Source organism: Ammospiza caudacuta, chromosome 1, assembly GCF_027887145.1.
Source record: "Ammospiza caudacuta isolate bAmmCau1 chromosome 1, bAmmCau1.pri, whole genome shotgun sequence".
NCBI classification, from domain to species: domain Eukaryota; kingdom Metazoa; phylum Chordata; class Aves; order Passeriformes; family Passerellidae; genus Ammospiza; species Ammospiza caudacuta.
Genome location: NC_080593.1, coordinates 125,080,086 through 125,224,264, shown reverse-complemented (window position 1 = coordinate 125,224,264; position 144,179 = coordinate 125,080,086).

Genomic DNA, 144,179 nt, shown 5'->3' with positions numbered 1-144,179 from the left:
GCTATTGCTATTTTGCTTTTCTGATTTTTGGTGTCCTGTCATCGATCAATCCTGCAATAGCCAAGCATCGTGAGCTTGTGTTATCTGTTGCTAATCTGTTATATAGTTTGAAGAAGAAATCCTTGATGTATATGTTTGTCAGCTGAGCTGCCAGAGGTGCAGCCTCCTTCCCGGCCTTGCTTCACTGTTGATGAGTCCTGGGTTTCTCCTCTCAAAGCTGGGACCTTTGCCACATCCTAAATTCCTTATGCCCCCAGGTACGCAGAGGGCAATGCTTTTTCAGAAAGAAACTGGTAGAGATGTTGTGAGACTCTCTATTACTGTTAGGTTTTAGTCTGGTGTCACTTTGTGTCTCAGGAGTGGGAATTCACATCAGGTGAGGGAATCCTTCGGGCTCTCCTTTAAAATAGTGGCCTACGCAAGTAAGGTTTTATTCTTGTGTTCACTATTAGATGAAATTCCTGCGTGTATTTCAACTCCTGTTTTCACTTAAAAAGACCCTGGACAATGGTGCCATAAAAAGATTAGACTAAAATGATCACAGCTTTATGTTTCTCAAAGCTGTACATATACCAGTGTTCTTTATGCCCTCCACAATACTGTCTTAAGTATTTTTCCATGTTAATACCTTGTGTAACTTCCTGAACCACTAGAAATGTTTTACCCTGAGCGTTTGTGAGGTCCTCTGATATTGAAAAGCAAAATTTGTGTTCAGCCACTCAGTAATTATAAAATCTATTTGTGAAGTAATCTCTAGAGCCCAGATACCTTTATGCTATTATTTGGCATGTTCTCACTTATTCAGTAACAAAAGCAAAGTCCTTCTGTGATGCATTTAATTGATGCCTCTTTTTAGTATATAAAGTATCTTTGCATGTTCTATTTTAAGTAAAAACCACCTAAGCCAAATCTGTAAAGAAAATGTAATTGTTAATTGATAGTGCCATGTGGTGTGTCAAATTTATTGGGTTTTTTTAACCAACCCTTTAAAACTTTGAAAGAAAGTGTGTGAAAGCATGTATCAACTTAAAACCAGTTATTACATGATGAAAAATTATTCCTGCTTAAAAGAGTGTCTGGTTTTCTTATCCCTCTGGATATATTTGTTATTGTACTTTTAAAATTATCTGTAATGTCAAGATATCTAAACTTCTATAATTTTTCCCAGAAAGACCACTATTGTTTTGGTGATAAATTTTCCAACTTTCACTAATAAATTATGTGAATTGCTGATGCCTCCAAGTTTACTTAAGGAAATTTATCCAGTGATGATTGAAAGACACATTTGGAGAAGGGAGAAAATTACAACTTATTCTCCTCTTTACTTTTGCATTTATCCCCACATGGTTTCCAATTCGAAATTGCTTCTTTGTTTTCCCTTCCAAAACAGTATCACTTTCACAAATCTCTCTCATTGTCCATTGAACATATCTGGCATTTTTATGCACAAGCAATGGATCCCAGTCCCTTTGAGAACCATTTTATGATGTCATGAAGGTCTCAGAAACTGCAGTTCGCCTTGACTGAGTCCTGGACTGTCTGTGCTACATTATGCTATAGCTTTTTGCAGTAATGGACTACAAAAAAAAATGGTTTTTAGTTGTGAGTTGAGAGAAGGACCGAAGGCAGTACCATTCAGACTTTTCTCTTAAACTGTGACATTAGCAAAAGAGAATTAGATAGATCACTGCGACTCCTTCCACGTGCAATAGCTAAAATCTCTTAGTTGCAAATTCCAGTTGTTAGCAGCAATATCTAGTTGGAAGTGAATTGTACCACAAACAGAAAGAAAAAAGTTGGAGTCAGGTAGTCCATGTACTGAAAATTATATCAATTCTTAGGTGATGTAGCTCAGATGGCAGAATTAGTTTCTTACTTTCCTCTCACACATTTAGGTTTTGACTATGCTGTTCTACATTCTATTCTTTTCAAGGAATGCAAATATTTCCCTCTTTCTGAAAGAATGGGCTTCACAGTACTTCCCCATGCAATGATTGTTACATCTTTTTTTAATTTATTGTAGTCTTCTGTGCAGTGCTTTTATATTTGATGTGTTCCAAATAGCACAGGTTAAAACTTCAGAAGGGGAGCAAGGTGTAGACATCCAGTGTTAACTCTGGTGGTCTTTCCAGACACAATGGGTTCAATCAGGATGGCAGTACAGTTTGCTGAGGAAAGTCTGGTGGCGCTGAAATCCAAAGATCTAAAACTCTAGTTTCTTCCTCTGATGGGCTCAAGTACTGTGTCAGTGACCGTATGTTGAGGTATGTGAATTGTTTTCAAATGGCTGAAGCCAGCTGTGGGAGAAGTGGTAAACCTTTATAGCCATTTTCCGTTAATATATCCGAATGTAAGCGTAAATGTGCAAAGCTCAGGTGTTTGAGAGAAGCTCTTTCATTAGGGGAAGTTCTATTAAATATACCCCACTTTTTTCTCTCCATTACTTCTCAGTGCTTTTTCTATCCAAAGGAGGATATTTGGTACCTTTTACAGAAAAAAACAATGCTGCAAAGGACAGTAAAGGAAAAACTGGATGTCACTAAAGAAGGCAGATGAGGTAATTAGGTCTGGAATAAAAAAAATGAATGTGTTGGGTATTGCTCTAGTGCTTTCACCAGCTATTCTCTCCCCCCTGTCCCCAGCTCAGGCAAGCCAGTGATGTCCATACTTGCTTAATTATAAAGCTTCATTATTTCCTAAACCACAAAGTCTGCTTTTTGTTCCTATAAGGGCTTGGCATAATCCTTTTTTTGTAAACACCAAGAACAATGCCAATTAGCCTGTGGGTAATGGTGATCAATTGCAGGAGAAAGAAATCAAGAAGTTTGTACACCTCCTGCTTTGCCTGGTGCATATCAGGGCTGAGTTGCCCAGTGCTGCCATCCTGATAAGCAGTAATCTATCAAACTCCCTGGAAATGGCCAAAAGGAGATTCTCCAATTCTCTTGCAGAACAAGATGAATGAAGTAAGCATGCTTATACATCTAGCCCAAATTTTGCAGCCTGGAGACATACAGTATATAGAATCAAGCTGTTTTTTACCTTTCTGGCTGGCGTTTTCTGAATGGAAAGTTTAAAATCCATGTTCTTCCAAGCAAGACAACCACAAAGCAGTTTATTTCTGCAGCAAGTATTTTTGGAAATAGAGCCCTTCTCTTTCACATTCCTTGTGCTAATGTTCTTTAAACACCACTTTAAATGCACATTGCCACAGTTTCACTGTCTCTTTCTTTTAATTAAACTTCCAGCATTTCTAGACAGTGTCCTAGTCTTCCCTTACTGTGTGCCACACATTCTTGTATCAGACATTTGTACCCTTACTGGAACAATCTGCTTGCTCCAGAATTATCTGGCAGTCCTGCCTCAGTCTATTTATTCCATCACATGATTGTTTTAGTGTTGTTTGAAGCACTATTTTGGAGCCAGACATAATCATATTATACAGTTCTTCACCTTATTAACTGACAGAGAACTGTTCCCCATTAGACAATTGATCCTGGGCAGATGAAGCCATTAAAAACAGTACTAATTAGCTGGAGAGTGGAGACAGTAATACAGGCTGCATCACTTCCTTTCATGCTTAGGGAAGTTCATGTTCCAGACAAATAATAATTGATATGTAGTCTTCCTTAATTGTGGTTGTTAACAGCCAGTATTATAATGACAGCCTGACAATCTCTGTCTAGCCTATTGTATGTTTATTTCTGAATCCAAGAACCACTGAATAACATTTTTGGTTTAACTTGAACTTCATAGAATATAGTTTAAATGTCAATGTAATGAGAGTTGGGCAGATAACTCTAACTTATGAGTTATTCCTTACATGTCTCCAGGTGTCAGCTGTTTGTCTTGGAAGACTGAATGTCCATAATTACATGGAGTTATGGCATAATACATTAGAATAAAATAAACAGATGGTTTGAATGAGAATAAAAAAAGTACTGCGTTAGATCCATAACCAGGAATGCTAAGCATCCAAGTAAATTTCAGTGTACTAACTGTAGTTTATAGAGTAAGAAAATCATAGAGTCTTTAAACAAAATAATGCTTTGATTTTCTTTTCCAAAAATATATTCAGTTTTTTAAAATGTACATATATATATATATATATATGCAGATGTATATGTGTTCATGTGCATGTATATGTAATGCATTTAATGCAGGAAGATGGCAACATGGTCTATATTTTAGCTTGAAAAAACATGTCAACTGTTATCCTCTGTCTTCATTTATTATAGTTCTTCCTGAGCTAAAAAGAACTAAATTCAAGGTGATGTTTTTTTCTTCCCTTCAGATGCTCTCACCAAACACACAGCTCTTGTACAGATCAACAAACTAGGAAAAAAAATCACAGTAAAAGCAGAAAATTTAATTTCAGGAAAAAAAACCCTGACATCTGAAACAGTAAGCATTAGACATATTTAGATGATTTGATAAAATTGTTTTTGATAAGGAGTTTCAGGCATTTTAAAAGTGATTTGAGCTTCAAAGCTCTTTTTTCACTCTTCACCTGTTTTTTTAAAAGAAAATGAACAGAAAAAACCCCACCCAAACCCAAAAAAATACCAAACCCCACAACCCTAGTCCAAGTCCAATTAAATGTAATCAAAGTAGCATGTGAAAGAGATTAAAAGATGAAAAATATTGAAATTCTAAATGTTACAGCTCTCAAAATAGCTAACTAAATATATATATATATTTTACTATTTCCTCTGTTGTCCATCTACGTACTGCTCTTCTGTTATCAAAACTTCCTGTATATTTGAGTTTGAAGGAAAAAGTTTGTGGTTTCAGAATAGTGCTCTCAGTGAGTTGATTTGGCTTTTATTGCTGACTGTGAAATCTTGCATAAATCACTGACAGCAAAACCTTCCTTGCTTTATTTTTTTGGGCAGTCAGGCCTATTAAAACCCCTTGATGACATTCTGGCTGCACTGAACTCAGCGGCAAGACTCCAATTAATTCTATGGGAACGAGAACTTTCTGATAGGATTCTAAGCTGTTATATATTGGGTAGTGTTCCTGCCTATGGGAGGCCATTGAAATGAAATAATCTTTAAGCTCCCTTCCAAACCAAAGCATTCCATGATTCAGTGATATAGCTAAATAAGCAGATAAACATAGTCCCATCTTGCTCCTCAAGATGAAGTTTATTATTCACATTGATGGTATTAGCACACAAGGAAAGTGACAACTTCATCACAGGCTACAGGTTTCAAGAAGAGAAAGAGCCTGATGCTTGTTAGCACCTTGACATCTCCTAGGCTCCCCTTCAAACAGTCTTGATGATTCAGGCACCTGCAGGGAAGGGACAAATTTTGTTATACAAAGAACAGATGTTTGGATTTTCGCTCTTCTACAGTAATGTGAGATTCTTACCTCTTGAATGAATTCAGCACTTTTATGAAAACCTTGACACTTTCACTTTTAATTTTTTTCCCAGTCTTATTCAATTTGTTTATCAACTTTTTGGATCTAGGGATAGAATGCCCCCTTGACAAGTTTGATGATGATATGAAACTGGGGCAGTGTCTGACACACCTGAAGGCTGTGCTGACATTCAGCAGGACATTGGCACCCTGGAGAATTGGGCAGAAGGAAACTGAGTGAGGCTCAGCAAGGGCAGGTGTTTGGTGCAGCACCAGGAGAGGAATGGCCCCAGGAGCCAGCACAGGCTGGGGGCTCACCTACCCGAGAGCAGCTCTGGGCAGAAGGGCCTGAGAGGCTTGGATGACAAGTTGGCCATGAGCTGGCAGTGAATCCTTGTGGCCAGGAGGGCCAGTGGGATCCTGGGCTGCCTCAGGAAGAGTGTGGCCAGCAGGCCAAGGGAGGTGACCTGCCCAGCCCTAAGGAAGCCACATCTGGAGTGCTGTGGCCACTTCTGGGCTCCTCAGTACGAGGAAGACAAGGAGCTGCTGGAGAGGGTCTGGCAGAGGCCACAAGGGTGATGAGGGGTCTGGAGCTTCCCTTATGAAGAGAGACCGTGGGAGCTGAGAGTGGATCTCCCAATTGGAAATAAATACCTCCAAGGCAGGTGCCAAGAGTATGGTGTCAGATTCTTTTAATTGGTACCCAGAGACAGAACAAGGAGTAATGGCCATAAACTAAACCACAACAAGTTTCACTTCAACATGAGGATGAACTTTACATTGAATTTGGCAGAGTAGTGGAACAGGCTGTCCAGGAAAGTTGTAGAATCTCCTTCTCTGGAGACATTCAAAACCCACCTGGATTTGTTCCTGTGTGACCTCCTCCTGATGACCCTGTGCTGGCAGGAAGCTTGAACTAGATGAACTCTAGAGGTCCCTTCCAACCCTAAGAATTCTGTGATTCTGTTATTTTTTACCTATTGCTTTTTTCCCCTGCTCTTTCTCAATTAATTATATTCTTTAATTCAGGGAGAGTTTGGGGTGGGTCAAAAAAGGCCCTTTTATTCAACAATAATTGCTATGATTTTGCCTCAAGTGTACAAATCACATTGAAGTCACTGGTCTGGCTGTGATTTCAGTGGGTTTTGGATTAGTTGCATATCAACTTAAGGAGCTGTTGGCAGAAATAGCTCAGCAGTAAACAGGGAAAGAGAATAAGTTATGGTACTCTCCTACAATGTAGGTTCAAATTATGGAATAGTTCTGACTATTGGCTAAATAGGGAGAATGATGTCAAATACAATAATTCAAAACCGCTACTGAACTAATGAGTGAAGTTGTATAAGACATGAAATCCGTTTTTGCAGAAGGACTGGAGAAGGATGAAAAATCAGGAGATGATGGTTACTGAAGCACAGGTAGAAGAGCAGGGGACCTGATGTGTTGAACATTTACCTGTGTTCATATTTGCTCATTAGGAACTCTTGCTACAGTTTTGCAATAGTCAAAAGACCTATTTAGAAATTAATAAAGCCCAGGAAGAATATTTGACTGTAGTAAGGTTGGTAACACATAAATATTTTGTATGTTTTCCTACACCTATATTCACAGAAACAAGAGCAAAACTAGATGTACAGTTTACTGTGAAATACTAATGTTAATATTAAAAAATCTACAAAGGCTTTGGTAGATTTTACCAATCAGGTGCTGGAAGTTATGGTAGTATTACCAAGTTCACAGAAACAACACTGGCTTGTACCCCCGAAAATTGGCGTATTATTAGAACTTTTACATTAGAAGAAGATTTTTATTTTTCATACATATTCACTGTCTTTTCACCAACCCTCACAATTGTTCTTCCTCTGATGAGAAGATCTGAGAGAAAAAGTCGTGGAGAATTCTGAGATTTTACAGCTTAAAAAAATAGTGGAGAAATGACTCAATATATTTAAAATGTTTCCCCAGCTACAAGGGTCACAAAATCCTCAGAATTCTGTCAGATATATGGTCTCACTGTCTGTGTTGAACTTCTAGGTTTAGTTATTTCTTTGGAGGAAGCTCATGGATTTGACTTTCCCTCAAGATTTTCTCACATGTGGTTCTGTGTTTTCTTTTTTTCCTCTTTCACAGTCTTAAGCTTTTCATTGTATAATAGTCTCCTTTCTGACCCAAATAAACTGAAATGAATGAACAAAGGCAGTTCTGGAAAAAAACCCCACATTTATTATAAAGGTGGTCACTGGATATAGGCCTTTTGGTCTCCCTGTGCTAATGGTGTTGATGGTGTTTTCAAGCTGTCTATCAAACTGGTTTAAATCTTTTAACATGCTATTTCTCACTCTCAGTCCCCCACTATTTCTCCTAGTTGTCATTCAAATTGTTCCACTAAGAGAACAAATAAATGCATGCCATGAAAACTAGCAAGATGATATAATGAATGAGTTACAATAAATGCCCCCAGCATAAAACAATTATGTACCTGCTATTGTCAAAAACATTCAACATTCCCTTTGTTGAAAAGGAAACAGCTATAAATTATTCACTGGGGCACTGTAACTCTTTTCTTTTTTTCTTTCTTTTTTTTTTTGGTTCCTCCAATTAATTCTTCCCTGAACATCCCTGGGTATTTAGCTGAGGGTAGAAATTTACATGCAGAGAATTTTAGCTGCTTCTTGGGATTGTCAAACTGAGTGTCCAAATTAAAAATAATAATAATAATAATACTAATATTACCATATTTTACTGTGTATAGTCAGAGCTTGGCTACAAAAACGGTGTCATTCAATATCAGTATAGGTTATATTTGTCTAGGAGTAAATATAAGTGGTCTTTTAACTGAGAGCATCTCTCTTTCCTCAGCCTGCATTGCTTTCAAGTCTCATTTTCATTTCTGAATTTGCTTCTTCCTGTAATATGTACCCCAACATCATGCTATCTTTATTTCCTTAATGATATTTTTGTGGTTTTTCAAAAGGTATAGATTTCCCGTGGATTTCAAGAAACAATGCTTTTAAAGAGACTTACTAAATGTGCAGGTTGCACAGTTGTGAAAACAAAAAAAGAACTGTTTTTATATATACCATATTTACACCACCCAAAGTAAGAAGCTTTCTGACACACTGCCTTCATGCACTAAGCTCCAGAGTTATGTCAAAATTCAAGGCTAATCTTCTGACCTCCCTCAAGAAGCTGTGGGATGAGGTCCAAATGGGGTGCTTGTCCCATTTTATTTCCAAGCACATAGAATATCTCAGCAGGGCATCTGAAATAATTAAAAAAGGAATAAATATTTTATTCAGGGATGAAGTGGGCTCATTTTATTGTTAGCAGTATTTAATTTTGTTCTGAAGCTGGGCCAAGCAAATGCTTATATTTTGCATGGCACTAAAACATGGCATCAGGAAGGTCTCTAGATTTCCTCTAGTGTTGAAGGTCTCATCCTTGTACTTTGTGCCTGTACTTAATAACTTGTGAGGCAGAAACAGCGATACCCAGCTGAATTTGCAGAATTTTAACTTTTTGGGTGTGAAAGGAATGTCTCCAAGGTGGTCCATGCAACCTGACACAGGCTGTGGGTGCCCTGCCCACCTCTCCCAGCCGAGGGAGGTTTGTCTGCCAGGTCTGGTGTATGCAACAGTGGATTTTACAGTGCAGCTGTAATTGTTAGACTGGGCTGTCTGTGGTATCCCAGGGCTTAAATGAGGAATGGCCTAGGTTAAATGCATCTGGAATGCAGGAACCACACCATTTAGCTAAGAGCACTGTAGTGGCAGACAAAAACTGTAATTACTTCCCATCAGAGTGCAGTGTTCAGTCATGCTCTTCTGGTTCACAATCAGCATCTGAAGATGATGTTAGAGGCACTGGATATGGAAAAGAGACCCTAGAGTCACTATGAGAAAACAATCCAAAATCCAAGAAGGAGAAACACACAGCGGTAATGATTTTGGTTTTCCTTTGGTTTTAAGAGAATTACACCTTCTCTATTTTTTGAAATAACTTGTTTATTTGCTATATATTGGTTAGGTGTTTGCTGGTTTGGTGAATCAGCGTCGCTAAGCATTCACTAAAAGTAAATGCCGTCCTTTGAATTACCAAAATACTTAATAATTGAAGGAATTTTGTCCATTAAAAAGTGCAGCTTAACAAAGAATATTTTGTTTAACGAGATTTGTATCCAAAGCAAAGGAAATGAAAAGTTAAATTGAAAATCAGCCTATGTCTTCTGTTGCAAATGATGTCTACGTCCCCTAGTGAAATGATCCTGAAAAATCAAAATGTTAGAAAATGAGAAAATATATTGTTGATTCTTCCCCCTCTTCAAGCATATTTGACTTCACATCTGAGTGTTTAACCTCACATATTTCAGCAAATAAAGTAATACATGAAAATCTTTGATTTAGTCCTACTCACTAATACTGCTAGCCACCAAAATACAATTACAATTACAGTAACAATTACTGTACTTAAAATTTGGGAAAAATAATTTGAATACAATTATGTGTATGCATATTTTTTGATGAATACTTAAATAAGTGGTTTTAAGGAAGACCACGAGGTATTTGAAAAGTCAAGTAGTTTAATGCATTGTCCTAAACACGAAATGCATTTTGGGAGTTCATTTTAAACACTTATCAATCAATTTATCAGAAAATTAACATGGCACAAACAAACAGATGTACTTCTCATGCACCTAGACTAAAGTATGGCTTTAAAAAAAATCAACATTTACAGAAAAGAAATACTGCTAGACTTCTATTTGCTGGAGCCTGTATTCAGTGTTTTAAAAAGTAGATACTTTAGGCAGAAAGTGGATTAATCAAATTCACTTTCTAAGACACTTCTAGGATTGCTCACTAGTTATGCACAGCCTAACAAGAAAATTAAAATTAGAACAGGGGTATGTTTCCACAGACATTTGTGGGATTGAGCTGAATATTTTGTGCATGCAAGACAGCTCTGGCAGCTTTACATGCATTAATTCGAAAGCTGGTGCCCTATTTAGTCATGTGTTGGCTCCTTGGCCCTTGGCTTCTTTATTTCTTCATAAGGATGCCTACATGTGAGCTTTGTAACCATTAAATGTAATTAATAGCAGAACATTGCTAGAAAGTCAGACATAATTGATTTCTTATTTTTTTCTGTGCTAAAGATCAAGGGGCTATATCCTTCTTCCGCCATTATGCATGCAGAGCTATAGGAGAATGGACCCTCTGGGACAAGTCTAATATCCGGTACGCTGCTGTCTACCTCAGCCTTATTACAAAAAGCTTTCTACTCCAGCCAAGCTGTGAAAAAGCTCACGCTGTAGAGGCTGCAAATTGAGCAACTTTGATTATGCAGTCCCCATCAAGAGTAAGGTTATAAGTTAGCAAATTGAATTCCTGAGAAGAACTATTCATCAAATAAATCTGAATACCGACTGTTTTCAAGGAGATTACAAGCCATTTTGGGACACTAAGAAAAGATGATGTGTTTGATGGAGAGTTTGCTCTTGACTGTATCTTTTACTTGTAAAAATTAGAGATAAGTGAATTTTTTCATGGATATTAAATCAAATGAATTTCAGAAGGACCACAAGTATTTAGGAGCTCAAATGAGTGGACAGTTTGTGTCATAAACATTAGAGATATTTTAACCCATTCAAAAAAGCAAAAATGGAATTTTTTTTTTTTAAACATCAGAAAAAAACCTATTTGCTTTCTTAATCAAAATGAGCTTTTTTGACTTTAGCTTTGAACTGAATGTAAATAAAAAATCATGTGCCTGATTTTAGGGGACTCCCAGGTATGGAAAAATTCTGCTGCAGTCCGTAGGTTTATGAGATCCTATTTCAAAATGTTGATTGAAGAGAAAGCTAGTACATTCCAAATGGGGTTTTAAAGAACACATTATAATGACATTAATATATCTTGATCTATTCATAAAAGTTAATATAATTTTTTAAAATCTGCCTGTAACTAAGGAGAAGTCACTCTTCCGTTTGTACTAACTTATATGAAAAAAAAAATATTACTTCATGCGTTTTCTCCTAGTCAAAATACAAATTTTTGCATTTTCTAATAAGAGAGAAACACGGATTATGTTGGTCAGCATAAGGATGAAGAAGCAGTGGTAGAAGAAGCCATCCTTTTCCCAGCCTGTATACATTCTTAGCCAGGGCAGAAGGGTATTTCTTATAGAAAAGGAATTGCATGGAACATATAACCCAGACCAGATCTATGATCTGTGGGGAAAAGAAGTTCACAGTATTTCTATGTTCATCCTACACTGCCATGAAGAATAGATATTATTTTAGTGAACTCCACACCAGCAGCTACCAGAAAGGAAGATGAATTAAGATATTAGGTGGATGATGACACTTTAGACAACTCTTGAAATACAATAAAGAATCAACAAAGCGTTAAGATAAACTAAAGAGCTTTTCCAATTGATAGAAGAGGCTAAACTCTTGCTTTGTCAAGGAGAGTAGTTTTATGTAAGATGACATAAACCTCCTGTTTTCAGGTGTTTTATTTTATAAAGACAAATTTTAGTTCCTGTGTGTACTGAGACCCATGTGAGTCATTTTCTGAAACAAGTGTGACAATGCCTTATTGTGACCACCACACACTATAGGAAGGGTTCATTGGAAGGACTTGGGCTGTAAAAGTAATGGTTAGAATCCAAAAGCATGTAGATGCTCTAACACAGAGAATTATAACACCTCTGTGTTGGCCTTGTTCTATTACATGTCACCCTTTGCAAAATGTGTGGAAGATCAAGTGATGTAACAGGCAATGTGTTGAAAAAAGCACCAAATTGAAAGCAAACCAAAGGAGGAGACACCTAAAATTAGTTTGCAGGAAAACACTGAGAATTTTGTTTTCTGTGGGTCTTTCCATTTTTCCTGAGCACTGACTTCCAGTACCCTTTGGGATAAGAGTCCATCATTCCTCAGGAGTTCCTAAAGACTGGAGTATTCCTTTCTCTGTTCAATGCATGTATTCCACTCCACGGGACAAAGTACCAAGAAAAGCCTCTTCAGAATACCCACCTGCTGTTAGAGGCAGTAGGTCTTCAGAAACTCACAAAATTCCATTTTCAAGGGTAGCAGTCTTCATCTTTATTTGATGTTTACTGCCTTTGTGTATTCAGACAGAATGACAGAAGTCAGAAGACAGAAATCATATTTCCCTTCACTCCTTATTCCAGTGGGCCAAAACAGATTTCTTTTTTTTTCTTTATTTTTTTTCCCATATAAGAAAGAGCTATACTGACCACTATAATGCATTTTCAGTGCTCCTTTTTCAGTTGTAATTGACCTTTTAAAACAGCAATGTCCTAAACTGTAATCAGGATTGTGGAGAGGATGAATAAGAAAAAGACCTATAGAACAAGAATACAAAACTTAGGAAGGGAGGTTTCCCACACAGCTTTACTGCAATTTTATGATTTTATTCTCTGGACAGACTTTTAAGCTTACACATCCATGAGAGACAACTCCTCTCTGACACTGAGATAGGCTTTTTGCAAGCACTTTAGCCACTCTCTAAAAGTTCATTAAACTGGTAATTGAATCCAATTCATAACATAAAAAGCCTCTGTTTTCACTTCTATTTCAGTGTGAATAGAACTCTAGCTTTTCCTGCTTCCAGATTATAAATTGCCTAGTCACTGAAGCATCAGAGAGGCAACAGGGAGGATACAGTTCTTCATTTTGTCCCATAGACTGTGCTGGAAGGAGCGCTGGCTTCAGATCCTAAAATCTTTTAACTTCCCGTGGAGAGGAAAGTGCAGAAAGAACATCAAGGCAAGCTATTCCTGAAGCAATTTAGCTCTTTATTTATCAAAATGTTGAAATAATAGAGTACATTGTGCAGAAGGGCCTTAATTGACATACAGAGGCATTATATCTCAGTGCCACAACTCAGTCTCACCCTCCAATACAGGCTGATGTGCTTTGTTTTTGTGTTTTTTATGTTGTGAGCTTTCTGCCTTATCATCTGGTATTGAAATATCACTTTGAGAGCAAAAAGGTTTGAAAACAACTTTGTGAGTGAATTAAATGGGACAAATCTGTTGAATGTTCAAATTTGTTGAAGTTTTATTCAGCAGTGAATATCTTATGAACAATTTCAATGGCCCTGCATGTTATCACTTAATATTTTTGGTAAGTATCTATGGATTTTATAGAATTCTTTGCTAATATATTATTGGTGTGTTGATGAATTTCTGTTTTATTATTTATTTGCACAAAAAAATGTCTTGCATGTAAAATTTTCTCATCTGATTTGGGAAGGCAGCCCATGATCCCAGGATAATTTTTCATATTTTTCTTTTGCCTCATCCTTTCATTGCAGAAAAGGAAAAAACTATGTTGCTATCTCTTGGATGATACATCTTTCTTCATAAATTACATGTAAGAATTATATTCTGTTTTTCTGCTTTGTCTATGCAAGGATTTTGAGCAAAGGCTATTCAAAATAATATAAAAAATGAATACTTAGATATTAGAATTGACCTAATACTTACTTGAATCATTTACTAGGAGAGTGAATGCTGACTATAGCTAGGTATTTTTCCTTGCTTGTGAAAACAAATACTTGCTTCAGTTTCAACTAAAGTAGGCATGAGGCAGAAAAACACTTTACAGGCATAAGAGGGAGTTGTTTATAGGTTTGAGTCCCTTCAACACTGCAGTCCTACTCATAGCATGCATCTCCTCTTGTTTACAGAATTACAGTGCAGCATCAGGACAAGTTGAGAACTAAGATCACACTGTAGTGGTGTTTTTCTTAAAAAAAAAAGCATTTATAAAGAAAACTAATGATAGCAGGGCCAAACCAATATGCTACATGTTTCAGTACATTACACAAAAAAAGGGATAGCAAACACAGAGCATTTTTGTATGAAACTCGCATGTTTTAACAGGCATAATGTGACAATTGATGAATCTTAGCCATCAGTGGCGATTTGGTATGGAAGATCCAACCGGAGATGTTGATGTTGAGAAATTGAGAAAATAAGATCTAACCTGTAATCTCTTTCCCTTTAGTGGCTGCAGAGTTATGCATGGAGTACCAGTTTTGTCACATTAAAACGCATCTATGTTCCAAATATTTTTGAGACTAATCTCGAGGTCTCTCTTATAATGTCTCAAAATATTCCCAGACATCATTTTCAGGATGAGAATAATAAACAGTATCTGCACTGGCAGGGATACCCTCTAGAGGAGTGAGAAGCATGCCTTCCTGATAATCACTGTACAGTGTGTAAGTGTAGCAATAGGTGAGAAATGTTCAAAAAGCCCAACAAAACAAACCAAAATGTAGCTTTTCATTTCCCTTAGACATTCCACACTAAAATTACCTGCACTCTGAAAACAAACACATACACTGTTGATTCGAGCTCAAATTTACATCCAGGTAGGTCTGCAGCTGTTGAAAATAGTTTCCTGTTCCTACAAGAGAAAATATTTCTATACCAAGGAAAACATGTTTCTATTAGAGAAAGCAAAAGACACTGTATTCCATTATGGATAATTAACAAAATATTTATTTTTAAAAATTGATGGTAATTTACATATCTATTCACATTTAAATGGCTAATTTTAAAAAATGCACTAAATCATTTTATATGAAGGAGTTGTGATCTATTATACAAGAAGACTTACACTGCTGCAATTTGTTGGTATGCACATGAAGGTGACAGAGTTAGATCAAAAATAAAAGCTGCAATTAAACCAAGGAAAAGTAATCATTAGAGATAGTGTTGCAATATTGTAATAACAATGCAGGAAATCTCAATGAGAATCTTTGCATAATGACAGATGACTTTATTTTTAAATTAAATGAAACTTGAAAAACACTGTGGTCCTCCCTGCTCATTCTCATACTCACATGCTCACAAACACCAAGATGCGGGTGTATCCAGGTCATCTGTCTAAGAGAAAATGGGAGGTGAGACATCTCTTTTCCCCACCTTTTTGTGGGTCCTCCTTTTGAAGTTTTTGGATTCTTCTTAGGTTAATAACCACACACTTTCCTTGGATGGGACTTTTTAAAACCACAATAATTTGTGGTATAATAATTTGACCACAACAACTCTCTTCACCTCACCCCACCTCTGTGAGCCTCACGATTCAATAATTGTCTTTTGTGTCTCTACCTGAATGCCCTGTGAAGTCCAGCCTAAATGTGTGATAGGATTTTAATGATCTGCTAGTGCATATGCATCTGTACTTGCTCTTCAGATAGCTTTTTCCTGTCTTTATGTTCCTGGTGTTTCCACAGCTGGAATGGAAACCAATGGCTGTGTTTTCTCAGCCATTGTCCATTCCTACTGATTTTAACATTTCTGTTAAAATTCTCTGCATAATTAAACTGTAACTCTAACACATTTATCGTCTCCCCTTTCTGGTGTATGAACTCCATGAATTCAAGTTCATGTAACTTGGATGCTAATTTAATGACTTTTAGGCCTTTTTTGATTCTTACAGCAGCAATATTTAGAATCTAGAAATAATAAATTACACAAAAAAAACTTTTCAAGCTTTTCTTTTTTTCTTGCTAACCTTTAGGCTGTGTGAATATCAGGATGCATGCTCACAGTCAAATTGCAGTGAAACTTCTACAAATCATAGCTGCATCCAGAGAGGCAAAGTTAATTTTGTACAAACACATAATAGAAGTAACTGGACATTTTGTCAAGATTCTTTCCACATGTATTCCTCAGACCAAAACCTTTTCTACTGTATTTTTGGATGTATTGGGCTTTCTGGGACTGGTACTTTCATTTATAGCATGGGCAGTAAAGATGTCTTATTGTACATGAGAAATGGAACTCTATTCAGGAAAGTCCATTCAGAACAAGTCCCATACTCAGTTCATGTCCTTGTTTAGCCTGGCCTAACATAATGCATAGGACACAGGTAAAAAGAGGAAATAATAGGACTTCAAAGAATCTTCCATCTGTTCTAAATTCTTTGACAAAGTAAAGGAAACCACAGTAATTGCTCAGATTGTACAATCCCATACAGAAGACTGTTCCTATCCTTGTATCACCAGAACATAAATAGTCTTTCAGGCTTGTGAAAATTTTTTTAAGTTAAAAAGATAAAAAGTGTGGCTTTCTTTGTATATATAGATGTACTATCAGGAGGATAGCTGAGGAACCAACAGTAATGCTTGAATTGACGTCCTTTTTTTTCTTGAAAGAGGCTTTTTGCCCATCCAATTTACCTCTCCTTTCTCAATACACCACCAACAAATGTACTGATTTTCTGCAATGCACTGCAAAACCTCTTTCATTTTTTCCCCAGATGCAAGAGAAACTGTGCTGCTAGTGCATGATGAATCTTTTGGGACTTTATTTGATACCTGGAACTTTGGAGGAATCAAATTTCATTGAAAGGATGAGAAATGTATTGCTACTACATTGATGAGATTGTTACTTAAAGAACTGTAAAAGCACAAGCTGCTCACCATTTCCATTCTGTAAATCTAAATAAGTAAAATAAAATTTAAAAACTACTCTGAATATGCCACTACAATTTCGGAAAAATCCTTCTGGTATTTTCTGGATTCAAGGATTTAAGGATTTAAGGATTCAAGCCAAACCAGCTTTTTTTTTTTTGTCAGCTGCATATGCTCCATTTAACCATCAAGCAGATGACCAAGTCTGTCACAGTATAGGTATCACATGCATTCATACATATGTTATATAAGTGTAGTCTCTATTATTCAGATTCAATTTAATCAGTACAAATCTGAGCCTCAAATTCCAGATCTAAATAAATAATTATTAAATTGGAAGCAAATTAGTATTTGACAAGAGATAAACAGATTTTCTGTTTTTATGTTGTTATGCCATTTAAGTGGCTTTATATGTTAATTGAATACCAAAGTTTTTTATTTACTGCTAAATGGATTGCTGTTACTTTATAGCTTGTCATGAAGCATCTCTTGGAGATCTTTGAAAAATAGTCAAGGATAATTTAAAATCAATTAGCTGAATAGAGAATAATTATCCTTTTTCCTGTCTAGAAAATAAGGCTCTGGAACCATGGAAATGCATCATGTTTTGTAACTACAGTCTATTCTTAGAAGTGGAATGTTAACCACACAATCAAGGAAAAAGAAATTTGATGAAGAATAGTTTTTTAATATTAATTTATTGAATGACTCCTCTTAGATTTGTTGTGAAAAGTTAGATGATGAAACTAAGCACTGTCCAAACTGATGCTGATATCTGATCTGCAAAAATGGGTTTTTCTTTAAGAGAGCACTCTTTCTTGCCAAGCTCTCAAAGCTCTGTGTTGATATAACATGCGATGTAACCTAAAACAGCTACGAATCATAAATTGTAGGTGGAAATATTTTTTTGTGGTATCACCTCCTCTATAAGGTAATGACAGCTCAAAATCTCTATTTTGGAGAAGTAAATATCTGTAAGAAAAATAAGCAACTTCTGTTTAAAAATCTCTGCATGGAGTTTATTATTGAAAATGTTTTTATTTAATGCAGTTCCCTATAAATTTTTTTCAGATTAAACTGAGAAATAGGTATGTAATACAAAAGGTAAATATAAAGTCAGATTTAAATATGCAGTAAGATTTCCTTTCTACCTCTTCCTAAATAAATAAATAAAAAAGACAAAACTTCAAAAAAACCCCTACCAAAACAAAACAAAAAAGGAGCAATGTTGAAGCAAATACAGTTAGACATATAATATAAAATACAATATCTTTTTCATGGTCTGGTCTTATAGTAAGAAACCTTGAAAAATCATTATTCCAGATTTCCAGGATTGTTCATTGGTTCCAGCTCTAGTCTTGAAGTTCAGATGGTAAAAATGAATAGGTGTTAAGGCATCTCTGAACTGTAAAACATAGTTGTGCTCATCCATTGAACAACAGCAGGATGTGTGTGAAAAACAAAAGTGTGAAAATGTATATTTAATGGAACCCACTATATATAAATCTCTCAAATACAAATAGAAAGAAAAAAACCCCTCTGTGTATATTCCTAAATTAAATCTATATAAAATAGAATCAGACCGAGAGGATGCATCAGTAAGCTAAAGTGAAATGCATTACAGGAATGCTACAATTTCACTAGAAAGAGAGAGAATAAATTCTGGAAATTTAGATTCAAGGCAAATCTTAATAGAAATCTAAGCCTCAGAAGGACACAGCTAATGCACTCAGATAACCTTAGCTCTGCCCATTAGCAATCCTTTTAAACAATCAGGCAATTATTTTCCTGTAATTGTTTTTGCACAGTCCAATTAGATGAAACCATTCCTGTTAGATTGTTTTCATTTTTATTTTCTTTTATAGTGTCACTACAGTGTGAAATTAATGTTTCCCATATCGCTCAGCATCTTAAGTCTTGTTTACACTTGGGAAAGTTTTGGGAAAAAAACAGTCTCTCTATTGATGACACCAATTCAACTGAACAAATGCTGGCAGCCCTGACAAAAGTCTTAGACAGCTCACTGACTGCCAGAATCATTTCAGTCCTGCCTTAGTTAGGCTTGCTCCCAGCTGGGAGACCCGGCACAGTGTTGAAAAGGGTGTTATTGTCTAGATCAGAGCTCTCTACTCTGCTAGATTTAATTGCTGCAAGATGTCCTTTTTAGATAGGTGTCTTCAAAGTTGTTGCCAGACTAGGGATAGACAGTGATGGGTCTGAGACAATTTGAATAGTTTGGGCAACATAAGAAAAAAATCCTGAGCTTGTCCGAGTTTTTGAAAATCTCGGGGATAGGCATACACTCTGAAATGGAACATGATAATTTTCTATCCTGCCTTTTTTCTTGACAGTATGTTCACCTTTGAAGGAGTCCATTAAGATTTCATGTTAAAGGTGATGGCATATTTCCTATTCAGACTATTATGTACACTAGGAACGCAAGGCTTACATTCAGGCAGGGTACAAATCACCTCAGAAATAACTACACTATCTCTTGGAAGCAGTTTAGCTAAACTGTTCTCTGAACTTGCTATTATAACTTGTTTCTTATCCCCACTTTCCTCAGCTTATTACCCAGGACTGGATTCTCCTATGCTTGGTTTGTCACTGGGCTCCTTACTCTTCATTCATCTCAATTCCTCCATCCACTCAAGTTCCCACCAGAAGTTCCTGTCACCCTGCAAAAACCCCAAACTTCTACTTACTACTCACCTTTTCTCTGTCCCAAAACAGATGAGATGGAAAAGGAACAGCATGCTTTCAAGGAGCCATCCATATGTCATCCTTTCCATAAATAAAGGATCAATTCTTTCCAGTATGAATGATTCTGTAAACATGGAAAACAGATGACCTGAAGCTTTTTTGACTTTTTTAGGATGCAATTACAAAAGCACTTGCCTATTTTTTATTTCTGTTCTTGCATTTGTGTGTCATGGCTCCCTGGGTTGGTATGACATAGCAACACGTTTCATAGCCATTAGATGAAAGTCAGAACTTGCAAGACTCACAGGAAAGTTTTCATTCTGATGTTTGCAGAGAGTATCCAAGTTTTCCAGTTGGTTGAGGTTTCCTAATTGCTGTCCTTTTTATGGTGTGGATCCGGTTTCAACATCATTGACCATGCCAAGAAATCTGAAATTCCACCATTTGTGTCCTATAGACTTTTATTGTCTGTCCTTATATTGGACGATGTAAGTAGACTTGTCATAATAAAAGTAACTATAAAAATTCTTTCATCTGCTTTAAAGTTCACTTTCCTAAACTAAAATAATAGATAGAACATTTTTATTTCCAGCAGCTAGAACTAATGAGTGTAATTTACCAAGGTTTTCCATGAATGGTAGATGTAGTCAAGTGGATTTGTATTCTATGTACACATACTTTGACCATACTTGTCTCAGTCTTTACTTGTGTCCTGCATGATCTCAGTTCTCTTTTCTGATGAGAACTTCCAGTTTTCTTCCATGTCTCAAACAGTCTATCACAGTAACCTCATCTCCCTGGAATGTTACTGCCTACAAAAGAGAGAGAATTCTGCCAAGTTGATTTTCAACATCTTGTGTTGATGGCCCACTTATGCTGATTGGTCAGAGACAACAGATAACCCTTGAGTTCATACTGCTTATTTAAAATTATTTTCTCATGCTGAGCTCTTTAAGTCTTCTCAAACACAGATATTGTTTTTCACAAATCCTGTAAAAGCTTCAAAACTGGGAAATTTCTAAAGCCCTGTAAAGTCTAGCCAATTGAAACCAGCCAATGATTTGGAAAAAAAATCAGCTTGGGAAATTGACAGGCAGACAAACATCTGAATTGCTGGAATCTGGGAATATAAGGAGATTCTCTGTACTCACCTTTCAGCACAGCTTCTCTTTCCCTCTGTGTGTGAGTGGGAGGATGTAGGGTATGGTTCTACACCAGCTTAAACAAAGACAGCACAAAGAGCAAGATCCAACTGCTCACCATTTGTTCTTGCCATAACCTTGTGCCAGCACTTATGGCCTGGAGTCAAGGAGAGCTGATCCATCTGGGAAGCAATTTTCAGTATCAAAGAAAACAAACAAACAAAAACTGCCTCAAAAAAAAACCCAAAAAAACAACCAACCAAAACCACCTGTGGTCCGTTAGTTTCATGGCCTTATACATTCAGTCACAGTTTTGTGTTTGTCAGAGTGAGAGATGTGTGTACACACAGGTACCTGTATGGATCTCATGGATAGGAATTCACCAACAGTCTTTAAGAGGATGAGAGCTTTTTCTTTTGAGGGAGTGGTAAAGGAAAAAAAAAGAATGAGAGACAAACTAGTATTTTCCAAACTGACTCAACCTTATTTGCAGTCAGCAGAAAGAAAACTGAAGCTCCTAATCAGGCAGAGGGCCAGCATTCCACTTTGTAGGGCTCTTCCAAAGTATGCATGACTGGAATAAGAGAAAGTGAAATGTAGGGGGAAATGCAGAGTGGAGGGGAAGAGGGAGAAGGAAGGAGGGAGTAATAGTTAAGACTTATGTAAATCAAGTGGGTCCTGAATTTAATTCTTTAAACCAGATATGTTTTTTGTTCTTACATGTAGCAAACCTGGGGTGACAAGAGCTTCTGAGAGGTCTTTGAACTCTTGCAGCATTCTTTAATCTTGATACATTTTTATAGGTTTGAAAAGAGAAATAATATATTAAAATGTAAGACTTTATTGTTACTCAGGTAAACTAATTGCTTACAAATAAAAATGCATAGATAAATTCTGTCTTTTGGTTTGACAAATTTAGTCTGATAGGTTACAATAGAAAAGCAAATGTCATTAGTGTTGTATAAAGAACAGTACTTGTTTCCAATACTTGAGATAAAACAAACAAAAGGAAGCAAATCTTTTATCTGGTTAGCTATTTTAAATGTCTGTGACACACTGTGTTGTGCCCTAGCCATGTCCTTCCACAGTGTGTGATGACTGCACAGGATAGAAAATGCTCAAACATGATATGCACTACATCTTGTATTGGGTGGGGATTACTCATAACTGACCTGAGTTTTGTGAAAGCTGTCTGTAAAGGCTGCTTGATTGTGTAAAAAAGCTTGATATCAGGCTCTTTTTCTCTCTCTTTTTTTTTTTAAAAATAGGTTGTTGTTTGTTTTCATTTAAGACTTTATGCTTTCTCTTCCCCATGGAAGCATTTGTGTTGGTTTATTTCATGACTCAGGTTTTCTTTAGCAGCAACAATCAAAAGGAAAAAAGAGAGAAGGTGATAGTGATCTTCCCTTATGTGCCCCTGTTTCACATTTTTATATGTTAATATATATTTTAAGCTATTCTTAATTTTTTTTATACTCGAAAGTTCCCTTGTGCAAAGAGAATAAGCACTAATTGGTTGTGTCATAAATAAACAGACTACCTCCAGGCTCTTGCTGTTTAACACCCCTTCAGCACCCCTGCCCTCAAATCTAACAGAACATAAACCTAGGGAAATAAACCTGCATGAAACCTGGGGAATTTAATTGACCTCTTGCAGAATTTATACAAAATGTGAAAACACTTGCATCTTAAAAAGGTGTTCAGAAGTTCTAGAAGCATTTGGAATAATGTTTTCAGAATGTTTTCAGAATGTGTACTGCTTAGCAGGTGCCAGCTGAAGCAAGTTCTACAGGTATTAGTCTGAACAGTGTTCACCTTGTTTGTGCATTAATGTAACTCATTATAATAAACCAAGGAACATGGACTGCATGCTACTTAAATTGGACTTAAGGCCAAAGGAATTGTACATACTCATAATATCCTAGAACTTTTTTCTTCTAATCTTTGTTCCAACCAACGACTTGCAGATGTTTTATATGATCCTATCATATTTGGAAGCCAAAAGTAACTGCTTTGTGTTGCTATAATTCCAAAGTCAGATGTTTCCTTTCCTTGCAACATTATTAAATCTAAAAAAGGGGAGCATGCTAAGAGTATTGCTGGAAGCTTTTTATTGCAATTGCTAAATATATGAAAAACACACAGTGTGTGTACACATATATAACTTGAGATGGAAGAAATACAGATATTTTTACTCAAGCTTACTGGTTTAAATTTGGGCAAAAGTACTAATTTTCAAAGATAAAATGAGTTATTAATGATCACAGAAACACAGCATGGCTGAGGTTGGGATCTCTGAAGGTCATGGGGTCCCCTCCACCTGCTCTAGGCAGGGCCTCCTTCAGCTGGTTGCTCAGAACTCGGTCCAGACCTGTTTTGAATATCTCCAAGGATGGTAACTCCATCACTTCAAACATTGTTTGCCATATTTTTTGCAGAATTTATAGAACATAATTAACTGAAATGAAGAAAAAATGAGTCAAGTGCCTTGGTTATTAATCTTATCTCAGACTTTTTGCTGGATACCCTCTGCAAGTCCATTCATTTTTCCATGCTTCTTCTATTGCTTTTTGAGGACTGTCTTTATTTATATTGTAAAATATTTGGGAAAGGACTCTGTCTTCCAGAGAGAGATGTCTTCCATTTTTGCACAGTGGGCCTTATGATCTCAGTTCTTTAGCATAATTGTACAATACTAATTGCAGATATGCCCCTCTAACTGACACCTTAATGGGAATATTTAGAGTAACAACTTAACATATAGAATTTGCCTAATAGCAGGTAAGGTCCTTAGGAGCTTCCTTGAAACCATTGAGTATGCTGTAAAAATATAATAGGACTAAAAAATCCCAAACCAAAGTGGTTCAAGGATCACTGCTTATTACCAATTTTCCTTGGGGACAATAGATCCAAAGGCAGCCTGATACACATTTTATTTCTTGGATTCCCTGGGTGCTTACAAACTACAAATTGAGCAAGGCCAAATATTGAATCTAGGAAAAATCTCTAACCCCAAAATCAAGTGGTGCAGACAGCTGTGGAAGTACTTCTCAGAATTAGCTCCCACTAGAACAAATAGACTGTATTTGTACTATCTACTTTGACTGACATTTTGCTGGGTCCATCGTGATCTTTTTCTCACTCAGAGAAAAAAAAAAATATTTTATTCAGAATATCTACAGTAATGTGAGGTCATATTGGCAGCCAAGATCAGGGTCAGGTGAGCCTAAGGTCTGTGTTAGGGTATAAACCTTGTCATGGTACTGTTGGAGGAGGTATTACAGGGTGGGAAAGAAATTTGGTGAAATCTCAACACATGATGGCTTTTAGGAGCAGATCTTGGTGTGAATTATTCTAGCAAAGAAGACAACCTTCCACCAGTTCTCATCAGTCAGAAGTGTTCAAAGGATGTTGAAATGCCTCGTTGTACTAAGCATATATAGCATATATTAACTGTGTATATAGTGCAAAACACAGGATCCTCTGTTACTTTGATGTATCAGCATGAATGCCAGACTCTGTTATCCCTTTCCTTGAGTCCCCAGTTACCCCCCTATGGTGCCATGCACCTTTTTGGTGCAGGAATATTGAACATTTTGCTGTGCCGTGGTTCAGCTTTCACACGTGCACTGTTTCTCTTGCATCCAAATATCGTTCAGCAGGGCAGTGTTCCTTCTACTGGGAGTACCTCTAGGAACACAAAAACAAATTCAACTTGCTACAGTTATTAATCTTGCAGAAATTTTTAATATTTACTAAAGCTACATATCTAAGTGATAGAATGACACACTACTGTGTCACTGCTTCTCACAAAGCATTTTTGAGACAAAGGACCATTATAAGGAAATATATGACATTTAGTATATCATATAATATTTTCCTTAAAAAAATTGCACCTATTATTAACAAGAAAGCAGCCTACCTGCTTTTGCTGGCACAAAGCTACTGACATTTGAATGTCCTGACCATAAGAATTTAAAGCTTAAACTTGTGGGATATTCATAAATACATTAAAAAGGTATATGCACAAGAATTTGCTTAGGCCACCTAACACCTTCCTATAATCTGAGGGTTACATTACATAAGAGAAATTTATAATGAAGTGTTACAACATCCCTCTATGCCTCAGCTTCCTTTCCTGGAAAATGAAAAATGTGACATTTCATTTCTTTCAAAGTAATTTGAGATCTACAGATTAGAAAAAGTAGCTAAGGAATTGCTGTTCCCAGGAAGTTCAGGGGTAAGTCCAACCTCTATCACAGAATATTACAATAAAGCAACTTACTCAGCATACTAGTCTATTTGCAGTCCTGATTGGGCCTTGATTTTTTTGGTGCCTGTTAAGCTTTTCAGGGCCCTCACCAGCACAGTGTGACATCTATTGCAAGCTGTGGTAAAAGGTTTGGGGGTTACTCTGTGTAAGAGCTGTTTTATGTTGAGCTGGGTTTTCACCAGTCTAATAAAGCTTTCAGTGGACTTTTATTGTCATTCGTAGCTTTATTAGTCTTTTATCTGACTGTTGCTTTGGCCTTTCCCTTGATTGACTGTGCCCATAGCAGGAATGCTATGTCAGCTGAAATACTCTTCACTCTTTAATTGTAATGCTGCCTTTCAGGGAAGAGAGTTTCCAGAGAACAAGTCAGCTGCTGTAATAGCTAAACTTAATGCTTTGCTATAAACAGCTCCATGGCCAAATTGTCTCAGATTATGTAGGATATTCTTGTGTTAAAATGATTCACTTTTATTTGGTAATGCAGGTATTTATTATAATGGTCTCACAATGTTTTGCTTTCCAGAAGTGTGGGTTCAAATGCCCCATGGCTTGGACGAAGTACATTTACATATTTAGATAAGTAACATGGAGTTTGCAGTTGTCTGGAGTCAGAAATGTGGGTCTCTGTTCTGCCACAATGTACATGTTTTCCTCACCAGAGACTCCTAAACACCACCATGAAAGTCTGATCACCCAGGCAGAATAGCTGCTGCCCTGTATGCATTTGGGTCAGAGAACAATAAATTAGCAGCTAATTGCATAATTTATTTGGTGTTGGTCTCCTAAACTTAAAATTATATAGACTTCATGTTAGAATTTATTGTTCAACTCTGTGTTAATCTGGGGGCTGCATGGGATGTGCTTCATTCCACTTGGTAGAACCATCTGTTAAAGCTGTTATGGTGGTTTGATATTTATTTCTTCACCACCTCTTCTTAGAGGTGCTGAGGCCTCTGCCAGGACTCTCTCCATCAGCAATTCTTGCTCTTCCTTCCCTCTCATCCTGGCTTCAGGCTCTAAATCCCATGTCCATTTGGGAGAGCACAGCTCCTACTGCTGTTCTACTCAGGGTGTAAAAGCTGCCTTCCTTTTTCCATCCTTTCCATCAGACCAGCAAGTTCACAGTCCAACAGTGGGGAAGCCTATGAGCTCTTCCCGGCTTCCCCACTGAGACCCATGGTTACCTTACATGGACTCTTGTTCTCCTTTGTCTTGGAAGAAATTGATCTTGGCAATGGTGGTGTTATGTGTTGAAATGATAGAAAAAAAATAGAAGATAATTGTGAATTATACATAATTGTAGGTATACAATGCTTTTTTTAGGATGGAGGTACTGGGTGACCTTTGTTAGTATATTTTTATGGGATTTCTGAAAAGGTTCAGTTAATGAGATCAATTATATTATTTTAGCTGTTCTTTGCAGAAATCCAGGTGAAAACTGCTTTCTTATCAGACATTTTAGGAACAGTTCTTGTCTTACATGTCCTAACATTCCCTGATTTACACTGCAGTGTGAATGATGAAAGACCCTGAAGCTGGACATTCCTTTAGTAACATGATGGAAATGATCATTGTCCCATGATCTTGGGACATCACCAAAATAGATATGAAGTCCTTAATTCTGAGCTTCCCGCCTGCATTTTTGCTGTGACAGCAAAATACTTTGGTCTGAGATTCATATAAAAAATATGTTGATGATGTAGGGTAGCCAGTGAGAAACAGCAAAGTCAAGGAAGGATTTGAAGAACCTCTTTGAGATGATTTGCTTTTTCCAAATGTGTGTTTAAGCGTACATAATATATCTGAGTGCAAATGTTTGTATGTTCTTATATCTGCACTTACAGTCTTTTTCTTTCTCTCTTTTTTTTTTAACAGTATTTGATAGATCTTCTGTGACTTTGTTCACCTTTTGAATTTATGTAAACATTGAGTGCTCTTTGCTTGCCATCATCTGGACAGCTGGATGGCTTTCTCCTCTGAAACTAACTCATGAATGGTACCAAATGCTTTTGTGTGAAAACCTACTTCCTCTGTTTTTTGTCTTTTTTTTTTTTTTGGTGGGTTTTTTATGTATTATTTTGAGCTCATCACTTGGCACTGTCATCCGATCTCTCTTAGTTCTTTCATTGAAACGAAACATTAAATAAAATGCATTTGCATGGCAGTAGCAGGCATAAAGCAGCCCTCAAGGGGCTTATCAAGACAGGTTCAAAAACATGTAGATATGGCACTTGGGGATATGGTTTAGTGGTGAACATGACAGTGCAGGGTTAATTATTGAACTCAGTGATCTTGGGGGTTTTTCCCAACCTGAGCAATTCTGTGATTCTGTGATACACCATGACCACAAACATCCCATGCTGGTAGAAGCTCAGGCTGGTGTTCTTGGAAGGTGTCACCTACTGAGATTGTGGGCAGCCTCAGCCCACGCTGAGCTCAGCTGGCTGCAGGGAGCAGAGCTGTACTGTGCTCCCAGACTCAGCCCCTGGGATGTGCAGCCTGGGACTCTTGAGGAATGGCGCTCTACCAGGGGATTGGGAAGTTGCAGAGGAAATTGCCTTGGAGCTGAGCAGCTTTTCAGACCTTGTTTCCTTTTTCTCTACTGAGTTTCTGCAATCCTTGCTTTAAAGCCCTTAAAGTGAGGGATTACTCTGGAAATGCCAAAACAGGATGATGTGCAGTAGCATTTGCAGATAGTGTAAGAGAATACAATGAAATCTGTATATCCTTTGTTCATGATAGCTTGATATTTTCTTTTGATATATTAAAATTGCAATAATTGAGAAAAATTCAGACCCTGGCTGCTAACTTTGGTGATATTCTTTACATGTGGATTTGGCCCAGCCATGTCAGTGGAATGAGATTATATGGGCAGAAACCTCAAGCAAGGGAGGGTACTGTGAACAGCTCATCAATTTCATACCAGTTGTGTTAGACAATATCAGTTGGTAGATTCTGCTCAACCCTATGCTCATTTCTGTAATATTTACATTGTCAATTTGTCCACAATGCTGGTGCACTAGAGCAAAACTCCCAGACTTAGTGGTTATTGGATATCAGAATTATGTTTGGGGATTTTTTTCATTCTGGCACTTAACAGGCAATGTTTTCCCACAGAAAAGCAAGAGCATTTTAGTAAACAAGCACCCTAAAATAAATGCTGTGCTAAAACACAGAGAGTGATGCTAACCAAATTTTTCTTTTAAAGGCAATTCTTTCTTTCCTTGGGGAACAAGGCAGACCTAACAGGTGGAAGGTTATTAAAATTATAAGAAAGATGAGCAGAGCACAAATTTGTCCTACAATATTTCACAGGATAATCAGAAAAATAGTATAGGTCAAATTCTTACATTGTTTGACCTCAGAATTAAGGCAGGTGCAAACATCTAGTGCTAAGATTTCAATATTTAGCTCTGTTTGTTATAGGTCACTTTTTCATTTAGCACAAACTATACTTTGCTCAGAATTTGTGTGATTAATGCATTGATTTAGCTTCCCAATGTGCATTGCTGCTAGGCAGATTCAGATATTATTTATTTTTATTAGTTTATAATATGTCAATTTTTCTTGCTTATCTGTCAGCTCCCACAAAAATACATAAATCAAAAATATAGCAATGTGGACACTAACAAGGCATAATTATTGTAGGGTCTGTCCCCTTTTAAAGAAAAATACAATTACCTACCAATATGTTCCTGGGATTAGGTCAGAATTTGCATAATACTGACTCATATTTTCTTAACAATTTTAACATCAGACAATAGGTTTTGCAAATCTATATGCCTTTCCTGTTTTTCAGTTTTATTTTTCAGGCTAAAATAATAAGAAGCTCAGTCAAAACAAGATAATTATTGCAGTCTATCCCCACAGAAAACTTTAATTACTCCATGGCATGTTTCTAGGATTAGGTCAGATTTTTATATGGATGATTTTTTTAAAAATAACAATAGGCAATTAAGTCTGCCAAACTATAATTTATTACAGTTAAATTTATTCATTTTTCCACTGATAAATATTTAATAGAAAATAACTCAATCACTGCAGGAGATTAAAGAAGATTTGTACCTCAATATAATCTTAGAAAAACAGCACACAGTTTTCTGTTCTTGGCTGTAATACCAAACAGCATCAAGTTAAATGACAAGATGAAAATAGTTGAAAATTTTTAACTTCAGTGAAATAATAGCTGTTAATGTATAGGATTATGAAGCCCCCAGTAGCAGTACGTAACAAATAGATCCCTCCTGAAATACTGAAAACTGTGGTTGGGATCTAGGGTTAAATAACCGTGATATATTTATAGAGGGCAAGGGATCACCATAAAATAAAGCAGCAAATAGTAAAGAAGTCAATGTAAAAGAGAGGCCGGGGATTTAAGGTATAGACATCATAAATTTTCATCAATATAAACAGTCCATGTACCTCAGGACCTGAGTTTTAGCTATAATTTCAGGTCTGACCTATAGGCTTTTGGTGTTCACAGTGCATGCACGATCAAGATGCCATCTGAGGAGGTGAAAAAAAAATGTTTCAGATCTGGGTGATTTACTCATTTAATCATCCCCAAATCCACCCCAAGCACGACAATACTGTGTCGAATATCAGTACTTGAGAAGATTTTATTGTCCCACTAAATTACATTTAATTCTTACTATAGCATCTCATATAAACAAGTATAGTGAATGATTTCCTCCCCAGTGTGTTTTTCAGGAGACAGGAAAAGACTGCTATATGGAATGCACAGATCTGGAAAAGGTCACCTTTTCTCTATCCCTCAGATCTCCAGAATGCGCTCAGATACTTTCAGTAGCAGTGGACGGTTTTCTTTTTCTTCTTTAAGGTGATATTTTCTTGTTTAAAAAAATAATTATGAAACTACCACAAAGAACCATTTGAGGCTTTTAGCTTTTTACTAATTGCTCTGAAAGAGAATTCTAAATTATTTCCAAATGACTTAAATGATTAGGCTAAAGAGCATCTTATTACAAATGGGCTGAGTTGAAAACATTGTGTCAGCACTAAATGAGGCTTTTTTCCCCCCTGCCTTTCTCTAATGGGCAGATCAGAACGTGTAAAGCACCCTTCCTGCAATGACTTTTAAATGGGCTTGGGATCAAACCTTTATTTAGACAACGTTTTCTTTCTAATGTAATTTACCACACTGTGCTATTTGCCATTACTGCATTCCTTGCAGTATTCCCTATCCTTTGAATCTGAAATCCTCCAAGCGATGTGGGCAAACTTAACACCAGTTTGCAATAAATACCCATCCAGCTTAGAGCAGATGACTTCAAGACTGTCAGTAGCCCTGTTTTGGTACTGATGACAGCTTGCTGAAGAATTTCTGACTTGGGGACTGGTCCAGTAACCCTTAAGCAAGAGAGAAATCCTTATACGCGTGAATAATCACGTTAGTTTCATCAAAACCAGTTGCATAAACTACGCAACCTGAGTAATATCCTGCAAGGCGCAAGCCAACGCCAAGCCACCATTTACCCTCGCCAAGTTCCCTGAGTTATGCCAACATCTTTGAGGCTCTGTGATGCTATTGAAGAGCCCTCTGTCCTGTGTCTGTGCTAATGACATAGGCATGTGTGTAAAACAAGGCCGTTTGATGCACGTACTGTACTAAAATATCAGCAAGAGGTGCCCAACAGCTTTGTGGCTGGAGGACAGGGCTCTGGTGGAGAGCCACTAGGTTGCACTGTTGTATAGAGAACCAGCTCCCTCGTGCCGTGCTGCAGACGGGCAGCCTCATGCTGTGCAGAAGCTTGTAAATACTGTTTTACAGTTTTCACTAACAACAGAAGTATATGAGATCAAGAGAGGAAGACCGGCACTTGGAAATGTTTGCTTTCTCCTCAAAGGCAGGTCCAGGTCCCGGTTTCAGTTAGGTGTTTTTGTTCTGTGTAAGGTGCCCTGAAGATAACCACACTTTGGAATTGGAGGGTTTTTCCCCCTGGAGGGAGGAGAAGCTGCTGGGGTACAGGTTTGGAAGGATGAGCCAAACAGTTATTTTTGAAGAATTCTTGACTTGACCCACATGTTCCTGAAGATTTGTCTAAAGCTGCAATGGGCCTTCCTATGTGCATAAAGTCCAAACACACGCTTCCCCATTCTTCCCCTGGTTTGGCACTGTTTGATGGCACAGACAACACAAAATCACACATGAATTACTTCCCTATGTACATTACACACTATGGGCAATCACAAACATTATATGCTGTTCACGTGTGAATAATTAATTACAGTTCTATTATATAGTCATTCTTTCCACTACTATTGTCCAAAGTAAATTTTTCCTTTAAGAGTAATATGGTTTTAATTTAGGAAGCAGGGTTTCTTTAACCTATTTGACATTATGCAAACCATCTTAAAGGAGGTTTAATGCTATTTCCACTCTGTCTGCTACATAGCTCCCCGCCCAAATGTGAGCTGTGTTTTATCAAGCAAATTACTTACAGAGGATTTGGTTCAAAAAGACATTGGGTTCATTCCTTTACCCATATTTACTCAGCTCTGGTGTAAATCTTTCTGTATTTTGCTCTGTGGATTAGCACCTCTCTCATCCTCCCACTAGCCCTCACTTTAGGGCAGTAAGCTGAGACAACAATAATGAGGAGCAGAGCTGGTGACTCTCTCCATCCTGAAGCTTTGGGAGCAAATAGGTCATCCCAAAGGACCTGAGTCTGTGCTGGGTTAGTTTAGTTTACTACAAGTCACACATTTGGGAACTATCTGCTTCAGGTTTGAATCTTTCAGTAATGACGTTTCTGGCTGCTAATTAAATTCTTACTGCTACAACACCAGAGAGGAAAAGCAAGTTCCCCTTTAAAAGGGCACATAGAAGAAAACAAACTTCACTGATTACAAGAACATGTGTTGCATGCAATTAACCCATTACTGGGCCCTGGAAAGGAGAAAGCTGATCTGAGGGGAAAGAAGGACAAAAAAGAAGTTGAGAAACTTAATAGGCTGAAACAGAATTTTATCTACCAGCCTTTTTAATTTGGGGCTTAGAGGCTTTTTGCTAATGATCAGCTATAGTTGCCTCTTTCACTTTTTCTCAGATGAAGCTGATGATTCTACTTCATTTCACCTAATATTAAAATAAAACTAATATTTTTACATAGGATCACAAGCACACACAGTCCTTTACTGCAGAAAATAATTGAGGTGGACAGACATAGCGAATATTCTGCAGTGGGCTTGCCTTCATATTTAATTGCACTTGTTTTCAGATACACACGTACAATTTCATGAGTCTTTCACAGTCAGGCTGCCTTCCCTGTGTATTTGCAGAAAGTGAATCTGTAGTTATATTGGCAAGTATTCTCGCATGAAAATTCAAATGTGCAAGTGTTTATCTTAAACTGGATGCTCATCCATCCAGGCAAACAAAAGACTTCTATAATCTTTCTGGTCAAATGTAACCGAGCACTGGGGACAGACTGCTGCGTACTCGCAGAAAGTGATTTGTGCTCAGCCCTGGAACTTGCCCATTTCTCCTCAGAAAAAAAAAAAAAAAGTGCTTGATTTGGCACAGCACATAGTCTAATATGCCCAGTTGGAATCATGGGATGTGTTGCAATAAAACTACTTATAAGGGAGGTTATCTGCTTGCCCAGAACATTTTCTCTATTAACATGGTATGAGTAAAATAAGAGGACATAGCAGACTTGTCTGTGCAGTTTCCAGGGGGAGGGAGAATTTAGTCCTTAGGATAAAAGGAATCTTCTTCAAGTTCTGTTTATTTTAGTAGGAGCTGCAGATGAATGCATGCATCTATCTTTACGGTTTTCTTCACAGGAGTCAGACCTTTGTTAGAAATAGGTAAAAGAATACACCATTTTTGCTGCCACATTGATGATACTGGTCTTTGTAGAGCCAGGTTTTTATACTCAGTTTGAGAAAGCATTGCCCATAAAATCAACAGTAGCACTTCCTTTCCCTGGGAAAACAATACTGACTGTTTCTGTTTTCTGAATGTACAATAAATATATTTTTTTTCCTCCCTCCTACTACATTTCTTCCTTAAACAGAAATAGGCATCTTGAAGCAGACCATCTCTTAATGGTCACACAAGTTTTGTCGGTGAATTCACTGCCTTAATACAAACAGACACGCAGAAAGAGCACATGTGTTCACAGCCATGTTTATCCAGGGATCAGGCAGATGTCATGGCAAAGTCTTTGTCTGTATATCCTCTACCAAAGGAGCCAGCTGTGAAGGACAAATCTGAGCTGCTGAATACTCCTTGCCTTACCCAAATGAAACTTCTGTAAATAAGCTTGTTTGCTTAGGTAATGCATACATATATGCATATAAGGAAAGGCTGCACTCCTAGCATGCGTGTCTGTGCTGTCCTGCCAGCTGGGAGCCTGACTGCAAACACTGCCCAGGCTGCAGTCTCTGCACATGAGCTCTTGTGCTTCTGGGAGGGTGTTCAGCTGTTGCTGTGTGCTCAAAACCGCATACACCTTGTGGGAATGACTGGGATTCGAGCCTGGCCAAAAGGCAATATAGATGCAACCAATTCAAGGCCCTGGGGTCTGAGATCCCAGACATACACCTCTTGAAAGAGTGTAAGCTTATTCAGTGATTCTCTGTGTAAACAACACACAGAAGACAGGGGGAAACACACAAATACACACACATTGTTAATTTTCTGTCTTTGAAAGAAATGTGAAGGGAAACAGCCCACAATGATGCAGAATTTGTGCTAATTAGTCTTGAAAAGCTAATGGATATGAGCAATCTATGGAAAACACACCTCAGAGTAAAATGGCTATGAGTCTGGACAACAGCTCCAGAAGTTATTGGTGAGAATTTTTTATATAAAATGTTGGAATACATTTATAACAAATGGATGAAGGGTGTATATAACTAATTGGAGTAAAATGAAAGGAGTAGATCATATCCATTCTCTCCTACTTCCCAGTAATTTTGACAGTTTCTTCTGTCTGAAGGTAGTTTATGTTTATTATAATAATTCTTTATCTCTTTTGCTATAATTTGCTTTTAATAAAAAATAACTGATTCACTGTTAGAGAATTAGCCCAGGGAACTCTCCTTAGTTTGCACTCTTTCCTCTTACTAAACTAGTGAGCAAATTTAACCTGTGACTCTCACACAGTCATCATTAGATGAATATGTTTCCACCTCATTTTTTAGAGCAAGTTTATGTAGGATATGACTGCATTTTCATATTAGAATTCAAGAGGGCACATGTGTGTGTATACAGTGCTGTATATATTATGCATACAAAGTTATTGTTCAAAAGACTTCTCTCATCTATTCCCTTGTAACACCTCTATACTTGAAACATGGTGCTGTAATGTGCCTGTACCAATCAGGAAACTGAGCGATCATAACCTCTTGCTTACATCTAAGCAAAAGATATTTCAACTGTCGCATCAACAGAGTAAACTCCATTTTATTGAGTATACTTGGAATATAAAAATGATAAATGCTAACAATTAGATGTGAGTCATGTGTGTTTTGCAGGGCTTTAGAGTCTGAGCATACAGGATTCTCTAAGCCTGACCTTCCAGAGTCATCCATGGTATATAGGGAAAGCTATGTAAGCAGGTTATGGAAATGTGTGATTAACCCTTGCAAAGGTGGCCAGCAATATGAATGCTTTTTTGTCTGTCTCACTAATCACTGGTAGGTCTGACTGACTTAAATATTTATTGTCTCTCCATATGAAAAAAAAACCTAGAAAAGCATTGTCTCAGATATTCTATACACAAGTTTTTCTTGAAGATTTGGTCAATACAAGAGCAGGCAAATATTATCACTGGAAAGCAGGCTTTCCCCCAAAACCAGAACTATATTCCAGATCTTAAAAGACTTGACACACAACTTGACCTGATCAAGGCACTTCTCAGGCACACTGCATACTGAGGCCCAGTTATGTTGCTTTGTTACAAAACAGACTAACACCAGGCCTTCAGATGTAAACAGGGATACAGAGGATTCCCTGCCTTTTTTTTTCTAGTGATCTCACATGTCACTAACTTGTTCTTCTCGTGACCACCAGCAAAATAGAAAAGATATCTAGATGCTGAACTTAAAAAAACCATCTAGAAATGAGGTAATAGTCTGTTATTAACAAGAAGTACATTGGAAGAAATTTGGGGAAAAAATATGGATAAATTTGTCTGTCTCACAGGAGGAAACCTTAGATGCTGTCCTTGGACCTTGTTAAGCTTTCTTTAGTTTTGTATTACTCACAGACTCATTCTGTGAAAATTTAATAGTGCAGATCTTTATTTTTCAGTAATTCATTGCTAAACAACAGAAGAATCCTTCTGTTGTATTCCTTCTCTGACTATAAAGCTGTTTCAGCACAGTGTGTCACATTAATGACAAAATAAGGGAGCTAGCTGTTAAAACAGAGACGGTAGAAAATCCCTTTATGTACTGGTCTGTTAAGATTTTGCTAATTAGGCAAAACCAATACTTCAGTTCCTTGCATTTGGCCAAAGAGGGGAAAGCCTTCCTTCCTCTTCCCTGAACTCTGCTTTCATACCTTCTGTAAACATGAGTCCCCCTTATATAGTTTACCAAGCAGAAGCACACTGCCATGGTGCAAATTCTTGGCTTTGCTACTGTCTACAAATTCTTTTGGTTTGTGTGTTATTATCCATGCTTGACCCATAGAAGAAACAGGACTCAGAGTCTCTTCTGATGTGAGAAGCCTGGCTCAAGTTGTAAGGATGCATGACTTCAGCACACTCTGCATCACAGCCCAGATGGCAGATGTTCTGTTAAAATGCATGACTTTTAAGTTCTGCATTAAAAAAAAAAAAAAAAAAAAAAAAAAAAGGAACTTTAAAGAGTGTCTTTAATTTCACCCTCTGGGGCCTTCCAGGCAAACAGCTGCTGAGACACTTGCCCTGCTGCTGCCACCAGGCTGGGAAGGGGAAGCCCCGTGAGCAGGCACTGGTGCAAGTCTGCAGCTTGGCCTCTGAGCACATGCAAGCAACAACCTTGGATTAGTGCAACAAACCACAGGTACTTCCAAGTAGCTGAAGGACTGTAGTGTTCCCATGCTTAAAGTCACTGTTCCCTCTGATCCATGCTCCACTCAGAGCTGAGACAGGGTTTTTCTGTGTCTGAAGTGGCAGATTGTCTCTCTGCAGTGTCTGACAAAAATGTATCAGGTGTCCAGGTTAAGCCACTGGCTATCTCCTAATACAGGGATTCCTAAGGGGATTTTGGCATTTTGAGACAAAATTTACATAAGCAGGAATCCAACTCTATTGGAATTCATCCAGTCTCAATTAGCAAAATCTTGCCAGGCCAGAGAATAAGGGTTTTTTTTATCCCTCTATATTTTTATTGCAAGCTCATGTGAGGCTGTTTCCTGTCTTGTGAAGATTAAGATGCATGGCTAGTGGGAGTCAGGCTGGGGAGGTGATGGATACAAAAAAAGGTGGGATTTCTTGTTAAGCAGTGGGTAGGGCAGAGAGAAGATGCTTGATACAGACTCCAATTTGACTTCCCAGTGAAAGACACTTTTTTCATTAATAGCTACATGTGGGCTAACTGAATCTCCTTTTCTAGATGTCCCTTCTTCATGTTAAAGTTCTGTACCAATGCATATAAATGACTAATCAGTTTTCCTTAACCACCTCAACATATCTTATCTTGAAATTGAAATGACTACAGCCAAGTTTATTTCAATGCTGACCCCTACCCTTTCCAACATACCTTATTTTGAAGCCTAATATGTTTTTTCTTATAGCTTTTATTTATAGGCTTTATCTTCTATCATATTCTTTCAAAAAATACCACATTCCCTTTTGTATATTCAGTTCTCCTCTTCTCATTGGTGCATCTTGATGCACACAGAAGATACAGAATTTGACAAGATTCCATAGGATATCATGGGGGGGAAAAAAAGCTTTTGGACATCCAAAACTAGTATCCAGCATTATTCTGTTTGGAAGCTGGCCTAGTGTAACATTTCACGTGCAGGGTTATAATCCTTGCTGTTCAGAGGGAGGCTCAAAAGCCCCTGGAGCCTATGCTGATATGTGCAATGTTGGGCTGTAGTGTCTGTGTGTCTGTGTGTGCGTGTATCTATCCCCAGGGAATGGGGAGGAAGTTATTATTTAGGCAGAATAAAGTATTCAGGCTGGAAAACAGACACCTCTCCTGAAGGAGCAGTATAGGGAAGAACTATGAGGAGTTTGGATGAAAGGACTTTGTATGAATGTAAATATGACTACAAGGCATAGAACGACTGGAAAGGGTGGAAACACCCTGTGGAGTCTTATAGTGTTGTTAGAATGTGTAGTGTTAGTGGAGGCTTTGTGATCAATGCTAATTTAGTGAGGGGGATGTAAAAGGTATCTTTTCCTTTAAAAAGGGAAGCACACTAGAAATTAAAAAGTTCATATTTCTTTGGAAAGATGTGTTCATGAAACTGGTTGATTTTGATTTGCTACCATAGCTTAATTCTTTAATGGCTTCATTTTCTGTCAGCATTCCCATGACTTTGAAAGGTACTAATTGTAAAATAACCTGTCTAGCACAGTCATGTCTGCTCCCTAAAAAACTTCCACTTAAATGAAAGTTTCACCTTCACTAAAAATTTTTTTTCTTTTAAAATTACTCTAAGCTTAAAAAATGTTCTTTTTTTTTTAAAGAAAAATATACAGAGGAAGTTTAGGAATATTTTTTTTTTTGTATTCACCTTGTGGGGGCAGGCTTCCAGTACTCTGTCAGTTATCCAAAACCTTTGCTTTAGCAAGGTGAGACTTCCAGTCTGAAGAGATTTGAAAGTGCACTTTCAGTCCCTAAGGAAATAGGTGTATCACCTTGATAAAAACCCCTGTGTGAGAACTGCAGCCTTGGACAAAAGTCCCCTGAGGGAAATGTTTCCTCCAGTTTGTGCACCTCTACTTAGTGTTAGAAGGTTTTGAGTGAAGATCAATAACCTAGAACTAAACCTGAGGAGTTTAGCATTGAATCAGATTTTTTTCTGTGTACAGAAAATCAAAAATCTGACTGTAGAGCATGAAATACACCAGATAAATATGGAATTTATTTTAATTCACTATTATTAGGAAAAAAAACTATCAAAACCTTGCCTTTCTCTACTTTATCCAGTCTAATTTGGATCACTGTTAGTGCTGCTATTTTGGTTTCTTTGTCTTCATTTACTCCTAGCACTTCCAGTGCACAGCTAAATAGACTTCTCATATGCTGAAAGCATTTGGAAAAGCTCATACATCATTCATCCAGAGAGGAGAAATGAAGTAAGAAGGAAAGGACTTGAGTGTCTTTGTTTCTTCACAAGGACTGAACACATTACTGAAAGACTGATAATAAGGTTACCATTTAGACAGACACATTATTAGAAATGCAAATTTAGACAAGGAAATGCTGAATATCTCTCATTCTAAAAAGTAATTTTTGCTAGATTCACTTATGAATTCGTTAGAAATGTAATCCTATTAATGACACTACTGGTTCTTGTGAATGGCAATGACAAAATGCAAAAGAAGACTTTCAGACCTTCTTTTTAAGGATTGCAGCCATCTTTTCACCCATGGGTTCAGTGTTCTCACTCAGAAAAGATGCTTTTATATCATCATATGGTAGAGCCTTGGCAATAATAACATCTCAATTGCCAGGATATACTTACAGTGGGTGGCTCTGGCTCTGAACACTCAATTAAATGCATTTTTTTCCTACAGGGTCCCTGTGGTACATTTTACTGATACCTAATAGGTTCAGCATCTCTAAGGAAACTGGCCTTGATTTTATTAACCTAAAAGATTGAAGAACGAAAGGCATGTATTGCTGACAGGTTAAAAATTCTTTAACAAAGGAGTCTTAATTGCTTTCTTATTTCCCTTCATATATGCTGGGGTAGCCTCCACTGTTCACTCAAAAGGATTTTGTATTTGGAATCAGTTATTTTCTGAGGGATGGCTTGTAAGGTTTCATAGTTGTTGGGTTTTTTGATTTTGGGTTGGTGTTTTTTTTTTTTTTGTTTTTTTTTTTTTTTTTTTTTTTTTTGGGTTTTTTTTTGTTTTTTCAGGAAAGATTTGAACAATGTTGTCAACTGTGTTAGAGGTTAGAACCTTTCCCTCTGTCTTTGAAAATCACCTGATTGTCTGCCTCACTCCATCTCTCTGTCAGAGGGACTATTAAAGCTAAAGTAGTGTGCAGTGATACATACGTGATAACCAACAACTTTGGCCTAAGAGCTTATCTGTTTACGGTGTCAAATGCTATCTGATAATCAATATAGCTGCTCTTGTGCTATGTGTCCGTGTTTCTGGAGGCGTGACTCTTTGCAGATGCAGGTTCTGCTTTCTATCCTTTTGCCTCTTGGTGGTTGTCAGCCTCCATATCTGTGTCTTTCACAGGTTTCATTAAAAGCTGTCTGCAGCAGTCAGAAGAAACCTGCAGCTTTGGAGGATCCCCAAGCCTTAGCTAGCTGTGTAAACTGTGTAAATCTATTTAAAGCTAAGAGTCTTACCTCCAAACTTCTGCTCTGTATATTAGGGTATTATGGATGAAAGAGATTTCTTTAAATGAATATGCTGCTGTTCTCAATTCTGGTGACTACCCTATAGTGGTCCTGCACTTTTAGGCTTATCGTGCACCTCTGTTTTGCAGAATACAGACTAGGAATCCTTCATCCCCCAGGGATGGAGATAATACCAATAAATGACCCCAGGAAAAAGGGATAAGTTATAATCTTGCTGATTTTTTAGGATGAAAATTAACAGTTGTGATAGTAAAAGCATTTATTTTTTCCCCTTTTGCAATTTTAAGGCACATTGGAGACAGTGTGTATACTCATGAAAGTGAAAATATTTTATAGTGTTTTGTAGCAATATCTTACAACAATGCAGCCAACTCAGAGCAGGCAGTTTGAGTGTCAAAGAAAACATTAGGTATTTCTGATATTACACCTCTGTGTGAGCAATTTGCAGATTTACATATTTTTTCAAGTTTCATTGCTCCACTAAGAATCATGGAACCATTTGCATTGAAAAGGACCTTTAAGATCATTGACTCCAGCCATTAAACTAAAACTAAGTCCACCATTAACCATGTCCCTAAGTGCCATGTCTACATATCTTTTAAATTCCTCCAGGCATGCTGGCTCTACCACTTCCCTGAGCAACCTGTTCCAATGCTTGACAACCCTTTCTGTGAAGAAAATATTCTTAATATCCAGTCTAAACTTCCCCTGGTGTAATTTGAGGCCATTTCCTCTTGTCATATCGATTGTTACATGGGAGAAGAGACAGATCCCCCCCGGCCACAGCTGCCTTTCAGGTAGTTGTGGAGAGCAATAAGGTCCACTCTGAGGCTCCTTTCCCTCAGGCTAAGCAACCCCAGCTCCCTCAACTGCTCCTCATATGACTTTTGCTGCAGACCTTCCCCAGCTCCATTGCCATTCTCTGGAAACCCTCCAGCACATCAATATCTTTCTTATAGTGAGGGGCCCCAAACTGAGCACAGGATTTGATGTGTGGCCTCACCAGTGCCCAGAACAGGAGGACAATCCCTGCCCTGGTCCTGCTGGCCAAGCTATTTCTGCTATGATCCAGGATGCCATTGGCTGTCTTGGTCACTTGGGCATACTCTGGCTCATGTTCAGCTGCTGTTGACCTGCACCCCCAGCTTCTACACTGCTGAGAATATTCCCAGTCACTCTGGGGCTCTGCATGGGGGGGGTGTGACCCCAGTTCAGGGCCCAGCACTTGGTCTCGTTGAACATCATACAAGTGGTCTTAGCCCATCAATCCAACCCATCCAGATCCTCTGCAGACCTGTCCTGCCCTCCAGCAGATCAACACTCCCACAGAACTTGGTGTCACATGCAAACTGACTGAGGGTGCACTTGACCCTCTTGCCCAGATGACTGAAAAAGAAAATAACAGGACTGGACCCAACACTGAGCCACGGCAACACCACTTGTGGCTGCTTGCCAGCTGGCACCACCACTGTCTGGGACTGGCCATTCAGTCATTTCTTTACACAGTAAGCAGGGCACCCTTCCAGGCCGTGAGCTGCCAATTTCTTCAGGAGAATGGTGTGGTGAAAAGCCTGTGTCAAAGGCTTTGCTGAAGTCCAGGTAGAAACAGTGTCCACAGCTTTTCCCTCATCCAGTGAGTGGGTCACTTTTTCACAGAAGGAGATCATGTTGGTTAAGCAGGACCTGCCATTTGCAAACCAGGGCTGGCTGTGCCTGATGCCATGGCTGTCCTGCATGTGCCATGGGTGGGATTCAAGATTATCTGCTCCATGGCCTTCCCCAGCACTTGCCTAAGGCTGAAAGGAATGTAGCTCCCTGGGTCCTCTCAACCCTTCTTGACTGAAATATTTCACCCCTCACCTCTCCCTTTCTCCCCGTGTGGATGTTTCAGGTGCCAAAGAGATGACTGAGGAGCTGTTCAGGAGATACCGTGAAACATAAGGAATTCTCAAATTTCGAAATGATTCCATAAAATTGTAGAGTAAATCTGCATCCTCTGATCTGAACAGAACTGAGGCACAGGAGTCTGATTTGGCTGTGAATGATGCTGTGCCTTCCAAACTTTTTGGACTCAGTAGCACCATCCATCTGACCTCTTCCCTTTCTCACACAGCTTTAGTTGTGGAGCTGCTGATCAGTGCATGGGCTGCATGTTGCAGCTGGCTATATCATGATGAAGCAGCTGGTGCACTGAGAAAAATTCTGGTCTGCTGTGTTGTGTAAGTAACAAAGAAAATTAATTCCCTTAATAAAAGTGTATTGTATCCCTCACAAACACAGCTTTAAGGTCTGTGACAGAGCTGTGTCTCTTTAATGAAAAAGTAGAAGTGTTTTTCCTTGCAGCAGAGTTGTCTGGTTTCAGGATTCGGGAATCCTCTTCCTCATTTTGAGGGTGTTGCTTATTTAGGTCTTGCTGTCTCATATTCTGTACTCAGTTATGGCTCCTTATTCTTTAAATATTGTCCTGTCAAGGACTAACTGGCATGAAAAGTCACATAAAATACGATGCAGAAAATAAAATGCAGAAAAGATACTTTATCCTGTTTTTTAAAAAAATATCATTCACTATTTCCTAAAGATAGTTGGAAGCTGCATGTTTTTCTTTAATGGAGAACAGGACCCTTGGCTCTCACGAGGACAGTGACAGGACTCTGGTGTTGGTGAAATCCAGGATGCTTTTACAGGGAAGAAGGCAGCCTGTGAGGAAGCTGTGACTGGGAGGGAAAGCCTGGAAAGTGCTGGTGATGCAGCTGCAGGGCTTGGGAGCTGCCCTGGGCCAATAGCTGGGGAGAAACCACACTCTGCTTTCCTCCAGAAACATTTGCTGCAACACATCAATGTCTGCTCCAGCACATTCCCATGATTAGTGTGGTGGTCTTTTAGCACTGACCTCTACTTAGTGCTCAGCTTGACATATTAATCTTCACCGAACTAAAAGTTAATTCTAAAATAAACCTGTTAACCCTTCTATTTTCGATCACTCCATTTGCTGCAAATTATTCTGGGACAGATTCTGCTGTCATGAAGCTGGGGGCAGGCCTTGTCATCAGCTGGAGCACAACTGGGCCTTTTCTGGATATTAATTGGTTTCTCTCTTTAGGAATTATATTTTAGCATCCCTAACAGAAAGAATTGTGCCACAACTCTAAAAATGATATATTTTAATTGTGTGCAAATATTTTATTATAGATATTTTACTATGGCAGAACAAGTCACACGATCCTTGCATTTTCTTTGGACTCTGCACCACCCTTTTCAGTGATCACTTTAAAAACTCACCTATAGGAGGGGCAGAAAATAATATTTTCATAGGGTTGAACTAGCTTAGACAGTATAGGAGAAAAATATTTTGGTAACTTCTATATATTTAAATGCAAAGAATTCAAATGTATAAAAACAATGTCATTTTTAAATTTTCTCTTTCCAAGTAGTAAAGCTTTTCTGGAAAACTTTTGTGGAATTTTACCATTTCATTCCTATAGATTTTACTTGGGATTATTCTGTGATGTTATTTCAATAAATTGGTTTGGGAATCTCAGTGGAAACCACTAGTCCAGGGAAAACAATTCTGGCTCTCTTGTGTTACTTGTCCACACCTTTAGAAGGGCCAGGTCCTTTACAAGAGGGCCAAGCTGCTTCTCTGGAAAGTCTGCCACTTCTTCTCTTTATACTTTGTACTTGGTACTCAGATTGCCCTTTTTGGCTTCTTTTTCACTGCTGCATATGGTGATGGTGAAGTGAAGGCTGGCTCTGTTTTTAAAACAGTGAAGCACCTGAGCATGTTTGCACTCTGCCATGGACAAAGCAGAGGTATGTAAACCTGACAATTTCAGTGGTGGACAAGTCACCAGTTTTCTCTCTTTCCAGCTGAAAGGAAAAAATAGCAACAATCAGGTGACTAATTTTAAAATTGCTCTTCATAAAAACTAAATCAGATAAATATATGAAGATTTTCACTTTGCTTTCCCAAACAGAAATGTCACTACAAAAGACACACAAACTCAAATGCAATTTATTTTAGCTCATCTACTTGAAATTAGTATTTCTGTGATCTGGATGTATTTAAATTTAAAAAAATCTTGTGCCATCTGATTTCCTGCTTCAAATGCCGACTCCAAAGAAATCTCTTTATACACTATAACCTCCACTCTCTTCCTCATACCCCACACTGTAATTTGTATCCATGGTAATACATTACTGTTTCCAGCAGCCAAGGGGTTTGGGGGAAATTATGGGAAGAAAAATCTTTCACTGTTAAAGTTGTGGCAGAATATCATCAGTCTAACAGAGCAATACAACACTCTTAGAATGAAGCCCCAAACAAATTGGAATTTGGTTTGTTTCAGGTTTCATTATAGACTATGGAATATTGAACCTAGACTCATCAAAACATTTTCTTGAGCTTGCTTTTACACAGATCTTAGGCCCAGTTTCAAAGAATCCCGGACCAGTTTTGAGCAGTTTATGGGCTGACTTTAACACAAACCAGATCACAGTTAGTGGACTTGGCTGAAATTCACCCAGAATGTTTAAGTGAAGTTGAACCTGGAAGTGAAATGTTGTGAGTGAGAACCCAAGCAGACTGGAAAAAAAAAAAAATTAGGAAAATACTGTGCATTGATCCTGCGGAACTTCAAACAACAGGATTTGACATCCTAAGAAGAATTCAATAAAAGCTAAAGAACCAGTTAAACTTTTTATTTCATTTGGGAATTTAGCTGTTATTTTTAAATAAACAGAGTAACCACTACATCAAACAAATTATTGAATGCAACCTGGGATTCTTGTGATGCCTGCTATAATTTAAGTGGCAGGAGAACATCATATAAAACCTTTAGGAGAAGATTTTTAAAAGCTCTTAGAATTGATTTAGCTTGTCTGCTTTAAAATTAATGAGAGTTGTATTACTGTCTCTAGAAATAGTATGAGACAAATCCTGGACATTTATGGAAATCCCATGACTAGTATACAAAAAGAGTGGGGTCCTAAAAGAAGCAGACTGTAGAGAACTTCTGCCTGAAGTTCTCTGGTTGCTTTGTAGCTGAGGCTGGACCTTAGGTTTCTAACATGAGTCTGACGCTAATTTTTTATTTACTTCCCAAAAATCACAATTTCTCTTAAAAATGGAAATACTACATTTTGTTCTGAAGAAGATATTTATGAGCTGGATAAGATGGGATATATAGTTTTTTACTGTAGTTTTACCTGTCACTGAACTGTACTTTATTTCTATAGTCATAGAAAAGAGGTAGGCAAGATGATTAAATCTCAGACCCAGAATTCTTACTTGAGGTACTCTCATCGAAGTTTGTATAAGCAGTCTTTCTCATGCTATTTCTTTGATAAAACTGGCCAGTGAGTGAAGATTTTAATTTTTGTTTCTCTAGATAAGATTCTGTCATTCCAACTTGTGGTTTTGTGGGTTTTTTTGGGGTTTACTTTTTTTTTTTTTAACTTCAGGACAGCAAATTCTTTCTAATATTTTCTTTTCCTGCCACACTCTTTTCTTGCTATTGCTCATTTCTGATATTTATACCTTGCTTCCCCTCTTCTGTCTAATGATGTATATGTCAAAGCAGACCACCTTTCAAAGTGCCCTATGAAAGAATAGGGGAGAGTGCAAGCCAGCAGCAGTTGATTTGAAACATTGAAATACGGAATTTTGAATATGAGGACAATGGCAATTGTCCAATTAAAACAGAAGCTATTAGAAATTTGTATAAAGTAGGTTCTGTGTTTTGTGACAAAGGGAGCTGGATCTTCACAATTTACCACTTCCATTTTTTTTTTTTTTTATTCTTATTATGTTTTTTTTTTCAAGTATTACTTTTAGGTTCGCAGTCCAAGAGGCAATTTTTATTTGCATCCTGCCTTCATGGTTGACTTGGTTTCCCTAAAAATATTTTATTAGGCAGTTTGTTAGTAGGCTGACCTTTTGCTTTAGGAACATCCAACTGTTGGAATGCCACAAGGTCATAGGCCATATCTTCCGTGTTAAAATTAAAACATATCTAAGAGACAGAACTTGTGTTTAAAATATAGTTTTAGCATAATGAAACAGAGGGCTCAAAGGTCCTGTAGAATCTATAAACTGTTAGCATACAAGATCACTGGCTTTATGCCTTCTTCAGAAAATTTTCTGTAATTTTACAGTATTTTTATATTTGAACAGCATTAATTTAGAGAAAAACCAATATAACTGTTTTAATGTCACATATTACTTTAATCAATTTAGATTGAAGACCCATTTTCCTAAGCACTGCAAACCAGAGGGTCCACGCATGGGGTGCTTACTGTGCTGAAATCTGACTCATACAGGTAAAACAGGACTAATGCAGAGCATCACTGAAGCCATTTGTGACTGCAACAGCCTAAATGGAGACTAAACCTGAGACAGAACATAGGCAGGGAGAAAGAAGATGTGAAAGCTGATTGGCCTCTGAAGCAGCTTTCCTTTGGGAGGTCCCAAATCTCTTGGATTTAGAATAAAACAAGAAGTGACATCCAGAATTAAATCACTTCTCCCTGAGAGATAACATTTGTAAATAATTGGTTTTTTTGGAGAGTGTTTCTTACCTTTAGAGTAAAGTTGTTTAGTAATTTGGAGGCTGTAGCTAATGTCAGGATAGGCAAGGTAAAGAAGACATTTATTACTATTGAGAAAGAAAGTTGGGGGGAAAAAAGGAAAAATGAAAAAAAATTGCACAGAACCACACAATCACAAAATGGTTAAAATAGGAAGGAACCTCTGGAGATCAGCTGGTCCAACTATCCTGCTCAAACAGGGTCACCTATGGCTCATTGTCCAGGACCGTGTTCAGGTTGCTTTTGAAGGAGGGAGACTGCACAATCTTCTTGGGCACCTTGTGCAAGTGCTCAGTTGTTGGTTTCTCGGCTGTTTTAATGACCTGGAAAGGCCCGGGGTGGTCTTGGGCAGCCCGCGCTCCAAAGGACGAGAAGAGGCTTCAGGTTTTTTCTCGGTCTCCAGTGTTTATTAGTTTTTTATCTAAAAGATTTTCTCTCAGCCTGACAGAGGTCTGCACAGCAAGCCAGCCATGAGCACACTGAGAGCCCCCGGGGCGGTTACATATCTTTACACTCAAAACTACGTATACAATATTTACCTATTTCCCCCAATACCTTTTACCCTTATTGACCAGTACACCTTTAGTAATAACCAATCCCAAAGTGCCAACATCACCACAGAAGATGGAGGCCAAGAAGAAGAAGAAGAAGGACAGGGCACGCCCCAATTCCTCCATCTTACTTCTTTAGACCCCCCTGTACAGAAATCCTAAACCCTGTGTTTCACACTCTAATTAACTTATCCCTTCACCATTCACCCAGTGAAATCCTCCCATCCTCATACAGGCGTCGTCTCCTGTGTCGGATCAAAGTCCAGCCACCAGACACTTCTGGCAACATTCCAGGACTCCCGAGCCCCCCAAGGGTGGTCTCGGCCACTCTGCACCTCCGTCCTGAGGTGCTGAGATCCCACACTCAGTCACCCTTACAGTGGAAAACCCTTTCATGATGTTCAGAGGGAACCTTCTGTGTTTCAGTGTGTGCCTCTGCTCCTGCCATTGGCCACCACTGAGGAGAGCCTGGGCATGTCCTCTCTGTCCGTTCAGGTATTTTTATACTTTGATAAGGTTGCCCATGATCCTTCCCTTCTCCAGGCAGAGCTGCTGCATCTCTCCTAGCTTTGCCTTAGTGGAGCTACGCTTGAGTCATAAACATCTTCATGTCCCTTAGCTGGTAAGGCCAGTGTGTCCACTATGTCCAGGATGTCCATGTGTCTCTTGAGCTGGGGAGTCTGGGGAGGGACCTGGCACTCCAGGCATGGAGTATTCAGGTCTGCATAGGAGACTAGAGAGGGCAAAGGATCACCTGCCTTGACCTTCTGGTAATGCTTTGTCTAATGCACTCCAGGGTAGCACACATCCTGTTTGCCACAAGAGTACAATGCTGGCTCATATTCAACTTGGTGTCCACCAAGAGATGCAGGTTTTTTACAAACTGCTTTCTAGTTGTGTGGTCCCCAGGATGTGCCAGTACCTGGATTTATTCCTCCATAGGTACAGGACTTTGTACTTTCCATTCTTGAACTTCATGAGGTTCCTGTCAGCCTTTTTAAGTCCTTGATGGCCGCAGAATCCTCTGGCATATCAGACACTCTTCACAAATTTGTTTCATCAATAAACTTGCCTAAGGTACACTGCCTCATCATTCAGACCATTAATGAAGATGTTGAACAGGACTGGATGCAGTACTGACCCCAAGTTACAGTGCCATTTATTGGCATCCAACCAAACTTGTGTCACTGAGCCTGGATATTCACCCATTTTCAGTTCACCTCATTGTCTGCTATTCCAAGCCCATACTTCATCACCTTATCTCTGAGGATCTTATGGCAGACAGGGTCAAAAGCCTTACTGAGGTCCAGGCAGACAATATCCACTACTCTCCCACAGTCTAGAAGTTAATCAAGTTGCTCAAGCATGAGCTCAATTATACATGTTCTTTTCAGAGTCCGGCTGTACTGGGAAAGCAGTGGTTCTGGAGAGTGGAGTAGGCAAAGTGCATGACATTAAAGCAAGAAGAGGGAAGAGAAGTACCTGCTTAATCTCTGATAAAATGAAGGCACACCTCTCTCAGAACCCTGTGAGAAAATCCACATCCCTTCCAACTTTAGCAAGATTTTCTCCCTTAGTGTCCCACTACTGTTGACCTGGTTAGTGTCTTGTTACCTGCTTTTCTGGGACAGTGTTGTGCAAGCTCTCCTGAGAGGATTGTAAATGTGAAAGCTTTCCAAATCAGTCACTGAGGCCTGTCTTTTGGTGGTGTGAAAGAAAAGAAAGTAAATGAAAATAAAAAGAATAGAAGATGTCCCACCAGGAACCCCAAAAAAACTGTTGTGAGTTAAACCATTCTCTACCAAAATACACACTGGATGCTATTTTCTACCTTGAATTAAGTTGTGAACAGTGGTAAATTATAGAACTTATGTAGTTCTTTTTGTGACAACATGGTAGATACTTGCTCTTACCATTTGGTCCTGAACAAAGGAATTGACTCACATTTTAGATTTCCTACAAATGTGATTCAACCTTTGATATTTATCACTACATCATTGTGCAATATGTTGTTTGTAGTAACTTCTCCGAGGGAAATTAAAAGTGGAAAAATATTATTTATCACCCTTATTTTTCTAGACTTCATGGTTTTGTCCTGACAGTCCTGTGTTGCTCTCTTCTCTGCTTTGCTTTTTTTCCATTTGTTCAAATTTTTTTACTGACAATTCCCAAGCCTCTACCTGACTTTAGCTTTTTTGTTGTGTCCTTTGCTTCATTTTGCTTCTCCTTTTTTTTCCTATTTTTTTCAATTTTTCTGGTTTTATTTACTTCTGCTTTTCTGTCTCATTTGTTTGGTTTTGGCTTTGGTTTGTGCTTATTTTCTTTTTTTTTTTTTTAAATAATCGCTTTAATGACTCTTTGGTTGCGTTCCTTTTCCCCTTCCTCTGGTCTCCTTTGTTTCTGGCATAGTAAAGTGAGAATACTCTCAGTTCCCAATGAAGATCAATACAGGTTGAGGAAGAAAAACATTGTCCCTGGTTGCTTATATACTTATAGAAAATTTGCTTTTTAAACCTTAGATTGTTGATATAGAAAATTATATTTTTGGATACTTGAAGGTTCTTCTGAAGCTGACAAAGGAATGAATATTTGGGAGAAGCTGGACCAAAAATTGGAACCATATCACACCATATTTGTTCTAGCATTTAACCAAAAAGAATGCAAAGACAATATTTTTTTTCATATTGCTTTAATATATGTCTATAGAACATTAAATTCTATTTTAAACATCTTTTATGCAAAGATTGCCATGTGTTTTGAAAAAAATTAATTTAGTCTCTCAGTCTTTTGGTAGGAGTATTATTATCATCTGTATTTCACTGATGTGTACATAGCTGGAGCCAGTGTTCTCTGTACTATGCCTATAAATCAAGGACATCTGCCTTCTTGAATATTGTTGAGGTGTTAATAGGTTGGGAGTCACAGATGGAAGTAGTCACCAGATGGAGGTATTGTTAGTTTAACTGAATAAATAGGAAGATCATGGTGAAATATTTGTTATTACTTGTGGTGCTGTTTTTTTAATATATATAATAAGGAGATTAAAAAAGTGATATTCTGTGCCTGACTCTTCAGTTGTTGCCAACTTCAGTGATTTTATCAGACGTCTCATGATAGTGGTATTTTACTCGAAGTCTAGTCCTTGGAATCAATTATCATCTGATAATCTTAGCATTCATTTAAAAATAAAATTGAGTTTCTGGGCTTCATGAATATAGAAGAAAACTTGAAAACATGGATTGAATGCACATGAAAGGCCCAGACAGAGTAAGGAAAATAATCCAAGCGCAATTTTTAAAAATTATGTTTTAAAATAGCTGCATCACCTGAGGAAGACTGACTTGCAATATTTTTAACCTTATAATATGTACTGACTCCTAAGTTTAGAAAAGGTAGGCACCCATGTAGGTAACAAATAACATTATATGACAAAACAGAGAAAAAAGAGAACTATGAAATGAATCAAAATGGATACTCTTGTAATGCAAAAGATGTTCATATTTCTCTATCTTGTACATTGATTTTTAGCGGGATATTTTCTTATCTCAGGTAGGTTATGTGGAACAGTCACATTATGCTTAAGTTGTTAATTGTTAATTTGGGAAAAAATATATATACTACTTTAATGGCAAATACCATGCAGTTCTAGAGGTCTTTCCTCCTAAAGACTGAGTTAATAGCAAGATGGAATAAAAAATTATTGAATGAGCCATTAGAAAAGGGGTAAGGAGTTTACATGTTGTTCTTAGATGTGTTCCCTGCATTATTTGCTCTCCCAAATTCCCCCTGAAAAAAATGCAGTGCCCGTATTGGATTAATTTTCAGCGAGTATTGCACCATTCTAAGTTCATGATCTGCCCTGCACTCCTATATTTTCTGTTTAGGCTGTCTGGAGTAGCACTCAGTGATTACTGCCGAGCTGAAAGAGAACAAAAACCAGAGACTGGCACACAGGTTCCTGCTTCTCTTTGAGCGGGCGGTTTACCTCCTCATTTCTCTGGTGGACCTCAGAATAGCCCATAACTGGAAGATAATTTTTGTGGTGTTCAGATTTGGAATGTATTTTGTACCTGCTGAACAGGGAAGTGGGAGGCCGGGGAACTCCTTCATGCATTCTTCCCAAACCTCATAGAGAAAGTGTTCCATTCAAAATGAAAGCTTGTTTTTTGTTGCTTTACAAGGTGCCATATAAAGAAGGCAAAACTTGTTTCTTCTGTTGTCTGTTATTGCTGTATCGTATCGAGGTAGATTTGGGATCTGAGGGCCTCCACAGCACACAGCTCCATCACAGCTGCTGGAGTTGGCAGTGTTGCAGCAAAGCCTGTAAATATAGACAATCTGTTTTAAAAGTTGTCCCTGTGCAAGGTAAAATTATTAAGGAAACACTAGGTCTTGTTAATTCTTTTTTCCCTTTGAAAACTTAATTTTAGTAATGAGGAATAGGAAGGTTTATAGTACAGGCTGGTTATATTCACAGTGGGAATAAAAGCTATTCTCCCCAGCATACATTTTTGACCAAAAGATTTAATATTCAGGGTAAAAAACAAGTGGTTTTTCTCTAGTTACCGTAAGTCCCTGTTTTATTTTTTTTCACTATAAAGAAAAATATCAAAGGAAAACTGAAAGCAAAAAGGCAGTGCATGAAAACAGGGAGATTCCCAGAAAAATGAATCCCTCTAAAATAGGTAGAAAAGTATAACCATGTACTTGTTAGGTTGTTCCCTATGGATTTTCTCTTCTGAATTCTTTGTTATTGCAAGTTAAAATCAACTACTTGAACATTTTATCTAAGAATTTAAAATACATATCTAGATATCTTTAAGTAGGTTACCTGTGAACTAAAATCAAAAAAATGCAGTATCTATAGAACCATGACTTTAAAAATATGCACTAGAGTTCAGATCTTGCAGGTCTGAGCTGCAGTCTTGTTATGAGTGTAGGGAAAAAAGGAACATGGATGAAAGAAATTGAGCAATGATTAAGAGAATGCATGGGTCCTGAGATCCTAGTATTTTGAAAAGTAAAAAAGGTACTTATTTGATCATGGAGGTTAGGCTAGGCAAATGAAACTATCTAAAAGATTACATTTTAACATTAAAACCCTGTAACCTCTGGAAATAAGAAATAATGAGGCCTTGCAGTTCTGGTATCAAAAGTGGAATCTGCAAACATTTATTTAAAAAGAGAGAGAGCGACAGGGGTATTATTACATGACACGCAGACAGATTAAAATATTATACAATTTTGAAGCAGTGAAAATAGATATAAATATATAAGCTTACACTTTGAAAGAACATGTGTATGTAAGAGGAAAAAGAAGGGCAAAAATGCTCTCATGGCCTTCCAGTGTGATGTCTGAATGCAATTAAAATCTCCAGTTTTGATGCTGTAGCAGGTCTTTGACAGTCAGCCATCTGAATACCATTTTGACAGCTCAGACACCTTTTTATGGTCACGCCATAGGAAGAACAATTATTTTGTACCCATGTCTGGGAAAAAAACCTCACCAGAATCCCTTCCTCCTCCTGCTGATCTGAATGTTTTGTTTGCTCTGTCATAGTAATTTACCCCTTGATATGTGTGCTAGGGAAGCCCTACAGAATTGCCTGCTAAATGTTATAATTTACAGATACAGCAGAATCAGCAAGATAAGCTTAAAAAATTTGAGATGGAGAGGGAAAATAGAACTGTATTGTCTAAACTGTTACTCAGGGAAGCCATTTCAGAGTGGCTTGACAAAAAGAGTTTAACTGGATAGGAGATTTTGGACTCAGGTCCTGAACCTGCTCCCATTAAAATCAAAGGTAATTTTTGACACTGAAATAGGCAAAGCAGAAGAGCATCCTGAATGTTGCATTGCAGCACTTTCAGAATCATTCAGGATGTTCTTCCTGGCCTGATTACCTCTGATATTATTTCCAACTATTCCATCAGCTACTATCAATGTCTGAAAATAATTGATCTTTATTATATACTGGTGTAATAGAAGCTCCAGCTCATCAGAGTTTTCACAGAACACATACACTCCTAAGCAGCAAAAAATTACTAGTAAGTATTCCTTGGTTTTCACCTTTTCTATCAGCAATTTGCACTGATACAGTGTCTTTAATGCAGAAACCATTAAAATACAAACATCCCAGAGGTTTGATTTCATCAGTTCATTCTTACTCTAAATACAGACTTCTTTCATTTGAGGAAACTGTGATGCAGCGTCTAGAAAAGAAAAGACCATAAAATTAGAATTTAAAAATGATCAAGAGACTGGATTAAATTTCTTCCATTCCCTTTCCTTGCTGAAGCTTTTGTCACTGAAATACAAATGTCATGAATGTAAGAATAAAACATCTCAGGCATTAGGATTCTGTGATAGCTCATTCACATGACAATGACTGCACTGAGAACAGAACATTTTGCAGAATGTAGCCATTCTTGTGGCAAAGATTATAATGACAGGGAGAAATGGTGCAAAATTAACCAATTCTTGCATCTTCCAACAGTAATCTAACAAGCCTTCTTGTATTCTGTATAATATGTTATATTAGACCCAAAGAGAGGGTGAGAGGGTGAGAGAGAGAGAAATGAAATACTGCACACCTTGAGTCATAATTAAACTTATCTGCTTAGCCCAACAGTAAGAAATCAGCTTCTGCCTGTGCTGTTGCCAGCAGGTGCCACTGTAACAAATAGGATAGTACGCTGAAGATTTTGGAAGAATTAGATGCTGCTGGGGCTGGAATATAAGAAAGCTCAGCCAGTCCTAGGGAGCAGTAGCTGGAGCCCCAGGGCCCTCTGAGCAGCTGTGGGGAGGTCACCTCATCTCCCTGGGCCTCATGTCCTATATGCAGGGCATGGGTGATGGCATAGGGCTGGTGTTTGAAGGGTGACAAGACCCTCCCCAAGACTATGCCATGAGCTTCTGTAATTTCTGCAGTAAGAACTGGTATATCCAACCCGTGTTAATTTCAGACCTTCATCTGATTAAGTCATGATAGTGATACCTCAGGCAGCAATTTAAAATTTCTTTTAAAATACAGCCCGTTCTGTATATTTGACCAGAGAGTAACAGGGTCACAAAACGAGTATTGCTCCTCTCTTGGCGCAGTTGCATTTTAGCTGTTGGGAATGTGTGTAACCCTCTCCTTGCCAGCTTCCTCTGGAGTGGTGCTGTAGGCTCTGGGCCAGCCCCAGGGTGAGCTTGTAGCTGGCTGTGCTCTCCTGCCCCCAGCACAGCTCTTGCTGAGGGCCTGGGGATGCTGTTTTTAGTGCGTGTGTGTTTCCTTACAGGCATTTCCTGCTTTGGCCAAACATCAGTTGGGGCCTTTTCTGTACAGGAGTTTGGCTTCATTTAGGTATTTTTTTGTGAACCATCGATATTAAATCTTGTCTCATGAGACTATTTCATCCTGGCTGTATCTGAAAATGCTTCACCACAAAAATGTAAGGCTTTAGTAGTCTGACAGCCTCAAGCAGGTTTACTGGTGTAACTCTATGCTCACCTCTGGTCTCAGGGCCCCAGAGTGCCATTTTTTTGAAATTCAAAAGGGAATCTGCTCTTCTGTAGTAGAATTTGGGGAAAGGAAAGCTCTGGGTTTACATTCTCTTCTGCACTCCTGGAGTGATGAGAATAGCAGGGGAGTGAAACCTTTGCAAATTTTGAGACAGTGCTGTATCAGTTCGTGCAAGAAATTATGCAGTGATAGACTCTCTAGGAAAATGGATTGTTCCCAGGCTACATTCCTGTAAACAAACTGAATGTGACCACTGCCATTCGTTTCCAACATTCGTGTCACTTCTGCAAACAAATGTCCATCTGTGCAACGACTGCGGGCTACTGTACAAACCACAGATCTTGGCTTTCTGGCATCACAATCTGATAAAGATTTATTCCTTTTTGCCTTCAGAACTTACTTAAAAAAGATGAGTTTCACTACACAGAAGTTGCTGCACAATTTCCAATTTCCCATTGCATTAACTTTTAATAGACTTATTTCTCCTTGTGAATAATAGGAAAAAGTATTCCTGATGCATAGCCTCTAACCTGAATCATTTTTGGCTCTCTCTGCAAGTGCTGATGAAGACCATCCTTCCCTGAATCCTTCCCTTCAGTCTTTATCTGAAATATTGCTAATGTGGGCCTTATCAGAGATACACAGTGTGGCTTCTCCCCTAATTTTCCTACTCCTGCTCTAACATCCAAGGGGTTTGTGCTGTTAATTAACATCTAGAAATACTCTAGTGATAGAATGTCTATGTTCTGTTAGTTCCAGATTTCTAACATTGCTCTGTTAGTGCTCATACATCCCTAATTTACATGAGGGATGCTCGTGAGTCAGATAGGGGATATGTCTACCTTAGCTGAAGTTTGTCCTAAGAATGTAGAATTTTTTTATTGTCCCTTGAAGAGCTGGGAAAGGTTATAAAATGACAGCTCCCCTTTGTTCTGGTCTTGAAGTTGGTCATTTCTATTAGGTCTTATTGCTCTTTTCTGAGGTATTGGCCCATTTTTCACTCATGAAAAACTGTCAAAATATTTACTCCCAAATGTAAACTAAAGTAAAAAGCTCATATTGTTTGATAGGAATATCTGCTGCATTGTTTAATCCTCTCTTAAAGCTCTTTTTTCAGCTGTTGTGCCTAGAAGTCACAACTGCTTGGCAATGGTATGCTTATAAAAGAGTCAGTTTTTCTGCTCAACCCATTTTATTTTTATTTCTCTCCTTTTTCCAGCCAGCATGAGCTTCATTGTCTGCTTTGTTCACCTGCAGCATCCGATCTGACAGCTCGGCTGTGAATCCTCAGGGACAGGGAGATTTTTCCACTTGTCTGTGTTATACCTATCACAAACCAGCACAATTCCTTGACTGCTACACCATAAATAATGATAACATGACAAAAACACTGTGCAGAAAACGAGCAGAACTAGAAAGTAATATTTTGGTAAACCCTACTTTTTTGGCTCTGCTCTTCAAGAATCTGTAAAACCAGGATTCCTGAGCAGTTGAAAACTCACATGTATCTGTGAACTCTTTTGTTTCCATTTGAATTTAGGCAAAGCTTAGCCCTAGCAGGGTTTGGTCAAAAAGTCACTGACCTTAGAACATTTCTTTTAGAGTAGCACTTATAGGAGGATCTGTGAAAAAGACACTGCTCAGTTCTTGCAGAAATACTGCTCATTATATGGAACATTTAAATGAAAACAAGATCAACCATCCACCCATCCACCCTCCCCCCCCAAAATTCAGTGGATTTCTGTACAATTAGCATTCTGCAACAGAAGGGAAGATTCTGAAACAAGGGATTCCTTTCCCTCTCTTCTGTGTGGGCTCAGAAGACAGAAGTTAGTGTCCACTGGGAATAGGAACCAAAGCTGACACATGGAACATATTCCTTAGCAAGAAAAGGAGAACAAAAATTATTTCAAAATAAGAAAATATTGCTTGAAATACATTTTATTCATTGTGGTAGAAGAGTTGGATATGAGCAGTGGAAAATATACAGCTATGTCTTTTAGCTTTAAGTCTTTTGCAAGTTTACCCATTCATCTGTTTCAGAGTTCCAGGAGCTTGTGCATGCAATGTCTTCAATTAGTTTTTGATCTGTCACTATAAAGTCCTAGAAAATGATTCATTTTGAGAGATTTCACTGTTTACTTTTGCATTTTAGATTTTCTCAATCCAAGGTTCTTCCTAGCTTTGAATTTATTAATGTGTCCTTCCATTCAGATACATACATACATACATGTATATGTATTTATACATGTGTGCATATATCTGCATGAAAATGAATTTAAACATATGTTTTTATATATAATTCTACATTTGAATGGCAGTAGTATTCTAAATTTTACTTCCTTTCTGTTGAGAATTAAATTATATTTATCCCAGAGGCTCAACCATCTATTTTCCTAGGTACTAAACCTTGGCCTTCCTCACTGGAGAGAGACTATGCTCTATTTTCTCATTCATTTTAGCCTTTCATTGTTAAGCTCTTTTGATTTGTGATAGATTGACATAATTAAAAATTGCAGCTGCTTTGATAATGCAGAGAAAATGTCATTAATTTAAACCAGTTTATTTTTTTTAGGCAAATGTTGCTCAGTTTCAAAAGTATTTTTTTTAGAATTAGATTAGGAATGGATTTCAGATAAGAATTTTGGATTTCCAGATCACAAGCAGATGAATTGGTGCATCCCATGTTTAGGGTCTGTTATATTTTGGGTAATAAGCAGTGAGCAAATACTATGCCTGAATTGTTCTTTAGAAACTTAGAAATTAATTTGAGTGTGTTGAATGATACTGTTATTTTTTTAATCTTGCTTATGAACTAATCAGTAATTGCAGAAACTTCCTTTCTCCAAATTCTTCTGATCAGAATATACTCCAGCAAAGTTCTTTCTGACATTACTTCAGACTGGTTTCGTTCCATGTTTAATTTCAGCGTTCATAAATCAATTATGTCTTGCTATGTAATCAGGTACCTTAGGGGCTAGGCCAAATAATTGTTCTGATTTATATATTTTGCTCAGCTAATATCACACACAGATTTAGAGCTGGATTCCACTTTTCCTTACAAATGGGTGTTTGAAGTAATTCTGGTGAGATTAGCAGAGTTACATTCATGCAAATGAGCGGAGAATCAAGCCCATGATCTGTCAAACTACATATATTAAGATAACATGCAGACCTTTTTCTGCAGTCTGAAAAAAACATTTTATGATATCTTTCCCATGTGTCTGTTTGGCTGATTTACAGTATTGGAAAGCCAGGAAATTTCTAAAACTGAATCCATATAAGACAAAATTCCTTTGATTGGACCTTATCCCCAATCCATCAACACTCTTCTATCACTTTTAAAGTTGGCAGTTCTTGGATAGCATCTGTCCCAGGGGTGAAAACCTTGGGTTTGTGTTTGTCTTGATTCTGTCTCTTCTGGAATATGTAAATATAAATATTAAACTGTCATGTTTTACTCAGAGATATAACAAACCTGAAGTCGGTACCAGTTTTTGAGGGTGGTCAAATATTAGAGCAGATCTGAAGAGTGCATGAGAGGATGTTTGGACATGTGTGTGTTAATATATTCCTGGACCACTAATAATCATCTTCTTATGAGATGAATTCTTCAGCAGCTTCAGAATGCGCTGAATTCTTTCATGCATCTTCTCAACATAGTAACACTTGATCTGTTCATTTCCCTGAATAAATATTATGTATCCATAAAATGTCATATTGATTTTTAAATACCCCTTGCAAACTTCATGCTGTACACATCCTTATCCCATGTGGCTTTGAGAACTACTGTTAGCTTTTGCCCTGCTTCACTTGTTTATATATAAGTAGTAATCATTTTTTCAACATTTTTTTGATTAATTTTAAATCTCAGTGGATCTGGATTTCAATGAATTTATTTCTGCTTCTTGGTTTGTTTTTATGATAATTCAAGCAGTTGTGTTTTACTGACATGTTAGTGAAAAAATGCTTTTGTGTCAAAAAAATGTTTTCATGGAAATAACATTGTAATTTCATATGGGGTTTCAGGCTAGCATGCCTCTGGAAGAATAATATAAAACAGCTTACAAATTAGCTAATCTGTCACACCTAAGCAAGAAAAGCCACTCTTAAATACCATAGATTCTTAAGAAACATATTTGTTCCATACATTTCCTAAATCCTGAAATGCAAGAGAACTGTGCTTGCCCCACTAATAGTCTGCAAACATAAAAAAAAATTAATGTAGTAGTCACTTTATTAATTTGTTTTCCATTCTGATCTAGGAGAGACTGTTTTTAGCTGACATTTAGTCTTTTTGAAAGATGTTAAAAGGCATTAACGTGAAGTTTGTTGAGAAGGAACTCAGTGCTTCACTCTTCTAAGGACTCCAATTAATGTTTTTTTTTTTCCTGCTAAATTCTTCATTGCTTTGGCCTTACACAATTTAGGTAATTTCTTTTGAGTCAAATGTTGGGAAACCATGATTCTTGGCATACTACTTTTTCACTGTCACTCCCTTGCAGTAAATAAAATCACTGGAGGGACTTGGTGACAGCAGTACCAAGTAGAAAATGTAACCTTAGCATCATTTGAAATGAAAGTAGATGCAGCAAGGAAATATTATATTAAAATTAAACCCCACTTCAAGCAAAGCTCTTTAATTGGGAAGCAGCCCAAGCACAAAGGCTTCACTTCCCAATAAAGAAACTATTATGCTAATTTTTGTAGCCCCCCTACAACCCTTGGGGGGACCTGAAGTTAGTTGTTGTTATTCTGGCCAGATTTTCCAACCACATTCATTTTGCTAGATTGCTTTTGTATGAGAGAGTGGGTTGATATGCTGCAAGTGTTACTAATTCTATTGAATCACATTTTTTCCTTTTAAACAGAAGATCAAAAACTCAAACCACTTTCTATTTTTAAAATGCTATATTTCCATAAACAAAAGTAGTAATTTGAATAACCACCTTATTAAGATTTGGTGTTCCTGAGATGGAGTCCTGTTTCTTCATGTTTATTACTAACCACAGCACTAAATTATGCAAATCTTAAAAGTATGTTTCAAAAAAGACCTATATAATTTAGCTTGTTGAGATTTTTATTTTTAATCTGTGGGTGTGATTTTAGTGCTGACAGAGGTAAAGATTAAAAATCCATTAGAGCTTCCACAAGGCAGTCAGAAAGGTTTTCTTAAGGCCAAAGCAGAGCTGGACCCATAATCAGCCTCTAAAATGTATTCCTTCCAGAATATTCTGGAGCAGATTAAAAAATTGCATAGGGAAGGATCTTCTACTTCCTGAGCAGAACTTTTGCTTTGACAGGGCTTTGCAGAGCCACAACCCTGACAATGCTGCTTAGGGCTCTTTCAAAGGGCTGCCTCTCTCTAGTGGGAGTGGGGAACACAGGATTATGTAGAAAGATGGAACAAGTGGCACTTCAGGTAGAAAAGTATAAACATCCAGTTCAGTCTCATACCTGGACTTTAGAGAGACCAGAGTTCACTTTTAGTGAGGCACTGACAGACACCCAGCCCTCCCAGATCCAGACTGTAGAGCCTGGGGACTCAGCTTCTGTGTTTTGGAAAGAGAAGTGATGCTGCTGCTGTCACTAAGTATGATGAAGAAAATGTTTTTCCTTGGTTTATTGCCTTAAACCCAAGTGATTTAACATCTCTGCTATGCATTCAATCAGGATCTTGGCCACTGTTGTTCTAAATACAGAGTATATCATTCATACATTCCTGAATTCACACAACTTTACCCTTTTTGTGGAGAATAGGCTATGAAAAAATACCTCATTAACATTTTCCTTACTTTCCTTACATGTTTATTTACTTTCTGTCTCCATTTATAACTCTATTTTTATTCCACTGTCTGTTATTTTTTTCCAATCTTTTTTCCCATTTTTTGCTCTTCATCTGTTCCACATTATATTGTGTTTCTTCTTCTCTCTTGTTTTGGAAAGGCTTTTCAGATTAATTTTTGCACTTCATCTTATCACCTTCTTGCTTCTGTATCTCCTTCTAATGTATTTTTCTCACACTGTCTTTGCTTTTACTTCCATTTCTCTCCATTTTCTCGCTTGCTTCCCATTTCTGCATTTCCTTTCTATTCTCCAGAATTACACTAAAACACAGCACAAATAAATGTCTTTGAGGGGACTTTTATCTTTGCAAGTGTTTTATAGCCATGAGATGCTGCTCCCCACCACCTTTGCAGAGATTTATAGACAGACTGTGTGCTCAGATCCCTAAATGAACATTCAGCTGCTTAGCATTTCTGTCTGAGCTTTAATAGTTTGAACTTCATTCTTGAGTTAAGTACAATGACCAAATGTTCTCCTGTACTCAAATCTGCAAACTTGTCATAGAGGAGAAAGTCACTGGTAACGAACTCTCATTTGAAAAACAGAAAATTATAGAGCTCCTTTGCCTGTTCTACAGCAGTCAGGGCCCTGCTGTTCTGAGAGTTTTCTATTTAATCTTGAATGATAAGCCAGCCTGGCAATGGAGAAAGCACTCCTGCACAATTGCCCCACATGGCCTCAAGCCTTGTAGAGCTCCTGAGAGCTGGTGTCAGCCCCCAGGAACCCTGGGCGCCTGTGAGCTGGTGGGTGATGGGTTTTTACCAGAATGCAGCTGATCATACAGAGTTCATTTACTCAAAGGAGCAAACAGGGAGTTTGCTTCTGACAGCAGAAGTGAGATAATCCAGAAAAGTCAGAATGGTAGGTTTTTGACTTAGATTTTGAAAAGGGATTTGTCCTCTCACTATCTTAGAAAGGGTCTCATCATACTAATGAGTTCTGTCCCTGCTTCAGAAAATAAATCCTATGTTGTAGCAGTAAGGATGTTTTGTCATAATGTCTGAATTTTGTGTGTTTTCTTTCAGGCACCTTTCTGTGGTGCTACTTTTTTTGTTGTATCATCTATGTCTATTCCCTAATCAATGATCAATTTTAATTTTTTTTAAACTTCTTTTTAGCTCTGCTTCTCCAAGGGTACTACTGCTCACCAATTTCATAATGGAGAAAAATCTCCAAATTTTCTGACAGCTGGAATGTGTGGCTTTCCTTCATTATCTTCATCCTACGCCTGTGTCAAGAAAAAGAAATCTCAGTTTCTCCTGGAAAGCATAGATCTTTCACCAATTTCACACTAACAAATGTCTTCATATGTTTCCATAGTAAGTGGGAGATTTCATAAGAAGCTTTGTGGACAGGCAGTGGCTCCTTCATTTGTGGCTAAAACATTTGTTGCTTTTGCAATTTGCAGTGATTGCTTAAGAAAGGAATGGTTTGGTTTTGGAAAGCTGCTTTGAGTTCAGTGGGTTCTGTGCATAGTTAACGACAATACTTTAATTTTGTGGTGGGGGTGGTGATGCAGCTTGTTCTTCTTGGAGTCTTTGCTGCATTCTTACAAATTACATGTCACAGGAAGCCTGTTTTTGGTTTACTTCAAATTTAAAGTAATCCCCTCCCCCTGCTTTTATTGGACCAAGGGTCAATTCCAGGAGCTCTGGTGGCAAAAAGCAGCTGAGCAACAAACATGTCTGATCCCTGAAGATTATCTGATAAATCTCCAGTGACTAAGGGCAGATGTTCTGGCTTCTGTGCCATCTCCTTCCAGTGCATGGGAACTGGGAGTGCAACCAAAATGTGACTGTGTTCAGAAGATTTACATTTACCAGAAAAAACTCTTACTCTTACTCATCATTTTTGGAACTCTGCCTGGGGTTAGGTTGGCACAGTGGTAGGAGGGTGACAAGTTGGTTAAAAATCTTCTTTGTTCTCTGCTTCTCAGTCTTTGATGTGAAGATTAAGAAAGAATCTGATCTTCTCACATATTTGTTTGTTTTCTTGTTTTACTTTAAAAAAATCAAAAGAGTAATAAATGAAGTAGTGAATAGTATTGCATGGAAGCAGAAAACTCTGAAATATAAAAACAGGCTAAAAATTAATGTGAAGTGCAGCTGACACAAACACACCATTTTTGAAGCCCATGCTGACTTTGTATGGCACTACCTCCATCCAGCAGAGTTTTAATTCTGGGATGCCTGCACCAGGCACTGCTGTTGTTCTGGCTTGGATAGAGCTCACACAATGCTGCACATGGATGCACAACGGAGCCTGAGAGTTTGGAATACACACATGGCAATGTGCTCCACATGGTAGTATGTGTGCTGGTGAGGGAGAGAGAGAAAATAACAATATCCGTAGCTGTGTCCTAAATGAAAAACATTCAGTAATTCAAACTAAACCAGGGCTGCTGTTTGCAATAATGTAGTGTTAAAATTAACAGCTAAGTTAGGGATTTTCTTTGTCTGTGTAAGTACATTGAAAGTACATAGAGGAGACAGGGTTGCTGTTTGAAAATAAAATATCTAAAATGCTTAGATCATTAAAATATATGTTTTTAAAAAAAGCGAAGCTTGTCATACAGGAGGTTACAAGTCAGTAAAGCTGCACTATATCATTTTGGAAATGAAAATGATGCAAAAAATATTTTAAAAACTTTTTTATTTACTTGCTGCTGCCATGTATGTTTCTTACAAAATGATTAAAAAGGGTATAATATCCTTACATGGGATATGTTAAGTGTTCACATAATTTCATTCTCCATTGTAATTCAGATCACTGGTGTCAGGTCAAAATCCTATTGTCTAATCAAGAAAATCCTTTTTAAAGAAGAGAAGTAAGAAAAATCTTCTGAATGTTCTCCACTATCTCATAAAGTGAGAATGCCTCAACTATTTTGCTGACTTCCCAGAAATCAAGGCCTCTTAATGGTATTTTTACATTCCAATGTTTCTTTGTACTTTGAAATAAATTACTCTGTGTGAAAAGCCTTCTCCCAGCTGTACTGTCCTTTCTCTCTCAGCAGGGGCAGTCATGTAGAGTTGGACAGTTTCAGGGCCCATTATGCAATGTAAAACTGCTCCGGGCTCATCAAGCTTCTCCATATTGTCAGGTTCTCCCCAAACCCAAGGTATCACTTGACAACAGACAGGATCTGGTCTATAATAGAACCTAACAGCAGAAAAAACTCTTGGGAAGTCATCCAATCTATTCCCCTGCACTTGACAGGATTATCTACAACAATGTCACTTCTGACAGATGTTTTTTTTTCCAGCCTACTCTTAAAAGCCTTTAATGATGAAGACATTACATTCTGCCTTCTTTTCTGAGCAAAATAACTCCAACTTATGTATTCCTTCATTTTCCATTTTCTGACCTTTATTTCAGACTTATTCCAATCTTTTTTAGCTATATAGTGTCCCAGAACTGGTGCAGTATTCCAGATGACTCCATTCTAGAATTGGCAAACAAGTGAGATTCAATGTCCTGTCAAAAGCTGACTTTGTTGGAGCTACCTAAAATCAGTTAAAACCCATGTTGTGAATCTTGGTGGCATGTCTCAGAAGCAAACACATTACCTGTGAAAGTAGGACATTGTTTCTTCATTAAACATTAAGAGCAATCATGCAATATCTGCTTTTGCTTACTTTCAACAGTTGAAAAGATGCTGACCCTATGACTGAAACCTCAATATACCCAGTCTTTTACACAGTTTGCAAAACTTATATGGTTCTATAGTACTTAACACCCTTAGAATCTTGGAAAATTTTAGTTTTTTTAAAGAATGGTAATGGGGCATTCCTGGTGTTCTCTATATTCAGCATACATGTCCATAACAGGCATAACATTTCAAGCTCTGAATCCATCCAGCGAGCTATAAATAAACATATACAGCAATTATTAAGCACTGGCTAACAGGTCATGGTGGAGAAGACCAACCTGAGAACAAAGGCCAGAGCTACAGCTATGATGAGATCATTCTTGGCAGAGGGTGGAGGTGTGTTACCCTTTTTGGGAGCAAACACAAGCTAATGTATCCCCAGTGCAGATTGCTGCAGCTGTCAGAGGTTACAGGGAGCTGCAGCCCCACCCTGTCCTTATTGTCAAGAGCCATGGCTGTCTTGCCTTCAAAACAGGGTGATCACCCCAGTTTTTGTCCTGAATAGCTTTTTCTAGTTAAATATTGGTCAGCAGAGTCCTACGTCATGCTGGGGGTGCTGCAAGCACCCTAAGCAGCAGGATGACTGTAGAACAGTGCTGTCATTCTGGTAGGGTTGGGCAGGCTGAGGCATCCTGAGCAATGCTGCTTCCATCTGCATGCTGTCCTACTTTCTAGCCCTGTCCTGGGAGAGGAGCTGGCAGGAATAAGGCTTTCTGTATGCAGTTTAGTCCACCTTGCTTTTTCTTTTCCTCTTGGGAAATCTCAGCTGTAGGCTTGAGTGAGTCTTTTGCCTTTTCAATCAGAGCAGAAGTAGAAAGGTAGTACAGAGCCAAAGTCCTTTTCATATTTTTCAGCTTATCTAATGGTATAAAATTAAGTTGTGGTCTTTTTAGGCCAAATTTCTAGTAAAATGGTCTCTCTGAATTTCCTGGGGCAGACTTGGTTACATCATGCCCAATGACATGCTGTTGGCATATGGCAGTAGACTGTAAAATGGGGAGAAGTGAATCAAAGGCATGTTAATATTAATACATCCATGTTGCTTGCTGCTCAAGGAATGCAGTAGAAAGAGAGTCATATGTAGTTTATAGAAGCAATGAATACATTCCAGATGTTAATCATACAACCAAGCCTTGTATATACAAAAAGGGTTTTCCCAGTGCCTATATTTGATCTCCACATAGAGAGGGGTTTTCTAAAACTCTTCCCACTATATGTCAACATAAATCAGGGCTGTTTTTCATCTTCAATCACAAATGTAGTAAATAATACCCATCAACTTCAGTATTTGTTTATTCATAAACATTTATTTTTTAATGAGATACTAAGATGAAATGTTAGTGGAAATCTAATGCATGTGAATGCATGTTCCGAACAGTTTCTGCTCTATCCACAGTTTCTGCTGCTCTTGTCTGATAAGGCCAGCATTGCAGAATGTTGTAAATTATGATTGAAGGAGTATCCTAATCCAATGGACATGTCAATTCAGGGATTCTGTAGGATCTGGTATTTGCTTTGGAAATAAAAGGGAAACCCCAGTATTTAGGCTGTTGCTGTTGCCTCTTCAGCATTGGAAATTTGCAGTATGTATATTCTGTTAATGTTAATTTGATTCAAAAGCAAGAAAATATACTGGTTTGTTCATCACAGTGCAAATGTTGACATGATGGAGCTGTTTTAAACTTTTGTGATATTTTATCTGCCCTTTTTGAGTCTGAACTGGAGGCAGACGAAGCTAAATAACATGTCATATTATATTACCTTTCTATGTTGACAGAAATTAATGCCATTCAATATTAAATATTTATGTAGATAATGTGATCTCTGCATTCAATCTAAAATATCTATGGCAACTCAAAATTACCATTTTCCCTACACTTTCTATAAAAGGTTAATAAACATTCTGTAGACTTGAAATTGTGTCTCTAAAATAACCAGTGGTATAACTCTGAATGATCAACAGATTCAAGAACATTGTTATCTGCTGCCAGCCAAATTGTGAATGAGAGAAGAGATGAAATTCTTCAAGTTATTCACTGCAAATTATTTGCTCGGATTTTATTATTGCAGTGGTGTTAAAATATGCAATATGCATAGCAAGCAAAAATGTAGTAGACATCTTTAAAAAAATGAAGACACCAACTTGGAATGCAATTTTGTTAAATTAAAAGGCTGGACAACTCCTGTTCTCTTATGTTTGAAAGTCATAGGAGGAAGAAACATCTGATATTTTCTTTTTTCTAACAAACTCTAGGGGTCTTGGGATGAATCACCTGCTGGATAGGTCCCAAACCAGCCTCCAGACTGTGATCTCCAGTTCAGGAGAACCCTTGGCTCCAGAATGTGAGGCTTTTCTTAGCAAAGGTGATGTAAGCAGCCTCTGTCTTTTCTGCCTCAGCCTGGCCTTTCCAAGCACTGCCGTGCCACATCACATCTCTCCTTTCTTTTGACACAGAAGTTTGTGGCTCCTTGTTAAACAATAAACTCAAAGACAAATAAAAATAAAATCAAAAAGTCAAAATCAACCAAAAAAAAAGTCCGGAATACACCAGAATAGCTGTAGTTTGGCACAGTCAAGGCTGGCCCCATGATAAATACAAGAGTATTAATACCTACACTGAGGCCAAGTCCCTTATGATGCTGAATTGCAGCTCAAATCCATGCATGTGAAGGACGAGTACTATCCCTCTCCTTTTAACTTCTAGGACAAGTGGTGCGTAAATTCCTCATATTGTCAACATCTGAATTTTCACGCAGAAATCACCTTGTGCTAAATTTCTTAGAGGATATGATATGTCCTGCATGATGATATAAGTCCTGGCATTCTCCCATTAGCTTTGCCTGCACTTCCAGAGTGACCAGGCTCTGTGGAGTCAGCCAGGAAGAATGTGGCAGGCCTTGGCCTTATTTCTATGACCACAAGCACCACGTGCCACTTTTTACCTGTGCGCTGCCTTTCTGCGCTCAAAGTGTTACATCTGAGCTGCAGACAGGGATCTCAGATAAACCCACTCACCCTATTCAGGGTGAATATGTGAGTTGTCTGAAGTCAGTCCTTTCATTCAGGGTCTGGTGGGAAACACTGGGAATAGAGAAGACCCTTGGAAGAGATGCAGAGTGAGGGAAGACTTAGTGAGGGATGGAAGCAGTTTCAAGGGAACTTCTCAAGGACTAAAAGGCTGGTCTGTCACTTGAGGAAAAGCTGGTTTCTAGGAATTACAGACCTAGGACATAATGAATTTCTACCTCACAGGTGTTCTTTTGTTTCTATTTGCTGCTCAGCAGGCTGATATTTGGTTTGGTGCAAAAGACAATGAGACTGCTTAAACCCCTTTGGATATGGGCCCCACCCATTTTTTAAAAGCATTTCTCCAACTGTTTTGACCCTTTTGACTGGTGCATCACATGCCCTCCTGATAACAATGCTCTCCAGACAGTCTAATCCTTTCCTGGAGGGGAGACCCATGGCAGAATGCCTGCCAGAACCCTGCCTAACACCCAGTGGGGGCTCAGGCCCATCTCATCACCCAGAGGTCTGGTGAGAGGTGGCAGAGGCTGCTGGCTGACATGGGACAGCTGTCTGGGAGACTGGGCTCTCTGCTGGCTCTTGGGGAGCCTTGGCATGTGCTCGCTGTCTTGCCCTTTCCTGCTGCTCTGACAAGTAGCCCAGAAGTGGATGCTTTTGGGTTCAGCTGGGAATTACACACATTATTCATCAGGCTCTGTCTGCTTATCACCTCCAGACTCCTCCTGGCTGTTTATATTTAAGAATAAATCCTAACAATCATCGCTCAAAGCACAGGCTGACAGCCTGGAGCATTTTTGTTAAAGAATGCTGGGCAGAAACTGAAAGAGAACTGAAGAGTTAACGTGTGTTTGTAAAACAGGCAGGAAAAAACCCTCTGATCCGTGAACCTTCACCAACAACAGCTTCCATGTTGGAGCAGAAAAGGAGGGCAAGAGCCAGAGGATTGGACAGGAGACCGGCAGGGCAGGACCTCAGGGAATGGCTAAGGAAATACTTAAATAGGGGATCTGTGAGGTAAACAGGACAAAACTGGTGCATGGCTTTGAATGTCAGCAATGCACTGCTGCAGGTAATACTAGATTTAATGTGTGTCCATGGAAGAGCTCAAAGCACAAGAGTGACATGCTGGAACAACCCAGTAGTGGTACTCAGGATACAGGACCTTCTGGGAGGGGCTGAGGTTTCCAGAGACTGTCAAAGAATCATGGAATCAACATTCACTCTGGAGGAGTCTCAGCAAAATTGCACTCCTGTGGGTGTGTGGGCTTTAGCTGAAGGCAGAAACATCATGTGGCACCAGCCTTCAGTGTCTGCTGACATTCAAAACAAGAGGAATTTATCTCCTGCTTTATAATGTACTGAACACTCAATTCTTTTTAGTAGCATTCTACAATGTGTATCTCTGCTCTATCTTATTTTAATCCTTGAGCACAGAAGTGTTTTTGTTCCCTTAAAGAATGCCGGAAATTTGGAACTTGCAACCATTTTGACCACAGTAATAATTATATTATTTCAGGAGATTTTGCCTGGGGTAATGAAATATTTTTAGACACTGCTGATCTAGTTTTTGGGGGTTCCCACTCCCCCAAGAATCTTTGTAAATAAAAAAAGTTAAAAACTCATAGCACAAAAACTTTTTTGTCAAATCTGAGTAACTTCGCTAATCATAAAAAAATTAATATGTCTGACTATATCCTGATGGGTTTCTCTCTTGTATCAATTCATTCTCAGATGAGATGGCTTTTTTGTCTATGTATAAATAAATACATCTGCTCAAGGCCCCATCTTTCCTTTCACTGACAGAACTGATAGTATTGTATTTGTCCTTCAAAGTCATGCAAATGGAATCCTCAAGCTCTTGGTATTAAATGCTGGCTAACCTGATTATTTTCTTCAAAACATAAATGAAATTATTACTATACCCCTCCATTTTCATACCCTTTATAAACTCCTGGCAGAAAAAGGAGAGATAGATAATAAGATACTCGAATCACTTTCTTACTCTGTAATTAGCACATGAAAAAAGAACTTATTGAAAACAATAATTCCTCAGTCATTTGTCTTTATTTTAATTTTGCTTTGAAGCCAACATATTTTTTCTGAGATTTCATTAGCAGCCATTTTGTAAATGAGTTCTCACTAGCAAGAACCAAGTTTGAGTGCTCCACTGCATTAAAATTTAACATTTTTCTATGGCTTAATATAAATTCTTCTTAATGCAGAGAGTCTTTTCTGAAATGTTCATAGTTTAAAAGGCTGGATCTAATTAAGAACATAAGTGCCTAAAAGTAAAGTGCTTCAGTACCTAACTCTGAGGCATCTGGCTTCTCAAACCTAGTCCAACTGAAGCTATGAAGCAAGAGTCTGTGCTTAAGGGAAAATTTAAGCATCTTACAGAATGATCCAAAACAGCCAACAAGGTGTAAGAGCAATTTCTAGTAAAGTTTTAAAACCTCCTACAAGGGCTTCTTCTGCCAAAGGGAAGTACCTTAAATGAGTTTTTAAATATTTCCTAAAGATAGCTCAATTTCTTTAGAATAATTGAGTGTTACCCTTTCCTCTTTAAATGGATCAGTCAGTGTGGGAAAAAAACCAACCCAGACAACCCAAAAAACCCCATTAGAAACTGTCTTTGGAATAAGGGCTGAAAATCAGGATTGTGTGCTCATGCATCATGAGCTTTCTGCATGTCTGCTAGGAGCCTAAGCTTTTCTATCTATCTGTGAAACCATACTTCTTGTGGGAAGTCAGGCTAGTCCCCTGGAAGGTAAATAAGAAATGTTTTCATACTCTGAGAAGTGGCTTAGCTAGTTAGGCCTCCAGAGAAAATGGACAGGACCTGGCCTACAAACATATTTGACAAAGGCAGCTGGGAGTTCTGTGGTTTAATATGAACTTACCTTGTCTGTCTGTGCTAGGAAAGGGAAATTTCTATAGCTGACTATCTAAATTCCCTAACTTGCTTTAGGCCTGAATTCTTATTCTTTACCCAAACCCTACTTGTTGCATTTAATTAAAATGGGTCCAAAATTCTTTCTGGACTGTTCTGCTTTCACACCACAGCTCTGGCAACAGAAGAGACCCTGAGGATTTTTGCTGTTCTTGCAAAGTGAGGAGAGAAGTGTGAACAGGAGCCATGATGTCCAAGCAAAGCACTGACTTGCTGTTGCTTGAAGATGTGCAGTGGTATAGCTTCTTGGGAATTTTGGAAACAAATGTGTCCACATGGAGCTGTTTTAGCTATCCAGCACCATCCCTGACCAGGTGACTCCAAGTGTTGTTGATGCTGTATTGGCCCCAGATTTGCTCAGGAGAATTAGCATGCCTTCTTACCCAGGACAGGCTGCAAGATAAATATGCACATACATATATATATTAATAATTGTTTCAGAATCCTTTCCAGGTGAGCTCACGGGGCAGAAAAGCCCTACCAACCCCTCACTGTGAGGTACAGTAAGTTTCTGGAGATTAAAACACAGCAACAGTGCTACCAAGCAAACTCAATCTTGTCCTGACTCTTTAGCTTCTTTCTCATTCCTCTCCTCCTTGTACTGCCTCTTTTGCCTTTTTTGAAACAAAGTGATACACAAGGCACAAGCAGTGCATATCCGTGTGCACTGTGAGGATTTGTGTCTTTCCAGGGTTAGACTCTGTCTATAAATTGTAGCTCCACATATTTCTGCATGTTGGTTTGCTAAGTTTAAAAGTGTAGTCATATGAGAAATAAGCACTCAAATCATATTGTTATGTGCTTGTGGCTGATTAGCTGACTTGGAGTGTAAATGTGACCATCAATAAAAAGCATAATGAAAGCTTGTTATTTTAAAACATACTTAAGTCAAAGGAAAAACAGTTCAGCATGACTGCAGAAATAATAATTGGTTCATTACCTGTAATCACGTTACTCTGCTCACATTAGCAGAGGCTAATTAGAGAAAGGAGAGAAAAAGGGAGCACATCCCTACATACACAGGTGTGATCTCTATATCTAAATGCATTTCACTGTATAGGAGGAATACAGCAATGCAAGAATGGAGGTACTGAGAAAATGTAAAAGTACATTGGAAGAAAAAGAGAATTATTTGTTCATCAGGTAAAATTAAATAGAAATAACTTATCTTGTTATCCAAATCACCAGAAGTGACTGCATGTTTTACTAGAAATTCTAGTATAAACAATTTTTGAGGCAAAGTGTGTTATCAGCACATGTCTTTTCCTTCCAAAAAAATGACATAGAGATGTAATGGGAAGACCTTGTAGTATATTGTGTGGCCTTTTACTATGTTGTCAGAGTCTTGTTCTCAAAGTTTCATTTCTATTTCTATAGTAAACTGATGATAAGGATTATTTGCCTGAAAATATCCTGTTGATTCTGACAACAAACTTGGTCTCTGGTGAAGGTTACAAAATTTTATAGAAATATTTCATAAACTGCTTCACAGGAACAGGTCCTCTCATTTGTCCATCATATTTACTACTTGGTTTTGGTTTACAGGAAAATATTGTACTGCACTAGACTCAACAATCAAGCAGAAGTATCAGGACCAAAAGTCTTTGGGTTATCAGGTTATGCCAACACGTTGTGCTGCCTTGGGGACAGTGCAATGTCAGAGATTTAGGTGTCATCTTCTTTGTTTATTGCTATAAATTTACTGTTTCAGGGAAGGCTGACATATTTGCCTTTCTCCAGGCAATATATGACTCAGCATGGTAATGCCAGAGTTTGGAAAGGGCAGGAATATGAATTGATTGCTGCTTCTTTGTTTATTATTTCACTTTAATGTATTGTTTCTAACACTGTTGTTATGGGAGCCGGTTTTATATAATGATGTGAAGATGTGTAGGACAGAGAGTGGCAAAAGTAGAATACTTTGTTACACACCAGTTTTTTTCCTAGGATCTGGCAGCAAGATAACAGCCAGGTTTCCACCTTAGGCAATACTTATGTATTTGTCAAGGGGCCAAATGACCACCATCTGGTTAAAGTCTGAGCTGTGGAGGACAGATAGTTAGGTTAGATGAACTCAGGCCTTGGTCTTACCCAGTAAAGCATTTCTTAAACTTTTTTCTTACAGAAAGGGAGGGATATTATCTTAACAAAATAAACAAGACAATGACAGAGAGAGGAAGACCCACTAAAAAATTATGTACTTGGTTTTAGACCCCTTGCCTTTTGCTTTCTGTGGTGGAACTTGGGGATCTGGAAAATAAATATCTCTCCAAAGTTTATAGCATGTCAGGTGCACAGAGATTTTCATAACTATTAGAAGGCTGCAATATTTAAAAGGCCACAAGGACCAACTAATATTTGAATAAGGTAAGACTCCTTTTTAACTTGGAGTACTCATGTTTATTTTCACTGAGGGGGTTTATAGGAATTATTCCTTCTGTGACCTGCTTGGGAGCTTAGATCAAAGGACCAAAGTCTCCTAGCTCTAACATTGACCCTTAGGGAAAGAACAGAAAAAATAAGGCAGTTATAGAGTGATCCTTCCCATGGTATAATTTCTCAGCTCCCAGAAATCAGCTTTTTAGTGATTTTTTTTCTGAGCCAGAGGTTGCATCTCGGCTTTCATGTTTAATATCCAATGATGTACATCTCTTATATGAATTTCTCTAATCCAGATAAAGTTTTGTCCTCTGCCTGTTCCTCTAGGCGATACGTTTCACAATTTCATTATGTAAAATAGAAAGAGTGCTTCCATTTGTTTGTTTTAAACCTCTTTTTTTTTTTTTCAGTAAAGCAAACACTGACAGTAATAACACCAATTTTTTAGTGCAAGTGCAAATGTACTAAAAGTTTCTGCTGGGAGAGCTGTGATGATTAGGCATCACTTCTTGGCTATGCCAGAAGGTGTGGTGGCAAAAGTAAGAGATATGCTCTAACTTAAGTAGACTTACAGGAAGACAAAAATGGAAAACCTGCATTTTCACCATGAGAGATTTTGGCCTGCACTTGTTGTCGAGAAAACCCTTTTTTTTAAAATGGAATTTAACTCCATGATCACTTTTGTTTCAGATTTGTATGTGATCTTTGGCTTTTTCTGAGCCTATTGCAGATACCTAATTGGGAAAAAATTACTTCTACAATGAGTAGAAGGAGTTGTTGGACATACCTTGTCTCCCTTTGCCAATGTACTGTAATATGACTTCTACTGAAATATCATCACCTCTGGTAGTCCTCCTCAGAAATCCATTTCATAAATAAACATTAGATGACATTGGTTCACAAGTACCCAGAGAAAATAGCAATCATGAAATCATGCATCTTCTCCTCCACTTAGAATCCCTCTGTTAATATCAAGGTATAAGATTGATCTGTAGCTGAAATTACAGCTCTGAAAGTACAGAAAATTTACCTTACAGTAACTGACAGTAAATACAGTAAATACTTTACAGTAAAGAAACTTTATGAATGACTAAAATGTTTCTTGTCTTTTCATGTTTGTGAAAATTATGCCTTAAAAACTGATTTCCTTCCTGTCCACTTGACATCTCAGATTTGTCTTTCACAGGAAACTGATTCACAAGCCAGTTGGTTTTCAGAATTTATTTTCTGTTTAGCCTGATTAGATGGCCTTGAATTTATTTTAGGTATTTTTAGCTTTCACTGTTTTACCTCCAAGCCTCATTTTATTTGCTTACTCTACATGTGATCCTTTAAAGTTGCCCTGTTTCAGCTAATTTTAATTAAGTAAAAAGAATTAATTTTTTTTCTTGATGTACAGCTGTGCACAGAACAATGTGTGTTTATGTGTGGTGATGGCCCATTCCACCTTGAGTTCTCTGTTTGTTTCTGGATATTGTATTTGAAAAACCAAAGAAATTATAGTTGACCAAAATCAAGTGACAGGAAAGGTCTGAATGTCCATGAGTAACATAATGTGTGCAGTTACATTTGGGGAGAAAAAAAAAGTGAGGAAACATGATTGTTATACATCAAATAATGGACTGTGCACAGAAAGAAGACTAGGCCTTCAAATTTAGTTTTTCAATGAAATGACCCACCCCTCCAATAAAACCCAAACCAAACCAAGCCAAACCAAAACCAAACCAAAAAGTAAAAACAACCCCCAAAAAAGCCGAAACCAAACCAAACCAAAACAAAACAAAAAAAAACCCACAAACAAAAAAAAAGAAAAAAAAAAAGAAAAAAAAAAAAACCCACCCAAAAAAACCACCCCTAATCCCAAAAATCCTCCAAAACACCTTGGTCAGTTAAAGTATTTACTTAAATCAGTTTTGAATTTATTACCTTTCAGCAGAACATGGACTAATATGCACAGGTTATTATCATACAGGATTTTGTGTGATACAGAGAAAGCTCAGGTTTATTGCATGAGTAACAAGTAATGAGGTATGTGAGCCCACAGGTGTGTCCAGTGTAAAGCTGTTATGGGTTCCAAACCTTGTGGCTCCCTCCCAAGTAAATGTATTTGACTCCAGGAGGGACAGAGCCTTCCTGGTTCCTCTCCAGACCTTTAGAAATAACCTTTCTCCTTTTTGGAGATTTGGTATTGCCTGCACTAGAGTTTGTTAGCATTTCTTTGCAACGGTAAAGGCACTGGGTAGCCTCTCTGAAGTATATCTGTTCTGCTGTGGTCTGAAAATGTCTTGGCTAAAAAAGAAATATTTAAAGGATTTTGATCACTGCAAATTATAAGTAATGAGTTAAAGTAACAGAAAGCTTCTTGAATGATGGAGGTGTCTGTCTCTAGGACAGACTGTGGCCCGTGCCTTAGCATGCCCTAGTGTTTGTTCTGCTGGCAGCTAGAGAGCAGGTGAAATAATTGCTTTTCAGCAGAACCTGCGCATTTAAGTGAACACAGTCAGCTTTCCAGAAACAAACCTCTGCAACTCTTAACAAAGTAGTACTTTTTGGATTGTCAGATCAACTTTGTGGGGCTCCCAAATGGCTGTCCTGGAGATAGCAATGGTCTAGCAAGCAATGCTTCTGTGATTTCCAGGAGGACTGGATCTGCAGGGAGAGTGTGCTATGTTCCTCTACAGAGACAGAGAGCTGGAGAGACTGCCAGCAGAGGCTTGACACAAACGCATTTTTTTAACCTTTCTTTTTCTGAATTATGATATTTGCACTGAGACTGAACATGAAAATACCTGATATTGTAGTATATCTGCCAGATAACATTAGGTACAACCTGTATATTTTGAATTAAAAGGGAATATAGTGACACCTTCGATTGTCTGAGCTTTCTGGATAGAGCTGCAATGTACTGTTTCTTCCTTTGTTTTTTAACGCACCCTTGCTTTTTAATTTTTATTTGTAGATTAGGCATCTTGGACCTCTATTGATACTTCTAGACTGCTTGACAGAGGAACATTCCACAAGCATATTTAGAAGCTATATGTTACTTTGCCAGTGATTGTCTGATCTTCAAGTCTGAGAACAGAAGGTTAAAATAGTAGGAATCCTGGATGAATGTCTGTCATTAGCAAAGCTGTCTTCTTCCATTACTTGCATTTTGTGTCATTCTTTGAAGTCTTTTCTGAAGAAACATGTGCTGTCTCGCTCACAAAATCACTACTGAAGCTTACCACAATGTCAGACACTTTTACTCTTCCGTTATTTTGCTCAGCAAACATAGGTTTTTGAAGGCTAAGAAAAAGTAAGGATATAGTGGAGAATCAGAAATATGTAGAACTGGCAATAGTTTTGAAAGGAAAAGGAAGAACTCTATTAGGTATGAGTAAAAGCAAGGTGAAAGTATGCAAGGCAAAATTATTCACCCCTTAGACATGTAGCTAAGCAGATCCAAGAACTCATCGAATTTAAATAAGAGCAAGCTTTAAATTACTAAACAACCCTTCTTTTCCCCACTGCACTGAATGACTGCTTCTGAATACTTTCAGCTGTGTAACTAGGCAGATCCCATTCTGGCTGACTTGATCAGAATGAGCAATTAAAATGGAAGATGGCACTTTGTAGTCAGCCCTTCAAGGTGTCATCTGGTGCTCAGAGTGGTTCTAACTGTGGATACTCCAGATGCCATGATCCACACTTGTTGGTCACTATCAAGTTGTCCATGTGACTGAGACAACAGGCTAAGCAGCACTCTTGTATTTATAATATAGAGATATTAGTGTGTGCTCCTAGGGAACCACATGTGAGGCTCTGTGATGTGAATAATCAGGCATTCCAGCTGCTTTTGAGTGATCCCAGCACTGACAGCTGAAAGAAAGGAGGAATTTTTCTCCAGTGCAGCACCATTTATGCTCAGTCCCATTATGCAGCCTGAAATGAGCTCCGATGTTCCAGTAAGAGAAAGCTCAACACTTTGTGAGGGGACACACAATCACTAAGAATTTGGCAAAGTCAAAAGCCAAATCCAGGGCCACTGATTTGACACTCTCATGTCTCATCTAATGTCTGCTGTTGTGGTGTTGCTTCTTAAAATACGAATATGTTCTTGGCCTGGTAGAATACAGATCTTCTGAAGCACAGATCTTCTGTTTTCCCCTAATTTCCTGAATTAGGGGAAAACAGAACTCTGCTGCAGCTTCTGGTTTTACAGGTCACACCTCTAAAATGCTTTGTTCTCTGCCTGCTCAGCACTGTGGATAATCAGATTTTTAAAAAGAATTTTTATTATAAAAAAGCACCTCAGGTGCTTGCATTCCCAGTGCAAAAACTATAGAAATGCTCATGAACTAATCCCAGACTTTCACCTAAAATTATATTCACACAAGTCTGTTTACAAGGGAAGGAGCAGATAACACAGAATTCATGTTAAGTAGGACTCAACAAAAGAAACCAGCACCACTGGCATTGTGTTTTCCAGGCTTATGTGTACATTTGTTGATTTATTATAAAAATGCATGTGGTTATAAAGTTGGCCAAAGCATTCATTGCAGATAAATGTAGAATTTGAGAATTGATCTCAAACCCACTATTGACATTATTTGATCAAAGGAATTTGATGATTGAGTGACATAAAAGGAGCAAGGTATTTATAGGACTGAAAGAAACTGTTCAGCCAGTGATTCTGCTCCCCTGCTACCTAAAGCAAAAGGGTCATATAGTATTATTCAGTGGAAGCTGGAGCTACTCATGATTAACATGTCAGTGCTATTGGATCACTTTTCCCTATATTGAGTCTTAGTTCTGAAATGCTACAGAAAATTTTGCTGCAGGCAAATTAGGTTAATGGCAGTCCTGTTCCTTCCATTCCAAACTCAAACTGAACACTCCTCCTTAGTCCAGCGTATCCTCAGCTCGTTCAACCTTTCTTTGCAACAAGGTAGTGCCTATTTATGTTCTCTGGCAATCCAGTTTTTCACACAGGCTGATTAAATAAACATAACAGTTTCTGTAGGTGGTTGTGTTTAAGAAAGCACATGAAAGCTGTAGGATGCAGGAGATAACATGAAAGTGAGAATGTCTGTCTCCTAGAGTAAAGATGTGAAATCTTGTTCAACAGCAAGCTACCTGAAGAGCTCAGCATTATCTCCAAAGGAAGAAATGAGATCATCACAAATTCTTTTGTGACCAGTACATATCTTCTTGGTAGTTATAGGAGACTAAAACAGGGGGAGAGCTCTCACTGTTCCAATTAATAAGGAAAGGTATTCAGAAAGTGTATTGTGATTCCAGTAATCATATTTGATGCTCTTAAAAGAAGCCTGTTTCACCTGATGGCTACTACTTTACATGCTTTTGTTAAAAACATGGATAAATGAAGAATCAACTCCATTTTTTTTAGTGCAAAAACATCATTGTTAATGAAATTTTAGTTGGTTGTAGTGACATATAGTTCTTAAAGAGAAATGCCCACTTTTTACTGTTCTTCTGTCACATCTCACTTGAAGATGCAATCATTTTGAATTATTTTGTTTATTCAGGGTACAGCATTTCATTTTTTCCCCTCATTTTTATGACTTACATAATATATATAGCATATGTGTCTAGATTTTCAGGATAAGTACCTGCAGACATTTGTAGGCAGCAGAAATAGATACTGTAATGAAATGGAAGGAATAAATCAGTAAAAATTTAACTTCTCAGCCATTTGCATGTTTTGGTCTGCAACTTGGTCATCTGCAATGCAGCCAGAACTTTAAAGCAGACAAACATGATGCCTGCCCTTTAAAAAAACAAACCAAACCAAACAAAAAAAAAAAAAACAACAAGAAACCCCAAGAGTTTCACATATCTTCATGTTATTTATGCATTTATTTTGGGAAAAGAGAGCAGTTTGTCAAACATTTAAGGTTGACAGGCAAGTCATGTTGTTGCAATGCAGGTAAACGCTGTCATGAGTGACACTGGCTGTGTCACTATGTGCAGCATTAGCCTGGGAATTTGAGAAGACAGGCTCATGAAAAAAAAATGAATGTTGTCAGACAACCCTGCATTTTTTATTATTAAAATCTTGAGTGAATTTAGTGCTCATGAAAGTGAGGGACTAAGCTTCTCTGCACATCCCTTTCAATAAATCTCAGTTCTGACCTGCAGCACCTTTGCTATTCTAGTTATGGGCCTTGAGCAGAGATTGCTCACTATGTCAGATTGTGGGAGGTTTGTGAAATAGATAGCTGAAGACTTAGATGAGGCCATTGAACATATTCTTATTTGTGCACCAACCATGACTTAAGCCCAGATCCTCAAAGATGATGGGCAGTCACAAATTAAGCATATATCACACTATATCCCCTTGGCAGTTAAAATAAAAATTGTTCAATTGTGTTGAAGGTGTTTTTACCCACAGAAATTGATAACTCCCATTCTGATGGGAGGTTACTTCTGTGAATTAGTGTTTTGGGGCTTTATTAGTTTTAACAATTGTCCTGAAACAGCTGTCCAGAAAGCTGTGTCCTTATGTGCTGTGGAAACACATTTTTGCAAAACGTCATATTCAAATCATGACTTCTGAGAGCACTTCATTATCCAAGTGGACTCAGTTTCTAATACTAAGTCAACAAGTGCTATTCAAGAGGAATGAGAAGCAAGAGGGGCCAGTGGATGCATAATGCCTGCATGGGAGGCTGCAGTCCCTGCAGACACTCCTGGGAAATGGTCGCAAGTGCTCTCGGCAAGTCTGAGTTTTATGAGTCCAATCTGCTCCGTGACCGTGAGGAAAATAGGCCGCAATTAATCAAGGATTAGCAGCATCACCTCTTCTCTTCAAGAGAACATCAAATCCCACTCCCTTAGGAGAGAAAGCATTGGGCAGGTGTGTGGGTGGCATTGCAGGCAGCAGCCATGGGACTGTCCCTGAAGGAATCTCAGCTGGGGGATCACTGCTGCTGTTGCTTTCCCCCTGGAAGAGCAAGCTCTAAGGCCCTGTGATGCAGAGGCTCTGGATCATACTTTGTGTGTTTCAATGCAGAGCCTAATCCACTTATGCAAGCACAGAGTGAAAATATCATTGCCTTTACAGTGAGAGCCGAAGGCTACAACAAATCTAAATGCCACAGCTCCATCAAAAATAAACACTCAAAGCCATCTTGACATCGAGGGTATGGAGCTGAGAATGACATTGAGAATGAGATTTTAGGAAAAGTTTATTTCACTCTTCATGTAGATCTAACTTCACTTTAAAAGAATTCTGGTGCCTTTGTAGTATTTTTGTAATCTTTGGAAGGCTGAGAAACTTTTACTCTGCCCCCTGCTTTCTGTGTACTTTTGAATTCTTAGGACATGGTCACTTTTTCTGCAGTGGCGAGCACATAGCTTAATTATAGTGTACCAATAACACCAAATTGGCAAAAGAGATGGTAATCTGCCTGGAATACCCCTGAAAACATGCCTGTTAAGCAAAAAACACAGTTAGTCTGCATTACTCAGACTAAGCATGTGCAAGAAGATGCTTCAATGTCCTTTTAGTAATGTCAATAATAAGAACAAAAGAGTGGAAGGACTAAATAGATGGTAGCACACTTTACCTAGTGCATATGTGTGCACTTTATTTCACTGTAATCCTGCTCTGTATTGAAACTAAAGCCACCGTGCTTATTTCAAGATACATTTCTCTCCAAGTTTTTAATACACTTATGATTTCATTGTGCCCAAATTAAAATCTTGGAATAAACGGTAAAGAGATGTGGCTAACTATTAATTTTTGAGCACTTTGAGAAGACAGTGCTAAGTTTTTAAATGAAAGAAACCAATTGTCCTTGTAAATCTTGCAATGTTTGGCTGTAGTCCACTGCTTGCATGAGGTGCTGCTCTTAGCACCTGATTTATTATTGGTTTCAGTAGACCCACACTGTTTTGCAATTCTGATTGCTCCATTAGAAAATTGTGATGTGGCATTAAAATTTTAACGGGTAATGCTCTGTTTGCATTTTGTCCCACTTAGCTTCAGATTGCCAGAGACTAGCAAGAAAGGAATATTAAGCATTCATAAAACAATTTCACAAAAGCTAAAATTCCAAGGAATAAAGAACAGAGAAGAATAATGATAAACAGGTTAAAGTTTAAAAAATCAAAGTCTGTTCATCTTTTATATTTATTATTAGTTGTATTATACTAAAAAAATGAACATTTACCAAATTATGTCTGCATGTTTTTGCTCTGTGGTTGTTAAGTCTGACCTCTGTCAGCACAGAACACTAAAACTGTCCCAGATCTGGCAAGATTCTGTGAATGTAAATATAATCAAATTTGCAAAACCTATAAATTGTGTTTATGCATTACTACTGAAAATTCTTATACTTTCACTAAATTGTGTGCCAGTCTATCAAAATGTCTGGGGCCAGTTTGCTTTTTATATTTGATTATTTTGACTTTCAGAACACTTTTTATTTTACATTGCATAACAAAATTTTTTATTAGTGGTTCTAGGTGGGTTTATTTAACACCTGCATAATTTTAAAATGGTTGCTTACAAAGTGACCATAAATGGATGTTTTGCTCTGCAGAATCTGCAATAAAAACATCTCTCACTATCACCAATAGAGATAGAGGGGGTGGAGTGGGGAGACTTTGAAATCTGCTTTTACAAGTCCAAATCCTCAGGCAAAATAAACAATATTATTTGAGATTAAAAAAAAAATACACACAGAGATGATAAGAAAAAATCTAATGTCTGCAGAAGGCTGTGCTTCAGCAAGCAAGGTATATGTTAGTATGTTTGCTTATTTTTTAAGTTTTCCAGTACCAAAATGCATGTTTAAATGATTGCATTTGACAAAGGAAAGACAAGGAAAAATGGTGCAGCATCTTTAATTTATCAGTTTACATGAGATGCAGGCAATAGCCTGTGGGTACCAGATTGTGATTTTTCTACTCAAGTACATTCTCATGTTTTACTGATGAGCTATATGCCAGACCCTTGTGCTCTGTATAGTAAGAGTTTCATGGAACATCTGCTTCAATTGCTCTATCTCTTGTTTTGTTTTGTCACTAAACTCACTTATGCTACAGAAGCACTGACTATAAAAGAAGCTTCTTTAATTCAATAGCATATCAAAAAGGAAGATTCTCTAATGCTTGCAACACGGCTATTTATGTCTAATGCTTTCCATTGCATCTAAAGTGGTACAACAATTAACACAATATTCTGTCATACTTCATAGGCTGGCCAGTTTTCTGACCTACCAGCATGTTTTTAACTAGAAAAGCTGCACATGTGTCTATGCATGTGTATCTGTGTGTAGGTGCAGACAGAATGACGCACAGGGAGGTGTACCTGACTGTCTGTATTTGCAACAGGATGTATGAGACATTAATGCAAAAACACATATAAGTGCCAAGAGAGTAACATTTTCCCCATTCCCAATGCCATGTATCACAAAGGAAGATAACAGAGGAACTAAGTCCATAAGGTGAGAATAGCTCTGGCTTTTTACTAACTGTGTGCTTTAGCATTTACATTGTAAATGGCACTTGATATTTTTTGTGTATTTAATCTGGAAGGAGAAAATGTTTTACATTGATGGAGAACATTATATGGGAATTTAAACCAACATACATCACCCTTTGTCAGTGTATTAAATATTTTTTCTTGCCCCATTGGGTAGTCTTGGCTATTCAGTGCCTATGAAAGGATGTTGGGGTTTAAAGGTGACACTTTCATTTTAATTTGCTGTACTATGGTCAATTTGAATGCCAAAAAAAAAAAAAAAAAAAGTTGATTAACTGAACAAAAATGAAATGAAAGATTTTTTAAAACTGAAAGTGTTAGGACCTTTACAATATTCTCTAGTTCTGCATTATAAATGCATGAAAGAAAAAAGGAGAAGTTTTGTAAAAAAAGACAAATAGGATAAACATCCTTCCCACAAAAAATTATCTCCTTTCTCATATTTTTGGTCTGAACAAATACAGAAGATTATGGTGTTGTGGATATTCCTTTTCAAAGGTGTAGTCTGGTTTGAGTTTTTTTCCTTAATTTTACTCTCACCTCTTCTGACATCCAGCTTTAAAAATCCTGTTAGAAACAAAGAAGCTATGAACAGATGCTGAAACCATCTATAGTTTCAGTGTCCTTGTTACTGAAAGGATATGTGGCTTAATTTTAATTTTTTTTTTTTAGAAATACAGTTTATCATTTTATGTGAATTGCCATTGACATGGTTGGTAATTAGCCTCGTATTATTTTCAGCATAGTTCACATCCACACATCACAGGATGGAAAATGAGAGCCTTAGACAAACAGTATCCTTGTAGAAGATCATTAGGAATCCCACTGTGACATGCCACGTGGAACATCGTTGATTCAAATTAGTCATCTGCATTGTTTTGTATTTCAGACTGCAGGAGGTTTCAACTTATTTTACAAAACCACAATTGTTATACGTTTATGGTCAGAGTAACAAGTAATGTTCTGCACTTTCAGAAGACACCAGACATTTTAATATGTACTCATTATGCAGCTCTGCCTGCAACGCTATTTAGAGTTTCATCAGTGTCTGGGTAACAAAGCTCTATTTCCTCAGCTTTTTACAACTGAGCTGTAAACATGAACTCTCAGTTAAACACAGTAGTGTATAGAAAGTATTATCTAGGACTCAGGGTTTTGATTTTCCTTTTTTTTAACTAAAAAGAGGTTTTGACGATACACACTTCTGAAATGAATGTATCCTATTGCTGATTTTTATTGTGTTTAGATTTAATACAGGTTTGAACAGTGCTAAATCCACTGGGTTTGGCTGAAAAAATACAAGACCAAAAATGCTCTTTGTCACAGTCATAATTTACTGTGAGGTCAAATATGTACCTTTAAAATAGAGTTTACAGTAGAGTTATAAAATAGTCATTTATGATGCCTGTTTGATCCCATATGTGTCTATGCAAAATCTTTTACTGGTATTGCTGATAGTAATATGTATATGTTTTAACATATATACCTCCCCCAACTAGGAAATCTCAAAAATTCATGTTTCTTATTCCTTGCTGGTATTTACTGGTGCAAATCCATCTATTTCAGTAGAGGATTTATTTTAACAGTGTGTTTAGTCCCACTCAGGATCCTGTCATGATACTCAGTAACACCAGAAATACTTGGGTCTGCACTATGTGTGCTTCAGATAAAAATAACCCAAACCTAAACTTGTTAGGGGCAGGAGCCTTTCAAATGATCCTAACCTGAGAAGGGCAGAAATTTTTGTTTTCCAGGAAGGTATCAGAATTTTAATGTTCTTAAAATAGATTCAGTTGATATTATACATATTTTAGATATAAATCCACATGCACTGAAGAATTATTCCTATGAATTCTCTTCCCTTTGTGCACAGAATCAGGAATCTGATATATTACTTCAAGAATACATAACACAACATCAGAGAAAGAATTCAAGAGAAGTGAACAACTCAGGGGACCAGTAATAGAATATGAATCCTAGGTTGTTGTTTCAAATCTAATCCAGGTTGGAAGTAACAGCAATTATTGCCATCTAATGTCTTTTCAGTGATCTGTATGAAATGAGTTTGCGGTCTCAGTGTAGTTTCTAACAGACAGGTGTCTAGATCACAGCTGACACCATTGCTGGCAGACACAATGTAAGGACTAAAGCCCAGTCTAAAAATTGAGCTGCTCTTTGGTGTCAATGCAAAATTCAAGCATTTCAGCAGGAGAATGTGCAAGTCAATCAGTTTTTTGAACCTATCAATTAAAACTATTTCAGTCTTCAGGCACTTGCCCAGGAATCCTCTTAAGATCCGAGAATTTTTTCAGTTAAACAATAAAGATTTATAATAAAAATTAGTACAAAAAGACATACATAAAAGGAGCAGCCACAATAGTTTCAATTCACTTGCTGAAACTCATGTGCTTAAATTTATTCAAGTGCTTCACAATAGAATAATTCCTTTAATGGCTTGCAAATCTGTCCTGCACACTACACTATGACATCCATATACCACATGGCATGTTTCACAAATCACTGACAGTAACAGCATTGTGGATACCATTTGTTTCCTTCTACTTGTGAGAGCACTAGGAAAAATCTTTACTAGCTGGGATACTGCTCAGATGACCTGGCTGATGTGATCATTTGTGCCACTTGTATTACAAAGCTCTCTCCTCTCTCATCCTGTTTGGACGCGTTAGATCAAAAATTATGTGTAGAACAGCTCAGTGGTGACTGCTAGACATGGGTCTGCTGGTGTTGGGTATCCCAAAGGATCTGCACAAACCCTCCTGCAACTCTTGCTACTGCAGTGGACTGCTAAATAACGTGGGGGCTGCAGAGATGCACTCTGGGTCTTCTCCAATTTAAACACTCATTCAAAACCCTATGGATAAACTCTATGGTCTAAGCAGAAAAAAAATCACAAAAACATTTAGGAAACATCCATTTTTATGTATGATACAGTTAGAAAAATTTGAGTTCTGAAAAATCATGTTATTTATGGACCTTCCCAAGGGTACCCATATTATAAAGGGACTGTGACTTTTATAAAAAAAACCCACAAATCAGTGTGCTTAAGGCAACTAACTGGCAATTATGTGCAGTTTTGATTATGGGAATTTACATTTGCACAAAGGAATATAATTACAAGGGAAGTAATTTTATTTTTTTAATGTTAGCCTTGTACTTTTTGACCTGGGTTTCAATTTAGCAGAGATTGAGAAAATTATAATCAACAGAGATGCATATATAATGTTTATATAGTAGGTATCTGGCAGGCAAAAACCCTTCTACTGAGGCTTATCTGGATCTGGGGTCCACATTATACTAATTACTAAGTACTAAAGCCAGTAGAAAAGAAAGAACTCCAGAGAGAGAAGCTACCATATTTTATCTACTACTGGTGATAGATATTATTTGCCTATTATTATTTTATATTATTTATGGATCACTCTAAGAATGACATATATGAGTTTAATATATTCATGTAAGATATTATATACATGGGAAGAAAGAAAACATTTGGGTCTAATTCTTACATAATTTTGTCATGAAAATTGAATATCAAGAGGCTTGAAAAATAAAAGGAAAATAAAGGAAATAATGAAAGGAAAGAACCCAAAAGCAATAATAGAAAAGAGAAAGAATGGTATTGTTAATAAATGAAGGATTAGGGACTCAAACAAAAGGAGACTTTAATATATGATAGAGGAGTAAGAAATGGAAGGATTTTTAAATTTAATAGACAGTTCATAAATTAAAAAATCTGTCATATAGTATTAAAAATCACACTTAGCATTTCACTGAGCAATATATTATTAATTTATGTTATGATATATGATTCACTGTAGTACTAATAATTTATATTTTGTGTAGAATTTTAAGTCTAGATTTCCAGGTTTAGTAAGCCTCAGATTTTGTCTGGCTTTCCTGCCTCCAGGTGTCATGTAGTGATCAGACTTTCCTAAAAGAAGCATGAACCCTGTGTGAGAGAGTTGGGCAAATGGGCAGGAGACTTCCTTGTTAAACACAGCATTTGATGTGATGACTGTATTACTGGGTTCACCAAATTATTACAGTCATTATTTGTAGGGACAGGACAGCCCTGTATGTTCTTGGCACTTACACACTCTGAAGCAGTTTAGCTTTAAATTTCTAAAGCTCTGAACATGGTTTCAGCCGCAAGACTGTGGCTGGAATAATAAGACTTAGCTAAATTCCCACACAACATTTTGAAAAGATGGAGACTGAGGATGGTGGTTGTTTTGTTTAAAAAAAGAAGACCCTGAAAGTGTCCTGTGTTGCAAGGCCACCTTAATCTTTTTCACTTTCTAAGTCAATCCCCCTGTTTCTACTGAGGTCTTCACCAAAAACCTTGGCTCTGAATTTTCCTTCAACTTCTCCTTTTTATTTTTGGCCTACCTCCACCACTCAACTCACCATTTCAGGCATGTCTGTCACAGTTATCGGGCTAGGGGTGATAAGCAAGCCTAAATGAGGACTCCTTCCTTCAATCTGGATTGCTGCTGCACCAAATACTGTTCCACATCCTCTGATTAGTAGTATATCAGTTACAGTCCCCTCTCATTCCACCTCCTCTCCTGAGGGTCATCAGTATCCAATAACCCAGGGACCAGTAAGCATCACCTTTATGATAACTCTGCCCAGCTTCTAGCCCTTATAAGGATACTCAGTCATTATGCTCATCTGCGTCAGAAAGCACAGATCCTGAGTTTGATGTAGTTTATCCTTCTGTTTCTAAAGAGAAATTTCATTTACAGCTGGAAGCTGTCAAAAAAAAAACCCACCCCAAAACACACCAAAACCAAACTCACATTGAAATAGTCTGTTTGGGGAACTGAAATTCTTGCAGCCAGAACCAATGTGGTGCATAAGTGGGAAGTGCATTTGACGGGCTGAGAATTGACCATTCTAGAAAAATGGGCAATTAAATGGAAATGCTTGTGGGTGCCCTTCCCTTCCCTTCCCTTCCCTTCCCTTCCCTTCCCTTCCCTTCCCTTCCCTTCCCTTCCCTTCCCTTCCCTTCCCTTCCCTTCCCTTCCCTTCCCTTCCCTTCCCTTCCCTTCCCTTCCCTTCCCTTCCCTTCCCTTCCCTTCCCTTCCCTTCCCTTCCCTTCCCTTCCCTTCCCTTCCCTTCCCTTCCCTTCCCTTCCCTTCCCTTCCCTTCCCTCCCCTCCCCTCCCCTCCCCTCCCCTCCCCTCCCCTCCCCTCCCCTCCCCTCCCCTCCCCTTTCTTTTATTTTCAGCAAAATGTGATTGAGGAGAGAGACTGATTAGAAGTACACAGTGAGGAATCTCATAATCCCAGCAGGACGAGGGAGCACTGTTATCCTCACTGCAGCCCAGCCCCATGACAGCAATAGAGACAGCTCCACAGCTGCTAGTGGGAACCCAGCCAAGAGAGACCCTGGAGCTGTCAATAGATCCAGATGTCGCTGCTACTATTGGAAAGAGATACACCAGAGGTTGTCATCTGGGTGTGGAACTGCCAAACTCGACTGCCTTTAGGCCACAGCTGTTGGCTTTGCTGCTGCAAGACTCCTGAGTAGGAAGAAGAGTTAAAACTGTGCCAGCACAGTGGGGAGACAGCTACCAAGTTAATGCTCACATGGTATGCTGGCAGTTCTCAATTTGCTTTGTAGTTGTTTTGTTCAGTGGGAAAATGGATGCACCAATAAAAGTTTAATTTGTAACTGTAGCTTTAAGTATACACTGCAGTATGGTAGTTGTGCTTTTGTAGATTTATGACGAATGACAACTGGATATCTGTGTTATAGACTACTCAGCACATGCAAAAGCAAATATTGTACCAATAAAGTTCTTCTGTCTGCTTCAAGTGGTTAATCAAACTTCATAACCATAGATCATACTTTTGCTGGATATCCTTAAATGGAGAAATAATTCAATGACAAGGGAAAGGAATGACATCTTGACTGGGCAAAGTGCTAGCAAGTGTCTGGTTTATGCCTTTTATTTATTCATTTTTAAATAATATTTACTAGAATAAGGCATTATTTGAAAGCCAAAAGGAGAAAATTTTGAAATCTTTCCACACCTCTTTGGTATCATATTAAACACAGGATTTAAGACTCTAAAGGTTCCCATTGATCAGTGAGACCAGTGCTTTTCTATGCTAGTCATTTTGACGGTTTACATTCATTTGGAGACATGAACTTAAACCATCTATGCCTATCTCCTAACACCAACATTTTCCGTTATCTTAAATAGTTTATTTCACTCCTTGACATTTATCCTCTTGGTTTGTTTATAGAAGGCATGCACATCCCTCCTGCCTTGTCCCTTGTAGCTGTTTCCCACTTCTCCCTCCCACTAATAGGTTTCATTCTGGTCATTTTAATAAGCTCAACCCTCAAAACCCAATCTGCTGCACAGAAATTTTGCCAGTATAGATATTTCTGTTAATACTGTGGAACAAAACTTTGTACCCTCAAGTAAACATAGCTTATAAAATAGGAACCCTATTTCCCTAATCAGCTCAGCTTCTGCTATGTGTAGCTGTTACAATTTAATATTTTCTTAACATGGGTTATTAGAATCATGCACAGTATTCCATATAAGGAGATATAACAACTTAAACAATAGCAATAATATTTCCTTGTTTTGATTAGAAATACATCCTTAGTATCTTAAGCATCTACTTCTGATTTTTACAAACACAATTTGGCCTTTATATGGTTTTTTGTGATTTTTCTGGGTGTCTTTCTTCATGGCTGCATTACTCCATGGCTTATGGGATGACAGGCCCTCTGATAAAGTAATATTTTAAAACAGTCTAGACAGGGCACAATGGTGCAAATCTCAAGAAAAAAGGTAGAAGAAAAATGCATTTCTAGAATTTCAAATCTACTTTCTATCCTTAACTCCACTGCTAGGATATAGAAGAATCTTCTTCCAAAGCCTCTTCTTAAAAGACAGATACCTGGAGTACTGCCAGCAAGAAATTAGTTGTTTATATGTTACACTTCCTGGTCAGCCCACCAATATAAATTCCCTGGTTTGGGTCATCTTGTGGCCAGCTATTTTGGATTTTAGGCTTTAAATATCTCCCAGATGTCCTCAGAAGGTATAAAGGAACTCAGTGAAAATGATACTAACCTTCAGTAATAGAGGTGGTATACTGAATTATTTCCCAGAACTATTTAATTTTTTTAAATATCAAGTATGGAACAACTTCTATAGTGTTCTCTTTCTGAACAATAAAAAATAAGAAATACTAATGAAAAATTACTGTGGAGAATGATCCTGGCTTTGCAAAATGTGTTTCATTGCTACATTGAGTAAGACACATCCCTTATGTTTCTAGTTGCAAAACTGCATCAAAAATAAAAATAAAAACAGCTGATCAAACCTGTGTCATCATAAGCAGTCAATTTAATTTTTATGTGAATTTAGAGTTTGTGTTTTTAGGCATATAGATATAAAGGTACTTTATGCAGATAGAAAGGTCTTATTTTACATATTCTATGTGAAAATTTCTGTGAGTAGAGCCTTCCAGTGGGAATAAACTGCACCTTCAGGAAGCATACCAGTTTGAAATCTGGTGAAAAAGAAGGTTGTTAGGAGTTGAAGACTGTTAGCAGAAGAGGCAAGGGAGAATGAGGGAAAATTAATTCGAAGGGAGAGAAAGAGTATTTCCTTGATGCTGGAATTACATAACCCAGGTAAGATGTTGTCGTCCATTTTTGGGATATAAACAACTTTTTTGAGGGGCCAACTAATAGACCAACTGCTTCACTTATCATGCAAATGTAAAGTTTTATGTGGAGAAAAGTAATACACAGACCAAGAAGCTTGCATGAAAACTAAAGAGGCTAAATTTGTCCATGCTTAACTGAAACAGTGATTTTAACTTGCCACTTGGAATCCAAAGGAAGAGGTATAAAAGGAGAAAACCTCCCAAAGGAACAAATTATTTTTAGCTAGAATAATATTAATCTTTGTATTTAGATATAGCACTAACATATCTAAATGTGTGCTTTAGACCAAGTGTACTGTCCTTTAGTAAAGTGGTATAATGTATAGTCATGCAGAAAAGCAAAAATTTAGTTTCATTTAAAATAGATTGAGGGTCTTTTAAAATTTATTTTAAAGTGCCAATTCATACATACAGTATATAGGGAAGTGTGCATAATACCTACATGCCACTTTTAAACTTCTGCAGAATGTTACCTTTTGCTTCAGATGGGAAAGAGGAAAGATATGTGACTGAGACTCCTTACTACCAGAAATTCTGATGATTGCATGTTGGAATTTTGTGTATCCTCAGTGCTGCTTCAGTTGTGAGTCTGAATGCTTTGAAATATTTGAGTGGAGTGTATCTTTTTGTGCTTACGCTGGATATCTGTAACCCTCATTATTTCTGCATTTGTTAAAATACAACTCTCTGTTCAACATACAGACAAAGCAAAAGGCTTTGATAAAACCTGATCTACATCCAGAGATCTGCTATGATCTCAGCTTTTCTAAAGTGGCACATTGCAAAAGGCACAGTACTAGTAGAAAGTACTAAAAGAGGTTACTTTTATCAGCTTCTCTTTACTTTCTCTTGCCAGGAGTGTTTTCATTTACATACCTGAATCATGTCATTATTGTTGCCTTTGCTCTGTCTCTTTCTGGCACATCAGTGGCTTATCACCTTTTCTTTTTTCTTTCTTTCTTTTTTTTTTTTTTCTTTTTAAATGAACAGTGTGCACTGTACATCTCTTGTGTTGATTTCCTGAATTAATATTCATGATTCTTCTTTTCAAGCCACAAGATCCTCTGTTGATGTTTGCTTTACCATACTTCTATCAAACATACTTTTACAAAATAAAAGGTCTTTTTCCTTTCAGATTCTTTGGTTGGAAAATAGACAGTTATATTCCACATGGCATGTAATGGCTCCTGGTTTATTATCTGGATAGATACATTTTTTTTGCTCTCCTAAGTTTATTTTTTATATTTTTGAAGAAACACTGCACGATCCCTATCTAGAATGATCTACAAAACAGGCTCATAGGTCAAAACCACATGTATGTGGGGTTTTCTTTTAACATTTTTTTTTTGCATTGAAGTATTTTTTCTGAATTTTTCTGTTTAGAATGAAAAGTGCCACAAATGGAATGCTAAATTTTAAATAGAGTAAGCAGTGTACTTTTTTTTTTCATAGGTTTCTCATCTCATCTCATCTCTTATGCATTTCTAAAAGGAACAAAACACAAAAGTGAAGAGCCTTTTAAAGATATAACCAGAAGAGATGACTATTATCTTCTCCATCCCTATCTCAAAGAGAAAAAAAGTACTGTATATATTTCATTCTCAGAATGCTCCATTTCCCCTCTGTTTTTCTGTATTATGTCTCTTTTTGTTTTGGATTACTTTCTACTCAGGACTTTGTTGCCCTTCTCTAAAATGGTAATAGCAATAATTAAAGAACAATCACTGTACATCTGCATCTCACAAATACTCTTCCACCTCAATCACGAGAGTCTTTTGACTCACTGATAATTAGCTGCTGCATCCATCACAGTTCATTTTTTCTTTCTTCTCTTTTTTTTCAGTCAGCTGGTCCATCTGTCAACCAGAGCACTAATATGACTGCTTATGGCAGCAGCAGTGTTCCTGTTTTATGCATCAGACTACCACCTTCAGCTCCTTTGAAAGGCTTCTACTGTTACAAGTTGAGTATAAAGCTCAATTTCTACCTAGAGGTTATTTTATATATGTTAAATAAATAAATAAAAGACATTTTTTTTAAAAAACAATTTCCCTTTGTCTGAATTTACTTGCCTACTTACACGTGGACTGTGAACTTTTGGTGTCATGAGTTTTCCCTCAACTACATGAGCATGGTGAACAGCAACACTCGCAGAGAAAGATGGAGCTTCCTGCTGTATGAGCGTGAAAGAAAGGAGGCTTTTATGCACTGGTTGTGCTACAGAGATAAAAACAAAATGGTCTTCCTCTTTTTATATTCCCTGCCCTGATCCCCAGCTCCATCACCTCCCCTGCATATACCTCCCCATGCCATTAGGCTTTGTCTCCTAGCAACATATGGCCCCTTACCAGAGCTTTGGCTGGCTGCAGCCTGAATGCAATCAGCCTGTCAGTCATTTATGAGAGAAAGTGATTGAGCTCTGTCCTGGATGCATATATTTGCAGCATTTAGACTCTGCATAGGTATGATGATGGGAGGACATGTAGCAATGTGGGTTTGCAGTATGCTTGGAACAAAGGCTCATGAAATGAACATTGTTCTAAGTAAAACAGAAGACGTGGGTTTGAATTTGTGTCTATCAGGAATATTTTCTTTATCTGTGACACTGACTTCACCACTGTCTTACTTACAAAAGGGGAAACCTATTTTCCTTCTAAAAACTAAAGTTTTCTGTGAAGCTGTGTAAGCTGTCATTAACTGGTTCCCTGGCATGGCAGTATTCCCATTCTCTCTGAATCAGATCAGGGGGGCACACAGACAAAATTCGCATCCTGCTTTCATTATCTGTAGTGGTAAAGCACAAAAATGCATCCTGCATGTTGGATACTTGCATTTGCAAGTCATTGTTACAAATAAGAGCAGCATGATTTTGACTCCTAGGCCACCACAGCAAAATGGTCAGTGACTGACAGTGTTTCTGGAGTGGTGCAATTATTTGGAAGGAGATATTTCTAACACTTAATGTTAGACATTTATGTTGTTTGTCCTTTAGCTGCCCTTAGTGTCAATGGAGAGAGTTTGGATTTAAGACCTGTAAGATTTAACTACTTGAATGATTCAGAACAAGGCTTCTGCTGTGATTATATAGGCAACATAGACTCCATACCTGTTCTGTGGTATGCAACATTAAGTGACTTCAGTCACGTTACATTTCCTTCCCTGGCAGACAAACAATTTCAGTGCAGAAGATAACTTATGACACACTGCAAAGATAAAATCTTGATGCTTAGATCTTGTTGTGAGCTCTTACCAATTAATACACCTTAAATGAGTGAAGGGGCTCAGGTTTGTCATCCAAACAGGCAAAAAGGATGAAGCACAAAAAAAGCTGCTGTGGGAAGTCCTAGCTTTGGGTTCCCTACACCTGATTGGGTTCTACCCAAGGATCCCCAGTGACAGATTCACATTACAAGGCTGCTGCTTGAAATGCTGCCCACAACCCTTCCTTGGCTCTTGCAGCCCCAGGCCTTCATCAGGTTTCCTAAAATTACCTCCAAGGGAGATTTAGGCATGTATTCCATGGGCCAGTGAGAATTTTTGACTGTATAATCAATAGGTTGGATAGCCTACACCTTTTTAAAATCACAATTAAATCCTTAGATAACCTGTGCCTTTCTGGGGTGAGGGACAGCAGCAGCAGAGAAGCAGAGATTTTGGCATAAAATTTTCCTTATGTGTATTAACCTGCCCACTGCTTAATTATCATCTATTTTTTAGATCATTCACAGATTAACACAGATTCACAGAAAAATGTTGCTTTTCAGGCGCCTGCCTGGAGGTAGACTTGACTTCCTCCATTGATTCTGCAGAGACAGTTGTTCAGCGGTGGGTAATCAGCACTTGGAATTACTCATCCCTTTGGTGTTGCAATACAGCAATTAGTAATTAAACCAGTGCCCGCTGAACTCAATGGAAAGACTCTGACCGCCTTCAGTGGGTACTGGAACAGACCATTTATGGAACAGTTCCATTTTGATATCTAGCCAAGTGGATAAAGCCACTCATTCTTCCTCTTAATACAGTGTTTAGCTCACACTAATCTGGGCACAGTGATTAAAAAAAAACCAACTAGTTCTCCAGAGACTGTACTTCTGGAAATTATACGTTTATATGTAGTTCCAAGCAATTAAATGATTACATAAGCATTGGGCATCTGAATTTGCACATCAGACAAGACTCTTGGCTCTTCTTCCGTGTCCAAAACTCAGATCTCTAGCTGTTATACTCAAGTTAAGTAATAACCAAACACATTTCACTTAACAGCAAGTGAAACAGTCATTTCTGATGTCTGCATTCCAGCATTTGAATCCTCACTCATTTCATACAGACTTCTGGTAACAATTAATACTACCATAAAAAGAAAATAACAGAGCGAAACATGCACACAAATTGAAAGCAGATATCTGAACTTTGTTGTCCCACAAATTTAGATCAACCGCATGTCTGCCTGGAAACTTGTAACCAGCATTCGTGAGTGATGTTATAATATAAAGTGTGGTGGAGAAATGACAGTGAAGCCTGTTTGTACTTTCTGGAATTAATATATATATGCAGATAATTAAAAGAATAATAAAAATACATAAGATGAACATACACAAGGGGATGGATTAAGCATCATCCAAACATGTCATATGCTATGGGCCTCAGGGAAATAAAGGCTTACAGGATACTGGCAGACAGTTCTGCTGCTGGTACCAGAATTTAGCAGTTTCATTGCTTGAAAATAAATCCTTTTAGTTAATCCGGCTCTGTGGGTGGAATTACACACACCACTCCCGTTATTGTTAAACCGGAGTGCAGGCTGAATTTCCATGAACTTCTCTGAAAGTGTAACTTGCAGTCTTTCCTACGCAAAGCTTTATTTATTAGAAATGCTTTTTAACGTGTCATGGTGAAATCTTATCATGGTAACATCAGATATGGCTTCTATTAGGGAGTGCACATTTCACCCTTGATGTGTACCTGCAATTCTTATTAGCATGACAGGGCATTTACTATGCATATCAAGAAGGGAATATGTGAGATCGTGAATTCTTTCACCCAGTGTGTTCCAGAGAGCAAAATTTTAGCAGCCAAATGTTAACACCTGGCACAGTAAAGAGTTTGGTGCAGACAGCCAAGGTTATTGAATGGGAATGTTGCTGCACTGTACGCTTTCCCTTCACCATCTGGTTCATTCTAGAATATGGAATATATATCACAATTATATGAATAAAGGAAAAGATATGCAAGTTAACTGAAATGTATGTGTTCTCTGCTTTTCTGCACAATGAAACAGCCATCTGGGAATCAGTGTGTCTCACATTTCAAGCACAAATCAAAGCAAGCAGCAATTCACTCCGTGATGTGTGCTTCATAGAAAACTGGACTTCATTATCTCAGAGTTAATCACTTTGGAGTCTTTTTTTCAGGTTTCCGCCCCCCTTCTTCTCCCCCTCTCTATGGATACAAAACAAAGCTATTTGAAAATATAGGGAGAGTACCCTTATTAAAATTTCATTTGGAACACAGTGTGGTTAAAAAAAGAAAGGAAAATGGAAGCACATTTATTTGCACTCTTGCCCCTCAGATCCAAGCTCAGAGGTGGGTCTGTGGAATGGATAGAAAGAATTGCTAGATAGATACAAATGTTTTTTTCCCTCTCCTTCTTCACCTCTATTTGTTTTATATGCATATTTTTCTTTTCCACATCTATGCAGCACTACTGACTAATGGAATGGGTGAGAAGGATCCAAAGCATATGCTGTTGCCCAGCTAAATATAATGGGAAGTGGATGGAGTGTGGGGCATGCAGAGAGCCAGAATGCCAAGAAAGCCACCTCTGACCTTCCACCATCTCATGGCACATGAGATTTGAGGTCAGAAATGCACAAACCACACAGTCCTTCCCCTCCTGCCCTGGTCTTTCTTTCTCTTCTGTGGATGGTGGGTGCAAATGCTTGCAACAGAATGCAGTGGAGATTTGCTGTGGGAAAACTCTTCTGGGGCTAATCCCAGGGAAGGGATGCTAGGACTCACAGGAATAAAAAGGCATGGTCTCTGCAGTTATACTGGGTATGTGTGTTAAGTGTCTTTGCATCCCAAGGCAAAGAATGTGTCTGATAGACAAGTCATGATAGCGCTTTGGGAAAAACAGTCTTAGAACAATGAATTACTGTAGTTCCATTTCATATATGTCATTTTGTAGCCTTTCTGGAAAGAAAAGCTATCTCTATTAAACAAAATCAAAAACTGTAATTGCTGGAAGAGGTTCAGACACATTTGCTCCTTTTCCAAGCTTCATTAATCTCCTCAAACACAAGATTTGACTAATTCTATGGGCTTGTAGCCAAGATCCTAAAAAATAAAAGTTAAGAGCAGATATTGATGATTGTTGCAAGAGTCCTTCCTATGCTTGTCAAAAGTCCCAAAAGTCCTATACAAAAGAAATAAAAAAGTTTTAAATATTATGTGATCTTAGAGAGTGCATCTTTTTTATGTATGGAAAAATTGACTAAATATGTAAAATCCTTCTTTGCAAAGAAAAGACTGGTTTTCTAGTGGCTGCATTTTGGGAAGGGCTTATGTACGTTCACAGACTCATTCAGGAATGATGGAAGGAGCTTGTTTCGAAAAACTAGCAAACCTATATGTCTGTATGTGCTACACTCTTTAATCTTCAAATGATCCTGCAGAGTTATAGCAAATCTAGAACCAAAATATCTTCAGATTTCAGTAATCCCATTTTTGATATTTTGAGCACCCTTAAGGCTGACAGAAAACAATGACAATGTGGCTTTTGATTGTATAGGAGCAGATCCCTGAAAGGAGCTGAGAATCATCAGACCCTTATGATTTTAAACTCTTAGCAAGCAGCAGAGATGGAAAAATAGCCAAAACCAAAGTTCTCTTGAACCCCTGTTGTCTGAGGTCATTTTGTGAATATCGAAAGAAAATCTGCTTTGAATATGTTCTTCCTACTTCAGTTGTCTAAAAAAAAAACCCTCAGGGTCAAAGAAAGGGCACAGTAAATTCTGAATATCTGAAGATGTGGAGCTGATGTATATCCACTAAATGCTAACATAATTAAGATATGACATCATCTTTCAAGCATTATGGGTGCTGCATTTTGTATTGTAAATCCCTATCTATCTTCTAATAGTCTGCTAAGGTCTTAGTTATTTTTTCACTCTGCACCTCAGATATGTGTATTAAAAATTATAAAAATCAAATTGACTTCATAATTGATTTTTTATGGATGTTATTTATTTTGCCATGAATATTTCATAAACAATTTTTTCCTTAAATATAGCATCTTAATATGTGCAACTGAGATGGATATTGGGTGCATGTGAATCTATATGAAAATAATGCTATCCTTAAATTTAAATTCTTTGTTAATATGTTGTGTTTTTCTATCAATTGTTTTATCTTTCTTGTTTTAAAATCAAAGGGGAGCTTGCTATTGTCTTCAGTTAGAACAGGACCAGGTATTTTATCCCTATTTTACCATTAGAGTTACTTTTGTGATTTATTTGAGAAGTGGCAATGAAAGAAATGGTCCAGAATCTGTTACACTTTTTCCCATGTAAAAACCTTTATTCTCATGAATCATTCCACTGGGGTCATTACATAAAGAGGAGTTGCAAGACACAGACAGCTTTTCTCAGCCACATGAATTCTGACTTTATCAAGCTCACATGTGGTGCAGCTGAGGCGATGAAAAAGTGGCTGAGAAGATGAGGAGGGTGGAGACCTTGCAATTTCCCACAGCACAGGATTTCTAGGGACATAGAGGAGAGAAAATGAGTATGAAAAGCCAAGCATTACTCCACACAGGGCTCTCATTGGGGCCTGATTGCTCTGAGCCCATTGGTGGGCTCCTCCCTGCTGCAGGGACAGGGTGTATCAGAGACTCCTTTTGAAGAAGATGCTGTGAGCAGATCCTGCACAATGGGGACATGTGACAATGCTGAGATTTCTGCTTTGAAAGAAAGCTTGGTTCTCTTTGAGCTTCTGTAGACAAGATGGGTGGTATTGGCTCATGGGCTGGGGCTCTTCCTGCCCATGGTACATCCAACGTGCCCTCTGATTTTGACAGTCTGGAAGTTCATTCATCCTGTAGTAAATGGGGCTTGGGAAAGAGTCTCTCTACATTGACAGGAGGGGCTGGACAGCTGGCTTAGAAATAACAGTTTTGAGCGTGAATTTGGGTGAGATGAGTGGCACCCTGAGCCAAATCCTCAGCATTAGTATCACCATCAACTAAACATAATCTTTGAGCAACTTTTGACACCTCAGGCTCCCTCCAACAAGATTTTTCTCTTGCCTGGTGCCCTGTGCTACACTGCCACATGCTTGGATAAAGCAAGGCAAGCCCACTGGGTGAGGACAGCATTACCACCCGAGGATTAGCTCTTCAACAGCAGATGGCAGAGAGCTGTTAACATTTTGCTTTAGTAGGTATTAAGAAAGAGGGTAACAAGAGTATTCCATCACTAAGGACGTATCAGGCAGCATTAGCAATGGATAATTTGAGGGGTTAAGAAGCCTACCCTGTGGGAATTTCTTAGAAAGTTAATCTTTTATAAAGATTGAAAGTTTCACAGGCACAAAGTTTGCCTCAGAGAGATTTAGTTCTTTTAGCCTATGATCTTGGTACTTGCCAAAGGACAAACTAAATGTGAATTTGCATCATGCCTCCACATGTGTTTCATATATTTCACATGTGGTGTCTAAATGGCTTCTGTGACCTTAGTGTGCAGATCACACGTTTTTCGCATATGCTTTGCGTGGTTCACATCTGTTTGAAACATTGTTTCTGACAGTAGAAATCATTATTGTTTTACAGCAGACTCTAGTAATTTAATTCAAGCAGCAGAACTTGAGAAGATGAAGAGTGGTTTTGGTTTTGGTTTAGATTTTGTGTTGACTGCTACCCATTATAATTGCATACCAAAGGAGAGATTCACAGCCCAGGCCAGAGTTTTCAACTAGGGTGATCAAGATTTTTTGTCAACATGATTTTTTTCCCCAGTGAATATGCTGATTTGGCAAAGTTGTCGCTTGGGCAAAAAAGTGCCTGATCCTAATATTGTTATATTTTGAAGGGTTTTCTGGGTCTTTGATTGAATTTATGCACAAAGCTAGGAAGACAGTGGTTCACTAGTGGGTACTCACACAGGGTTTGGGGAAGCTAAGCTTAATTTTTTATTCTGTAATATTTTAAATACAGCTTGGACATGACTCTTTTGTTAACCCTTTTGAGTGCCCCAGCATCTCAGGCTGGGAAGCTGGTTTTTCTATGCCTCATTAAATTGTTTCTACAAACTGGAAAATGTGCTGCAGAAGGAACTTGAAAATGACAGACATTCTGAATGTGTAGCTTGGTTGTTAGGACAAAGATGAAAGAGACTCTTTCGAAAAGCCTTGATGCAGCCTATGACTTAATTATTAATACAAGTAACTCCTCCAGTGGTGCATTCTGCTACTGGACAGAGAGGGCTCATACCAGAACTAACAGAGATGCGTAAACAAGTGCTTAGCCTAAATGAGACCAAACAAAACTTTGAAGCTTGGTGTCTCACTCACCACTTCCAAATAGCTGTGCTAAACTGAGCAGGTGTGTTCTGTAATGGCAATTTCAAAATAATTTGCTGAATATTGAGGGCACCAGGCAATGTGGATACACTTGAATTTACCTGTGATTCTGTCTTCCATAAAGTGAGAAAGGCCTGCCAGATGTTGAATTTATTGCTTGTGTTTTTTCCATTTATTCCTATTCCTCAAAGAGTTCAGTCAAACACCTGTTTCCTTGCCTATCACAAGTAGCTAGCTTTAAATTGCATGAAATTTTCAACCTCATGTAATTCCAATTATTGGTGGTAAAATATTTTTTTTAATTTTATGTAAATGGGTAAAAGATAGCCCTTATATTACAAATTCACAAGAAAAACCACACTCCAGCCTGTATTGCCATGATGTAGTTGCAGACCTACAGCTGTTTGCACCTATCTGCACCTACCCACCTACCAAGATTTCAAAGAAATAGGAGCAGTTGAGACTATGGAACTTAGAAAATGGGGCCTTAATATGGATACAGAAGTGGCCATACTGCATGTTGCATGATGGAATACATGTTTTCAGTCTGAGCAGGGTCTGAATTACCCTTTGGGCAGAGACCTAGTCAGTAATTTGAACTCCTAAATTAAGCTTTATGTTTACTAATAACAGCTCATGTGCTCCCCACTGCTAATGATCTAAAGAGTGTTTTTGCTCCTGTTTCCAGTGCAGATAAAAGGAACAGATAAAGGTAAAATGTGTTGTGGCAGGACAAAATGCAGTGTGTGAGCTCTGTTTCTAACTGTGCTTTTTTGAAAGTCATGCTATGAGCAAAAGCATCTCAGCTACTTTACGTATTATGCCCTGGTATTTTGTATTTTCACCTAACAGTTTATTAGATAGCCTTCTGTGTGAATGTCTCTTATTTATGCATTGGTTTTTGCTTTTTCCTTCCAAAACAATCACGCCCTTCCCTGTGAGGGCAGAGGGTCCTGAATACAATGGTTCAGCTAGTTGGGGACAGAGAAGTCATGCAAAGGAAAGGTCATGAAGGGGGATCCCTGCTGCTCATTCACCCTGCTTGATGGCATATGTCTTCACAGCAGATTTATAGGGTTTGCAAGAAAGGGCTGAGTTTGACAAAGGGACAGGGTCAAGGAAAAAATTAATGGATAGCCCCTCCACAGGAGGGAATTGCTGCTGTCTCATATAAGCAGCTGTGACATATTTGAGTCTGGAGAGTGTGTGTGTGTCTGTGTGTGTGTGTCTGTCTGTGTGTGTCTGTGTGTGTCTATGTGTCTGTGTGTGTGTCTGTGTGTGTCTGTGTCTATGTGTCTGTGTGTGTCTGTGTGTGTGTCTGTGTGTCTGTGTGTCTTTGTGTGTGTGTGTGTATTCCAACTCTCAGTCCATCACAAAGCCCCTGCACATGGCCTGTTTACTAAAGCTTTTCATAGGCACGCAAGATTTGGCTCAAAAAGAGCAAACTTCAGCCACAGAGAGGACCCCTGAAAACATTAAGCCTGAGAAGCTATGATTTGCCTCTCCTCTCCTTGAAGTACACATGCAAAGCTCATTAATGCTAATGATAGTCTAGGAACAAATGAGCCATGTTGTGCCACGGCTACTTTATCCCATCGGCAGAGCAGGAATGTGGCACCACTCACCCAACAAGTTACCTAACACAGACTTGGCCTCATGTTGAAAGAGATTTCAAGCTGTAGGCAGTTAAATACATAGCCTGCCCCTTAGGACTGCCACCGTAAATAAGCATTTTAAAAGAATCTCAGTCTTTAATGAAGAACAGAGGGAATTTTCAATCAGTAATCAGAAACAGCTCTCAAATTCAGGGATAGTGGAGTGGTATGCATATTTTTATTTGGTGCACAGAAAATACATTGTTTCTGAACTATTCCTCTAAGTAGATTCACTGTACTGTTAAAACCTTAGTGGATCCTGCAGTGTTTGTGATTCTCTGAGTATTAAAGGAATTAGAGAAAGCTTCTAACGTAGTTAGAGGCACCACAGTGAGAAATGATTACCCACTTTAAAACCAGCCATGTACAATTAAAAAGAAAAAAAAAATGAAGAAGAATAGATGCACATAAAAAAGTCTGAGTCAAAAGAAAGGAAAAAGGATTGAAAATGTCTATCTGTTATAATAATTCTAGACACTGTGAGACTACATGTCCTTTAAAGGAAGATGGAGAAGTAAAAAGACACTTTCTAACCATCTGCAAATTATAATATGAAGTACATTAATGCGAGCTAAGGATATATTCCTGTTAATGAGTCAACAGGATTCTTGGGAGTAAATGAAATTTCATGCTGCTGTAGCAAAATGTAGTTCAGTTGCAGCAGAAAGACATTGTTAGTCAGAAAATATATAAATACAAATGCTGCTAATATTCAAAACTATAACTGGTGAAGCTCATGTGCTGAGATCCTAAAAATCCACAGTCCTTCACAGTATAAGTACAAATATATATATAACAATAGAAGCTGAGGCCACAGGCTACAAAAGCAAGGGAATGAGAAATGGTTTTTGTGTTTGAAGAAATAGATATGGGGTAATATAGAGATCTGTGAAGCATAGATACATGTGCTTTGACATCACATGTAATCAGTTTTCTTCTCCTCATCTTGTACACTTCTGCTCTCTACTTTTCAGTCCTACGTAGTAGTTATTTCTTATTCTGTTGACTCAAAGCTTTTGGAGAATTCTGTTTCTGGCACAATGTACAACCTGTTGGAAAGAAATCCATAAAAGATATATTGCCTTTATCTTCTCACCATTTCATAACTTTTGTGAAATTCTTGGTAAGACTTGAGTTTTTGACTTGAGAAACAGACTGGAATGAGAGAATCTGAAATGTATTTTCCTAACAGATGGATAAACCTGGAAACTAATGTCCTACTTCTGGGCAGTTTTTAAAATAGTCAGGGAAACAAATGGCTCAAAGTAGAGAAGCATTGCCTGATATTCATGCCCAAGATGTTAAGTCTTCAATTTAAACTTTAACTGTGAGTTTGAAAACCTTTCCTGGCTGACATGCACTTACTGAAGGGGTCAGTCAGCAGTTAGGTAAATCATTCAAGATGGACTAATATCAACAAGTAGTACAAAGAATAACCTTCCTTGAAAACACACATGCCCTATTGGAAAAGATAAGCAAACACTGAGAAATAAGCAAAACTGGGAGAAATAAGCAAACGTTGTATTTTTAGATCCTCAGAGGCAGATGAGACATTAAATCTGGTTGTGGTTTAGGTCACCAGAGTGCTGAAGTCATAAAAGAAGAGGTAAAAAAGCAGAGATGAGAATAAATGAGTTTGAAGCCAAATCTTTCTTTACTCTTTAAACCCATTCAGAAACAAGTGTCTCAGAAAATTCACTATTCTGAACAGGTTGTAAGCAACTGTTTCATCATTTCTGAAATATTTTGTCCGTGTTAGGTCTTTCAATCTGTATAGAACTTGTGAACAGTTTTGGCTCTTCTGAAGATGAATTTTTAAGAAAACAGAAAATTTACTAAAAAATATCTTTCATCTCTCAAATTTTGTTCAATTATCCTAAGCAATGCCAACATCATAGGGTATGTTTTGACACATGGGGAAATCTGTGGGGCATTTAGCTAGTTGGGTTTTTAAAATTTAATTTAGAGGTACAGAATTTATTGCACTACTAAAGAATTTTCCATCAGACCCTAATTTCTTCTTCTTTCATGAAATCTGGCAAAATTTAAGACATGGAAGGCAATGGAAACATGCTGATTCTTAAGAAATCTAAACATGGCCAGGAATGTGCAGTGATGAAGTGTCTTAGAACTCTTCAGTTTCTTCAGCCAAGTGTAATCTCACGAAAAATTACACATACATGAAAAGAAAAAGATGTCATCAAGTCATTTCATTACAGTCATCAACATCATTATGAACTGGGGCTTGTTCCAAAGCATCCACATATATTTATTTTCTCCAACTCAAAGGGTTATCTTCTCACTAGCCTCCTTAGGCTTTATCTTATTTCCAATTGTTTCTGTAGCATTTTTTTCTGTTTCTCATCATCTAATATGTTCATCAGTGTCCCTTGGCCCTGATCCCAAAGCCAAGATTTTAAGCTTCTTCATCTTTTTCACAAGAATTAATTTAAAGTCAAAGTAAATCAGGGCATAACTGTTGCAAAATACATTTTAAAACGTAATGAGAATATGGGTCAGTTTATATACCAAATATTCTTGGGCATATTGCTAATTTCAGTTATTTTGGAAGGGTCCCTTTAAAACATAAACCCCATGTGATGTGGCAGCTGTTATGTTAACTAGCATGGCTCCTAAAAGCCATCCTTTAAAAGCATACTATGTGGTTGTGTAATCCCAAACTAAATTCATTTGTTAAAGTTATGTCTGCCAAGACACCTAAATTTGCAGCTTTTAAGTGCTCAGTATGTCTGGGGGTTGTGTGCTTGAAGTGATATATCTTTTTTTTTTTGTTCAAATCCATTCATTTTGTCCTTTTGTTGAGGTAGATATCTACTAGTTATAGTTGTACTCTGGTATTCTTCCTGTGAAATATTGCAGAAGCCAAGGTCTCCACCCAACATCTGCCTTTACTAGACTTTCACATCTCAATTTGATTTGGCCATTACAATTAGTTCTGTCTGGTGCCTAAACCACAAACAGCATAAAAAAGAGTAGTAAATAAGAAAAACTCTAAATGTAATTTAAAAAAAAATCCTAATTAAAAGTACCAAGATACTTAATAGATCAGTGCTTTTTAATATTTTTCACCTAGAAATAGTAATGTTTTCAACATCATCAATAATATTAAGTTTTTGGGCTGACTGTTTACCTCCAGATTTCCCTTGACAAAAAAGTAGCAAGCCCTTTTTGAAGTGGAATGCACTAAGTAATTATTCAGTTTTAGAGTTGTAACTGAAGGGTTGTGTTAGCATTAGTGTTATCTTCTAAAAGGTATGCAAGGCAATTCATACTGTGGACACTGAAAGGCTAACATTTCACAAGGGGAGTTATTTTCCTGGGTTATCTTTGCCTGTGTACAAAATTTGTTATGATATTAAAAAAATTGTTGTGCCAAATCCAAATTTTGTGGGAAAAAACTAAAAATAAAACAAGTAGGGAGAAAATTTTATGAGATCTGAATCTGTAGATGACCCAGTCCTTTTATAATCAAAGATGTCAGTGCCCCATTGTTTAGAGGTAGATTTGTCTCTTCTGAACCATCAAAAATGTTTGATCTGATTTATATCTCCAATCTATAGAAATTATCCTAAGAAACTATTCCACAGACTACCGATGTTCTAGACTTGGTTTGGTCAGAAATATTTTTACACTTGCACTACATGAAGTTGTTCATCAAACTCCTTTCCACTTTATGCCTTAGAATGAGGGATGAACATTTTTCATATTAGTGTGACAATTGTGAGTCTTCCTTGTCAGTAAGTGAGAGCAGGATGTGGGATAGCATTCCATAATGCAAAGCATATATGTAAGAGTTATTTATTTTCAGAGCAGAAATGAATTAAAATATGTTTGTGCGTTCATGCATGTTCACACTAAGAAGCCATACGATATCTTACACGAAGTTTCTAATTTGTAGCAACAACTATTGTAACTACAGTTGTAGGGAAATGGATTTTCTGTTTTGCAGGATTACTTGTAAGAATGTTTTGGGTAACACTCATAGTTCATCCAGTGTAACTTTCTGCCTAACAGCAGTCCTAGGTGACTCTGAGGAAAGTGAAAGGAACTTTTCTTAGGTGAGATGTCTAAAATAGAGAGCTCTTTGAAATAATTGTCTTGAAGGTTTTGTTGTTTTTTTTTTTTTTTTAAATCATATTCACTGTTATAACTGATTTATCATCTGTATAAAATCAAGTTTCACTTTAAATTTGTGCCCAAGAATGTCTTGAATGCATAGTTTAGGAAAATATTTCCCTGTGTCAATTTTGAATTTGCTGCCTTTCATTATCCCTGAATGTTCCCTTTTTCTTGTGGGAACATTCAGGGATATGAGACAGAGACATTAAAAATGTTCAGTATATCTTCTGTATCATTCTTTAGATACACATCTTCATAGAAGTTTGTTTTGTTCATTTCCATTTTTTCCTTGTTGAAATTCCAGTCTTTTAAATATTTTCTTCACATTAGACTTTTCAAGAAGTACCAACATTAGAAAACCAAAATGTAAAGAGGAAATTATTGGAGAAAACAAAAAAAATAGCATACTCCCCTTTTATAAAATACCTATTAGATTATGGAAGAGGTGAATCAAAAGAAATGCCAAAAGTATTTGTAATTCAGTGATTGAAAGTGTGCTCATTTTTGAAATAAAAAAGTTCTTTCAAGTGGTTTGATGATTACCAAATTCAAAGTACAGAGCTGTATTTTAAAAAGCTCTATAATTGATATTTTTTTCCTAATTGCTTCATATTTGTGTGGCTATAGATAGTAGATAGTTCTGCAGTGAATAGAAAGCTTTAACTGCTGATGAGTTTTACAGATGTCATGAGAAAGTAGAACAATTTTTTCCTTCATTGAATTACTCTTATCCACATCATTTTAGTTGCTGTTCATAAAGAGCATAAATAACATAAAATGGAAAGTATTTATGATTTAATAATTTAACTCTGATTTAGCTGTTCTTGGAAAACAGGATTTTATGTTCATTCTTGTCACTATAATTTTATGACAAGGACATTTCATACCTTAGCCAGCCCTGATGCAATCTGCGTTCACTGACGTCAGTAAAAGGGGAATTCTGGTTTATTCTCTGTGGCCCTCTACAAAGAAATAAACCACCATTTATGTGATATAAACAGCTTAACAGCATCTTTCACTTAATCTAAAACTTTTAGTCACAATGCCAGCTTTTAGCTTTGATTTTGATTTTCTGCAGTACTCAATGGTACAGTGGGCAAAATGCCAGGAAACCAAAGGCTAGGATGAAATTCCTTTGAGAAAATTTTCGAAGCATTTCATCAGAGCACCATGGGCAAGTTATAGAGATATGACTACTCTGTTTCACTCAGTTCATGTTGCTGATGGATGTTGATGAACTGTGAAAGACTAAAAAATATGAAGGAACCATTCACTATATCATTTGCCGCTGGTTTACAGAGAAGCTAAACACTTGGTTGTCCAAGAGAAAAAGACTTTTAAAACACTGCTCATATTTCTTTAGAGGGTGATTTCAGTAGATTTTCATTAAAAGACAGCTAGAACCTACCAAAATAATTCATATGCATAAATATTGCCTTTCATTTACACTGTGCAGCTGCGAATGCTTGAGATGTTCTCCAGCTGCTTGTTTTAACTCCATATAAGTGCTAAACACAGGACAGAGTACTTCTGGGCATCATATCATATTTATACTCTTTTCTCTCAGATGCCTTTGCTTGGAAGCAAATACGGACAACTCAGGAGGTACAATAGTTTGCTAATTTATGTGAGAGATTTGTTTACATTTATGACTTATGAGAGAGGTGGGCGATGCATGACCTAAATGGAAATCACTTGTCAGGAGTTTAGTGGGACTGGGGATGTGGAGAGGGGTATCCAAACCCAAAGTCATTACAACTGTGTACATAGTATCATCAGCAGCTGAACTCTGTGCAGTATCCATACACTCCATGCAAATCAAGAGCTGGCCTATGCCATATTTCCAGACATGTCTTGCAATGATGAGGGCTCTAAAACAAGATTCATTTAAGAACAAAGTCTATAACCTTGGTGACCAAAACCACTGCACCAGTGGCTGCCTTCACCTATTTGATATTGACAGAACTTGGAGATGCACCAAAAGGCAAGAGGGAAAAAGCCAACCAAAGATGTCTGTAGATAATACCAGCACTGTTATTCCTCTGCCAGATTCAGATACAACATAATTCATGAGAAAGGAGGAAGAAAAATATACAATAGGCTGTATTGGACAAAGGGGTAAAAAGCATTCTCAATCGTGGTATTTACCTATTCATTATGTATGCTACATAATTTCTTGATTATTACAGTAAGTGCCTATAAGCCATTAATAATGTGTAACTGCATCTGTCTTGATTTTCAGAAGCTCACTTTTGTCGATATAGCAATGTTTTATTCTTGATAAAAGGAACATAAAGCAAAAATTTTTAAGAGAAAGCAAAGAATTTTTTTCTATTTAACTAAAAATAAGGCTACACCAAACTCTTAGTTTTATTAAACTTCAAAGAAATCTCATATAAGAGGAAGGCATTTAACTGCAGTAACCATAGCATAAGTATTCACACAGCTATCTGGAAAAAACATGAAATTACAAGAAACCTTTGCTCCAGATTTAATTCTCACATTTCATCAATGAAGGGCAGAAGAAATTTTTTTTGGCCTGCAGAAAAAGTGACTGTTAGGCATTACATATACAGTTACATTAACTTAAACATTTTTTGCATAATATTGCTTCCATCCCCATGAATTCTCCTTTATGCTGAGTAGGCTATTCAATTTAGTGGTATTAATTAGCCACTTAGCAGAAGTCTTTACTAGCAATCCATTTTCTTGTTTGTGGATTTGCTTTTCTGTTGACTGAAAGAAACAAGAGCTTAACCTTTATATACATATCACTATATATTAATATTTACTGTTTTCTTTGTCCACCATGTAACCTAGGGTGGGTCCAGTTACATGTGCTTGTCTGGAAATCATCTGCACAAGACTTATAGCTGAGGAGGGATTTAGGGAAATTATGTAAGGTGTTGTTCTTGCTGTCTTGCTGACATTAGATTATTCCAAGATAATCTTTCAGAATGTTGCCAATATAACTACCAAAATAATTTCAAGGTTGTCTAGGAACCCTTTTCTGTCTGGATTTTTGTTGATTAAAAGATTTCTGTGTTATTTTTGCTGTTGATTCATGCATGGAGTGGATAATTGGGTTTTGGTTTCTTTAGTGGAAGTTTTTACAATTGTTATTGGACAGTACAGTGCTAAGGACTTTGCATGACAGGCAGTCAAAGTAGATTCTACCTCTCCAAATGAGAAACATGAAGAAAGGAAAAACTATACTTGCAAATATGAAATTATTTTCTGGTACTCGCTGGCTTTAAATTATAAAATAAAAAAAAAAAAAAAGAAGGGGAAAAAAGAAAGCAAAGGTCTGATTCTCTCAGCATTTTATTGGAGAATTACAAACTCAAAACCAACAAAAAGCCTATTCTAGATTATGTTCCAACTGTCATGGAAGGTAGTGGTGGTTATTGCCTGAGGTTTTTCTGCAAGATGGTGCAAAGGATTACCTTAGAGAGATTAGCTAAGGAATAATCAATTCAGATTTGTCAAGAGAAAATAATTTAAACTAACCCAATCACTTTCTACAACAAAATAGCATCTTCTGTAGACATGGAGAGATCAGTGGATGTTTTTTATGTAGACTTCAGCAAAGCCTTCAACACTGTTTCCCACAGCTTCCTCATGGACAAACTGGCAAGAATCAGGTTGGATGAGTGGTCTAAAGGATGCATGGAAAATTACCAAACAGGTTTCACTTAGGTGCTGTCTGTCCAGTGAGGGGAAAAAGCAGTAACAGAAGAAGAAGGCTGTTTTACCTAGAGTAGTATTCAATGGTTTTCACTCAGGCTGACTGACTGTCACAAGTGGGGTGCTCCAGGTACTGATATTGATACTGGGCCTCAAGGAGTTCAAAATCTTCATAGATGACCCAGATGATGCCATTTGAATCTTATCAGGTTTGCTGGCACCAAACTGGCTGATAAGTTGAACACATCACAACGGGGAACCCTCTTACAGATAGATCTGGACAGGCTGGAAGGAAGGGCAAGCAAAACCAGCTTGAAGGTCAGTAAAGATGAATGCCAAGTCCTGCACCTGGAGTGGAATACTCAAAAAGCCCAGTACAGGTTAAACCCTGTGTGGCTGGGGAACAACCCTGCTGAATGTGACCTGGGAGTCCTGGTGGACAACAACAAGCTGAACGTAAGTCAGTGGTGCAGCACTGCAGCAAAAAAGGAGAATCAGACCCTAGGCTGATTCACAAGGACATTACTGGGAGAGATAGAAACATGATCACTCCACTCTCCTCACCACTTATCAGGCTGGTATCCACACAAGAAACACAAGAAAGATGCAGACAAAGAAAGGGACCAAAGGAGGATCACAATGATGATGAAAGAGAAAAGACTGAAGAAGTAGGTCTTTGCACCCTGGAGAAGGGAAAGCTCAGGACATACCTCATTACAGTATTCTGATGGACTTAAAGGACAGATAAAGAGGACAGAGTCTCTCTCCTCACAAGAAGTCACATGAAGACAAATTGCACAAGGAGAGGTTTTATCTCAAAATAAAAAAGAAATATATTACAGTGAAAAAGATAATTCATTGGAATAACTTTCCCAAAGATATGGAAGAGTGTCCATACTGGAGGTTTTCAAGACATGACTGTACAGGGACTAGATAATCTCTCAAGGTTCCTTCCAGCCTGGGCTGGTCTATGATTCTATGGTACTATGAGTCACCTCTCCCATCAGGTGGGATCTCACTGCTGTGAGGAAGAAACTGTCTGCTTATCCACGGCTGAAACTCTGAACAGCACTGATCTGAAGTCATAAAGGAGCAGTTTTCTGGACAGCTTGTTTATCTGCAGGATGTGGCTCTGGCTGCTATTGTTTCAGTATCCAGATTGCAGAGGTAGGTACATGGTGCTGACCAGAAGAGTTCCAGGAAGCAGCAAGTTTATTCAACCAGCTGTGCTGTCTGTCTAGTGAGGGAAAATGTGGTAACAGAAGATGAAGGCTGTTTTTACTTAGAATGAATGCCATGATAATGGATTTATGTCTTCTTTTCTGAAAAACTGCTCCTCCCTATTTCTGATAACACTCATTGTAGAAGAAAATGACACCTTTGGGAATGCTGGCCTTTTATAGTCCATCTTCCCATGTCACTAGCCTGGCATTTAGCTTAATAAAGGCATGCAGTGACACATCTTTATATAATCAGATTTCACTGATGTTTAGGCAAGAAAAATTAACCAAGCCGACCAAATAATTTTGTGCCTCAGTAGTATGAAAACTGACACAAACCACATGGAAAGAAAGCACAACTGCTTCTCTCGTCTTGAATTACAGGATTCCAGTGTTGTACAACTCATCAGTTAAAGAGTATTCAGCCTCTAGGAGTTTTGTTTTTTTCCAGAACAAGTAAATTTTCCAGCTGGTGGCTTTGTTAATTTTTGGGGAGGAAAAATAAATCAAGAAAAACATGCATAAATTTCTTCTCCTGTGACCCAGTAAAAGCTACCTTATTTTTGCAGGTAGTGGACCACAGACCTTGTGCTGAATTTACCTTGTGCTAACAATGGAACACCCTACTGCTAGCCTATTAGGCTTGTTATCAGCTGTTTATGAGAACATGCTGTGTGAACCAGTTTGGTACCAGGTGCCTGCTGCTGTTATATGAGATAACAGCAAAGGCCTTGGAAATAGGGGTGCAGGCTGAACACAGAGGGGACAAGGTCTATAAGGATCACTGGCCATTGGAGAAACATACCCTTGAGAGCCAGGAAAAGACTGCTTTGAGCATGGCAAAGAAAAAACCACCCTCCATCATGATGCAGTAGAAGGTTCAGGACTCGTGGCTGAGGATTACGGACAGCGTGCAAATTCTAATGTCAAAGAGAAGGATCTCAAATCTAGGAGGGGTCGCCATGATAGGGATTACTGTCATAGAGTGCTTGGATGGTGGGTGGGTCTGCAAGCTCAACCTGTTCCCCCTGCCTACCTCAGGGACTCCAGGCCCTGCTCCCTGCCTCACAGAGCTCTTCCTTGAGCTCCTGAGAGTCTGCTGTTTTGCAGCCCAGTGCCCTTCTCCCTGAGTCCCTCAGCTCCAGCTCCTCAGGGGCCTCTTCTGTTGATCACTCACCCATCTACAGGGGTGTTGTAGTGTGTTTTTAAGTTTCTCAGTTTGCTCCCTCATTTTATGTATGTTCTCCCTTTGTTCTCCATAAATGGTTCCTCTCTTCCCAGTTTTCCCGCCACTATTGCCCTGACAGTTGAGTTACTATGGTTACCCCTGCCCCCCCGTTAGTTGTCAATCTCCCAAGTTACATAACTGCTCCTCCCTTATCCCACCATATAAGTAAAGTTTTCCTCCCCCCGGGCCCAGTCAATCACCCCCCACTCCTCCCTGCTTTCGAGAGCATTCTTCTCTCTGGGAATTGTGGTTGGCTGGCGTCCCGGGGCCCCTCCTTTGTTCTATGCTTATTGGATAAGTTCTTGTGTCAGTTTTCTTATGTACAGCCCCACATGTTCCCCTATTGGTTAGCTGGGCTTCCCCTCCCTTCTCACCCCCTTCCCTGTAAAAACTTTGTCTCCCCCCGTGTTCGGGGCCATTTGCTGTGGGTTTTTCTGCCTGTTGGTGTCCCTTTTTGCTGCCTGTGGGCTCTTCAATAAACCGACGTTTTACCCCCAGCAAGTGGTCGCCTCCTCACTCGTCTTGTCCTGCGTGAACCCAAGTCCGCAATCCAGCCCAGCCCGAGGCCAGGACGCCAAGGGGGGCTGGCTTCTGATGCGCAGGGGCGTCGGCCGCTTCTCCCCTTTTGCTAGCCGGACTTAGGGCCGCGCGCCTTCGCGCACAGGGGCACTATGACTAGGCAGCCCATGTGCATTTGAGTGTATCAGGATGTGATTTTTCCCCTCCAGGTTATACATTTTTCTTCTCTGCAATGCTGTAAGGACACTCCTCAGTGAAGACCTTCTGCACATAAACTCAATTCAGCTAGTTATTATTTTTGGCAAAAGAGCATATAAGAAGAAAACAAAAATGAGGTGGCTTATCTGCAATTCTTATAGTAGGAAATTCTTTGCTGAAACTTTAGGAACTGATCTTGTCATCTTTCAAAGCTTTTTCTGATTTTCTGTGATACTCTCATTTGTATTATATTCACTGGACATTGAATCAGGCTCTTTGTTATCAAGCAGTCATATGGAATAGGAATCATCAGTTCTAAAACTGTGGAGATCATTACTGTCACAGAGAAATAATGAAGTCCTGGTCAGCTAAAAGCCAAATCCTTGCTTTCCACATAGAGTAGATGTGGTTTGGGACACACCTATTTTAGAGGCATCACATCCAGTCCCAGACTTTCCTCTTTTCAGCAGATAATTTCTGTAGCAATCAATGTAATGATGGAGATTCATTTGCTTATAATGCAATGATTGTTTGCAAGAGCCCTGCTGAAGACTGGGCAGTGTAGAACACACCTTGGTTTATAGAGAAATTTGTAGCAGACTAGATAAAAATTGCAGTCTGTTATATGCTCATCACCACAGACTAACTTAGAAAAAAGAAATGCAGACCTCCAGTTTTACTCATAACTATTCCACTTTGGTACATTAGGTTATACAGATTTTATTTCAGCTGTGCCCTGAATAGTATCATTGTTGCTGGTATGATATAGTCTCTACTATAATTAATGTATAGTCACAGTGTAGAATTGTCAATAAAATATGCTGTAATTGCTCAAATATCTGTCAGTGATTGTCCATCATGCCTGTATGATAATATGCAGTGATAATATCAAAACATTGGAATATATTGTCAGATCTAGAGTCAGTCTTATAAACAACCATTACAGTCATGTCAATTACATCAGATAAGATACAGATATTAGGGTGCATATTTGGAGGTGGGGGGTGGTTGAAAATGAAATTATTCCACCTAATGTCATCTGTGAAAAGACAGCAATATCTCTCATAACAGCTGAAGAATCAGAAGTCCCTGATTGCTAGATGCTGAAATATTCCCCAGTGACAATTCTTTTTGGAATAATAAGAGACAGAAGTGCCACTTCCAATTCCGTGCTGTCAGCCCGTAAGGCCGAAAATCCTGTGGGTACCATAACACTTCCATTTTGCTGAGAATTTCTTTAACTTGAGAGTTAAGGCACCCTTCACAAGGTGATGGGATTTTGTCTTTGGCTCCAGAGGGACTAGGATTTCCTCTTTGGTTCACTTTTCAGATCTGCTGTATAAAGAAAAATAAACCAAGCAAACAAATATTAAAACAAATTACAAAATCATGTCATGTTTGGGATTTCAGCTGTTTTTGATTTCTGCAGCTTGGAAAGACAATGTGATAATCCCTGATGACACAATATAGTAATGACTTTTGAACTAGTGATGTATTGCTAAAGATACTGATATGCAGATGTTTCACACACACACATAAAACATTTGTATAACATTCTAAAACACATGTGAACACACATATATATGCACAAATAATGTGCCATGTTGCTTCTCTACTGCTAGAAATTACAGAATTACTATGATTCCAATTTCTTGCCTTCTGTCACTCACATACCTCTAATTCCAGGGATCATTTTGTCTCAGAGGGACTTTGTGGGAAGTTGCATTCCCAGGAATGCCAGCAAATAAGTAACTACACTACACAGAAAATACATCTCAGCGTTTTTGAGGAAGCTGCGTAAGTGGAATTGATTTAGATAAAAATGTGCCTGTAAATTGATAAGGGAATCCAGGAAAGCGGAAAAAGCCCCAAGCTTTCAAAAGCTTTTTTGACACTGTGTTTCTACATGTTCAAATATAAAGTGGTAAATTTTTTTTCTCTAAATTTTCCAAAGCCAAACAAAAAAAAGGGAGCTGTATTTTTTAAAGGCCCCATAAAAATTATATTAAATTATAAAATGCATAATAATATAGAATTTCTAGTGATAGTATGACTTACAGTTGCAATAAAACATAGAATCCATCTTCAAAGAACAGAATGCTTGGTTTTACAATAAGAAATTATACAAGTAATAAAAAAATTCATTGTTGAGGGATTTGTTAAAACCAGATCATGGGTCTCAGCTCTAAGCGAATTTATTTTGAACCTTCTGAAGCAGACATTGCAAATTTTTACATTCTGATGAGTGAACTAAAAACACATATTTCAAAGAAAACAGCTCTCATAAATTACATTTATGACACATGAGGTTGCTGACTGCTGTGCAGAGAGCACAGAGTAATGGTGCTAATATGCACTCTAGCTTGATTTTCTCAGTTCCCAACATGCTCTAATTCTACACTACAAATCTTTAAATGGCAGTTATATTTTAATTAATATGATTATGTGCTGCCATTAGCAAACCCTCCCCCAGCACATTTCTCCTGCCAAACCCATGAATGCCAGTAAACCATTAACATAAAAGGGCTGTTTGCTTATTAAATTCATCTACACAAATAGGCAAGGGTTGCAATTGTTGATTTGCCATTGAAAGAACAGAACATGAGCGAGTTGCACAGTAGCTGGCAGTTGCAATTATCTAGTGTAATTAAGTCTAATTTATAAGCCCCCCTCAAATGAGAAAGTAACAATTTTTGTTAATTAACAAGAGCATTTGTAAAGCTCGTTAACGCCATCACTCACCATCTGCCTGGATGGATGGGAGCATGCAGTTATTATTGTGGGACATGTTGCATATATGTATTTGTGTAGTAATCTGTTTGGAAAGTCTAATGATTGAGATGGGAGATAGAAATGGATGTTGTATTACAATGAAAAGAAGATCTACTGTTTTCATTTATCTTTATGGCAATGCAAGTGCTTTGTCATTATCTTGTGCATATGGTTTCATTATTCTGATACAGCACTCTTACATTGCCTCATACCATCATCCCTACAAGCCTGCAGGGTACAAGAGCACTTATCTTTCCTGATGACTGTTGAATCATTTAAAACAAGTTATTAGTGAAACAATTAAAATGATATTGGTTCACAATTGTATTGATAGCTGCCAGGCATAATGAAACATTCTGAATAGCAGTCGGGGGTTCTCAGAATGGATAGAAAATGCTGTTAATCAGAGGCAAGAGAAACCTCTAAAGAAAAACTAAATTGCAAGAACACATTAATTGTATTGGAACATTTCATTTAATTGAGAACAAAGGGAAGGTAAAAATCATATTATCAATGTTTTATGAACATGAAGGAATAAGAAAATTACTATGTCATTTGTCACATATCTTCTGTCGGAAGTGTAAATTGAAAAGGCTGTATTTAACTTTAACAGGAGCAGGCCGAATACATCACGTTGTTGCACATTTCGTTTTTCACTGGGATTGCAAAAAATGAAAGGAATAAGGATTTTTTTCCCTGCTAAAAACTGACTGTGAGTGAGTAAGCAATAAACCAGTTACAGTCTGCTAGTCAGCCATGTAAGGGAACAGGATATCTGTACTGTCCTGCCCATTCATGGAAGTCTTGAGAAATTGCTGCTATAAAATCAGATATGAACAATGTGCAAATGGGATAGCACACACACTTTTTCATTCTTTCTTAGGAAGAAGATTGTGATTCATGTTGTGGAATTGTAATGCTCATAAGAAGAGGACCTTTAATACTTTTGGTTAATAATAGGCATATTTCCCTGATCCAATGCCCCATTGTAGCTACTGGAGAGGCTAACATCAAATGATTCTCATTTATACAAAAGACCTTAGTGTGGTTGCAAATATATGAAATTTAAAGCCTCTTACCGTACACAACATCATAAAGGGTGTCTGGGTAAATGGGAATTGGTCCGACTGAGTTGACTGAACACTGGATAAATTTACCTTAATCCCACTCTCCATCACTACTGACCTCCAAATACTAGGCATCAGGGAGAAAGGTTTGCCATTTGTACCAGGTTACTGGATGGCCCTGTGATTTTTCCCTAGAGTGACAAGGAGCATGAAAACATTGTATAAAAGTTGGACATCTAATTTCTTTTAAACAGCAATTGGTATGAAACTATATGAAAACCATTGACAAAGAAGAAAACTCTTCCAAATTAAAAATCATTAAGGTAAAGTTTTATACTTTCCTTTTGTTTTTCATCCAAAGATTCCTGGTATGATGTGGAAAGAGGGAAGACTGCCTCTTCTCCAGATTTTAAGCTGAACTCAGTAGTAGAGTAAACAAATTCTGTGTATGGCATTCTTATTACTCAGGCTTGAAATGTTTTTAATTAGGTATAGCTAAAACAAACATCAAACTGTTTCAAAGAAACACCAGCGTTTCCTCACAAATTATTGCATTACATTTATATTTTTAGTACCAATTATTGTTGAAGGGACAATGTTTACAAATATATCTGAGCTAGGAGCATTTCTTGTATCCAGAAAACATTTTAGAAATTTATCACACAGAACTTCCTTCCTTCCTTCCTTCCTTCCTTCCTTCCTTCCTTCCTTCCTTCCTTCCTTCCTTCCTTCCTTCCTTCCTTCCTTCCTTCCTTCCTTCCGACACTTCCTTCCTTCCTTCCTTCATTCCGACACTTCCTTCCTTCCTTCCTTCCTTCCTTCCTTCCTTCCTTCCTTCCTTCCTTCCTTCCTTCCTTCCTTCCGTCCTTCCGACACTTCCTTCCGACACTTCCTTCCGACACTTCCTTCCTTCCTTCCTTCCTTCCTTCCGACACTTCCTTCCTTCCGACACTTCCTTCCTTCCTTCCGACACTTCCTTCCGACACTTCCTTCCGACACTTCCTTCCTTCCGACACTTCCTTCCTTCCTTCCTTCCTTCCTTCCTTCCTTCCTTCCTTCCTTCCTTCCGACACTTCCTTCCTTCCTTCCGACACTTCCTTCCTTCCTTCCTTCCTTCCTTCCTTCCTTCCTTCCTTCCTTCCTTCCTTCCTTCCTTCCGACACTTCCTTCCTTCCTTCCTTCCGACACTTCCTTCCGACACTTCCTTCCTTCCGACACTTCCTTCCTTCCTTCCTTCCTTCCTTCCTTCCTTCCTTCCTTCCTTCCTTCCTTCCTTCCTTCCTTCCTTCCGACACTTCCTTCCGACACTTCCTTCCGACACTTCCTTCCGACACTTCCTTCCTTCCTTCCTTCCTTCCTTCCTTCCTTCCTTCCTTCCTTCCTTCCGACACTTCCTTCCTTCCGACACTTCCTTCCTTCCGACACTTCCTTCCTTCCTTCCGACACTTCCTTCCGACACTTCCTTCCGACACTTCCTTCCTTCCGACACTTCCTTCCTTCCTTCCTTCCTTCCTTCCTTCCTTCCTTCCTTCCGACACTTCCTTCCGACACTTCCTTCCTTCCTTCCTTCCTTCCTTCCTTCCTTCCTTCCTTCCTTCCTTCCGACACTTCCTTCCTTCCTTCCTTCCTTCCTTCCTTCCTTCCTTCCTTCCTTCCTTCCTTCCTTCCTTCCTTCCTTCCTTCCTTCCTTCCGACACTTCCTTCCTTCCGACACTTCCTTCCTTCCTTCCGACACTGCCTTCCGACACTTCCTTCCGACACTTCCTTCCGACACTTCCTTCCTTCCTTCCGACACTTCCTTCCTTCCTTCCGACACTTCCTTCCTTCCTTCCTTCCTTCCTTCCTTCCTTCCTTCCTTCCTTCCTTCCTTCCTTCCTTCCTTCCTTCCTTCCGACACTTCCTTCCTTCCTTCCTTCCTTCCTTCCTTCCTTCCTTCCTTCCTTCCTTCCTTCCGACACTTCCTTCCGACACTTCCTTCCGACACTTCCTTCCGACACTTCCTTCCTTCCTTCCGACACTTCCTTCCTTCCGACACTTCCTTCCTTCCTTCCGACACTTCCTTCCGACACTTCCTTCCGACACTTCCTTCCTGCCTTCCTTCCTCCCTCCCTCCCTCCCTCCCTCCCTCCCTCCCTCCCTCCCTCCCTCCCTCCCTCCCTCCCTCCCTCCCTCCCTCCCTCCCTTTTTTCTATAATGTGGGTGTTTAACCTTAATGTTACCTCTACTGTTTTCAAGCTATAATGCAAGACACTGAAACAATAAGAAATAGTGTTGGAAATTGAGTAAATAGTGCAACTATAATTCATTCCATGTCTCATCTTTTTTTAAATTCTTATCTAGTCTTTGGCTACTGATCAAGTTCAAACATGAAACGCTGGAGCAGTTAGCATTGTAAACTCTTAGCATGGCAATTCATATATTTGGAAACACAAATAAATTAAAAACTCTACACAAAAATATATTGAGTTATAGATAAAATGTATGGGCCTGGAAATGATGCATATTTTTAGAAATTAACAAAAGAAGCAGCTTTTAAAAAACATTACTATCATGGAAATCTTTAAGCTAAATTTTTTTTACCTTAATGAAGAGAATCAAATTAGACCTAAAAAAATGGGTATTACTTAATAGAGAGATGGAAAATGCAGAATTCATCACAAAGAGTTATTTTGACAATATTTATGAAAACCAAGTGTTTGTTCTCTCAGTCTCTCAGGAATAAAAAGAAGAAAGACTCATTTAGGGTAAGGCTTAAGGCCAAACCCTGACTAACAGAAGAGGAGAAGTTGTATTTGTAGGGTGCATTGGCTCAGTGACAATGACAGATGGGTGAGGTGAACTTTGTGAACACTTGGAGAAAGGCATGGGCATTTTTGTGAGTGATTCCTCAAAAGATCAGCCTGTAAAAAGTGTTGAACACCTGCAGTTTTTAATGGCTTTACCTGGAATTCTGTGCATTGAGCACTTGCAGAATTCATTCCTGTAGTGGGTGGGGGGTAAAAGGGAGGGGGAAAGAATCTCTCTGTATATGTGGTCTCCTGATGTTTTATTTTAAAGAAAAAAGAAAAGCTGGAATTTTACTTCCTAGAAAGAAAAGAAGTATATAGGCCAGATTTCTTCTCTGCCTAGCAGTTTTTACATTCAATTTCATTCTTGTATTCAGTTTTCTATGCGCATATAAAGATCAGCTGGGCAAGCACATTTAGCAGAAAAAACCCCAAACTTGTTTATGGAGAAATATGTTGATTCACATGCAGATAGACTCATTCATACATGAATAGGCATGTTTGCCTGGATAAAATATTCCAGACATTCCTGATGAAAAAAGTAAAAAGACCAGCAATGTGGAGAGTTTTGTGGACAGTTGGTTGGCTGAGAAAGGTCACGTCGACATAATGCCCTGGTTAAGGTTGAAGGGGACAAGTATAGATCCCAACACAGCAGTAGCGGTACAGATGATCACAGCAAAGGAAAAAAAACCTAATCAAAATCCTGTCATGGACTGAGAAAAAGTATTCATAAAAATATAGTTCCATTAAATTTCTAATGTCTGCATTTGCTTATTTACTTGTTAGGCAAGGAAAGTTGTTCTCACAGAACCAGATTTTAAATGTGAAGATTGCATGCTCATGTGACAAATAGGTTGTGTATATGGAGAAAACTTCCTCAGTGAGCTGCAGTGATGAAGAGCCACACTTACACTAACCTTGAACTGAAAATATATGAAAACATTTCTAGAAAAAAGGGTGCATATTCCAGCAAAAATCAATCCCTATTTTGCAGGCAACAGTTTATTCATTTAAGAATGATAACTAGGGTTTCTAATCCATGTTCCTAGGATAATGAACGTTTCTATGGCACTGGTTCATCACTTAGCACTGGTATGTAGAAAAAGTGAAAAAGAAACCACATCATTTTTGCATATATTTTTTAACTTAGAAAGCTATCTCAGCCTTTGCTAGTCCTATTTTTTTCTGTAGAATAAAACTTTCATCTTTGGAGTCGTTTTTGGTCATTGGAGTTGCCAAGAAAATAAAAATCTGTATCAATGTTCTCTGACACAGTAGCATGAACAGATTGTCATTTAGGATGATATAGAATTATCCTCTCATCAGCAGACACTTTCTAAATTAGAATGTAATTGCCATGGTGGGAACACTTTTCCATACAAGGACCACATTGATCTTTTAACTTAGAAAGCTCTTTCCTTTCTGTGGTAGTTACTTGATCAGCACTTCCCAGGTTTCTTGCTCTTAGATTATATCTCTGCTCTCTTTGAGGGCTTCTCTTGTCTCCTGGCCACTCAGCTCATCCTGTGTGCACCCCATACTCCATAAAAGAGTCTTGATGGTGGAAGAACAGCAGGTACAGTTATTCCCAGGGAGATCTCATTAGCTTTCAGGGGCACAAATGCATCCTTGCCTTTAGATCCATGGATACCATTTCCTTTTCATGGCTCTGGCACAGCAGCAGCTGAACTCGTGGTTTGCTGTGCTTGTGTGATCAGGTGGGCACACATCATTCCCTGTGCTCCGTGCCATGTCAGCTCATTTGCCTTTGCTCCTTCATTAGTTTCCTGATGCTACTAAATATTATCCAGCTTACACCACTGTAGGACAGAGGGGTATTTCAGTATGATACTGCAGTCCTTCTTCACTATTGACACTTTCCAATGTCAGCATCATAAACATTGGTATACTGTTTTTCTTCTTTTCGTGAAAATGTTGCTAATGAAGTGCTTAAAGTAATGTGGATCCTAAGAGTGATCCATGAGAGCTTCCAAATGAACTTTCCTCCCACATTGTCAACAATTCTTTTTGTTAACCTCAGACAATTTCTCAAGAAATTGCTTTCCCTTCTTATTTTGAATATCATTCTAGAGGAAATGTTTGCATCACATCACATCCCTTGCGTAGCTATTGGTTAGATACACATCTCTGTTTTAGTGATTTAGTAATCTTTCACTAAACTCAGAAAAACTATTCATCAATCAATTTATTTCAAATTTTGATGTTTTTAAAACCTGAAATTTTAAAAGTTAATTTTTGAAAATATACCCTCTTTAAAAAAAAAAACCTTCCCCTCAAGCTCTGGATAGAGTCATTTGACCTCATATTAAAGTTTGAAATCCTCCTCTCCTCTCCTCTCCTCTCCTCTCCTCTCCTCTCCTCTCCTCTCCTCTCCTCTCCTCTCCTCTCCTCTCCTCTCCTCTCCTCTCCTCTCCTCTCCTCTCCTCTCCTCTCCTCTCCTCTCCTCTCCTCTCCTCTCCTCTCCTCTCCTCTCCTCTCCTCTCCTCTCCTCTCCTCTCCTCTCCTCTCCTCTCCTCTCCTCTCCTCTCCTCTCCTCTCCTCTCCTCTCCTCTCCTCTCCTCTCCTCTCCTCTCCTCTCCTCTCCTCTCCTCTCCTCTCCTCTCCTCTCCTCTCCTCTCCTCTCCTCTCCTCTCCTCTCCTCTCCTCTCCTCTCCTTTCTGTTTTTTTTGCACAGTCTGCATGCCTTTTGCAGTGTTAGCATCAACTCATTAGAGAAAAATGAAGAATTATGAAGAAATTTCCCTCCTATTTTACTGTGGACTTTTGAAAATACTTTTAAATGTACCCCATTGATATCATACTTTCCTTTTTTTTCTTCTTCAGGTTCATACTGATGACTAACAAATCATTCTTTGTTTCAACATTCTTTATCAGTATGAGTTTAACTTGGCTCTTAGCAACTTTTTCATGTCTCTAGATAAAAACAGAAAGTATTTTTACTATTCCCCATAGGCTTCTTGTTTTCCTGTATATTTTTTTGTGGTGTGATTATTCCTTCAAATGTATTCAGGACTTCCTCCTAGAAGGAAGAAAACTTTCTTTTTTTCCCCTGTTTTGGAGACAGAGTTTGATATCTTAGATTTGAAGACTTTCCAAACTTCTTAAACAGTTATCTCTTACTGCTCTTAGATGTACCTGTAGTCTCTAACTGCTTCCCTTAATTTATTAAAATTTGCCACGTGGAATCAAGAACCTTAGCAGCCTATATTTTTTTTCTTCTTTTTCTAGTTCTACTGAAGTGAAACCAGATCTGTCCTTGAGCTCCCACTATAATGACAAAATTGGGGAACAGCTTTGTTGCCACTGGACAATGCACAGTTTTCATTCTGCATTATTCTCGGTGACATGACGCGCATTAGCTGACAGCAATTTTCAGTCTCAGTGGTTTATACAAAGGACAATTCAGATATGCTCCTGATTAATCTTCTTTCAAAAGCTGAAGGTCAAGCCATCAGGTCAGGAAAACCTTGAGTAAAAATATTTTTTTTTTGTACTGGGATAGAGTTAATTTTCTTCATAACGGTCTGTATGGTGTTTTTGAATAGTGATCAAATTAACGCTGATAATGCATTGGTGTTTGGCTGCTGCTGACCAGTGCTTGCACAGCATCAAGGCCTTCTCTGTTACTCAGTCAGGAGCTTGGGAGGGGGCACAGATGAAGCATCTGAGCTGAGGTGTTAAAAGGGATAACCCATAACATGTGCTATCAATATAAACAATACAGGCTGAGAGCTTGGTCTTTGCTCAGAGTCTGCCTGGGCATTGGCCTGTTTAGGAAAGGGGGGATTGATTTTGCATCACTTCCAGTGGGGCTTTTTGCTAGTTTTTGGGGTTTTTTTTAACCTTTTTTCTTCAGTTACAAAACTTTTTATCTCAACCCATGAGTTTTGTAACTTTTCCTTCTCCTAGTCTCCTATTCATTCCCCTGTCCCATTGGGGGTGGTAAATGAGTGGTAGTGTGGATGCTTAGCTGCTAGACAGGGTCAACTATTACAGCTGTTTACTTAGGAGACAGAAGAGCCTAACATTTACAAGAAACTTCCTTTGTCCCATGAGTTCAGAAATATGCCAGTACAGTGAGCAACAGACAATAAGTTTCAATAGTTGTATTTTGAACAGACATAATTAAACCACCACCAGTGAGATTATACTTTGATTGTCCTTTGCCACAGTATTCTATTACCATAGCACCTACTTGGATTTTTTCTGGGATAGATAAATAAAATGAAACTTCCTCTATATCCTTAAATTGTAGCAGACTAGCTAGAGACATTTTTAAAGGTATCTGATATTGAAGTTTCCCTGGAAGGAAGCCTTCTGTGCTCCAAAACCTCTGTCGATGTCTTGTATTTCCCTCTGTTAGAATGGTGTACCACAACAATTTGGTGCAACTGGAAAGAAATCTTGAACATAACCACTTCTAGGCAATGTTAAGAAGGTACAGCCAAGCTGAATTACCTTACAGGTCCAAGCAGATGAAGTACTTGCCTAAGTCACCCCTGGGCCACTCTAAAGTTTCTACTGAAGTGGCTGGGTTGATGGGAACCTGAGTCCAAGCAGGCTGCAGCTGGACTTAGTGCAGCTGGAGAAAGCTAGCACATAACCACTGCTGGGAACAGTTTTTGCTTACATGGGACTTAATCCCAGCCACTGCTTTAAATCCAGTGATCTATTCTCCCACACCAAAAGCTAGGAAAGAACTTGGCAAGTCAGAGAAAAAAAACCTAAGTTTTTGAATTTTTGTTGGCAAGCGTGGGAGCTCAGTAGCTAGAGAGAGTATAAGAACCTCAGGGCAGGAGACCAGCAGCTCAGGGCAGGACACCAGCAGTTGCTCTTGAAGCACATTGTGTTTTTCTGTAAATACCATACCGTCTATAGCAAGTCTTCTCTGTAGAGAAATTTGTCCTGATGATACCTACAGCCACTCACAAGCACTTCCTTGTGTTTCTCTGTCTGGCATGGGACTGCCAGGCAATGCGTATTTAGTGGTGCTTGTACTTCAATTAGAAGCGCTGGTCTCAGAACTTAACAAAGCTGTTCCTAACATCCTTGCTGAATCAAACCTTTTCTCTTGCAACTCCCATCCACTGTCAGGTAAGTTCAGCAGATGAGAAAAGCGTGCCTGTTTTCAACAGAGAGAGCATTTCTTCAAAGCACTTCTTTCTGCATGTTGATCTATTACATGTATGCCCAGCTAACCCCATTTTAAAAGAACATTCTTAACCTTTGACTGGGATTTTGAGGACAACAGCAGCCTCTGCTGTTTTGACAGACTGTCTTTGTTCAAGTGGCTTTTTGGAACTTGCGTTTGGTATATTAAGCATAGACGTGCTCGCTCTCATTTGTCTAATTCATACTGTGCTTAAGTCAGCCTGGCTAGCACATTATGCATCCCTTTGTACACTGCAGGGCATTGTATTAGCATGATGGTTAGTGGCTCTGCCAAGATTTATCAAACAATAATTTGAAGTTGCAACATCTGGCTTTGAGAGTAATGTGCTGTCTACACAGTGACTGATGTAACTCACATATCAGAAATTAAGCAGAAGAATGACAAACTTTTATTCTCTGGCACTGGTGAACTGCAGTAGGTTTTCCCTCTTTCAGGTTGTATTAGCCATGTAAGGCTTTAATGTATAACTACCCTGTTTATGTTATAATTTCTACTCACATTGGGCAGAAATAGGATTCTCAAAAAACAATAGAGCAATAAACACTGGTAAAAAAAATGTAAAAAATAACTGACCAGGAATGCAATATGATTCTTGCCCTGGTATAAATCCTATGTGGATGTGGATGATTTGATTTACTTTCCATATCAAAAGCAATATCTTTCCTAAGGCAATATTAGAATAGTTTTTAATGATAACAGACCGTGTAGTGATGACTTTTTTATATAAATTTAATGATTTTTACCGTAGGCCTTCCTGTTTGAAAACCTATATGAAATCAAATAGATGCCAGCTAAATAGCACCCTCTCCATCCCAAATCTACAGTGGTGAGTGTGATTTTAAAAAGATACTGTCTTAATTGGACTGATTGATTCTGCTGAATGCAGTGGTGACAAGTTAAAGAAAGAATAACATTTAAGGATTATTGCCTTAAATTAACAATCCACAACTTTGTAGGCTCAATTGCAGTTTATCTTGTTAAAGATAGTCAAAGTTAGTATTCAGATATCCTTCTTACATTTTCCAGGGTCTCTTGGCCTTATTAATTCAAATCTTACTTTCAATGTATGCATGTAGCCAAGATAATTATTAGAAGGAGAGATCAAAGCAAGCATATTATAGTCCTATTCCATTTTCTGCTGATGTGAGTGATCTGCCTCTTCTTTGATGTTGTATGCTTCTACAGTGAAAGTACAGAGGATAAAAATACTACACCATGTAATCTGGCATTTATCCCATGAGAGCAGAATTCCAAATTGTGACACATGTCAAGAAGTTAAAAAAAAAAAACTTAAAAGAGCCCTATGCTTCATACAGTGACATACTCTGCATTTAAACACCATCAAACATCATTTTCCATTACAAATTTAGTCCCCTATATAAAATTCAAAGAATTTCTGTAACTTTAGTCAAAGAAAATGACAGCAATACTTATAAAATAGCTGCTATATTTACTAGCAGTTACACTAAGATGGCAACTTAGCTTTGTTCAAACCAAATTCTTCTCTTTTTTTAATCCTTAAAAAGGCAAAAGGAAGACAAAATTAATGTCTTTGTGCAAACACAGATGCATCTTCTGAACAATATGGTTTCATCTCCAACAATGTGTTTATTCAAACTGAGTTTTATCATTCTTTGGAAGATGTTTGTGATTCCAGGTGCTGAATCCAGTACTGACACAGGCTCATAGGATTCTCTCTCAGTGTGAGGAAGCAGGATTTGTCCTTTTTTATGGTATGTTTAAGAGGTAATTGTCCCACATTTCTTGTCAGAATTCTGTCATATTGACACATATATTGGAAACTGAACTCATCATATTTCTGCCTTTGTAGCATAACACTTGATTATTTTAGATAGTAAAGAGCAGAAAGAATGTCAGTTACAACAGTGTTACATTTGGCCTTCTTGGGTTTACTGGAAAATGTCAGAAGACTTTGGACAGTTTTAAAATTTTTCCTTCAGTACTGAAATTAGTGAAAGTTTTTTTTTATTACCTCCAGTGACTATATAGATGTAAAACAGTAATGCCCATTTCTTTATGTCTTGAAGATGAAACAGGCCAAATAAGAGCTTTCTATCTTCACTTTTCTTCATGCTCAAGACTGTAATTAATTTCAAACAGATTCCATATGAAGTTTGAAGAATGTCCTTAATTTTCTTTGCATAATTTACCTGCATTTTCTCATGTCTGAGTTCTATGACGGGCAGAAACATAACTTTCAAAACACAGGATAAAAGAAAAAGCTATTCACGAAATAAAAGTTTAATCAGATGACACAGAAATATCACCAAATTCCTATTTAACCTTTATATTTATGAGACGTTTTTGTATGTTAGATAGAGAAGCTGGTATATGGGGACTCAACCTCAGATCATTCCTGCTGCTATTGTTGCCAAAAGTGTCCTAATCCCTTAATTTTATCATTGAGGGTCTGTTTCATTTCTGTTGCTTTGTAGTGATGCTGCTGAATTTGATGGAATTTTTATCCCTAGAAAATAAGAAAATAGCCTCGCATGCCACTTTTTCAATTTGGAGCTTTTTCTATAGACTGAGGGCCAAAATCTCAGCCTCATAAAGCTGGACTGTATTAGAAGTTCAAAATTTCCCTAAACAAAACATTCAAAGGCAAATATTACTAGATTTATGGTCTGGGATTCTCTTAAACTTGAAGTCACACCTAGGTAGACATGAGTTCAAGAAACTTTCACTTTCATCTATGTCTGCCTTGAAGATCACCCCAGATTCTATCAGACTGTCATCTGGCACAGGTGTACACACTCCTGCCATGTCTAGGCTCAGTTACTGCAAATCATAGGACTTGGGAATGAAATTTGCTGAAGGGAAAAAAAAACCACCAAAAAATCTAGGTGGTTTAATATGCATCTGCTTGTCTGTTCAGCAATGTGGGTCATACTGTTCTTTCTGCACAGTGCTCCCACTAAATTCAGAATCCAGATGTGCTTCTCAAGATTTTTGTGCAAATTGTTACTAGAGTCATTGTCAGGTGGAAAGTAGGCTTTCTCCAAAATCAAAACTCTCTCTGCAATGACTTCAGTTCTCCACCTAGATTTAGTTTTCTCTCAGAAATTAACTTCCAGGTCCTCCATGTGTTAGTAAGGTGCCAGATGTGGGCCTTAAAAGCCTGATGCACAGAGTTCTGCTGAGAAATGTGTTGTTGTTCCATGCAATACTCAGATATTTGCCTGGATGAAAGAGAATATAATGTTCTAGACATCATGAGAGTATTTGGAGACATTTAGAAATATTTTGGAAAAGCTAGCAGTGAAAATGTCTTGGAAATACATGCCAGAGTTTTCTTTTCCTTCTCTTTCCTAAAGAGAAGTTTATAAACATCAGCTTATTAACAATTCAAATGGGGTGGGGAGGTGTTGGCTTTTTTTTGGGGGTTTTGTTCACCCACTCCTGCCTCCCCCACCAAAGAATTAGAGGTTCCATGTAACTAGCATTCCAATTTCTCACTGGTTCTGTCTCTGATTTATCAAACTTTTTGTGGATTCAGATATGAATGTCCCAGGAATTTGCAGAGTGAGGGTTCCCAGGGCACAGTGCAAGGAGCACAGCAGCACTTGTGTTTAGCTGCTGTGAAAGGCTCAGCAGGGCTCTTTGCTCCCTCCCTGTCTTGAGTGTGGAGAAACCAGCCAAGCAAAAGTCAGAAGTTCTTGGCTGCAATTCCCGGACTGTTTTCAAAAGGGTGATGTTATACTGTATTTTTCCTTTCATCTACAAAGAATGTCTTGCATTCGTGTGTGCAGCTGTTCCAGCAATCCACCTTGAACAAAATCATGCACTGCTGCACAAGCAAAGGTCTTCTCTAAAGAGTGGACGGAGTCAGAGGAGAAGTCACTAAAAGGCCTTTCTTTGTCCCTCTTCAAATTTTCTCTTGGACAGAGAAGTGAATTTTTGTCATCAATGTGATAAGAAGCAGCTTTTTCTTTTTATTGAAGTACTAACTTTTCACTCAGAGCCAAAGCACAACGGAGTTCTCACAGTGTCACATTTCAGAAACAAGGAAAAGGTATAAGTAAATGTTGAAGAACTATTTTTGAGTAGCTTGCTTTCCTATGAGAGCTGAATTAATGAGAAATGAACATGTCAAAGGTGGTTGATGGTTATTTGGGAAAGACTTTGTCTTGAGAAATCTGAGAGCAAGGAAGGATGTGTAATGAAGTAATGGACTGAGAGGCATTTAAACAATGCCAATTGCCTTGGGTTGTTCAGTTAAGGAACAACAACAGTTGGGTTGTTCAGTTAAGGAAAAACATCTCCCAAATTGGTGTGTCTCTATACAGATTATAACCTCTCTGGTAAGCACTCAAATTCTCTTGTCCTGTCAAGGCACTAGGTCATGATGAGTTGGTGGTGTTTTACACATACATATTTACATACCTACTTCAGAATGGCCAAAATGAGCCCAAATTCTCTTGTCCTGTCAAGGCACTAGGTCATGATGAGTTGGTGGTGTTTTACACATACATATTTACATACCTACTTCAGAATGGCCAAAATGAGCCCAAAGAATGCATATGCAGGGTGTTGCACTTCTAGGGTATAACCACTAATTATTACATCTAAATTTCTGAGCAGAACAGGTATTTAAATTATGCTTGATGTTCTTTGCATGTCTGTCACTGAGAGCTACAGTCAGGTAGCAGGAAGTAGGTGTGCAGAGGAATAAACTTTGCTATAAAAATATGTATTCCTTACTTTTTCTGAGTAAACACTACAGATACCTACATAAATGGTGCATAAAGCTTTCATGAATCAGGCCTCAGGCTAGACATTTAAGTGGTCCCTACTGTATTCACATACAAACAGTTGCACAATATATTAAGAATTACAATAATAGAAACATAGCTATAAAATACTAGCATGATTTAACTTTTATTTTTATAGCTCCTTGTCTTTCTTGACTTTTGGGGGTTTTTTGAAATAATGAGAAAGTCAGTAAAATATTACAAGCATGTATAGATTGAAGGGGTGCTCAGTCACAATTGGGAGGCATTTTATACTTTTCATATTCATTGATTACACTGGAAGAAAGCTTAAGAGAGAAAATATCTGTGTCTGTATTATGCTGAATATATTTCACATACAGTCGTCCTAGTTATCAATTAATTCAACTTACTTCCTCATCAATTTCTTCCCCCCTTAGTCCTGATGGTTTTATGACCTAGACCCAGGCAATACCCTCAGGCAGTCCATCTGATAATTGACACATTTTCTAACACTGCATAGTGATACCCAAGTCAGTGCTTTCAGGCCGTGACTTCAGCTTATTGGAGACTGCAGCAGGGACTCCTTTTATCCCTCATACATCAGAATACACTGACAGCTCTCCCAGGCAGGGATGAGGCAGGTCTCTCCCTCAGGAAAATGTATGCAAACACCTCCGGAACATTGTACTGGTTGCTAGGCATCACACTGGTGACATCTTTATGATAAACATGGTATGCAGAAGAAGGTCTAATAAAAGAATAACAAATTATTACATCCAGAGGGCAATTTTACAAGATTAACTGGTGTAATAAATTACTGCTGTAGTCCAAAAACTGTGTTACCTTTTAAGGTATTTCACAGCAGAGTCTAAATAAACCAGCCTATAAAAACAGAGAATGTTTCACAGAAAATAATAAACCCATTCCTATATTTTTTTAATACTCTTCATGTTACCTATGTGTGGTGTTTGGCTTGCTGCATGGTACCTTCAGCAATTGCTTGCTGAAAAATAAGACTATAAATGCAATTCATACCAAGATATCGCTGTTCATCATTATTTCTTTCCTGCTGCTGGACATTCAGTAACCCTGCAATTTAAATAATATCAATTTGAATGAAAGACCATAGCATTTTATTTATAAAACTATTTTAATATATTAAATATTATAAAGAACATGCCAGTAGAGAAATACCTTTCATATTAATTATCAAATATTTTTATTTTTATTTCTCCTATATATAGAAAAAAAATCTCACATTCACCCTCTCTCTTTCATTGTGACTTGCCTTCCCCTGTTTTTCTTTAATTGTTGGAATATTTTAAATTTGTCCATTAGTAATTTTGTCTTTTTAATTTTAAGGATTTGTATTTTACATTTCAAATACCCAAGTCTTTTTGTATTGAAAACAGCTTTGTGGAAAAAAAAGATTCCTCATTTGAATCCTAGCTGACACAAGACACTGGTTATTGTCATCTACTACTTTTATACTAATACAGAAGTGAATTTGCATTTCATTTGTAAATGAATGAGACATGTTTTCCTGTGGTTATTTCCATCAAAATCCCAAGATTTTTCATAACCTATTAAAGGCAGAACCTACATATGGAATTCAAAGGCCATGGATGTACTAAAATTTATCATAAACTCTCCTGTGTTAATCTAACATAATGCATTAACAGGACAGCACAGCTATGTTTTCGTAAGCTGCAGATCATTTGCAGCTGGCTTTGAGGTCAGATTTTTGCAGTTCCACTAATCTAATATAACTTGAGCCACCAATATCTGTACCTACAAAAAGACATGCTCTAGATGGGATATTTGCCCTGGTTTTAGTCACAGGTGTTTCTAAGTGTTGGTCCCTTCCAGAACTGGATGTGCTCATTATGCTTCCCTCCCCTGTGTTAAGGGTGTGGAATATGGGACTCCTGTCTGACATAAACCAGCACCTCCCAAAAGCCCTTTCACACAAATGGTCAAAATTACTTTTTCACTCCCTGTAGGGAAGAGAAATTTCCAGCAGGAACTTAGTGCCACGGGTTTCCTTGGTAGCTTATGAGTATATTATACTGGAATGATCAAAAAGGTTGCAGCATTTGAAATGAAAACAGAGAAGATGCAGAAATATTTGTAAAGGTGCCAAAAGGGCACTTTAGATATACTCAGACATAGTCAGTCTGTATGTGAATTAACAACTCATTTTCAAGATCCTCTCTTATCCATCTGCACAAGTGAAACAAACGTGCTGCTTTATTGTTGGGTTATCTGAGTTCACAAAAACACCCCAAACTGTGCAGCCCTGCATGCTGAACACAGATCTCTTGAATCTCTGACAAAAAGTGTGCAGCAATGTCACAGCAGAGCAATAATGGGTGGTGCAAGATGAAAAACAGCAAAACCAAGCAACAGAGGGAGGAGCTGAGCGTGGTAACCATCTTTCAAGGCACCGCTAAGAGGTGACACTCAGACATCATCATCGACTGGGATCAAGTGCAAGGTTCAAAGCAAGCTCTTTTACTTCAGAAAACCAAACGATGCTCCCAGTGGGTAGATGCCATGGAGGAAGGCCAGGAGACAGCGCGCTGGAGACAAGATGACACATAAGAGCTGAAATGAGAGACCAAGATGTGGGAAGAGACTAGTCAGGGCAGTTCTGGGGCCAGGAAAGAAGGAGGAGAACCAGAATCAAAGGACACATGGTCCAGAAAAGACCTTGAAGTGTAGGAAATAATTTGAACCTGTGAACTTCATCAGAAAATATTGTTTACTTTGCAGATGACTGAATGCATATATCAATTCATTCTTGTCCATTCAGAAAGGCACCGGTCGAATCTGTGCTATTTGTAGAAAAATGCTTAGAAAATATAAATCACTGGTAAGTAAATGTTAAACTTGACACATTAAAAGATAGAAAATCAAAATACTTCCAAATGGTATCAGCTTCTGTTTCTGCAAAACATAAGCTGTCACTCAGTTGTCCAGCATGAAAACAAAACTGTATGAAAACAATTAAATGTCATTAAAAAAGCAAATGAATTATACAAATCCAAATAGATTTTTATCTCCTAGAATTATTGAAAACTAATACACTGTTTCCTATTTCTTTGCAGATCCTATGCAGATTTATACTATTAAGATTTTGGCTTCATGTTTCCTTCTAGGACCATGCAGTTTTTGAAAAGTAAAAAGCTCTTTAAAGATGAGCATCACTGTGCTTTAGTATTAGTATTAGTATAAGTATTAGTATATTTAATTTTAATTATTTAATTTTAATTAATTGAATGAAATACTTGTTGTCTTTCTGTGTTAAAAATAATGGTGCTTTCAGCAAAAATATTCCACATAATATTTTCAGACTGTTCTAATAAGACATGGATGTCACAAAAATTTACTCACAACCAGTTAGATGCAATAACAAATATCTATGGAATTTTGACTGAACAAATGCAGAAATACTTGCACTCAGAATTCAATACTGCTGAGCTTATCTGTTGAAGTTTCCAAGTAAGTAAAACACTGACAAATTACTCTGTAAGAAACATTAAATGTTTTATCCTTGTTCAAACACTGCCTCATTCTCAAAATCCAGACTATAATTCAAGATGTAATAATTTGTTGGCTAGAATTATTTCAGAGTATTCAGTGTGAATATCTAATACTTAATTGAGCAACAAAACAGTGCTAGGTGATTTTTCACAGATTTCATTGAATTTACTTATTTAAAAGGAGAACAGCGAATAAGCCTCTTTCAGAATAGAGAAGCATCTGGATGAAGCAGCAAAATGTGTTGTGCAAGGGGATATGGTAAATGTAACTTTTTGCTAAATACACAGTACTTGGAACCTGGCTTTAAAGAGCTATTTGCACAAGACATTTATCTGAATGATATAAGGGGGAAGATATTCTTCATAATCAACAACCATTCAAGAGAAAATTGCACTTCTGAAGGAAAGGTAACTCATCAGCAGCTCACTTATCAGCTCCACAGGCAGATCCTGGCATGCAAATGTTCCTGTTTCAATGGCCCCAGACAAGATTTTGGGAAGAAGTCAGTCCCTACCCCAAAACAGGTGCCTGTAGTGATAAAGCATATCTATTAAATCAAATGAACTTTGCAATTAAACACCATGCAAACAAGAAAGATGGTCAAAAGCAACTTCTGGTGAGGCAAGTGGAAACATTGGATCAGTGTTTTTTCAGGGTACTAATATTCTATCATTTATATGCATGTTATTGAATCTTGAAGAAAAAGAAAAACCCTGGAACTTCTGACTGCAGTGTTCAATTGGAAAGAAGTCATAGCTGCTATTCAGAATTGTCTTGCTGGGCATTGTAAAAAGAAGAAGAGAAGATACAGCCAAGAGTCACTACAGCAAAAACCTCAAAGTAAAGCAACAATTATTTGTGAAAATGGTATCAAAAGAATCATATGGATCATAGAGATACATTATAAATTGATCAAGCTTGACTGTCACAATGTCTTCTAGTGTGCTTGTAACACAGACATTTTAGATATCTCACTTTGATTTTGTGTTTGGAGAAGTCATTTGAATGGTAGTAACCATACATTTATGAGTCCACATCTATAATAGAAAACAGAGGAGGGAGCATGAAGAGATAACATCAAAATTTGCATACTCTGTGTAACTATGGAGAAGTTGCAGCTAAGTGTAACCACTTATTAATATAAGATACTGGCTTTTGGAGAACACATTTAATCAAAAATTATTTGAACCTGCTCTCCTGAAGGGGAGGTTACCACTCTTCAGTATTGAACAAAGATCCATTTCACTGATGCTATGTTAAAGTGTCCAAAGTTCCTAAAATCCATACCAAAACTGATTAAAAACATAAGAGTAAGCAAATCTGACAGCTGGAAATTTTTCCTTCTCTCATTATGTTTACTCACATCTGATCACTCCTATCTGACATACAAGTCAGATGTAAAAAAATAATTGTCTGCTACCTATATTCAATCTATAGCACCAATCACTTAATTTCTGGCAGAATTTGCTGAGGGAGGAAAAGAGCCTGAGCACAGATGTCATTTTGTCACCTGCAGAAAATAATCTAGCTATGATGTACTCTTGGAGCACTGTTGGGAATAATAATCGCTGCCCCTTTCTCCAGGGCAGTCTAGAACCTCGCTATTTGAATTCAGTCCTTCAGGGAAAACTAAAAGCACTTTCCCAGTTATCTGACAGTAAGGAAAGTCAGTGAGCTAAGCATGAATAAAGTATATTTTAAAAATGGCTACTACTTGCCTGAAACACAAAATAGGAGTTTGTTGTTGTTTGGTAGGGTTTTTTTAGGACTGAGTCACAAATCAGATTGCAGAGCCTGGATTGGAAGGTTTATGCCAGACTAATGACAGTCCAAAACAAATTCAAGCAATCAGGATAGCCTGGTCAAAGTTACTTAGGTTTATTTGAAAACAAGAGCTAAAATGCTCAGGTGTGGGCAGGTGTGCAAGGAAGCTGCACACCTCACCTCCAGAAGGAAAATTTGACCCGGCCAACAGAAGTTATGAAGAGACATTTCTCCCCAGAGGCTGTTGTGCTAAAAACCTGTCCATGGTGGTTAGAGGAGATACACATTTTTTACCTTGTGCCCCTTCTGGCCCTCCTCATATCACACCTAGAGAACCCAGGGTTCTGGATTTTTAATGAAACTTAAGAAAAAATCATAATATATCTAGGTTAACTCTGTTTTCTTCACTTTTTTTACAGTTCAGTGGACATGCAGGCAGATACTTCAAAACTAGTTCTTGTTAGTAACACACCCTGTTTTAACAGGTGCTGTTTCAGGAGGAAAATGCAAAATCAGGGTATCAAGAAATATTCATCTTTGAAGGTCAGTCAGATTCAAGCATTCACTTTCAATTAATATTTACTGACCTGAAGAAAAAAACCAGTTCTTCCCACTTAGCTATTATTTGCTGTTTATCACTTTGGAGATGATAATTTACTCAGGGCCTAACCTGAAAAATTGTCATATGACATGGAGATATTTGTGGTCAGAATCAGACCTAAACTGTAGAAACCTGGATGTGCTCTCTGCCTGTGAGTTATGCATATGAATTCTTTGTAGAAGCAATGGAGATCTAGTCAATACAGTTAATGAAATCCAGATTGTAATTCAGATGTGTAATTGCTAAAGCCAATTTTATTTCTGAATAGTTCTCCAAAACCAGCTAGACCTCTTTCCTTCACTGAAGTCCAAACCGGTGCTGTTTCTGCTGTGTCAGAGCATTGTAGGGGGCTTGTAGTTCTTGTTCCACAATGGTGCAACCCTCCTGTAGGATATCTGGGGGATTCACTATCTGATTGTTGATTTCTCAACTTATAGTCTCCAGGTGCTTGTCTAAACACTGTTCTCTCTCCTAACATAATCAGGAGTATTGGAGACGCATGAGAATTATACTATGTTGTTGGTTATTCACATTTCCATTTTTGGCCAAGTTCTTCAGTTAAGCCACTCTTCCCTTGTGGGACACAACACTCATTCCCACTCAGAACACAGAAGGATACATGTTCATAGAATCATGGAAATGGTTTGGGTTGGAAGGGACCTTTAAGATCATCCAGTTTCAGGCCCCCTTCTATTGGTAGGGATACCTTCCACCAGAGCAGGGTACTCACAGCCCCATCCAGCCTGGCCTTGAGCCCTTCCAGGGATGTTCTCTGATGCATGAATATTATATTTCATTCACTCAGCTTAATTATAATATTTTACACAGTGACATAACTGGATTTCATAACTGTCCACTACACCTGGCTCTCAGCTGCAATTGGCTTAAACTGTGACCAGTTACAGAGTTTCAAGGCTTTGGAGACAATGAGCAGCTATATCTGACCCTGCCTGGACTACCTGGGTCCTTCCCAACTCCTGGCCATGGCCCAGGATTCTATTTGAGTCCAGCCTGGGTTACTCAGACCTGTTTCTGGCTCAACCTTCCTGGACTTCTCTGAGTGACCTTGGACCCGTCTCATGCCTCAGGCCTGCTGCTCTGTGCCCCATGATGTTGTACATGATGGTGAATCTGAAGAGACTGTTTGGCCAGGCAGCTCTGCCATTGAGACACAGTGAGACAGCACTTCCCAGCTGTCTTACACAAATAAAAAAACACTCTGAAATGGAGACCAGCATTAGAGTAGCTGAATCAATCAACCAGGTGTAAAGGTTGAGTGAGGGGTGGGATGCAAAATACTCAGATAATTCTGTGTTGCTCTTTATTATTTCCTATCATTTGCACATGTTTTTTGTTGTGAATATTTTATATCTTTTTATAATAATGAGGCTTTGCACAGTTAGTATTCAGTGTTATATGTGTATTACTGCTGTATTTTGGCAAAAGTTTTCTAGGGTTTGTTTGGGTATCTTTTTTTCTTTAAAGTTAGACATTTACAAACAATTTTTCAAAGCCTGATCAAAACATCCCAATTTCCAACTGGCCTGAGGGTAATGCATGGATCAGTGGGTCTATGCCTAATGCATCTTCCTCTACAAATTCTGCTGAATGTCACAGAGGTGAAATGAAAACTTCCTCAGAGTCAAATCTTCACATTTCCATTTGGAGTAAAAATTTTTAACAAGAACTAGACTACAGTTGTGGAAGCAAGACAGCAAATAAAGCTTGCTTCAGGCTATTTGCTACCTAGTTACCATAAGAATGTAAGGTGGTTTACTAGAACCATTTTGAAAGTGTTAAGGATGACTGTAGTCATCTACAATGGTGAAAGAAGGATCAGGCTGTAGAATTCAATGCAAAAATATTACAGAGGTACACAAAGTTTTGCTTAGTTTGAAGAATGGGTAGGAAGGACTGAGGAGTTTTATAGAAAGTTTGTGGCTGTGTTATGGTGGTGGAATTAGAACTCAAAACATTGCATAATTTTGACATTATCAGAATCATTTTGTACGGGTTCACCAAAACAGAGAACTGGTAAAATGAGTTGGAGAAGGTTCAGAAGAACATTTTTCATCTGCTAGCTCACTTTAAGCATTCTACAGGATGTAGGTTAATTTGGAAATTAGGAGGTTCCTTTTTCCTCTGCGTGTCTGGTTGATTGGCTGGCTGGTGGGCTTGTCTTCCCTCCAGGAATTCAGCTCTTCAGAAGCCCTGCTGGTGTCAGGCCCCCCTAGAGATGCTTTTCCACAGTGTGAACACAGGTAACCTCCATAGGACCCATCTCCTTTACCAATTTCAGCACTGTTTTAAAAACTAAAATCTGGTACTGCAGGGACAGCCTTCCATAATCTGGCCTTCATTACTCGTCATGAGCTCAGGTTTTCCAGTTCTACATGGGACTGCCAGGCATGCAGCAGACTGTGCTTTCAAGGTGCGGCAAAAGTAAAGATTTCCCTGAACTAGAAGAACATATCTCTGAGAATAAATAATTTTTACATGGACTTGCACATACTCACCAACTTTGATAGAAGGTACTGATTTCTATACATCATTAAAAACTGTATTTATTCTCAGCTAATTTGTTTGACAAAGAAAGAAAAACAATGGCTATATGGATCATTGGTGGTACCGTAGATTCAGAGATCTCTTCAGTTTTGTTTGACAAATTTCATTAAACTAATTATGACACATAGTTCCTACCACACAATATTTATCCTTAAATGCGTACATTATTTTCAACTACTGGGAATTAATTATCTTAGAACAAGAATGCTTATTAGTTGGGCACTGATAGGTCACAGGTGAAAGCATCACACAGCACTTCCAAAATTTTTGAAAGTGTAGAATAACCTTGAGAGATAAATCTTTCATTGCAAAAGATCACACATCGGATCACAGAAGCCACAGCTACTTGATTGGATACTAGCATGTGGCCTAGGAAAGGAGTTTATGCTTCTCTTTGAGAACAGGCATCTTAAAACAATTCTATCATGTAAATTGCTGTATGGAAAAAAAAAATCAGTTTCCAACCAATTTTATGTGTACAATACATTGCAGAAATTTTCTTTGGAATCTACTGGTGTATTCTTAAACACAATAAAATTATGAAAAAATATCAGACTTGAAAATCAGTAGCATCATTCTCTCGGCAGCATAAATTAAAAGCATAAATCCAGAGTTATGGTGTGAAAGTGTCTCTGCCTTCCTGTTAGTGAATTTTATAAAGTATGTAATTGAAACATGAATGCAAAATTTGTCCCATGCATCAGGTAGTAAGAATATTCAAATTACATTATTAAAGATTTTAACAAGTACCTTGATGCAGAATAAGCTAACCTATGACAAAAGGGGAAGCTGAAAAAATGCTTTCTCTGTAAGCCATTCTACCCAGCCATTTGATAGTGGCACTTCTAGAATATCCCAACACTGGCTTGTATTGAGGAAATTGAGAATGAAATAAACATACCGCTGGTATAATATGAGATAATACCTCTGCTACTTTGATAAAAATTCTTTTTTTTTTTTTTTTGCATATCACTGGCATTTAATATCCTCCTGTCTGTGGGAGTGTGTGTACCTCAAAATCATCTTATTCAGCTTGCGTAAGTTCAGATGCATAAAACCTTCCTTTTTGGTAAGAATTTGAAACTCTTACTCTGGGAGGTAGTGTATTCTATGAAGCTGTTCTTTTCCTGCTTTTGTAGCTCCTAGGACAGCTTTTTTCCCCAGACAAAGTCAAACATCTAAGTTCCCGTTGTATGGGAATCACTTCTTTTCTTATGCACCAGTGCCAGAGCACAGCCCAGTGTCGGACTCAGCACAGCCTGCTGCAATGGAGACAGAGGTTAAACCAGGAGGTTTATTCAGTTCTGTTGGGGAAGAAACACATCTATTAACAACTTAGATGTTTAAAGCAGTCAAAAGGCCCATTTCAAGAATAAGAGTGTCAGTTTTCACAATATTGAACTCGGCAGGTACACAGAGAGTGTCATGTGTCACCAGTGCAATACGATAGCCAAGTGCAGGGGTTGCTCCCTTCAAGTCTCCTAAAGTAGCTCAGGCTTCAGACCCTTTGAAAATATTGCAGATGCAGGCAGAATTGACACAACTGAACCAGTGCCTGGTGAGCTGAGAGTAGTTCAGTAAAGTGAGGCTGTCCTCCAGGGAACAAGTGTCCCAGGGTGCAAGTGGCATTGTAGAAACTTATTTCAGGAACAAAACAAGCTGAACTGCATTTATCTACAGTCAATTCTAAGGCTGGTAGTGGAGGACTAGGAGTCAATCACAACGTTCTCAGTGCATCAAGAGCTGTATTTCAATTTTCCAGGCTCTTAGAAACATTGTGGCAAATGGAGTGTAAGACAATGGCTAGCATTTTCTCTAAGTGAAAACGAAATCCCTTTCAGAGCAGATGTAGAAGTAAAATGGTAACCACCTTAGCAGACCTCATCTGAATGGTGGGAGAAACAGAACAGATGAAAGGAAAATTAGGAGGAGGCTGGAGAAAAAGGGAAAGGAGAGACAGAGAGTTAGAATGAAGGGAGGGAAGAGGGTGGAAGAAGGTCAGATGAAAAAAGGAACTTTTGAACTAGGAGAATCTGCAAAATTCTGCATATATTTCTCAGTAAATTTTTGATTACCCATTTTGACAGGCTGTCATGATAATCATAGTAATTATTGAAATATTGTCTTTACTGATTGATAAATAGTATCAGGCAAAATACTAGTCATATATATGTCCAATATGTTATTTTTCATTAAAAAAAGCCCAAGATATGCATTGTTTTGAAGCACATTCCACATTAGCATGAATCAATCTGGAATTTATTGTAAAGAATCTCAATTTAAACAGTAATCAGCATCTGAAAAAACACTGAGTATCAAGACATTTTCCAGGAAGTTATACAGCTATTCAAATTTTTTTGGGCAGCACCGTATTTTTTCAGCCAGATCTTTCCTAAACAGTTCTCACTTACACTCTCTCTTTGATCTGTATTTTAAAATACTGTCAAAGTGCAAAAAGCCTATATCAAAGACTTCTTTACACATCCTTCTCTTACTCTGGCTTACCTGCAAATGCTACTATCTCCCTTTCACCCCCCAGTCTCCTCATGTGGTAGAAGAAATATTTCTTATTTTCTTGATAAATCCATCAGCTGCAAGTTCTTAGGAGTGTGCACATATAAAAGACAAAGACACCCGATCAGACTCTGCTGATATGACTGCTGTGTTACCCAAGCTTGCTTCCCTCTTTACTCAGGGCTATGAAAACCATGTTCCTGTGAATTGCTAGGCTGACATTTGTTTATAAGAGAATAAAAAATCTGAAGCTGTTTTATTTATATATTTATTTCTGAAAGCCTTGTAAATCTAATATGGGTATTATCTCAGTCAGATTTTGAAAAGTGATTCCTATGATTAGGGTCAAATTTTCAAAATACTCTTCCCTTTAACATATTTGAATAAAATTGTTGGTGATGCTGATGACTTAAAAAAGTGCAGTAATTTTCATTAAGCAGTTAAAGAATGTTTGGTGCAGAGCTCTTTTGGAAAACCATTCCAAAAACTTAACTGTGTTTTCACTGTTGCCCTCCCTTGTTTTATTTGTTATCATACTGCCAGTGAATACCATCATTCTCACTCTATCATACCAGAAGGTTTTCATATTTTTACATTTTTATTAGAATACCTTTGGTCTAATTAAAAAATGTTAAATCAGGATGGATAATAGCAGCCCCAGAACCACACTTCAAATACTGTTACAAGCATTTCAGGAAGGGGTCAGAGAAAAAACCTGCAGCTCATTAACCTGAGGCTATGAGTGATCTACCAACCATAAAGAAAATTGGAACTCTCCTTAAGGAGCCTGTGTTTTAAACTAATTGTTAAATATAGCAAACAGACTGGCAGTCCCATCAGACTATTTTTTGCGCATGTAAAATAATGTAATGTAATGTAAAATTTGTACATCATTGAAATGCTATCCATATAGATCTTACAAATGTGCAAGCACTTACAGACTTCATAGAAATCTTCAATACTGGCCTGAGATTTTAAAGGAGCCAGTCTACTGTAAACTGTCTAGTTAGAGAAAAGTGTAGATATCTTATTTACAAGGCAGGAATAAGTTAAAATTCCTATTTAGAGTTTTTTTGATGGCTAATTTTTAATAAGTGCGGAATTGTTTGTTAAAATGACAACATTCTTCAGAAGCATTCTTAAATGTTTGGAATAGGAATGAAAAATCTTTTCATGTTCATCTTTTCTTTATCATGTAAATATATGTATAAAGACTGTGACATGCTTCTCTTTTCCTAAATTATATTTTTTGAAGTTAGAAGCTTTTGTGATGGTCAAAAATTGCTGAGTGAGATTTGTTCAATATTAACTGATATTATTCCTTACTATTCTCATTAAAAATTGGTGATGCAGCACAATCACTTGGGTGGCAACAATGAAGATGATTTCATTCTATTCCTTGATTGGAAATTTTGGATTGTACCAATCCACTGTCCACATCCTTTTTGAGACATAATGTAAAATTACCATAACAAAGGAGAACTCTACATGCACAGAGAACATTGCTATAAGAAAAAAATGAAAACAGCATATAAAATAATCTGTGACTGGAGAAGAGTGGTAGGTGGGAGAATGATGGAAATAGAAGAATTAATTTTATCTAACTTAATTTATAGAACAGATAGGTCTATAGTCTAATTTAGTTGTCTATTATTCTCCATCTCCTACCCCAAATTGTTATAGCAGCTTAATTTTTTTTTCTGCAACAATTTACATGAAGACTCGTTTCAAATCCAGAGTGGATTTTGTAGCAATTATTGAGTTTAATTATTTGTAGTGTACTAACACAAAAATTATCCATGTGAAATAGAAGCTGGTGATAGCTTCTGTGCATAAATCTAATAAGGTCTAGCCTCTGCAGAAGACATCTCCAATCTCCTGGTCAGAATTAGTATCAAAATCCTAGAATCTTCTTATGGATATTTCTTGTTAAAGAGTATTTTCAATACTGTATAACTGAGGATGGGTAACTTGAATTATTTACTATTCTTTCAGAATAGTAAATAATTTGTAACTTTTCTAAAAATCAGATCATATATTCAACACTAATTTTTACCTATTTTCCACCTCTCTAAGCTAGAGCTGCAGTAGATTTCATATTTAAAAAATTCTAGCTGGCTTTGAGTCATGAAAAATGGAAGAATTCCTAATGTAAAAAAAAAAAGGTTAAAAATTTTAGAAATTCAAATTGAAAACAATAACCACAGTTCAAATGTTTATATCATAGAAAAATAATATTTCAGGACTTAACAAATATGCATTTATTTGCATCACACTGCTCAGAAAAAAAAAAAAAAGAAGTTGATTTTTGTAGGATTATTCATGTACTTAAAGCTAAGTGGTTCTTTTTGTGCTTCACCAAACTTTTAACAAGAGCAAATACTAAAATTTGCGTCTTGGACAGGGCAGCCCTAGATGTATGCACAGACTGGGGAATGAGATGCTGGAGAGCAGTGCCAGGAAAGGGACCTGGGGGTCCTGTTCATTGGCAAGTTGAATGTGAGCCAGCAGTGCCCTGGCAGCCAGGAGGGCCAACCCTGCCCTGGGGGCATCAGGGACAGCATGGCCAGCTGGGCAAGGGAGGGGATTGTCCTGCTCTGCTCTGGGCTGGGGCAGTGTCAACTTGAATTCTTGGGCATCACAATAAAATAAGGATATAAAACATCTAGAAAATATCCAAAAGAGTGCTACAAGTATGCTGAAGGGCCTTGAGGGGAAGCCTTATGAGGAGTGCCCGAGGTCACTTGGTTTGTTCAGCGTGGAGAACGTAGATTGAAGAGAGACCTCATTGTGGGCTACAGCTACCTCATGGCAGAAAGCAGAGGGACAGCACTGATCACTTCTCTCTGGTGACCAGCGACAGGAGCCAAGGGAAGGGACTGAAGTTGTGTCAGGGGACGTTTAGCTAGGTTATTAGAAAAAGATTCTTCACCCAGCGGGTTTTTGGGCACTGGAACAGGCTCCCCAGGGAAGTGCTCACAGCACCAAACCTGTCAGAGTTCAAGAAGTATTTGGACAATGCTCTCAGGCACAGGTGTGACTCTCGAGGCATTCTGTGCAGAGCCAGGAGTTGGGCTTGGTGATCCTTATACTTCCATTCCAACTCAGGATATCCTATAATCTCTGATTCTAATCATGCAATTGTCAGAGCTTGCAAGACTGAGTTTTTATTACTTAGTCATCCTTCCCCTCCCATCAAGCAAATGAAAATGTTACACTTCTGTGTCTGCTTACAGTTTTAGTCAAAGATTTACATTCCAGAGGAATCATTGCTACTTCAGAGTATGCCATTTCCAGTGACCAAACACAAACAGGTGGTGCCATACATCTGATTTTATTCCAAACAGCTAAATCATGAGTGCAACTAAATCAAAGGAAAGCTTTCACTACCCTCATTTGCTGAAGAATTTGGATTTAAATAAAATCAGTTGGCAAATAACAGAAAGGGATGTTGCTGTCACATTCTCTTCCATCCTTACTTGTGTTAAAAGTTTATCTTTAATGTATTTTCCTTTTTTTTAAACAGGAAAAACACATCCATATGATGCAGATGATGAGATACAGTTGTGGTTTGAGTTTTGAATAATCTAATTCCAGTTATGAATTATCTTAATTTAAATCTTCAAAGATTATTATACAAAGAAAGCCAGTTTATTGCTTCAAGGTCATAATTCTTTTTAATTGATATTTGAAAAACTCCACTGTAGCTATAACAAAGAGTTCATTATGTTTTGGGGTGTTTTTTTTTTTCCTCAGTATCCTGCATTCTTAAACTGTAGTCAGCATTAACAAATAGACAAACTAAATAATCCTTTTATCTTAGATATTTACCCAGAATTCTTGGTTCCTTCTAGTTTAGTATATGACAAGGTGATCTAAGAAAATATATAAAGTGGCTGGTGAAAGAAAATCTATCAAATGAAGTGCATATTATTTTCATCTTCATAAACTTTCTACACAACATTGATAAAGCTTAAGCAAGGCTTAAACTTTAAATAGTCAAACACAGTACAAAACAACAAAGGAAACATAAAATGGCATTTTTAAAGAATAGAAACAGCCTTCCAAAGTCAGTGTAATTTTTCCCATAGCTGCAATAACATAGGCATTCTGCATTCCTTTCCTTAATGCTGACAAGGCTACTTCACTCCAGAACCACCAAACTATTTAAAATCCCTTGATCACTCAGGATCATCAAAAGGAAGAGATAACATAGCCAGATTTCTCTAACATGATGTTTTAATCCAAGTCAAGACTAGTGGGTGCTTGTAAAGTAATAATAAGCAACCTAAGCAGTATTTAGCAAACCAAAAAGCCAAGAAAATCATACATAAATTTACATTCAAGAGTACATCAAAGACCCAAATCTTCCACAGACTTTTCAAATTGTAGCCTTCATTGTCTTCAACTGATTTTATGCAGAAAAGAGAGAACCGCTGTATAAAGTCATGGATGTCTTTGCAACACATAGAGATATGCCCTAAATGAAAGCAAACCAACCTTCCTTCCTTCCTTCCTTCCTTCCTTCCTTCCTTCCTTCCGACACTTCCTTCCGACACTTCCTTCCGACACTTCCTTCCGACACTTCCTTCAGACACTTCCTTCCTTCCTTCCTTCCTTCCTTCCTTCCTTCCTTCCTTCCTTCCTTCCTTCCTTCCTTCCGACACTTCCTTCCGACACTTCCTTCCGACACTTCCTTCCGACACTTCCTTCCGACACTTCCTTCCGACACTTCCTTCCTTCCTTCCTTCCGACACTTCCTTCCTTCCTTCCGACACTTCCTTCCTTCCTTCCGACACTTCCTTCCTTCCTTCCTTCCTTCCTTCCTTCCTTCCTTCCTTCCTTCCTTCCTTCCTTCCTTCCTTCCTTCCTTCCTTCCTTCCCTCCGACACTTCCTTCCGACACTTCCTTCCGACACTTCCTTCCTTCCTTCCTTCCTTCCTTCCTTCCTTCCTTCCTTCCTTCCGACACTTCCTTCCGACACTTCCTTCCGACACTTCCTTCCGACACTTCCTTCCGACACTTCCTTCCTTCCTTCCGACACTTCCTTCCTTCCTTCCTTCCTTCCTTCCTTCCTTCCTTCCTTCCTTCCTTCCTTCCTTCCGACACTTCCTTCCGACACTTCCTTCCGACACTTCCTTCCTTCCTTCCGACACTTCCTTCCGACACTTCCTTCTGACACTTCCTTCCTTCCTTCCTTCCTTCCTTCCTTCCTTCCTTCCTT